This window comes from Zootoca vivipara, chromosome 17, assembly GCF_963506605.1.
Source record: "Zootoca vivipara chromosome 17, rZooViv1.1, whole genome shotgun sequence".
Taxonomy (NCBI): domain Eukaryota; kingdom Metazoa; phylum Chordata; class Lepidosauria; order Squamata; family Lacertidae; genus Zootoca; species Zootoca vivipara.
The window spans coordinates 11,455,505-11,599,683 of NC_083292.1; the positions used below are offsets into that span (position 1 = coordinate 11,455,505).

The following is a 144,179-nucleotide window of genomic DNA, read 5'->3' on the forward strand; positions in this document are numbered from 1 at the left end:
ATTGATTCCAATCACCACAAGTTCCCAGGGCAACTTAGACGGCAAAGAATAAAATATAGAATTAAAATTCAATGTAATAACAAAGAACCCAATAAATCAAAGCATGAAAACTGCTTTTTGTTGAGAGACAGAGTACTTTTATCATGTATCGGTATAACAAAACACAGGATAATGCTGAACCAGTTATATGATTTGGAACATGGTAAGAACATTGTGCATAAATGTGCTTTTCTTTAATTCTAATATTCTAAACCTAAATAGGTTTAATATTTTGTGTTTTTTATGGTGCAAATGTACCTTTAGATTGACAATGTTTGTATTTACACTAATAAACCATTTGTGGCAGGAACAAATATAACACAGTAAACCATAAAATGCACCCTTAACAACTAAAGCCCTTATTTCATTTGTTTAAAAATAAAAGGGCTGGATAAACCTTGAGAACCTTTACCTGGTATTGAAGACAATAAAGAATGTGTCTAGGAAAACTATTCCACAGCTGGGTGCCACCACCAAGAAGCCACCTCTTAGAGGCTTCTATAACTTTCGAGCAAATTCCTTCTGACCCCATACATTCCTCACTACTCAACTTTATAATGTGCCAAATCAGCACAGGTCCACAAAGGATCAGGTCCCCCTTAAGATCCACTGAATCTTGTTCTTTTAATGTCACATGAAGACAGTAATGCAACAGCACAGTATTGGTCAAACAAGTTTATTGATTGCATTTGGACACAGATGTAAGTGATAAAATATAAATCAATTTTTAAAAGAAAACAGAAATGATATATTTATATTATTATTATTATTTTAAAAATCACTCTACTTCAATGGACCAAACAACTTAATCACTTCAGCACACACACAGTTATGGCTTTTACAATATCATTCAAAGCCACACCAAACCGCAGCAAGCTTTATTCTTAAGTCTGCCTCTCTCTCTCTCTCTTTTAATACATTACAAAAATAAAGAAATTATTTTTCCTGCAAGTTTTGCCTTGTGACACATTTCTCATTTGCATTTTTTGGTGCACAGAAAGGAATAAAAATCTTGCATTGATCACACATCACTTTGCCTCCACTTACTAAGCCCAAGTTCTAACTAAACCAGGTACATCTGTACCTCCTGGTGGTGCAAACGTCAAAGTTTTAATTGTGCCTCCTGTGAAAAAACTATTTGCACACTCAAAACTAGGTTTCCAGGGAAATATGTCCTGTGTCTGGGCGTCACATTTTGAGGGCATTATTAGCAAACAAGAATACACCCAGAGGAAGGCAAGCTGGATGATGAGGTGGTCTGGAAACTAAGGTGATACGCATAAGTGTGTGATACTCATGTGACCCACAGAAATAAATGCTAATAGCTACAAGGTAAAGGTAAAGGGACCCCTGACCATTAGGTCCAGTCATGACCGACTCTGGGGTTGCGCGCTCATCTCGCATTATTGGCCGAGGGAGCCGGCGTACAGCTTCCAGGTCATGTGGCCAGCATGACAAAGCCGCTTCTGGCGAACCAGAGCAGCACATGGAAACGCCGTTTACCTTCCCGCTGTAGCGGTTCCTATTTATCTACTTGCATTTTGACGTGCTTTTGAACTGCTAGGTTGGCAGGAGCTGGGACCAAGCAACGGGAACTCACACCGTCACAGGGATCCGAACCGCCGACCTTCTGATCAGCAAGCCCTAGGCTCAGTGGTTTAACCACAGCGCCACCTGGGTCCCTAATAGCTAATAGCTACAAGGAATGGCCAAAAGAGCTGGGTATGTTCTGCCTGGTGAACCTTCACCAAGTTGAGGTGGGGGACACACAACAGCCGTCTTCAAATATCTGATGATTTGTCAAGAAGATGAAGCAGAGCTGAGTCCCGTCTGTGTCGTATCATACCACCTTAAACAGTCATGGGTCCCTCCCACAAATAATTGTGGGAACTATAGTTTGCCAATGGCACTGAGAATTGTTAGGACACCCTCCCATTCCCCTCACGGAGCTACCATTCCCAGTGCTTCCTGGGAAGTGGGTTAAACCACTTGAGACTGTAGCTCTGCTGGGGGGGGGGGAATAGAGGTCCCCTAACTCCCAGCGCCCTTAACAAACTACAGTTTCCAGGGTTCTTGATACAGGATTGCCTATACAGGATTGCCTCCAGACGGCTTGGGGGGCCGGATAATTCCATACCCTCCAACATCTCTCCAATGAAAATAGAGACGTCCCAAGGGAAAGCGGGACATTCCAGGATCATATCGGAAACCGCGATGGCTTCTCTAAATCAAGGACACCCCTGGAAAATAGGGACACTTGGAGGGTCTGTTACCGGATTATCCCAAATTACGAGGGGGGGGGGGGAATCCTAGCCACAGTCTCCAAAACATGCTTCTAAACCTCCATCATTAAGAACATGAGAAGAGCCTGCTGGATCAGGCCAGTGGTCCATCTAGCCCAGCATCCTGTTCTCACAGCGGCTGACCAGATGCCTGTGGGACCCACAAGCAAGACATAAGCACAGCAGCACCATCCCTGCTTGCCGTTTCCAGCAACTGGCATCCAGAAGCATTAATGCCCCCAATTGTGGAGACAGAGCACAGCTGTCAGGGTTAGAAACCATTGGCAGCCATATCCTCCACGCTTTGGTCTTGCCCCAGCCCAACGAAAAAGCCCCAAATTATTTAGTAAGGGACCCAGGTGGCGCTGTGGGTTAAACCACAGAGTCTAGGGCTTGCTGATCAGATGGTCGGCGGTTCGAATCCCTGCAACGGGGTGAGCTCCCGTTGCTCGGTCCCAGCTCCTGCCCACCTAGCAGTTCGAAAGCACATCAAAGTGCAAGTAGATAAATAGGGACCGCTCCGGTGGGAAGGTAAACGGCGTTTCCGTGCGCTGCTCTGATTCGCCAGAAGCAGGTTTGTCATGCTGGCCACATGACCCAGAAGCCGTCTGTGGACAAACGCCAGCTCCCTCGGCCTATAGAGCGAGATGAGCGCCGCAACCCCAGAGTGGGACACGACTGGACCTGATGGTCAAGGGCACCTTTACCTTTGCTAAATCTGTGTGTTCATCTGGAGTGCATTCAAGGCTCTATTCGTTCATAGTTTAAAAGCAGGTCACATCTCAAGTCTTGCACACCTTCTTTCTCTCAGTACTGTGTGTTATCAGTAGGCCTCCTACCAACAGTTAAAAAATAAAAAGAACCAGCAGTGTCAAGTGCCAATACACAATATTGTACCAATACACCGAGTGATGTTTAAGGCATGGCGAAATACGGAGGTACTAAAGTGGAAGCAACAGCAGTAACTGTGTCAGCATTTCCCATGCAACGCCAGGTGCATACTGGATTAAAATATTCCAAAGTACATTCAGAAAGATCGCACATGCCTCACACATGGTATGTGTGTCCTTAAAACACACACACTGCACAACCAACAAGACCCACAAATTCACAAATAAGCTTAATATGTACTTAGTTCTTGTCTTTTCCTGGGAAGAAAACGGGAATGGCCTCTTTGTGTCATAAAAAATCCAATCTGCATTTTGTCTCTTGACAAAAAGGAAATCGATCCGTTAAATGAGTCCTTACCAACCAATGATGAACCAGAGGAATCACTTGGTTACACAAGAACGTTTTGAGAACCTTTCCCAAAGGTCCCGTATTAATTGGGACATATTTGAAAAATAATTAATAATCAAATTGTATCTGTAACTAGCTGTTTTATTCTTATCATCATGTATTGTCCTGTTTGTAGTGTTTGCTAACTGAAGTATAAAATGTATAGCCATATATTTGTATAGCCATATATATGAAGAAGTGTGCATGCACACGAAAGCTCATACCTGTGACAAACTTAGTTGGTCTCTAAGGTGCTACTGGAAGCAATTTTGTGTATTTTTTGTTTAGCCATATATTTGTGGGTCTTCTTGTTTGGGCATGTTATATAGGGACTGTTACTGCACACAGCACTGCATTTTTTAAACAACAAAAACACCATCGAGGTGATCTCCATGTAGTGGAAAATGGGTACATTATCACATTGCAAATGTGGAACTTTTTATTTCGGCAGAAGTACCGTAATGGCTTCCGAATGCCAGGCGTTTGCCACCCACTCTTCACCTTGAGCCTGCATCCTGAAGCTGGAAAGTTAACACTTATTCCCTAAAGTTCGCCAAGACGCAACGTCTCCAGGATCTGAAACACACAAACTGTATGCACCTGAACTCTGTTCGGGGAGCACATTTGTGAGTCCACCTACACAAGATGGCCCAGTTACGGACATGGCTGAATATTCAGCTGAGCATAGCGCAATCAACCCTTTTGACGTTCCCCGATATTTAAGCAAAAGGGTTTGCTTTTATTTATTTATTTATTTCAGCTTGCTTTGTATGTACCAATACCCGCCAAGGAGGGAGATGCAACCCAAACCACATGCAAAGGGAACTGTAATGAAGGTGTAGATTTATCAGGGCAATGGGCCACAGCTCAGTGGTTCTGCTTTTTTGCATGCAGGCCACGGGTTCAACCCCTCATCTCCAGGCAGGGCTGGGAATTTCCTGCGTCTGAAACCCCTAAAGGGCCACTGCTAGTCAGCAGACATCGCTGAGCTACTTGGAACAACGGTCTGACTCGGTACTAAGGCAGCTTCCTATGTTCCGAACTCCCAGTCCATAAAGCTTGCTTGTAGGAGAGGCAGCTAGTTCAAGGATCTATGGCAGCTTCTTCTTCACTTCCCCTGAAGTGCCTTGTGGGATTTGTAGGCCATCCAAGGCCATCCGATGAGTGGATGTGTGCAGGCATCCCATGCTAGTACAGTGGTACCTCGGTTTACAAACACAACTGGTTCCGGAAGTCTGTACTTAACCTGAAGCGTACTTAACCTGAAGCGAACTTTCCCATTGAAAGTAATGGAAAGTGGATTAATCCGTTCCAGACGGGTCCGCGGAGTACTCAACCTGAAGCGTACTTAACCCGAGGTATGAGTGTAATTGGTTCCGGAAGTCCGTACTTAACCTGAAGTGAACTTAACCTGAAGCGAACTTTCCCATTGAAAGTAATGGAAAATGGATTAATCCGTTCCAGACAGGTCTGCGGAGTACTTAAACTGAAAGTACTCAAACCGAGGTGTACTTAAACTGAGGTATGACTGTATCTGAAGATGCTAGTGTGGTGGTGTTTAAGGATGTGCACACCCATGTGTGATATTTTCACATCGCCTGTGCATTGTGGGAAATGCTGGGGTAATATCAGTGTTCCCTGTGGCAAGCCTGATGCATGGACCGCCCCACCCCCACCCCCACCCCCAGACCACTCCATCTCTTTTACTCATTACCTTGCAACACAACCCATTCCCACACATACTTCAGTGAGGATTCAGCCTCTGTAGCTCAGTGGAAGAGGATTTGCTTCGTATGCATGCATGCAGAAAGCCCCAGGTTCAATCCCTAGCATCTCCAGGCAGGGCTGGGAATATTCCACATCTGAAACCCTGAACAGCCTCTGCTCGTCAGCAGGGACAGAACTGAGTCCAATGGACTGATGGGTTTGCCTTGGGGTAGAGTCGCTTCCTATGCTCCTATAACTGCTCCTGTCCCATTCTGGGAACAGCACCCTGCGATCCTGTCGCCATTCTCCTAACCGCACATTTCCCAACGCATTGCAGTTGTGCCTCGGGTTACAGATGCTTCAGGTTACAGACTCCGCTAACCCAGAAATAGTACCTCGGGTTAAGAACTTTGCTTCAGGATGAGAACAGAAATCGTGCTCCGGTGGCACGGCGGTGGTGGGAGGCCCCATTAGTTAAAGTGGGACCTCAGGTTAAGAACAGTTTCAGGTTAAGAACGGACCTCCAGAACGTATTAAGTTCTTAACCCGAGGTACCGCTGTACAGGCTATGCTGCAAGAAGCCTCACACCTGAAGTTGCTATCGAAGCCCTCGACACAGAGGCTAAGCGGCTGATGAAATCTGCAGGACGTGTAAGAAAAGCGAAAACTTCAGTCACTTATGCAACTTGCGGAATACTAATAGAGAAATAATATGTTGTACAAGAGACAGAAGGGAGAAGGGGGGCGGGGAATGAATAGCAATCCATTCTTACATATAATGCCTTGTCTGCTGATTTAAATGCAGAGGAAACTTAACTGCAGACTTAAGGTTCCTTCACTTAAGCGACTCCTCCAAACTCCTGCTGTCTAATTGAAAAGCAATTTGGCATTTGCTCTGGAGGAAGTACTACGGAGTTCAATGAGCCTCACTCCATAGAAAGCTCACTCAGGATTGCAGTTTGCAGGATTACTGTTGCCCACTGCCAATGGCAGGTGCAGCCAACTAATTCTGCTTTTGCCTCCATCATAATTCTGGTATCGTCTCCATCCTTTCCCCTGCCAAGGTCTGCAAGGGGCAACACTGAGACTAAGGGGAGGAAGCCAACAGGTGGCGAGTGGGCTGGTTGTCAGTAGGCAGGCAGGCAGGGGCTGGCTGAGCTTGGCGGGGCATTCCCCCATTCACCCAGCCTCCCACTGAATCCTGTATACACCGGTCCAGTAGTAATTACTCCCAGTTCACCTGATTGCACTGGAAAATATGCACAATTAACAGCACTTGAGCGTCTGCCTGGAGGAGACAAGGAGACGATGAAGTTGCAGGATTATGAATGGCAACCGAGAGTCTATTTTTAAGGCCCTCCCCAGGACCCCACAAAGCAGGCATTAGCAGTGCCGTGCATATGGCTCCATGGGGCTTGCTCCCAGCTAAATGGGTACACTAGAACTGCAGCCGACTTCCTGTGTTACATCACTCAGGTGTTAGATGCAAAGCAACATTCACATTAAAAATAAAACCCAGCCTTAGCTTTGTTCTCTTGGAGAGCGTAAGATCGAGAGAGCAGTTGCCATCTTGCCTATAATCGCACATATTGCAACACTGAAACATACATATATTCACACGTCAAAGGCTGCAAAATTATACATTCAGTTATGATGAGAAAAGGGGGTTCCAGCTCTCCTCACAACTCTTTTTTTTTTTAAATCTGCCTTAAAAAGCAGACAGGACACAACTTGATTTTTTTTATTTTTTACAAAGACACTCTTACCTTAGAAGTGCTTGGCAAAAGAGTTAAAATCAACATGTATTGATTTTAACCTTTCTAGGCTAATTCATTTTAGCAGTTGGGAGGGGGCAGGGGCCGGCTTACTGCAGAAGTTCCATCAGGATGTCAACATATAGGTAGGGTTTGTGTGGGAGCAGAGACTATCCCATTCACTTCAATGTTAAGGCCAACTCTGAATGCGCAAAAGCTGAGCTCTGCATGGGCAGGAGTACACTCCAGTGCCAGTGGACAGAAACTAGCAGGGCATCACCAATTCCGAATTGTGCCTCCCCCCCCTTTTTTACAGATTTGCATTTTAGTTTACCAACTCTCCCCCCCCTTGCATTTTATTTTACCAACTCTGCCTTCCCCTTTGACCGAGCAAACAGGAAATGCTGTCCATGATTATCCACAGTTCCTATTTATCCCCTTCCACACACATGATTCTCAAGTTAAATACTTGCGCCACGTAACTGTGTTACCTAACATCATCCCTTTCAAAAGTCAAACATGTACACTTGTGCAAAATGTGGCTTGCTTCTTAAATATAGCCCAGCTTTTCCCGTTCAGATTTTTCTGCTTTGGATTTTGTGAAAAAAGAAAAAGAAAAAGGGTTTTGGTGGTCACTAGGGTGTGGAACGCAGCATCGACAAGCCTTTGCTGTATGAAAGCTGCAGCCAAGGCCTTCCGCACCCCTACAGTTCAATAGATTGCACTTTGCCAACCTCCCCTTCTCCCCTTTTTGGTGTGACCCATTCACACGAAGAGCTGTCAGATCTGCAGTTTGAACTGGTAGGTGCTTGTTTTCCACTGGTCGACGTCCGCATTCAGCATGGTGCGCTCGGTGAAGGTGACGTGTCCTACCGCATCAATGAGAATAACTGTATTTGTCCTAAAGAGGAAGGAATAAGAAGATCCAGAATGCTTCTAAGTAACCAACTCCTGGGATTCTAATTCTTCGCTCTTAAAAATACATACAGTGGTACCTCGGTTTGCGACCGCAATACGTTCCGCGGAGCTGGTCGCTCCCCAAATCGGTCGTTCCCCGATGCACGCTTCTGCGCGTGCGCGAAGCACCGATAGAGTGCTTCTGCGCACGCTGCGTAGATCGCTTCTGCGCATCCGAGCGGCGCGGAACCCGGATATAAGCACTTCTGGGTCCGCGGTGGTCAGAAACTGAAGCGGTCGCAAACCGAGGTTTGACTGTATATAAATTCCCCACCTTGCACAGTGAACCAAGCAGCAAGTTGTTGGGATCAAAAAGGTAAAGGACCCCTGGATGGTTAAGTCCAGTCAAAGGCGACTATGGGGTTGTGGCACTCATCTCGCTTTCAGGCCGAGGGAGCCAGCGTTTCTCCACAGACAGCTTTCTGTGTGGCCAGCATGACTAAACTGCTTCTGGCACAATGGAACATCGTGACGGAAGCCAGAGTGCACGGAAACGCCATTTACTTTCCCGCCGCAGCAATACCTATTTATCTACTTGCACTGGCGTGCTTTCGAACTGCTAGGTTGGCAGGAGCTGGGACAGAGCAACGGGAGCTCACCCCATTGCAGGGATTCGAACCGCCGACCTTCTGATCAGCAAACCAAAGAGGCTCAGTGGTTTAGACCACAGCACCACCCATTCCCTGTAAAGCCTACCAATACAAGGTGATGGATAAGGAGTTTTTCATTGCGCGAGGCATTCGCCTTGCGAGGTACCACTGTACTTCTAGACAGCGGCGTAGCTAGCCGCCTGGCTGCCCGGGGTGGCAAACCGAAAGGCACCCCGCCAGGGGGCGAGGTGCCTGTCACGTGCATGCATTGCGCGTCCTGACGTGCGGTGTGTGCACGCACAGGAGGCATGCGACGCGGCACCACGGCAAAAACCCGCGAGCAAGCCGTGGAGTGAGGCAGTTTCGGTTGCATCGGGGTTTCTCCTCCATGGCGGCAGCGGCCGTCAGAGGTGGTCAGCCCTGTCCAGCCTGCTGTCCCCCGCCCAGCCTGCTGCCCGGTGTGGCGACCCCCGCCCCCCTATTACTACGCCACTGCTTCTAGAGGGAACCACTAAATCATTTAAACCAAATGTAATGGACGGCCACATTTTCTTGCGCAAGGGCTCTCCCTTACCTGGTTCCATAATTGGGACAGCGAACGCATACAGCTGCATACTTGTTCAAGATGGGGAGGACGTAGTCCTTTCCTTGATCCTCAATTGCGGGATCTGGCAGCTGACTGGAGACAGAAAGCAAACCAAATGGAGGTGGCACAACTTCCTGCACGTTTCCCACCATAGATATTGAAACCTCGAGAGCACACAGTAACGTGATAAGCTGTCAAAACACCAACAAGGACAGCTTTCCTGGGCTTGGTGCTCTCCAGATGTTGATGGACTGCAACGCCCATCAGCCACAAGCCATCATGGCCAATGGTCAGGGGGGGATGGGCACCAAGTAGACAAAGGCTGGTCAATGGCAAATTACAGAAGATGTCCACTGGGTTTTACTTGGGTGCTTTCTGACTTTATTGCTCGACTTCTGTTTCATTTTGATGGTTCTCCTATATAAGATTTGTTGGTTCTTAATATATGAGGTTAATGGCTACCTAAAAGGTAGTCTTACCCTCTTACATACCCTACCAATCACTTTGGGCATCCCGTCAGGAGGGCCAATTCTGCATGATGGACAGAATCAGGCCTTTAGTGTGGCAACAACACTGACCTTTTGAACTCCCTCCCATTACATATCAAAGAGGCACTTTTCTCATTTCCCCCCCTGCTCTTGCTAAAGACAATCCTCTTCCAACAAACCTTTATCCCAGCTGGTATGTATATTGAAGCTAAACTGATTTTATGCATGCGCTGCTGTTATTTTAAACTGTTTATCTCTCTCTCTCTATATATATAATGGTTTTATATATGCAATTGTTTCAACTGCTTTTATACATGTAATTGTTTTGTATATGATTTTGTTATACTATATATATATTGCTTTGGGATCCCTCATGGGAAGCAGATCATAAATGAAATAAATAAACGCATTTGACTGCAAACCTACTCTGGGAGTCTTTTCTGTAATGAAAAGCAGGCTGGAAATATTGCAAATAAATATTGCAAATAAATAAGTAAATATGCTTTTACACACACACACACACACACACACACACCACCCATCCCTGGTGTGGAAGATAATGAGCCAGATGCAACAATTGCCTGACACCATTATCAGGAAGCTTCCTATTTTTCTCTCCGCTAATGCAAGCAACCGTGTACATAAGAAGGAATTTAGTTCAATACACTTAAGACCAAAAGCATTAAAAAGCACAAGACGGAGAACCAATCATTTCCCCACAAACATTCTTATTTACAGGCAAAGCAAAGGCTTAGAGTTGCCGGTCCCTAGGTAATGACAAGCCAAGGCACAGACTTACGGGTCTTGGTTATTCATCACTTTAATGAGCTCTTGGACCAGATCTTCCTTCACAAGGTCCTGGCTGTGCCTGATGACATCTGTGAAAAGCTGCTTTCCATACTGAAGCTTTTTCCAAGGTGTATCCAGCAAAGAATTGCTCAGGCCATATACCCCTGCATGGAAGGAACGGTGATAAAAGCCTATGAAAGGTGACCTCTTATTTGCAGTCATAGCTCAGCAGTACAGCACCTGCTTTAATGGCAGGTGGTCTCAGGTTCCTGGCATCTCCTGGTAGGGCTGAGAATGTCCCTTCTCTGAAATCCTGAGGAGCTGCTGCCAGTCAGTGGGTTGATGAACCAACGGTCTGACTTGGTATGTTCCATTTGGCAATGAAATGAAGAGCCGACACTCTATAGCAAACCACCCCCAACTCTCATTCATAGTTATTATGTGAGCGGGCTGTTCAAAATTGCTGCTTTTGATGACATGCTCTACAAAAAAAAAAAAGACCCACCCTTGAGCAGTACAGTGGTACCTTAGTTCTCAAATGCCTTGGTTTCCAAACGCTAAAAACCCGGAAGTGTTCTGGTTTTTGAACGTTTTTCGGAAGCCGAACGTCCAATGCGGTCGTCCGCTATTGTTTCTGGGGCGCCTGCACCAATCAGAAGCTGCCCCTTGGTTTTCAAACATTTCGAAAGTCAAACGGACTTCCGGAACGGATTTAGTTCGGCGCTTATGTTTTTGCTATTTATTTTGCGTTTTTGTTTTTGAGGCTTTTTCAGTTAATTTGTTTTTGTGACTGTGTGGAACCTGGTTCAGCTACTGATTGATTGATTGTGTGACTGTGAAAATGGTTAAAGCCCCCCCATCCAAACAATGACTATCATCGGTGCAGGTAAGAAAAAATAAAAATAAATTTTTATTCCCATCTTCCCCGACCACTGCTCTTGTTAGCTAGGGATCATGGGAGTTGTAGGCCAAAACATCTGGAGGGCCACAGTTTGGGGATGCCTGAGTCTTTTTTGTGTGTGATTACCTAGATTTGTTTTCTTTCAGATTTGCCTTTCCCTCCCTTACAACCGTCGGCATTAAAGGGGAGGGGAAAAATTAACATATATATTAAATGTTTAATATATAAATATTAGCATATATTCCCACCTGATAGCTCTCAGGACTGGCTATATATATGGCATAGGGCAGGTGGTTTTGAAATAGATTTAAATCTGGAAAATCTCATGTTTATTTCATTTGGGCTTCCCTACCTCCAACCCAACAATGTAATTACTTATTTTATGTTAGTATTCGGAAGGGCTTCTCTTAAGACACTATGAGCCCACAAGGGAAAGGGGGAGATCCACCCTATCCCTCGACAGTAAAATAAATTGGGGCTGGGGGGCCGACGACTCGAGCGCATATTCTGGATACTTAGCACTGTATAATAAAAATTGTCATCATTTCTAAAAGCTCTGCATGTTTGAAACACTTGCGTCGAACAAGGTGTGCATCAATACACAGTGTACTTGCTAGACCGATAGACCTGCAGGCTTTTACCAGGGCACAAAATTCCTATTTTATGGGCACATTTGTAGCTGCCTTACTAGACACAGTATTCCTGAGCTGTGTTTTATTGGATGTTTTCATAAAGGCTGAGTGACCTGCCATGCCCTGAATCGATGGAAATACAGTGGGGTTCGAGAGCCACGTATTAAATAAAATGCAAACAAGAAAATGGACTTTGACCTGAAAGATGCAGGACCATCTCAGGCACTACCATAGATGTATTCTTTTACACTGCTAGGCAATGGTGAATGGTGCCCATTGGGTACTGGTTGGACAGAAGCCAGGGAGACATATGATATTTATTATTAAAAAATTCCTTCCAGGTATCTGAAAAATTCCTGAAGGTATCTGAAGAAGTGTGCATGCACACGAAAGCTCATACCAATGACAAACTTAGTTGGTCTCTAAGGTGCTACTGGAAGGAATTTTTTATTTTGTTTCAACTACGTCAGACCAACACGGCTACCTACCTGTAACTAGTTACAGGTGGGTAGTCGTGTTGGTCTGAGTCGAAGCAAAATAAAAAAATTCCTTCAGTAGCACCTTAAAGACCAACTAAGTTTTTATTTTGGTATGAGCTTTCGTGTGCATGCACACTTCTTCAGATAGTCAGTATCTGACGAAGTGTGCATGCACACAAAAGCTCATACCAAAATAAAAACTTAGTTGGTCTTTAAGGTGCTACTGAAGGAATTTTTTATTTTACCTGTAACTAGATTATTATTATTATTATTATTATTATTATTATTATTATTATTTAAATTTGCATACCGGCCTATACCCGTAGATCTAAGGCAGGCATCTCCAAACTGCGGCCCTCCAGATGTTTTGGCCTACAACTCCCATGATCCCTAGCTAAGAGGACCAGTGGTCAGGGATGATGGGAATTGTAGGCCAAAGCATCTGGAGGGCCGAAGTTTGCGGATGCCTGATCTAAGGGCAGTTCTCAACATAAAGTTACAATATAAAAAAACACAAAGTACTGGTACATAATAAAAACAAAGATAACCCGATAATTGCCCCGTCCACAACACATTTTAAAAGGGCATTAGATGTCATTCAGCCAAAGGCCTGGTTAAAGAAGAATGTTTTCTCTTGGTGCTTAAAGGTGTACAGCGGTTACAAACGCTTCAGGTTACAGACTCCGCTGTTAGGAGTCATTCTGCAAAGAAACAGAAAAGATGATTGTAACTTTAAAAAACTGTTTCTGTAAGTTCTGGGTGTGAGTTCTGAGCTGATTGGTTACAGCTGGTGATGAGTACAAAAGGAGGAGAAGTGGCAGTTTGAATTTGCCTGCAGAGAAAGAACACCCACACGCTTTATGTTCGTTGTTTTTGTATAGCTAAAATAAATCCTTTATTTGAGTGTTCTGTGCCAGTTTTGTTGTCTCGTGGTTCTGCCATCTGCCCTCAGAGAAAACCCGCCTCCAATATCCGCTAACCCAGAAATAGTACCCCGGGTTAAGAACTTTGCTTTAGGATGAGAACAGAAATCGTGCTCTGGCGGCGCGGCGGCAGCAGGAGGCCCCATTAGCTAAAGTGGTGCTTCAGGTTAAGAACAGTTTCAGGTTAAGAACGGACCTCCGGAACTAATTAAGTTCTTAACCAGAGGTACCACTGTATAATGAAGGCCCCAGCTGAACCTCCCTGGGGAGAGCATTCCACAAAAAGGGAGCCGCTGCAGAAGAGACAATGGCAGGCGGGGCCAACCCCAAGGACAGGTGGGACTCTAGCCAATGACAGGTGGGTCCAATTACCTCTGATTTTGTCCCCATCCTCTCCCCTGCTGACCTCTGCAAGGACTGAACCGAGAGGGAGGAGGAGGAAGCAGACAGGCAGGTGGCTGGCTGGGGCACTGCCCCATTTGCCTTAATGGATCAGCCTCCATTGCTGATATGGGTCTGTGTATTTCTAGATATTAACCATATCTGGGCAGTTGTTGGGGATGGGGAATTAATATCGCAACTACCTCTCCATTGGCAAAACAAAAGCCCATTACAACGGGGCCTTGCTGAAAGGGAGGGCAACAGGGTGACGAGGGTCACTCTGTAAATTAGTTAAACCATGCCTAAAGAACATTCTAATGAAACTTGCAAAACACCCGAATGATTAGTCTCAATAACTGACTCAATAACTCATCACAGATATTCTTTTCCTGCAGATTTCAACTGGATCAGTCCCTCCTGAGCCCTCTTCATTAATGAGTCCTCTTCAGTCATTATTAGCCCAAAGACTCATCCGCAGACCCTTATTACCACCATTCAATCAGTTGAAAGGTGATTTAAGCATCCTTTTATCTATGGGGAGATGTACATTAAACAGGGTTCAAATGTCTGTTGCTCTGTAAAGAAGAATAAGAGGAGGGGGAGAAAAAAGGCCTTTCATAAGCTTGTCCTGGATTGTTCCAATGAATGACACCACAACTCTTAATTCTTCTTAGATCAGGGTTTCCCAAGCATGTGTCTCCAGATGTTTTTGGACTACAGCTCCCACCATCCACAGCTAGCAGGACCAGTGGTCAGGGATGATGGGAATTGTAGTCCACAAACGACTGGAGACCCATGCATGGGAAACCCTGATATAGATGGTGTAACCAAGCCAATAGAACTATTGCTCCAGAACGTCCAATCATAGCTAGGAACCAGTTAATATACTGATAAAGAAGCAGCACATGTGAATTTTACCAAGAAACAGGAAATGTCCATGTGAGGTCTAGAGGGTGGGAACACAAGAACAGGCCTTTTCTGTGGTTGGCTGGCACCTTTGTTACATATCTTTAGGTGCCAGGTAAAAAGTTCCTCTTATGCCAGGCCTTTGGCTGATAAACACCCGATACACTTTATAATGTGTTGTGGGGGGGGGGAGTCATTGGGGTTTTTTTGTTTTTATTATGGTGTTTTTTGTACAGCGGTACCTCGACTTACGAAGGCGATCCGTTCCGCGGCGCTCTTCGGAAGTTGAATCCTTCGTAAGTCGAAGCGTCCATTTTGCGCATGCGCAGAACGCGCACGGGGCAAAAATACTTCCGGGTTTGCGGACTTCGCAAGTCGAAACCTTCGGAAGTTGAGGCACCACTGTATATTGCATTTTTATGTTGTGCAGTGCCCCGAGTTCTACGGATGACGGGTGACATGCAAATTTACCGACAGTTCCGCATTTCCTCAGGGGGTTACATTCTGAGGCACTGCACGCATACGTGAAATCATGTATATTTGAAACACCATTGAAAAAGCCCCAAAACACCCTGTCCTGCCCCCGGCCCTTTTTATGGCATTTTTGGGGCACTTCCAGGTTTGGACCGATGCGTGTATGCATGGTCACACAAATATTGAACACGCATAAATGGGGGGGGGTGTTTGCCTGTAATAATAATAACAATAATAATCATAAGCTCCACTGCAAGCTTGCCATCTTGCCAAGTGAGCAGATTTAAGCTAGACTCTCTCATTCTAAACTATCTCACAAGCCTGGCATGAAAAGTGGCTTGGGGGGTGGACAATCTATGTGCTTACATGGAAGAACACTATATAATCAGCACCATCGTAGTAATAATAAAGAGTATTATTTACAAGAAGAGTGAGGTTTATACATCTAGGGCACGGTAGTCAATGGGGTACCCTCCAGAGGTTGTTGGACTCCAACTCCTACCCATCCCAGGTAGCATGGGCATTAATAGTCAAGGATGATGGGAATTGTGGTTCTGGTGGGCACCACGTTGGCTACCCCTGGGTTTAGGGTAACATGAAGGCTGCAGAACGCGCAGGTTGGTTTTATGCCGCTGTAGTCATTCCCGTCAACATTTGTGGCGGTTTCTGCTTGTAACTTATAGAAAAAAGCTTGCATCCAAAGCCAGTCCTACTGAAAGTAGACCCACAGAATTGTAGAGTTGGGACCACGATAGTTGAACCCCCTGCAAAGCAGGAATCTTTTGCCCAACATGGGGCTTGAACCCACGGCACTGAGATTAAGAGTCTCATGCTCCACTGGAATTGATGGGACATGGTTAATTTAGGTTCATTAATTCCAATGGGCCTGCTTTGAGTATAACTTGGTAGGATACAACTCCAAAGTTCCCTAATGTTCTGGCTTCTCCCCATGGATAGGATGCAGGATACTGGGGAAAAGCTGCATCTCAGTGGTAGATTGTGGGTTGCAGAATGTCTCAGGTTCAATCATCAGCATTCTCAGGTAGGGCTTGGAAAGACTCCCTGTCTGAAACCGTGGAAAGCCCCTGCTACTCAGTGTAATACAGAACTAGCAGACCTGTTGGCGTGACTTGGTTTAAGGCAGCTTCCTCCATTCTTACACAACGGAGAGTCCGTTGTATAACTTGGGGAGAACAATGATGACAGCAGACTGGATCTCACTTTCTTCAGACGAAAGATTGCAAGGCATGGGCGTAAATGGCATAAATGGCTTAACGAAATGCACTTTATCCCCTTTTAAACTCGTAAGGCACATCTCTCAAATTGGGTCCTTAACGGTGCGCAGCACACTGGTTGACAGCAGAGATCTCTCTCTCTCTAGCACTGCCCTACATTTGCTGGCCATAATCCAGAAGAATAAGCACTAGCTGTGTAATATAATGATCTCTCCCGCAACCCTCCCACATCAGCTACTCTCCCCGCGGAGGCCACATTTAGCAGAGAATGAACTCTTCGTTGATGCAGAAAGATCAGGGGTGTCAGCGGCAGTACCTCTGGGTACCCAATTCTTGCATTACAGCTTTGTGGCACGGTGTGAATAAGTGATCCCTGATCTCTTAATGTGGCATTAAGGCCTGCAAAAACAAAGTCAGATGCGCTGAGAATTCTCAACACCCCCCCCTTTTAATTAAAGGGAAGAGCCAGGGCTTGAATCCCCTTGCTCTCCCTGGGTTTATTTTTAACTTGTGGACTTACGTAGCCGCCGTGTACTGAGACAGACCACGGCGCCTCCTTCTCACACTGCTAGGGACCCTTGTTGAGGTCTCAGGCTGATGCAGGGACTGAACCTGGGACCTTCCACGTGAAAAGCACGTGCTCTGCCACTGAGCTATGTGCAGCCTTTCAAGTCAACGACTAGGTTGCTTCCATTCTGAAAATTCATGCAACAGCCTGGCTAGGAGGGGGTAGGGTTGGAACCACTGTACAAGATTGGAAGAACAAAAGGACAACAGCTCCAAAAATTAAGGTGGCTCTTCCTCTACCAAGAAAGTCATACAGTGGCCATGAATGTAGTTCTAAGTCAAAATTACTACCTTAATAAGCCCGGATATGAGTGATGCCAGGTTCCTTTGTGATGCCAGGTATAGAGATGCCAGGTTCCTTTGCAGCCCCTTCCTTCCTTCCTTCCTTCCTTCCTTCCTTCCTTCCTTCCTTCCTTCCTTCCTTCCTTCCTTCCTTCCTTCCTTCCTTCCTTCCTTCCTGTGATTATTGTTTTATTCTCAAGTGGTGTATAAATGTAATGAAATAATAAATGTCAAGCTTCAAAAGAAACCAGGATACAAAGCTATGCTTTGAAGGTGGCTTCACACTCTGGCTTGTTCCGAAGCCATTAACCATAGTTTCTGGACTTGCACGCAGTTAACTATGGTTAACCGCTGAGCAAAGTGGCTGCAAATCAGCTGCGTGCCCCTGAATACAACTCATGCATATCCTGGCTTATTATGCCAGGATTGTTTTTGCCTTTGCACTGCATGCAGATGTAGGGTTGCCAGACTCAATAGAGGACAGTACTTCTGTGCCTTTAATTGCCCTGCTCTCTTCTGAGTCTGGAAACCTTAAACAGAAACCAGCAGACCCTTTGCTTGGAAATTAAACAAAGGGTCTGCTGGTTTCTCTTTAAGGTTTCCAGACTCAAAAGAGAGCAGGGCAATTAAAGGCACAGAAGTCCTGTCCTCTATTGAGTCTGGCAACCCTATGCAGATGAGGCCAGTGTCCCCATTTTATTTGCCTACAAACTTTCTAATGCTCTGCTTATACTTTTATATCCCTGCCTGATCACTGAGGTCTTGGGGAGAGTCTCTCGTAAGAGGTCCTTCATGGCACGGATGATCAGCTTGTATCTAGCAGGAGCTGTGCATTCAGTACTGTGAGCCCAAATTTGTAGAACTCTCCTCCTGTTGAGGTCTGCACCTACTAGAGGCCCCCCAATTCCAGCAGGCATTTAGTTAAGTAGCATATATATATTTTTAAAAAACAGCTTTGTGCAATGCAAGTGAGGGATGGTGGGATATGAACATGCGGAAAGAGCTTGTTGGTTTGTCGTTTAGAAGATGGAGCAGACTTGATCTCTGTTGCTCCAGAGGGCAGGTCTAGAACCAAGGGGTAGAAATGGCAAGGAAGCAGATTCTGGCTGGGCAGGAGGAGAAATTTCCTAATAGTGAGAGCTGCTTGACAGATGGTCTTAAACCAATGATGCCAAACTTGGCCCTCCAGCTGTTTTGGGACCACAAGTCACATCATCCCTAGCTAGCAGGACCAGTGGTCAGGGATGATGGGAATTGTAGTCCCAAAACAGCTGGGGGGCCAAGTTTGGCCATCACATTCTTAAACGGTGGTTGGTTCACTATTCTCTGGGGACCTTTAAACAAAGGCTGGGTGGCCATCTGTCAGAGATGCTGGACTCTGCATCTTGCACTGTAGATTCTGCATTGAATGGGGTGGGGTATGGATGAGATCAGGGGTGGGGAACCTTCTGGGCCAGATCTTTATCAGTTCCCACCCTGCAGGCCGGCCTTGACATGCTGACAAGAGTCAATCCCACCAGTCAACGTGACATAAAGCCCCAAGTCATGGATCATGGAATTGTAGAGTTGGAAGGGACAATGAGGATCCTTTATTCCAACCCCTGGCAATGCAGGAACATGCAGCTGTTCCATATGGGAATCGAACTTACGACCTTGGCATTATCAGCACTATGCTCCAACCGACTGAGCTATGAGAGGTCGATGCATGGCAGTGAGGTTCTGCTTCACCAGCATGTTCCCTGCAGGGAACGCACGGGCGAATCAGCACCCAGCAGGACTAAACTCTCCAGCTCATCAGCTGATGGGAGGAAGGTTCAATCCTGCTCCCTGCAGCTTTGCCAGTGCCAAACGCTGGTGTTGCTGACTGACAGGTGGGTGTGGGTTTTTGCAGGCCAAATAGGTCCCCCCCCTGGTCCTGAGCCAAGATTGGCCCATGGACTGGAGATTCCCCATCCCTTGACTAGATAGACGTCCAAGGTCCCTTCCAGCACTGAAAGTATCTAGTTCTAAATTTTGTTGAAATAAGATCTTCCAAAATGATATACATCAGCAGTATGCCTCAGCACTGCCTGACTCCTGAATTCCCCTGCAAGCTGCTGTAGGCAAAGTAATTATTAGAACAAGCCCTCAGGCTACAGCCTTCCATGTTTTAGTTAAGCGCCCTACTTATCTGTATTTTTAAAAAAACTATTTGAGATATTTATAAAGCCAGTTTACTCTACATGTAGTCAATGCACCTCCAATCAGAAATGCACTGTTGAATGAGACTCCTCTTACAAAGTTCCAGTAGCTCTCTTTCACGGGATTCAGCTTTTCAGGACAAAGACTGTGCAAGCACACACAACACACACAAACACACCCCACTGCTATAACATAAACCAACATTCCAACAGTTTTTGATATAACCCACCGGGATTCAAGAAGACAGGTTCTGGGCCGCCTTTGTTTCCGTAATACCAAATTACATCTCCTTTGGTGGTGCTAAAAGATAAAAATGGGGGGGGGAGAGTTCTCCTTGCAAAATGGCAACTCATACATTTGATTAAGTTTAAATTCCGTGCAACCCTCCCCACAGTGAGACATCGCCCCCCCCCCCACTCACCCTCAGTTCAGGGATCAGTCAATGACTTATTTAAACTAATAATAATCAAGTCACTATTTAAAAGACTGTTTAAAGGGGAAAATAAAAAGGAACATCCCCACCACACAAACTACGAAAAAGAAAAGAAAGGATTTTTTTTAACAAGGTTAATAGGAGCTACAAAAGGGAAAAGGAAAGAAAGATCTGTATCCAAAAGGAGTTTTCATGCTGCGCAACAGAGGAATGCAATGCAACAGTTGCACTAGCAGAAACCCATAGCACAACAGACTGTGCATTCTCTTGTCCAACGAAGTTACCAGCATGCTGCTTATGCATTCCCTTGCACAACAACAACCCACTGGTGCAAAACACTTCACCAGCAGAACAAGCAACCTAGTAAGTTGCTTTTACTTATCGCAACACTGGATACAACCCCTTGAGTTGTTCAAAACCAAACCAAAAGCTTGTTACCTAGGGACGATATTCAGAGAGCCACTGCTCATGTGTGGGGAGTGCGCCAATTTCTGCTGATTCTTTCCCCCAGAGGCAAAAGGGGCTGCAGAACCAAGGGTGCAAGGAAGTCCTGCTATGTGCCTGCAAACTCTACTTGTGCTTTTCTGGATCCAAGTCTCTGTGTGTGTGTGGTTTGAACAAAGGGAAATGCAACTGAGCTTTCCAGCACTTCCTCCCACATTTGATTCAATTCTGAACAATGCCACCCTGTCTTGGATGAGCACCTGGCGAGCTCAGATATGCATCCGAACCACAGCAGTCAGGACTTGTACTGACCCCACTCGTGTCTGCATTGATGAGTCAACAGCGATTTGAGATTGGGTTTTTCCCTCTCTTTTTTTACTTCTTCATACACATTTGTTTCAGTAACAAGCCACAGGACATTTCAAGAGTGAGTTCACATCTAGCCATCGCAAAACCGCTCTCCCCGCACCCCACTTCATCTTAGTTATTTTCCATCCACACCATTGCTGCTTTTAGTCTACAGGGAAAGTGGCAAATGTACACAAAGCCAATTACGTTTGTTTTTTAATAAAAAAATATCACAGATGCTGAAAATATGAATCAAAGCGTAGAATGTAATGAAGCCCCCAGGGTACAGCACAGTTCAGCACACACCTAAGTGTTGAAGGCAAAACTCAATCTTCATGGCAACAACACACCACCCAACACTACAATTTTGCATACCGGTATGTACAAGTTCGCAGCACAAAATACGCAACTTGTTGGTCCCCAATGAACAAAAGCTTACCTCAGTTTGGGTTTTGTCCAACTTAAGTTCTACTGTTGTGTTCTGGTCTGATGCAGAACCCGTGTGGAAAGGGGCAAGGTTGGAGGCATGGCTACTGGACCACTGATGGGTCCAAGTGAGCAACCTGCTCTGATGAAGACTGGGAGCAGACTGGGCCTCTTGCGTCTGGAGACAACCTCCTCTAGTCTCCACCCCCTTGAGTTCAAAGAACTTCAGAGCCTTAAAGAAGCAACCCTCTGGACAGAAAATGGACAAGTCTCCTTTGTTCCACAGCCTCCCCTCCTGGTGGACTTCTAGCACTGCTGGGCCGGTGATGTGCAGTGAGAGACACTTGGGAGAAACGTGCTAAGAGGAAGGCACGCTTGGCAAATCCACACCATGATCAACTCCCGCCTGGAAACCAATGTCCCCACTGTGGAAGGACGTGTGGATCCAGAATTGGCCTCCAGTCCACAGTCACTTATGGACTCATTGTTAAAACCGTGTTTATGGAAGACAATCTTACTCGGCTACGAGTGATCGCCAAAGAAGAAGAAGAATGAGGAAGGAAGGAAGGAAGGAAGGAAGGAAGGATTCAATATTCCTAACTTTCTCCCAAGTTTTATCCAAGACAATGGGACTGTGAAATTGACTAAACCAGATTACAAAGCAGCTGGCCTAAACAATTTTTCTCCCAAAAGTAGACTTGGCATAAGGGCACTAATGCCAAAAGGTGGATATGTGGATATACAGAAGGCATGAGTTAAGCAAGCAAGCAAGCCTACAAACCGTTGAGGGAATGGGGCCAACTGAACTTAAGGTTGGGAAAATGAGAAACAAAGTTGACTCTATCTCTACCTCAAGGTCTGGATGATTTGCTTCCTTCAGCTGTTACCAGAGATGTTGTGGGAGCAGCCACACCCTTGCTGCTAAGATATGAACTGGCTTCCAAGCAAGGTAGGCATTTATGGCATTTAGTTTCCTTTCTTGATACGGAGTTTTAGAAATAAGATAGCAGATGCTGCTAGTAGCACATCAAACTCGAGTGGACTGGGAAGGAAATTGGACAAGGCAACAGTTTTAAGGATGTCTCTATCTCTCTCCCCCCCACCTCCCCCTTTTTCTTTTATGAAGTCGCAAAGGAAGAATTGCAGAGCTGCCATTAGATGGCTCACTCTCTACATCCTTCAGCCCTTCCTGCCAGCACAGAAAGGCAATTCCTCAAACTGCTCTGGGATTATTAGGCTGGACGTCAGGATGAGATCATATCAGGCAGTATTTCACTCAAGCGATTCACTTATTATTTACAATGGTGGTGGAGGAGAAAAGCAGTTCTCCAGCGACAAATGAAGTACATCTGTAGTCAAGATTTTAATTCTATCCAAGCTTTCAGAATTGTCTTGTCCCTTTTATGCAGGATTCTCTTCCCCCTGCTCTTTCCCATTTAAGATAAAAAATAATATACACACACAATTCTGTAGCAAATCATATAGATAAGCACACACACATGCATGCACTCACGTACACATATATATAATCATAGTATGGAGTGTTTGCATCGCAGATGAGCAACCATTTCCCAGCATTTCATATTGTCCGAGAACAGGGGAGACACACCAATAGGCTGTTGCAAACGGAAAGCAGGCTGGGTACAACCTCATTAAAACTAAATGTAACGCGTTGGGAATTTAAGCTGCCGGTGTATAAATTGGCATCTGGCACACAAAGTCTAACAAGCAGAAATTGTTCTTTATTCAGCTATTTATAACCTGTCCTATACTTTGCAGCTATAACACAAACTGAGATGTGTTGCCCTCCATTTTCAAAGCAGCCAAAGTTCTTAAAACACACCCACCCAACACCTGATCAAAACAAGATAAAAAAGGAAAATGAAAGAAACAGAAGCACTGGATTTACTTGACCTCTTGTACTCTCCCTCTTTTCTACTTTCAAGGCATTCTTCAAAAGATGGCTTATGCTTTACTGCCTATTGCTATTATTTAACAAGCTGCCCCGGAAAAGCAATTGTTAGCTTAGCTAATAGTAAAATGGCTGCCTTGGCACAAGGGGCAGATCCGATTCAGTTCATGCAATTTGTGGTTTCCAAAAACAGTATGTGAACTGAAACAAAAAAAGCTGCCACTTTAAAATTTGCACTGCTCTGAATTGTACGGTGCAACTCTCCGGCCTCCCCTCAAAAATGTACAAAAATTGCTTGCGTTAAGGGGAACAGCAAAAAAATGAATGTGCTAGTGAAAGCAAATGAAAATGCAATATATTTGGAGGAATGGCCTTGCAAAAAAAATGTGTACATTAGGCAAAATTGCATGCAAAAATGTGTGCATTAGGAGATTATTTATTTATTTCCCACCTTTCCTCCAAGGAGCTCTAGGTATGTGGTTCTCTGTCATTTAATCCCCATAACAACCTTGTGAGGTAGGTTAGTGACCAGCCCAGTGAGCTTTGTAGCTGTGTGGGGATTTGAACCCTGCTCTCCAAGGTCCTAGTCCAACACTCTAACCACCACACTAACAAAATAATCATGAACTGATGTGGAAATATCCAAGGCGTTGTTTGGTTTGCCAATCGCATTCACTGTTGAGTATACAACTCTTTGCCGTCTCTCTTCCTTTGGCAATCACAGGAAAGCTCGGCCCACAGAGTGCGTCTTCCATCCCCCCAATGGAAGAAAATCCACATTGTAAAATATCTGTGCTCAGTTATTTACAGCGCCTGTATCGTGGGCCAGCAAACTTTGAGGCACGGCCCATTCTTCACATTAGTGTTCTAATTTTATTTTCATTCACTCTTAACCTTCATCACAGAGTAGACTGTAAATTCTAATCCACCTGAAAAAATGCAACGAAGATTAATGGAATTCTCCACATTTTCAACGTACGTGCCGGCTGCCTCGTTGTCATTTTACCAGCGTTTAATAATAGTTATACCACTACAGAGTTCAAGCCTCTGTGTTCCTAAGGTTCAGCACAATAATTACTCATGCTCTTGTCTTGGCTGATGTCTGTACTGCAAGAAAGCAAACATATTTCTTCTCTCTTTCTCTGGCTATAGCGACCTTCCTTACCTCCTCATTTTGTTCAGGAACAAACTAACATGACTCCCATCACAGGTTGAGCATGAACCAGCTAGGCAGCCCAGCTCCCTCGTCTCAGAGGACTTCGGTGCAACCTGTTGCCTGGCAACTGCCAGCAAAGGAAGCCTTGCCTCCATCATGGACCACTGTGAAATCCAGTTGCTCATCTTCACTCCCTTGCCTCAGGGGATTTTGGCAGGAGCATCTACCTGGGTAAGGCACACCAAGGAATCAAGGACGGGAGCATGAAACGCTGCCCTAATAAGCTTGATTCTACATGGGCACCATGTCATTTCTGTTCCTCTCCCAGATCAGGATCTGATCTTGGTTCGAGAACCTTTTGCACGACACTTTGAGAGTCTCCTGTTGCTATAAAGCAGGACATAAATACTCTAAAACAAATAACCTAAAGAAAACAAAGTAAATTGCAATTAAATGCAGGGTCACATTTACGTGTGTGTGTATGTTTCAAATAGCAGGCATGGGCTCCCCCAATCCAGACAGCAAGGGCTGGACTCGCCTGCCACAATCCTACTACAATACCCCCCCCCCCCCAGGGCAAATAGAAGCTTGAGTTGGATTTTCAACCAGGCCCTGCGGCACAGGGGAGAAAGGGCCTTACCCATTCTTTTCAATGGATCTACTCTGAGTAGGACTACTGTTGCATACAACCCTCTATACCAGGCAACCCCAAACTTCGGCCCTCCAGATGTTTTAGACTACAATTCCCATCTTCCCCATCCTGGTCCTGAGCTAGGGATCATGGGAGTTGTAGGCCAAAACATCTGGAGGGCTGCAGTTTGGGGATGCCTGCTCTATACTCTCTGCCACTTCCTCCTAAAATAAGATTAATGCTACTAGTAACACTTGAGCCCTTCGCTTGCCCATAAACTTTAAACACTTTTCCTGCTTTTAAAAGCTGCTTATTCCTCATATACACAGCCTTTTAAAAAGTCTTTTGAACAACAACAAAAAGAGGTTATCAGACAAGCGCAAGACTGGCAAACAATGGAAGATAGAGAATGGGACTATATATCATAACCCCATGGTTTTCAGTCTTCCTGCCTTTAGAGGGCCTCCCCCCCCCATTGCCTAGGATTTCAGAGCATGTACTAGAGTGCGCTCTCAGCTCAGAGGAGGCGACAGCCAACCCCCTTAGACGAAATAAATGTGCCCAAACAGGCCTTGCAGCTGTGCATCGCAGGAAAAGATTGTCAACAAGGGACACCATCTGAGAAGAGAAGCTTGCCTTACTGATCTTGCAGAGACATCTTATTTAACTGCGGAGGAGCTGCAGGATTCAGAAACCACTGCCTTAAGTCACCTTTCAACGGGCAGCACCTGGCAACTGTACCACTGCCCCCCTCCAAAAAACAAAACAAAACACCCTAGCTTCCTTCTGTGGAAACCTGTCTGGATGCTCGGATGATTCCTCCCACGGGATCCTGCCCCTGGTGGTTCCGAGCTCTCTCCACTGCCAGCTATTAGGTGGGCGCTACCTTCTGTCATCACATAAAGTGTTTCGAAGCATGGTTGTCAACTGAATCGAGTGCACAAGAATATATTCATCTGAATGTCATTCAAGTTTCAAAGGAACAGCTAGATGTGCAGTAAAGGACCATCAATTAAAAGACAACTCCAACATTTCCCTTTCAACAGAAGTTTGACCATCACAATCCCTATTAGTCGGAACACTGGGACAGGCCTTCCTTTCTCTCTCTCTTTATTAAACACAAATCAGTTTTACACAGCAAATTAAACATGAATTAAACAACCGCCAGGTTTGAACGCAACGTTAAGCCATGCTAATTTTTAACTTAATGCAAACAAGTGACGTATTGCTGTCCTTGCTTCACTCTTGACTTTGTGTTACAATAGACTAATATACTCCACCAGTATATTTTCCAACCTGGCGCCATCCAGATGGACTGGGATGCAACTCCATCAGCCCCCCGATAGTCAGGGATGATCGTCAGTATGACCAACAACCAAAGATGATGAGAGCTACAGTCCAATGCAGCTGTACTAAGCACTGTGGGTTGTAACCAAAGCAGAACCAGTGCAGTTTTACTTGCACAGCGTCACATTTGTTTCCTCCACTGCCTCTGTGCACCCCCTAAATCTTCTCCGGGGGGGGGGGTCTGTGAACTCTCTGGAGCTGATTTTGAGGGTGCACCAGGGTCTGCAGGGGAGAGGAGAGGTCACAAGCACAAGTCCCAGTGGCTCTAACAGGGATCAGCAAACTTTTTCAGCAGGGGGCCAGTTCACTGTCCCTCAGAGCTTGGGGGGGGGGGGCGCCGGACTATATTTTTTGGGGGGAAATGAAAAATGAATGATTTTCGCCCACCCGCAAAGAGACCTGAAGATGCTTTGCTTTACCTGTCCCAATTGTCGTCCCAATAGCAGCAGTTGGGCTTCTCCAGCCAGCCAGGCGTCATGGCGGGGCAGGAGGCTGCGTTGGCCGGCGAAGACAGAAGCAGCAGCCCCAGAGGAGGAGCCGCGGACGGAGGTAGGGGAACCGGGGCGTCGCCGGAGCTTTTACCCACCACCTGCTGCTGCTGCTGCTGCTTCCCGAGAGGCACCGCAGAGAAGAAGACAGAGCCTCCCACAAACCCGCAAGCGGCGGCCGCAGCCACCGCAACAACCCGCCTGAACGCCATGGAAGGAATGAAGGGGAGAGGGAGGCAGGCAGGTGGTGAAGAAAGTGCGTGAGGAAGCGGTGCAGAAAAGGGGCCCGGAGAAGGAAGGAAAGGCGGACTGAGGGAGCGGGAGGAGGAGCAGGAGGAAAATGCAGCCGGCAGCCGACAGCCGGCGTCACACATCTCCTTCACAGTGCCGCCCTACTGAGGCGGGCAGGCGGGCACCCAGCGTGGGACAAGATTGCTCCGTCCCTGAGGAGAAAAACGCCGCCGTGTGAGGGAGAGGGAGGGAGAGGGAAAGAACGCGCATGCTGGTAATTGCATGGAAAATATAAACCTCTGATTTATCACTTGATTTTCTATGGAGGGAGCACCTTTACACTTGAAATATCTCCCCCTCCTACAAAAGAACCCCAAGTGGATGATGCGTCGCCCATTAGTCATGTTGGTATGTTTCACCTTAGATCTTTATCCCCCACCCCTCTCAAAGACATACATTCCAGCAATTCCTTACAAAACCCAAGCTGGTCATGCATGGCTAAAAAGCCAGTGTTATTTTTTTAAAAAAGGAAAGAAAGCAAAATTCAGCAAAAAGAACGAACATATCAGGCTCGTTCCCAAGGCAAGTCAATCAGATGTTCTGCTCAATATAAATTCATCTCATGTACTATTCCACAACTCCTCCAGCATAGGAGTTTTGTAGTTTCCAGGCTTCTAGATTTTAACTATGTATTTTGCTGGGTTTTAAAAAAAAATAGAGAGAGAGGAGAGAGGAGAAATCCATTAATAAAGATCGTGTCAAGAACTGAACATATTTTCAAGCAACCAAGCAAGTTTCAAAGACTGCTATGGGCTTCCACAAATATTTCACACATTTGCAGTAGTGCACAACAGTTTAGTGGAATGTGTGCTAAAGCACCAATGGTCATGCGCTTTCCATTTCACCCCCGCCCCCAAAATTAGAAATAAAGCAAGAGTCGTGTATGTAACACCCCAGATACTCACCACTGTCTTAATTGCCCTTGTTATTACTCATTGCTGAAGACTCTGCTTTGCTTTCTGCATGCTATGTTAACTTAATCTGCAACTGCCTTCCTTCCAAGCTATTATGGTGTTTGCTTTTTTTTTCAGCTGAACACACTAGAAAACCACAACTACCTTAAAATAGGTTATCAACAATTCAAACTAAGCAGCAGGGTGTGAATGTGTAGGCTGTTGCCTGTGTAGGCAATCTGTCACTGTGTCCATTCAAATGTGTTGGCACTAAACACAATGCACCTACAACTTCAGGATTCTTCAACTCTGGTTCCCACATATTGCTGGACTACAACTCCCATCAGCCCAAACCAGCTTAACCAATGGTCAGGGATGATGGGAGTTGTAACCCCACAACATCTGGGGACCCAAAGCTGAAGAACACCAAACTACTATAGTTCCCGGTAATTCACTGATGTTAAAATGTTTTTCGAGAATCCCCCCCCCCCAACAATGCAAAAATAAAGACTGTACCTGATTAAGCTCAGGTACCTGAAAACAAAGACTATTCCTGGTCAAACAGGGATAGTTGCACGCTATACAAAATTCAGAATTTTTCTTAAGTGGAGATTTAGCTCCTTCTATTTTCAGGCTTCCCTAGATGGATGATACCATTGCAACAAGTGCACTGGATAGTTGGCTCCAGGACAGTGCTGACTCTGGTTCCAGTACAACATTCTAGCCACAAATCACACCTGCCTGGGAAGCCTCTATAGAAAATGTCCCAACTTGACCATGTAGACCAACTCCTTGAAAGGCTATAAACAGCTAAAGACATAAGCAGACAAGAAGAGCTAAATATGTGGAAAACATCAAGCCTAGTTTGCTATTTGCAGAGTCGGATGTAATATAAACCAGGTTGCCTAAATTCAAACCATCATTTTATAATCTGACTTCTGCCCCCTATCGCAAACCAGTGTTTGTCAATTTAGACTCATCAAACCAGTTAGGCTCTGTAAACCATGATCTGACTGATGTTTGTGCCAAGCCTTTAAGAAGTATATTAAAAAAGCTGTCTTTGAGTGAGTGAGGGGGCACCCCAGAAGCTAATCCAGAGCCAGCTCTTACATGTATCTATTAGCCAAGCTGCAAAAGACTATCTTGTGCTGATTTAAGTAGTCACCAGAGACTTCCTTTAGTGGCAGGCTTGAGTGTGAAAGCAACATTAATACTTGCCTTGAAGTTCTGGTTTGAGAATTTCAGCAGTTAACATTCCTTGGAGTTTAGGGGATTGGGGGCAGGACAATGGGAGATGCATCTGAAGCATAGCCTTGTTAATTCAGGACATCTGTAGCTTATTTCCCCAACATTCCACATTTCCCCAAACCGTATTCCACATACCTCAAACCGTAACAGATTTAAACAGCAAATAGTTTCAGCAGCTAGAAAACACACACACACACACACACACACACACACACACACACACACACACACACAAACACATGCTGGCACTCACACATTCCAGGAAGGGAATGTTATAACTAGCTCAGGAAAGAAGGGCCACATTCCGTCCTCTAAAACTGGGCTGGTAGGTCAGCTTTCCCCCAAAATACTGCCACCTGCTCTGATTTTTCATCGCTGTTGCCCATACTGTAGCAGCATGATATTCAAAAATAAGATGAAGTGCTGGACTCAGGCATGAGGAATAGGAGCTGCCACCCTTGGAGAGCATTCAAAGTTAGTTCCACTCAGAAAAGACCCATTGAAATCACTGGAGACTGATAATAATAAAAATAAAATAAAATAAAATAATAATAATTATTATTATTTATACCCTGCCCATCTGGCTGGGTTTCCCTAGGCACTCTGGGCGGCTCCCAACAGAATATTAAAAACACGATAAACTTGGCTCCATTGATTTCAGCTGGGTCTGCTCTGAGTAAAACAGTTGGACCCAGCCCTATATTCCTGCAGCAGCTATTATAAAATGTTTTTAGCTGCCTTAGATATCTTGCATGACAGAAAGGAAGGATATACGTGCTTTTATTCATTTTATTTTAAAAGCAGGAGCTAGCATGAAAGACAAGGTATTTTATTTATTTATTTAAGAGAGCTTTCCTTTCCTTTCTTTTCTTTTAATCCTGTCTTTTTAGAAGAATCTACTCTGCTTGGATCCAGAGATGCCCTTAGATGGAGAGGTTCTGGTGAGCAGCTACTGTTCCACTTTCTGCAAGGGGTAGTGTTGGCGGCAAGTTGTGTAATGCACAGGGGGTTCTGCGATGCCTTGCACAAACAGAATCCAACCTCTGGTTTCCCAGTCCTCTCTTTCTTGTGCAAGAATCTTGCGCTATGTCAGAAAAGGCCCTTCTGCCCACAGAAGAGGCCCTTCTGCTGCTCACGGGCACCTCTGGATCCAGCCCAATATTAACACGCAGAGAGCCTCTGAAAACAAGTGGTGTTAACTTCGCCGCAGACAAACAGCGACATGAGCCAGCCACGGAAATTTATAGCTTCAGAGTAAACTGTTTGGAATTACGTTTCAAGATCAATCCTATTACCAAAGGAAATTCTGAGTGCCTTGCGGGCAACGTAGCCACTAGTATCAAAGCCTAAGGGCGAAATATCCACAAGACACCACTGAAGGCTTTTGCAATTCAGAGATTATTGTATCCAATGTTGGCCACAATGAATATTTGGCATATAAGCCAACCACATTGCCTGGATTGTTTTACAGCCTTCATAACCCCCCCCCCCAAAAAAAAACAAGGGCAATGGCTGCTCATATATTTCAATCCTCTTTTGTCAAATGGTCACAAGCTAATGGGAACAGTCCCTTTATGTTGTGTTTATGCTGTCTTTCCCTCTTCACAGAGGAGAGAAACAGTGGGCATATAAGTCAAGCAAAGGAAAATCTGTGAGGACAGTGCCCATCTTGGGCTAGCCAAACCAAATTGGAGTTGGCACACTGCAGAATGGAAAAAGGTAAACTAAAGAAACCAGGAAAGCGAGATCTAACCATGTGCCTCCGTGTAATGAGAACTCTACTTATCACTTGCTACAGTGTGGGGGGAGAGAAAGTGCAGAATGGACTTCAAAACAGGAGCAAATTAAAAGCAAGAAAGAAAAGAACACAAGCATTTGAAAGTGGGCAGAAATTTCCTATTTATGGGAGAACACAGATGTGGCTCGGCAGGAGAGCACATGTTTTGAATGAAGACTTCCCCAGGGTTAATCCCCATCATCTTCCAGTTTGAAGGAAGATGTGCCAGGGTGGAAGAAAGGCTTCTGCTCAAGAGAACTGTTGCCAGTTAGAATAGACAGCATGGTGGGTAGATGGAGCAATGGTTTTGACTCCGCAAATGAAAGCTTCAGGTACTCACTGACGTCGGGAAAGGCAGGGCAGTGAAAGAGAATTTTTAGAAGCTGTACTGTATTTTTAGAGGCTCTTTAAAAAGGCTGTTCTGTTTTGCCATTCCTTTATAAGCCACCTCTAATATTCTTTAATTATATAAAGGCAAGCTGTTGTTTTTTAAAAAAATAATCCAAAGAAAAGAAAGAAAGAAAGAAGAAGAAAGAAAGAAAGAAAGAGGGACGAAGGAAGGAAGGAAGGAAGGAAGGAAGGAAGGAAGGAAGGAAGGAAGGAAGGAAGGAAGGAAGGAAGGAAGGAAGGAAGGAGAAACAAGACTATTTATTACCCAGCCTTGTCCAACAGATTGTGCACAGAGCAGGTATTTGTGGCTTTGTCATTGAGAAGGGACGAGCAGGGGCTAATCGTACCAAGACCACAAAGATCTGGTCAGGGCTGGCTCTGAATGATTGCAGCAGAGAGAGGTAAACCACCTGAACTTGTAGGGAGAGAAGGCTGCCCTCATTTCTGAACCATGTCTGCCCTCCCTGCATGTCCTCCCTAGCCCCTGGTTCCAGGAGAGCTTTCATCTTCATTACAAAGAGACCAAGGGCAAATTAGCAAATCACAAAGATGCCCTCCAGTAGTTATGATTCCACTGGGATTTGAAGATCATCGGTCTAAGCAGGAGACACTAGGAAATGTTTTAAATGAAAGCTTCTGCCTGACCTACCACGACTTGCGGCAGTCTGCAGCTGAATTCTAATGGTCCACTTTACTTGAAGTGGAGAGGAAGATTCTACTATGGATTGTTTTGACCTTCAAGCTACGACATTTATAAAAAGCATTCTCTCAAACCCATGCTCATGATTAGCATGGCTCCATCACAAGCCGCAGGTGTAGACAACAGAGTAGGGTTGCCATATGGAAGAGATTGACACTCCAGAACCAAGGGGGGGGGGGAGATGCAGTGCTAGTCAAACAAACAAAGCCAAGTGCCTTCTGAATATTGAGCTACTACTGGGAAGACGAGGGAGAAGAGACATTCCCCCCTCCGTCCAAAAGAATGGGTGACTGCTCTTTTCAAGTGGCAGAACCAGAGACCGTCCTTCTTCTAAAGAAAAGAAAACACACCTATCATAGAATCATAGAGTTGGAAGAGACCACAAGGGCCATCCAGTCCAACCCCCTGCCGAGCAGGAAACACCATCAAAGCATTCTTGACATATGCCTGTCAAGCCTCTGCTTAAAGACCTCCAAAGAAGGAGACTCCACCACACTCCTTGGTAGCAAATTCCACTGCTGAACAGCTCTTACTGTCAGGAAGTTCTTCCTAATGTTTAGGTGGAATCTTCTTTCTTGTAGTTTGAATCCATTGCTCCGTGTCCGCTTCTCTGGAGCAGCAGAAAACAATCTTTCTCCCTCCTCCATATGACATCCTTTCATATATTTGAACATGGCTATCATATCACCCCTTAACCTTCTCTTCTCCAGGCTAAACATACCCAGCTCCCTAAGCCGTTCCTCATAAGGCATCGTTTCCAGGCCTTTGACCATTTTGGTTGCCCTCCTCTGGACACGTTCCAGTTTGTCAGTATCCTTCTTGAACTGTGGTGCCCAGAACTGGACACAGTACTCCAGGTGAGGTCTGACCAGAGCAGAATACAGTGGTACTATTACTTCCCTTGATCTAGATGCTATACTCCTATTGATGCAGCCCAGAATTGCATTGGCTTTTTTAGCTGCTGCATCACACTGCTGACTCATGTCAAGTTTGTGGTCTACCAAGACTCCTAGATCCTTTTCACATGTACTGCTCTCAAGCCAGGTGTCACCCATCCTGTATTTGTGCCTTTCATTTTTTTCTGCCCAAGTGTAGTACCTTACATTTCTCCTGAATTACCTGAATTAAGCTACACTTCAAGCCAGGGTTAGCCAATGTGCTGCCATCTGAATGCTGCTGAACTACAGCTGCCACCAACTCCAGCCATCATGGCTAACAGCCAAGGATGATGGGAGTTGCAGTCCAAGAATGTCTGGTGCCATGTTGTTAACCCCTGCTCTAAGCCAAAGGTTCTCAAGCTGCAATGGTGCAAAAGCTCCATTATCTACAGTAAGGTTGTGGAGCAGTCAGAAATATCTGCACTTGGTCTTGCACTCAATTTATTTTTTTCCTGATGACAGAAATCAAAACCATTTTGAACAAGGGCCTGTGATTTTTCACACACTGGTGCAGCCTACTAATTTCCCATTAAATGTTTAAAAAGGAGCCCCTCTCAGCAGCCTGGCTGCCCATGATTTTCATAATACAGTGATGGTATTGATGTTGATGCTAAAAAAAAAGAATAAGATCATGGGTTTTTTTGCCTTCTTTCATTGCATTATAAGGCACCTCGACGGTTATTCAAATATGAGTTATGTATGTATTTTGATTTGTAGAATAAACAAACAAAAATGTTATTAAGTGGTCTGCCAAGACCCCCAACATTTTTAAGTTCTCCGTAGGAAAAAAAAAATTCTTCCATTTATAAGCCTGGTATTAACTGGTCAGCTATCCCACGGCAGGTCACAACTCAGTTTCGCAAGTAATCTTTGTATAGTCACAGCTCTACTACATACAGGTGATGCTCAAACACCAACCTATTGATTACTAATAGCTGCAGTGTGCATTTACAACACACTGGAACACAAATCATGTTTTATTCAAACATAGGCTCACCCAAGTGACTTGTGCATTGACTTGCTTGCACAAAACTTACACAGAGGTTAGACTATGCCTGGTCTTTACGGAATCTGTTCCAATTTGTTTGCAGGGAGGTTAAATGGTCGTGAGCTCAGATCTTGATTTCATCCTGATTTCCTTGTACCGTTCATCGTTCATTCATCCAACACTTTTCAGAGGATTCTCCTAACCGCAAAGCATGCATTTAAGAAACAAAAAAGTGGGTTTGCCGCACCAGGGTGACAGAGCCTTTTAATCCACTGAAATTGCACAAGCCTGAAGTTCTGGTATGCACCTGAAATCCTACTGCAAAAGACAGTCTGAAGGCTACCTATTTGAGGGGAAGAACTCTTATAACTACTTCTGAGAAACCAGAGGGCTATTTGGGGGAGGGAGAGCAGGAGGAGGACATGGTTTTTTTGGCATAACCCCCTCTTTGGCTAGCAGCCATCCATCTTTGATACACTCTATTGAGCTGTCAAGAAATGGATATAGAAAGTAATTACTGCCCAGGGGAAGCTTCCTCTTCTTGTCAAAATACATATAGTGTATTTGAAGTAGTCAGCTATGCACTGTACACACATAAGAACGAACTGGCAAATGCACAACAGGGGAGCAACTTTTGGGGATGGGGGAGCGTGCCAGTGGCGAGCAGGGCCAGAGTGAAAAGAAAGCAGAGCAACAAGCGGGACCTTTAACTTTGTACAGTCAAAGTTATACACCCATCACTCAGTCACCCATCCATGCAAGCAAGAGGCATGATCACAGTTCAAGAATGCACTCCTGCCATGCAAAAGCACTCAAGGAGGGTGAAAAGCAGGGGCCTGGGAAATGTCTTGAAGGTCCGACAGAAAGGCCTGGAGGGCTGCATTTGGGCCTTGGACTTGAGGTTCCTCATCCCAGATATACTGCAGACTCCTAACTATACCGTTAACAGATAATGCCTTGGTTCCTGAGGAGTTCAACATCTTTGGCATCTTGTTTAAGAAGCAATACAAAATACCGCAGAGGCCTACCTATCCTTCAATAAAGGTAAAGGTAAAGGGACCCCAGACCATTAGGTCCAGCCTTGACGGACTCTGGGGTTGTGGCGCTCATCTCGCGTTATTGGCCGAGGGAGCCGGCGTACAGCTTAAGGGTCATGTGGTCAGCATGACAAAGCCGCTTCTGGCGAACCAGAGCAGCGCATGGAAACGCTGGTTACCTTCCTATTTATCTACTTGCACTTTGATGTGCTTTCGAACTGCTAGGTTGGTCCTTCAATACAACTGGCATGAATGAATAAATAATAATAAATTTAATAAAGCCAGTTACTGCATTTGAAAGTAACGCAACTGCATTTGAAAGTAATGAAAGTAATTTGAAAGGCAACTCGGTTGGGCCGAAGACAGCCCCAGTAGGCAAAAGGAATGCTGAAAACAGAGCTGAACTAAGGGTGGCAGAGCCCCAGAAATAATTGGCAAAGGGCCAAAAGGATTGTCAAGCAGCACACACTTCAGCATCCACTCTTGTTTCTGTATTCCACCACAGGAAAACAAAATGATATGATTTATGTTGGCCTGCACTGTGGGGCAGGGTTGGCAAGCAAAATGAAAACATAATTCACATAAATTTGAAGTTTGCGGCAACGAAGTCTTAGCAACACCCTCCATTTGGTTCAGCGGCAGGTTAACCCAGTGAGCGGGGAATGACATTAATTATACCAATTCCTTCCAGTAGCACCTTAGAGACCAATTAACTAAATATTCCTTCCAGTAGCACCTTAGAGACCAACTAAGTTTGTCATTGGTGTGAGCTGTCGTGTGCATGCACGCTTCTTCAGATACCTCAGGTATCTGAAGAAGTGTGCATGCACACGAAAGCTCATACCAATGGCAAACTTAGTTGGTCTCTAAGGTGCTACTGGAAGGAATTTTTAAATTAATAATACAATTTAGAGTTAGAATGAATCTTAGGGGCCACCTAATGCAACCCCACCTGCACAGTGCATGGCGCCACCACAGCATCCAGCCTCTGCTGACCCAAGATTGTTGCGCTCTAGCGGGGGATTCTTACATCCCTTTCAGGGATACACAAACGCCTGGTGGATATCACAGTCCCATCACAAATCTGTGTGGTCAAGTGTGCCATAAAAGCGTGTAGAACAAGCAAGGTATATTGATAAGAGGCTTAAACATGTGCTTAGTTTGCTGGATCCAAATAGTTAAGCAGCTGCACTGTTCATAATATACAGTCATACCTCATGTTACGTTCCGCTCTTGTTACGGACTTTCAGCTTACGAACGCGGCAAACCCGGAAGTGTTTATTTCCGGGTTCGCCGCCCACGCATGCACAGAAGCAATCTGCGTGCTTCGCGCATGCGCAGAAGACGGGCTCTAGTTGCGGACTTTTCGGGGTGCGAGCGGCACCTCGAAATGGATTAAGTCCGCAACTAGAATTACCGCTGTACACCCAAAGAATTTCCCCTCATTGCTATGATTTCACTGATCCGGGGTGGGGGGTGGGGGTGCGCTTTATGCCTCCTTCTAGAAAGGCTACTTCAAATCCCAGGTTGAGGTCACCCTCTTGGGTTAATTAGAGCTCTGCCAGGGACTGCACAGTTCACTAGCACTCTGTCTCTGCTTTCTCCCAGGACCGCATCCCAGATTCATTATGTGACTAATTCAGAAAGCCCCGCGAAGATCTGCAGAATCATATGCAATGATACTTGAAGTGTGCTTGACTTCAGATCCACTCGGATTATTGACAGTTCCCACTTGACACCTGGGATGTGCCGTTTTACATTTCCAGGGAACGACATCCTTGACTTCATCATTATCACCACATCTGTTTCTGCCTCTCGCTCCTTCCCCATTCAAGTTCTCCCCAGATGCCTGACCAGGTGAACAAAGCGAGCAGATTGCAACCATTAGTTTGTAATAACTGTGAGATGGCACTGCGCTTCCTTCCTTATCCTTTTAGTTATGTATGCAGCTTGCCTGGCAATCCTGTCTCCCTTCTCCACAACCGCAGTGTAGCATGGGTAGGGAACCTCAAGCCAAATGTGGCCCTCCAGGCCTCCTGACATGGTCCCCAGGCCACACCTCCCACTGGCTCTGTTTCTAACCCCATAATGTTTTTGCCTGGCTGGACTATGTCCTGATAATGCCTCTGGCTTGCCTGGGTGAAGGACAGAATGGGGTTTGTGAGGGCGTGTAGAAACTAGCCTACTGAATAAAGGTAAAATGTACACTCATTGCCCAGAGTAAACCCATTGAAATTAAGATTGCCATGTCCACCAGTTTCAATGGGGCTGCTCTGAGTACAACTCAAGAATGCTACAACCCTAAATTCGTTCCTTAATAAAACAACAACACAATTTCTTCATTAAAAAAAAAGGGGGGGGGGAAACAGAATAGGCTTTGCTCCGACATATACCCACGGTATAAACATTTAGTGCTATCCATTATACGCACCCCATTGGCCCTTGTTTTTTCCTCCCCCTTTGCTGCCTTAGCTGGGAAGTTTTTATATACTTACTTCAAGTCTGCTGCTATTAAATTAAATCCATTGTAAAGGTGTCCTTCTAAGGCCACTTTCTTCAAGTAAGAGTAACTGTCCAGATCCGAAGTCAAAAAATTTGTCACGAGGGCACCTGCAAAGTGGGAGAAAAGTTTGGGGTGGTGGTGTTAGATCCTGGTAGAATGCTTTCCAATGAGGAAAACGGACATTTCCCCCTCACTGGGCTAGCTCAACCAAGTAGCAGAAAGGAATAAGCTTTCTGACTCACTGCAGTCAAGGACATAGCATGGAAACGGATTAACGTAAGTTTGATCAATTGTGTACCAGGCTCACCGTTAATAAGCGACCTTTATATAATCAAAATAAAAATAAAAATTTAAGGCCTTTAAAATGTCTCATGCCCCTCCTCTGAGACAAATATCACAAATAATACCAACCCCATCAAAGCATCCTGTTATTTTCCGCAAGTCAGTAATGCTACACAATTAAGATCGTTCCAAACCTGCTGTAGCAGACCCACCACTTAATACCACCAATTAATAATGTGGCGGATCCTCTCCTGCTAACTGCCCCCAATTAAATATAGTGCACCCACCTCACAGTACACCAATTATATGAATTTCTACAATTTACCACAGATTATCTGGTGGGGGACTTGTGTGAGGGAAAACTTAATGATTTAGAGTCTCAGGTGGGAGCTGATCAAATAAACAAGAAACGTTTCATTAAACAAAAAGAGGCTTATGAAACAAAGCAGGTCAGGAAATAATAATAATAATAATAATATTATTTATACCCCGCCCTTCCCAATCAGATCCTCAGGGCAGCTAACAACAAATAATATCAACACAAGTATAAAAGAAACAATTCAGTTAAAATGCAGATTAATATAATGTTAAAATTCAATTTTAAAATTAAAAACCTACAAATAAGATAAAACCATTATGAGATAAAACCTTAGGGGAGGGTAACCGTGGGGTCAGTCTGCGTCAGTCCAAAGGCCAAACGGAACAGCTCTGTCTTGCAGGCCCTACAAAAAGATGACAAATCCCGCAGGGCCCTAGTCTCCTGGGACAGAGCATTCTACCAGGTCGGGGCCAGTACTGAGAAGGCCCTGGTCCTGGTCGAGGCCAGCCTAACCACCTTGTGACTCGGGATCTCCAGTACCTGTATGTTATTATTTGTGGACCTTAATGTCCTCTGTGGGTCATACCGGGAGAGGCGGTCCCGTAGGTACGAGGGTCCTAAGCCGCATAATGCGTTCTTTCAGGCTGAAGCTAACTTATTTTCTTTAACCACGTCTCTGGCTTGAACACAATTCTATAGACACAACTCTTCTTCAGTTACTAAAAATCAGGTGTTACATTTCAGATGGTCATTGTTCAGGTTTCTAGAAGAGATGGTCAAATGCTCAACTCAGTTTCTGTCACTTATATATTACAGTTAAAAACTTTCAGCACCATACAGATTCCTTCACAGCTTAATCCTTTGGTTCATGAGGTCTTCTAAATGGTGTAACAGACCCAGGGGATCCTCTCACCCCTTGTTACTGGTTTGGGAGTCTTCAGTACCTAGAACAGGCATCCCCAAACTGCGGCCCTCCAGATGTTTTGGCCTACAACTCCCATGATCCCTAGCTAACAGGACCAGTGGTCAGGGATGATGGGAATTGTAGTCCAAAACATCTGGAGGGCCGAAGTTTGGGGATGCCTGACCTAGAAGAACTCTCCTTTCCTGGCTCTACTGAGACCCAAGTAGCCTGTATTCCCAAAGGATCTACCTCTCCCGACTCAGACTCAGCCCTCCCAGGGCTGTATACCTTCCCCAGACCCTCAACCCGGTCTCCCTACCCAAGCTGTGAGGCTCCATCCTCTCGCTATGGGTAGCCCTCCTCAGTGTGAATGCTTAACGTCCCTCAGAAGCAGTTCTCCTGAACTCATTCCCTAACTCCCAACTTCAACCAAACCCTATTTCTTAACCTGAACCTTTGCTCTTTTTCAAAACCAAACCAAACCTCTCTTCTTAAATCCAGCCTTGTCTACCCCTCTCCCTCAGAAACTGCTCCATTTCTATCCCCCCCAAGTGCTGTTCCTCCCCACTCTGTGGCTAGCTGACTCCACAGCCAAACAGAGAGAGGCTCCAGCCTACTCTAGAGGAGGGACTACATCACCAGATTGTGGTCTGGCTCTACTGTCCGTCAGACAGTATTTCAAGCAGTGCTGGGAACGCATACCGTAGCTAAACCCAGCTCCCCAGGATGTGTGCAGGCATAATATATGCAGAAACCCTGAGAAACGCAATTAAGATGTGCTCGATTCTCAGTACACATCACATTTGTAACGTGATCTTGCAAAAATTGCAACGGAGAACCGATGGCTAGAGAAAAGACTTTCTCCCTTTCTCCTGAGAGTGGAACGGGGGGGGGGGGGCGTCACACAGAGCTGGGTATTGGAAGGTTTAGGACAGCCAGGAGTAAGTACCCCTTCACACAGAGCATTGCTAAATGATGAAATTCTCTCCCACAGAATGTAGCGATGGCCAACTTGGTTGGCTTAAAAGATAGGCACATTCATGGAGGGCAAGCCTATCAGTTGCACTCATGTCCTGCTTTGCGGGCATCCATTGGAGGCTGGTCACTGTGAGAACAGGTTGATGGACGAGATGGGCCTTTGGCCTAATCCAGTAGCCACTTCTGATGTTAGAAGTTAGAAGCCTTGACATTCTCTTAGTCCTACTGCCATGGTTAAGTCTGGCAGGAAGCTGGCTAATACTGATCAGTCTATGTGCTGAATTCAACTACATAGTTGCACTAGAGGGAGCCAGTGCAACCAGACCCATTAATGCAATGGGGTTCCCTTCCCTCTTCCTCCTGAGCACCCCCCCCCACAAAAAATCAGAGTGTGTGTGTGTGTGTGTGTGTCAGAAGCACCCCCAGAACAGTGCTTGGAGAGAGGAGATTGTTCCATCCAGGAAGCAGAAAGCTTTGCCCTGATGGAACCATCACAATCATGGGACATTGAATTCCATCCTGTATTTCCAACTAAATCAGGGCGGCCCCAACTTTTCATACCAAGTGGGCCGCAACTTTGACACAGAATCTGTGGGCCATACACTGCCTTGTCGCGTGGGGGAGTGAGGCCAAAATTTGGTCCGGACCTTGTGCTGCCTTCCCAAAGCTGGCAAAGGGAGACAGCAGGCTTTGGGAAGGAAGCGAGAGGCTCTGGCCAGCTCCTGGAGCTTTGCCTCCACTTTCCCAAAGCTGGGAAACCAGTAACTAGGCTCGGGAAAGGAGACAGAATGACTCTAGGACCCTGTGAAAACCTCACACCTATTTCACAAAGCCCAGCACCTCGCTTACCCAAGCTTTGGGAAGAGCAAGGGCATGGGGGGTGTCAAATGTTGGCGAAGGCTGCAAAAGAAGGCCTTGAGGGTTGCATGCAGTGCTTGCGGCATGCGTTGGACCACCCTGATCCAAATCCTACTACAGTGTTCCCTATTTCTAACTGGCAGTGGTTCTCTAGGAGCTCAGGAAAATGCTTTCCCCATTACCTGGGTTTGTAACTGGAAATGCCAGATTCAGAACAGATTCAGTACAGTACCACTGAGTTATAGATCCTCCAGCAAAGAAGTGGTTTCTGCCTAGTTTCAAACCTTTCACACGTGAAACAAAAGGTGATACCCACTATGCTACCTAAACTGAAGCTTCAATCCTGCTTAAGCTTTAGGCATCCAAACATATGGTTAACCCAGCTTTCTGGAGGCCACTGAATTATTCCAAAACAATGGGTTCCCAAGATAGTTAAATGCTATTAATTGTTCTATCAAAATCCCGGCTGGCTGGAACACTACCATTATCATCAATAGAAGCAGCCTAGCAATTACAAGCCCATCACTTTAATATGTAACATATCTAAGCATTTTCTGGCAACAGTTGGAAGCACAGGCCTACGGAAATAAAATTATTTTCAAAGTAGAAACCAGGTTTTTAGAGCAAATTTTTTTAAAGCAGAGGTAGCACTAATTTCAGCACATTTAAGCTTCTGAGGTGGTTATGGCTTCTTCTTGTTGTTGTTGTTTGTTTGTTTGTTTCTTTGAAGAGGAACAGCACCACTAACTTTCAACTACGGTAACTTGATGTAACCCTAGGAGCTGATGCATGTCATTTCTAAACATGAAATATGTGTATCCTATTATTATTATTATTAGTAGTAATAGTAATAGTAGTAGTAGTATATTGCCTTTCATTGATAGATTTCAGTGCGGTTCACAACATAAAAATGCAAGCGGAAGTTGGAATGTGAACAAAGGAAGGAAAGAATTAACTCTCCCAGCAACACCAGGTCTGAGACAATAATGATTATGAAGGACTACACAAGTGAAATGGATTTTATATTTTTAAGAAATAACTGACGCACTGTTGGTAAGGAGGCAATGATGGCCGGCTGTAAGAATGGACAACAACAAGTGAAGGATGAAATGGATATTAATGAAGAGATGATGTGGCTACAGGAGGAAAAGATGGGCATATGTTTGCAACAGGAGCGGAGAACCTGATTTTTTTTTTAAAAAGAAATTGTATTAAATTAAAGTAATTCAGTTTGTAATATTTTTTTTAAAAAAAACTAATAAAAATAATTTCGTGGGAAAACAACCTTAAAAATGCAAGCTAAAAACACATAATAAAAACAACTTTTCACTGCAAGCTAGCCCATAATGCTTGTGGCAGCAATACTGCATGAGTGCATCCCTATAATCAGTGATGGCAATACCCCAAACACACTGGAAGATGGAGGGAAAGAGTGACTGAGTTTGAAGTGGGCATATGAACCAGTGGTACAGAGCACATGGTCTGCATGCATCAGCTCCCAGGTGCAATTTCTGTTGTCTCTAGTTAAGCCACCCCTGGCAAGGGAGACCTGGGAAAGATCTCCGCCCCAGACTCTGGAGAGTTCAATCAATCAATATACAGTGGTGCCTCGCTTAACAAACGCCCCGTAAGACAAAATTTTCGCTTAAAGAAAGGATTTTTCTAGTGGAGGTTGCCTCGCTAGACAAATTTGTTTTACGAAAAATTCGCCTAGCGAATCGCGGTTTCCCATAGGAATGCATTGAAATTCAATTAATGCGTTCCTATGGGCAATTTTTTTAAAAAAAAAATTCAATGCATTCCTATGGGATTCGCTAGACAAATTTTTCGTTATAAGAATAGACCCGTGGAACGAATTAAATTCGTCTAGTGAGGCACCACTGTACTTTATTCGACCGATAGTCAGAAACAAAAAAAAAAAAAAACATTTCTCAATACAAAGATAAACATATAAAACTGAAGGCATCAGAGGGATACATAAAAATATAAAAATATAAAACTGAAGGCATCAGAGGGATACATAAATGGGGTATGACCGCGCTACTAAACCTCCTACAGATAACCCACATCAAGACATTCGATTATACGTTTCCGACACTTGAGCGCCAGGAACAGGAATTTAGCCACTGAGGTTATTTTCCCAGTGGGCTTGTTGAGCAAATATGCTGCCTGCCGTTCTCTTGGTCGGGAACTAAACTGAGATAAATACGGGTCTATAAGATATTGCCTTAAATCATTATAAAAGGGACAACTCAGTAGAATGTGTTCTGTGGACTCTACCTCACCCAAGGCACAATGGAACATTCTCTGACCGTATGGGACTCCTCCAAATCTTCCCCTCAAAACCGCCGAATCAAGGACATTCAGTCTAGCCGCAGTAATTAGTCTGCGGTATTCCACATAGTGGATATCCGCCAGGTAACGGGCTGGTGCAGACCGATACACCTGCTCCCCTAAAAACATCCCAGATTTCACGCGGGCTATGTCCTCCTGTCTGGCGATATCCCCCAATCTCTGGAGAGTTGCTACTGACATTGACAATGAGTAGGGCCAGCTAGACCAACAATTTGTCTCCATACAAAGAGATCTCCTCATCTTCTTCTGGATCTATACTGGAGGGGCAGGGAGTTGAAAGAGAAGATTCTGATTTAGTAAGGAAGAAGGAACACAGGAAGCTGCCTTACACCAGAATCCATTCAGCTCAATAGTGTTGATTCTGACTGGCAGCATCTCTCCAGGATTTCATTGGGGGCTCTCTCCCAGTCCAATCGGGAGATGCTGGGGATTGAACTTGGGACCTTCTGTGTGCAAAGCAGGTGCTCTACCACTGAGCCATGGCTGTTCTAGGTTTGGGAACACTGCAACAGAAGGTATGACTGTAGTAAGGGCAGTGCTGCTGCAGTTTGTTTGATTCACTTTCGACTGCAGGATTTATAGCTGAAGAACCTGCATCTTAAGGGAACTTCCAGATATGTTCATGTAACCCAGTCCCCTCTCGTTTCCATATACATACCTCTTCCTTTTGCATTCTTGTCTGTCTTTGGCTGCATGTAGTTCGTCAGGGCTGCCAATTTACCTTTCTTGCTGATTCCAAGCCACGTCCCACCTTCTTTTCCTTCCTCCATATCCAAACCTGCTAAAAACATTTGTTTTGTTTAGACAAGCCTACCCAAATACTTAGAATGGTTAATGTGTATTTTAATCTGTTTTTAGTTTGCCACTGATTTTAATTTTTGAATGCTTCAACTGATCGTTTTTCATTGCTTTTATTGAACATTTTATCGTTTCATCTTTTTCGGAGACCATGTTGAGGTTTGCTTGTTTGTTTTACATTTAGGCAGTGTGCAAAATTTATGAAATTTCAAAAATACACAGTAACAACAGAAATAAAGTAAGTAGCATTAAATAAAAAATCGAAAAGGTGTCTGTGGTCTCTGTTCAAGAGCTTCGTACTTTCATATCCTCCAACATTTCAGATGTGAAAATATGAGGGACATGCCCAGTTCCAGGGTTGAGAGTGTTCTTTGGAAGAACACTGCCTGATTTGGCTCTCAGTGGGTTTTAAAGTGTCCCAGGAGGTAGGTTAGGGCTGAAAGGTAGTGACTGGCCCAAGGTTACCTAGTGAAGAGTAATGGATGATCAGAGATCTGAACCTGAGTTTTTCCCAGTCTTAGTCTGATACTCTAAGACAGGCATCCCCAAACTGCGGCCCTGCAGATGTTTTGGCCTACAACTCCCATGATCCCTAGCTAGCAGGACCAGCGGTCGGGGGAGATGGGAATTGTAGTCTAAAACATCTGGAGGGCCGAAGTTTGGGGATGCCTGCCTTTCTCAATCATGGATTCCCATATAGTGTTGAATTACACCTCCCTAGCTTCACTGCCCACTGGTTCTGCTAGCTACGGATGATGGGAGTCCAACAACATCTGGGGACCCAGGGTTGAGAAAGGCTGCTCTAACCCAAGGGTGAGGAACCCCAGGCTTCGGGGCCAAATGCAGCCTTCAAGGCCTCTCTGTCTGGCCTTTGGGACCCTTCTTAGGCCACACCTCCTCCTCCCCAGCCATACCCCTCATTGCCTCTGCTTTCAGCCCTCCTTGAGTTCTGCCTTTTCGCAAACATCTCCCATTATCCTGGACCATTGGTTATGCTGACTGAGGATGATGGGTGTTCATGGAATCAAATAACTGGGAAGGGACACCAACCCCCTGCAATGCAGGAATCTCAACTAAAGTGTCAATGATAGATGGCCACCCAGCCTCTGCTTAAAAACCTCCAATAAAAGAGAGTCCACCGCCTCCAGAGGGAGTTGGTTCCACTGTTGAACAGCTCTTACTGTCAGAAATTTCTTCCTGGTGTTTAGTTGGAATCTCCTTTCCTGTGATTTGAATCCACCGATTTGGGTCCTACCCTCTAGATCATGAGTAGGCAAACTAAGGCCCGGGGGCCGGATCCGGCCCAATCACCTTCTAAATCCGGCCCGCGGATGGTCCTGGAATCAGTGTGTTTTTACATGAGTAGAATGTGTCCTTTTATTTAAAATGAATCTCTGGGTTATTTGTGGGGCATAGGAATTTGTTCATCCCGCCCCCCCCCAAAAGCATAGTCTGCCCCCCCCAAGGTCTGAGAGACAGTGGATTGGCCCCCTGCTGAAAAGGTTTTGCTGACCCCTGCTCTAGATATTTGAGTATAACTATCCTGTCTCCTCTCAGTCTCTTCTTTCCAGGCTAAACATACCCCAGCTCCTTCAACCATTCCTCATATGGTTTCCAGGCCCTTGATCACCTTAGTTGCCATCCGCTGCACACATTCCAGATTGTCAATGTCCTTCTTAAATTGTGGCCCCCAGAAACAGCAACATCTGGACACCCAATGGTTTCCCATCCCAGTGGCAGAGGAAGGTCAGAATGATCTTCCTCTCTGCCCTCTGCCAACCTGCTGCATTTCCATGCTGGTTGTGGAGGAAAGCAAAGTGGGTTCCCCCATAGAATGATCCATTCTTCCTTCCTTCCTCTGCCAGCTCTGCTCATTCATCCACATGGAGTTCCCTGTTGCCTATGGGCTACCAGGCAAGTAAATACAAGGCTGTATCAAGGCTGTACCAGGCAAGTAAATACAAGGCTGTATCAAGCTGGACCATAAAGAAGGCTGATCGCCGAAGAATGGATGCTTTTGAATTATGGTGCTGGAGGAGACTCTTGAGAGTCCCATGGACTGCTAGAAGATCAAACCTATCCATTCTTAAGGAAATCAGCCCTGAGTGCTCCCTGGAAGGACAGATCGTGAAGCTGAGGCTCCAATACTTTGGCCACCTCATGAGAAGAGAAGAATCCTTGGAAAAGACCCTGATGTTGGGAAAGATTGAGGGCACTAGGAGAAGGGGACGACAGAGGACAAGATGGTTGGACAGTGTTCCCGAAGCTACGAACATGAGTTTGACCAAACTGCGGGAGGCAGTGCAAGACAGGAGTGCCTGGCGTGCTATGGTCCATGGGGTCATGAAGAGTCGGACACGACTAAACGACTAAACAACAATAATCAAGGCAAAAATGATGCAAAACCATTTTACTGCACTTACTTTCCACACCGCCCCCCCCCACCGGCCCAGTATGTCTGGTTTCATTTGAGACAAAAAGGCAGGTGTTATTAATTCAAAGGGTGTTATTCACACAATAAATGAAACCTAGACCACTAACACCCTTGAGAATATATCAAGGCACTATTGCCTCAAAAATAAAGAAAAAAAAGAAAAAGAAAAATAGGCAAGGAAAAGCTTAAACAGGGACAACAAAAAGACATCAAAAAGTGGGTTCAGCATCTCCCCACTTTGCTACAGCCTGGTGCCTGGTTAAAATTCAGATTTCAGGATCAAAGTGTAGCACTCCACCCCCACCCCCTTTGTATAAAAATGGGGTGGAGAAGTTTGCAGCATACCCTGCAAGAATTTGGAATGAGTGAGAGACTTTCAGAAAGGAAAAGGAACTGCAGTGCAGAGAGAGTGATTTATCCTTACAATTCTTCCTGCCAATGACAACAACATCAAGCATAAGAGAAAAATCTTTGCACCGTCAAAGGATTTTAAAGCTATGCTTTGCCTGCCTGTGTCTCATTTTTATTTATGTGCCTAGCGAGGCTTATGCTTCAGTTTGGCTAGGCAGAGAAAAGATGTTTTTGGTTTTCTTTGAAAGAGAAACAGAGCATTAAGTGGACAAAAAGGTTGGTTAACTTTTTAAAAGGTCACCAGGTAGAAGGTTAGTAGAGTCACTTTCAGTAAATTGCAAATTGATCAAAGGCAAACAACAACACACTTTCTCTTTAAACCAAACTTCTTAAACTATTTTTGAAGACACTTGTCTCCCGGCCAAAACTGTACGCTTGAAAAATGGGATATTGGACCACATTTATGGGAGAGCAAAATGCATTTCTGTTAGATTTAACTATGGCTCAAATCACTCGATTTCAGGTGTCAAATTAAAACACTCTTGTGAAAGTTGGAAAAACAAAGACAAACCACCACAACCACAACCACAAGCAATAAAAGCAACATTTAAGAAGACCTCGCCTGTAATAAGAATGCAGGGGTCTTGGAGGAGCATCTGAAATACCACAGCCCAACTTACAGATGATAGGTGACCATTCCAAAACCGACTTCACATAGATTTACAGTCAAAAGCAAAGAGAGAGAAAAATTAGCATCAGCATGATTAAAGTTCTGGACTAGAACCTGGGAGACCTGGGTTCAAATCCGCCAGCTCAGCCTTGAAATTCACTGAGTGATCTTGGGACAGTCACCATCTCTTAGTAGTGTTAGCAGCCTATCTCACAGGGTTGCTGTGAGGATGAAAAGGGGAGAGGGAGGACCATGTACACAAATGCAATTTATGAATAATTACTCAAGGAGAGTGTTACATACCGCTGAGGATCTCATTGCTGCCGTCCCAAAAGTCGGCCGATTTTGATGGTCTGTGATAAAATTCATCTCTGTTAGCTGCTAAGATAAGCCTGGAGGACAAGAACAGGAAAGCATGGTTGCCATGGATAATGTGAATAATGTTAGACATAGGAGCATTGTTGGCCCACCCTGAAGATCCTTCAACAATACAGTGGTACCTTGGTTCTCAAACACCTTGGTACTCAAACAACCTGGAACCCAAACACTGCAAACCCAGAAGCAAGTGTTCCAGTTTGCGAACTTTTTTGGGAAGCCGAATGTGGTCCGTTTTGAGTGTTATGCCTCCAATTCGAGTGCCACACTTCCATTTTGAGTGTTATGCTGAGGTCTGTCAGTTTTTGCTATTTATTTTGGGGTTTGGGTTTTGCAACTCTTTTTGTTTTTGTTTTTGCGACTGCGTAGAACCCAGTTCAGCTACTGATTGATTGTGTAACTGCAGTACATTGTTTATTGCTTTTGTTTTATGGATCAATGGTCTTGTTAGTAAAATTAGTAAAATTCATGTTAAATTGCTGTTTGAGAGGTTGTTTTTAAAAGCCTTGAACGGATTAAATCATTTTGCATTACTTTCTATGGGAAAATACACCTTGGTTTTGGAACGGGCTTCCGGAACGGATTAAGTTTGAGAACCAAGGTACCACTGTATACAAAATAAACAACAATAAAACCCCACTGAATTTCCATCTAAAGACATTGCACATGGCAATGGTCCAACAGCTTCTTATAAGAGGCAAACACTGCTGACCCATAAAGTCGGTCTATCGTGGAAGGAGGACAGGACAACATGGACTGCCTCACATGCAATGCTAAACCATGGCTTAGTGCAGACATCCCCAAACTGCGGCCCTCCAGATGTTTTGGCCTACAACTCCCATGATCCCTAGCTAACAGGACCAGTGGTTGGGGAAGATGGGAATTGTAGTCCAAAACATCTGGAGGGCCGCAGTTTGGGGATGCCTGGCTTAGTGTTATGCAGACAAGGCCTTAGTGAGACCCAGCAAAGCAAACCATAGTTTATGATGCTGGCTTGCTCAATCAAACATATTGTATGCTAGGATGTCTGGTTTGCACTAATGTTAAGCCCAGTTTCTTTGAAACGGCAAAGGTACTTGGTAGAAATTCTCCTCCTCCTGGAGAAGGGAGAGCAGGAACCTGGTGCTTGGCTTGGGCTCAGTAAGGCTCATCCATGATACATTCAACTATGGCCTAGTGCTACATGTGAACTAGTCCTGTCCTTCCTATTGGGCTCCTTAAGGGATGCTTGCACTGTTTGCTCCATTTACAACTGGCTGACCTGGATTGCAGGTAGACTTTGCAAACAAAGGCCAAGCTACACTTGAACCTACATCGTCTTGATGAAAGAAATCTTACTGCTGCACATCGACATTATCCAAAATCCTAAGAGTCATCAATCATGGACCACAAGTGTTTTGATGATGGAAACAGAGGCAACACTTGAGGAAGACGGGGTGGGGGGTGGGGAGAAGTTGCCCCTTGGCTTGTGTGTCAAGTCTCCAGGCGTAATACAAGTGGGTGGGTGCAGGGGGACGGAGCCAATTTTGCTTCGTGTTTTACTGGTTCTATTATCAGATTTTACCACTTTTGAATTTTACAGGAAGAGCAATACATAAATAGGTGATTATTCTTTAGGAGAACCTTTATCATCCTCTGGCTAGCTGATTGGTTCTACACAATGAATGATCATTCCTGTTAACAAACGAAATGGCCTGTGTTCAGTGCGTAAATACCAAAAGGCAGGTGCACACACATGCGCGCGCGCACACACACACACACAGAGAGAGGGAGAGAGACAGACAGAGACAGAGAGAGAAAAGATAGCATTTTTGGAAAGACAGGCATTCCAACTAGCTGCTTCAGGGGGGAAGCAGCAAAGCCCACGTCTTCTATTCAGCTGGGATCTGTTACTATTTGGCTCCTCTCCTCCCAGAACTGCCATCTCCCCATGCTATTCTAGTAGCTCATTATGGGCTTGTTCACACATTAACACGGAACACAGGTGCAAGCTCTCTCTACACAAGTGAAAGGTCGTGTGCACTGGTCGATTTGTACAAATGCTGAATGTTGCCAGTAAACAACCAAACGAGCGTGCAGCTCAACTACCCGCGTACACAGATTGTACGCTTGCTGAATGTACCCCATATGAGCACCCATTATGCAGTTTCGTTTCCCTACGGAACAAGAAATGAAGCAAGAGCGGTATCGACAAGGGCAGTCTTCTCCAACTTGGTGACCTCCAGATAATCTTGAACTCCATCAGTCCTAACCTGCATGACCACCCAGTGGTCCATGGATGATGGGAGCTTTGGCCCAACAGCATCTGGAGCACCATGGGTTCCCCATCTCTGCATTAGGGGGTTGGTGGATGTGACTTATAAGCAGGCACAACACCGCTTCTAAGCACTTGGTGAATAAAAGGAGGTCTTTTCATGGGCGTACCCAGTGAGGGGCGGGGGGCAGCTGACCCCCACAGGAGCAAAAAAAGTTAAATGGTTATAAAGTGATGAAACTAAACAAAATTAGGTAGGGCGATGGCAAATAATCAGTTGTTTACCACACTGAAATGGTGTAAAAACCGAGAAGTATCTAGAGCCACCTAGTGACTGGTAGAGGAATCTATGTCAGTGCTGGATAGGGAGTGAAAGAAGCGGGACAGAGTGAATGGTCGAGGCGGCATGCTCCTTCCCCGCCGTGCGAGACGCCTGCTTCACCTCTTTCCGGAGAGCCACCGTGGAGCAGATGCAGCCGACCACGTGAGCAACTTTTCATTCGCCTTTTCCGTGCTGAAATGTCACAACCTGGACGACCATGGCTCCCCCCCCCCCAAGTTTTGATCCTGGGTACGCCCCTGGGTCTTTTAATAGGAAGAGAGACTGGAAGAGGTCGTGTGGCAATTCAATATGCAGCTGAACCCATAAGACATCTAGAGTCAGGCAGAAGGGTCATTTCTCTTGAAGGCATTTTTTTGAATTCAGAAACCAAGGAAGAGGATAGCATAAGAGCAGTCGATATGGATAGAAAGCCTCCAAGGAGCACAGAATCCATATATTTCAGCTCTTTGAGCTCCAAGTTTCACTCAACTACTAAAGAAAAGGAGGGTGCTTTGGGTATTTGCTTTTGGAGTTCATTCTAATGCCCACTGGAAGAGCAGTCAGCTTCTCACCGTTATTGATGGAGCAGATCTAAAAAGTTCAGAAAGCCACAAGCCACTCCTTTAAATAAAGGCACGAAACATAATAAAATGGTCCCTATAATCTCCTTTAAAGAGTTTTCAGAAGTCTCTCTGTGTGTGTGTGTGTTTGTGTAGTCTACCACCAAAATCTCACAACCCATCCACAGTGAAGTTGCCTTGTATAAATATATACAGATAAGCCTCAAGCATAATGGAAATATGCATCATGTTGCTCAATATTAGCAGTTAATCAGAACCAACCATCAAGGTCTTCTAAATATATTATGCACAAACAGATACAGCTTTGGCTTGTAGTTAGGGAACCGTTCTTAGCTATCAACATAATTCAGTGTGCCAGGAACGACAGCAGCCTGATGACAGAAATAGTTTTCGGTAATGTGCCATGATGAGCATGTAGCTCAGGGATTTACTTCCTGTGTATCACCTTCCAATCTAGCCACAGCCATGTAAAGGCACCCATAGGAACATCTTAGGAACATCCATGACCATAACAAGCAAAACCACCTTCTGGTCTTCCCCAAATGGTCATCAGTCCTTGCTTTTATGATGTATGTGTTGGGTGGTGGTGGTGGCTGTACCAACAGCTCTCTCCCTCCTCCCCAAGGTCATTCTTTTTAGGTCTCTCCAACACAGACAGATCAGGCACCACAAGTATTTACTTACAGGTAAATGCAGCCAAAAAAGCAGGGAAGAGTGTGTAAACCCAGAGGATGCACTATACCTTATAGGAAATAGTTATCTCTGCCCCACCTCAGTTATTTGGGTTTGGGAAGTTTGTATCTAAAAGGTAAAAGGTACTTCCAGCGTGAAGGTAAACGGCGTTTCCATGCGCTGCTCTGGTTCGCCAGAAGCGGCTCAGTCATGCTGGCCACATGACCTGGAAGCTGTCTGTGGACAAATGCCGGCTCCCTCAGCCTATAGAGCAAGATGAGCATCGCAACCCCAGAGTCATCCGCAACTGGACCTAATGGGCAGGGGTCCCTTTACCTTTTAAAATGTAAAGGACCCCGGGGACATTGGAAATAAAGAGGAGGGTGGGAGGCTGGTGGAAGAATTAAAACAATGGAAGGGGAAGAAGGAGGAATGGGGTGGTTTAGAATGGCTAAGAGTGGGTGTGGGGTAAAGAAGGAATATAAAGTAGATGAATGGATGGATCAAAAGGTTTGAAATTGGACAGTATGAAGACGCTGGCCGGGGAAAAGGGGAAACTGCTACCTGGGGAGGGAGGGGGTGGGATTTGAGGTTTAGCTATAAGATTGGATAGAATCTGAATCAGGAAAAGGTATATCTTTTTAGGGGGAAAATATAGGCTAAAGGAAATTATTAGAAATAGTTAAAAGCAATGTACCGTGTTTCTCATATTTTAAGGCATCCCCAAAAAATAAGCCATGACAGGATTTCTAAGGGTTAGTGAAAAATAAGACATACCCCGAAAATAAGCCATGTCGTGTAGCCCCGACCGAGCGAGAGGCGAAGGCGCGGGACCCAGCAGGAGCTCCCTGCCTGCTTCCCCGAGCCGTCGCGCATCGGGGGACAGAGCCGAAGATCGGCGGGCGCTCCTTGCTGGGCTTGACAAGCCCGGGAAACAGCGCCCGCCGATCTTCGGACCTGTCCTGTGTGACAGGCGGGGGTGGGGGGGGAAGCGGAGATCATGCTCCGCTCTCCCCCCACCCCCGCCTGTCACCGAAGATCGGCGGGCGCTGTTTGCTGGGCTTGACAAGCCCGGCAAACAGCGCCCGCCGATCTTCGGACCTGTCCTGTGTGACAGGCGGGGGTGGGGGGAAGCGGAGATCGTTCTCCGCTCTACCCCCACCCCCGCCTGTCACCAAAGATCGGCGGGCGCTGTTTGCTGGGCTTGACAAGCCCGGCAAACAGCGCCCGCCGATCTTCGGACCTGTCCTGTGTGACAGGCGGGGGGGGAAGCGGAGATCGTTCTCCGCTCTCCCCCCACCCCCGCCTGTCACCAAAGATCGGCGGGCGCTCCTTGCTGGGCTTGACAAGCCCGGCAAACAGCGCCCGCCGATCTTCGGACCTGTCCTGTGTGACAGGCGGGGGTGGGTGGGGAAGCGGAGATCGTGCTCCGCTCTCCCCCCACCCCCGCCTGTCACCAAAGATCGGCGGGCGCTCCTTGCTGGGCTTGACAAGCCCGGCAAACAGCGCCCGCCGATCTTCGGCCCTGTGCTGTATGACGGGCGGGGGTGGGGGGAAGCGGAGATCGTGCTCCGCTCTCCCCCCACCCCCGCCTGTCACCAAAGATCGGCGGGCGCTCCTTGCTGGGCTTGACAAGCCCGGCAAACAGCGCCCGCCGATCTTCGGCCCTGTGCTGTATGACGGGCGGGGGTGGGGGGAAGCGGAGATCGTGCTCCGCTCTCCCCCCACCCCCGCCTGTCACCGAAGATCGGCGGGCGCTCCTTGCTGGGCTTGACAAGCCCGGCAAACAGCGCCCGCCGATCTTCGGACCTGTCCTGTGTGACAGGCGGGGGTGGGGGGGGAAGCGGAGATCGTGCTCCGCTCTCCCCCCACCCCCGCCTGTCACCAAAGATCGGCGGGCGCTCCTTGCTGGGCTTGACAAGCCCGGCAAACAGCGCCCGCCGATCTTCGGCCCTGTGCTGTATGACGGGCGGGGGTGGGGGGAAGCGGAGATCGTGCTCCGCTCTCCCCCCACCCCCGCCTGTCACCGAAGATCGGCGGGCGCTCCTTGCTGGGCTTGACAAGCCCGGCAAACAGCGCCCGCCGATCTTCGGACCTGTCCTGTGTGACAGGCGGGGGTGGGGGGGAAGCGGAGATCGTTCTCCGCTCTCCCCCCACCCCCGCCTGTCACCAAAGATCGGCGGGCGCTGTTTGCTGGGCTTGACAAGCCCGGCAAACAGCGCCCGCCGATCTTCGGCCCTGTGCTGTGTGACAGGCGGGGGTGGGGGAGAAGCGGAGATCGTGCTCCGCTCTCCCCCCACCCCCGCCTGTCACCGAAGATCGGCGGGCGCTCCTAGCTGGGCTTGACAAGCCCGGCAAACAGCGCCCGCCGACCTGTGCTGTGTGACAGGCGGGGGTGGGGGGGAAGCGGAGATCGTTCTCCGCTCTCCCCCCACCCCCGCCTGTCACCGAAGATCGGCGGGCGCTCCTTGCTGGGCTTGACAAGCCCGGCAAACAGCGCCCGCCGATCTTCCGACCTGTCCTGTGTGACAGGCGGGGGTGGGGGGGGGAAGCGGAGATCGTGCTCCGCTCTCCCCCCACCCCCGCCTGTCACCAAAGATCGGCGGGCGCTCCTTGCTGGGCTTGACAAGCCCGGCAAACAGCGCCCGCCGATCTTCGGCCCTGTGCTGTGTGACAGGCGGGGGTGGGGGAGAAGCGGAGATCGTTCTCCGCTCTCCCCCCATCCCCGCCTGTCACCGAAGATCGGCGGGCGCTCCTAGCTGGGCTTGACAAGCCCGGCAAACAGCGCCCGCCGACCTGTGCTGTGTGACAGGCGGGGGTGGGGGGGAAGCGGAGATCGTTCTCCGCTCTCCGCCCACCCCCGCCTGTCACCGAAGATCGGCGGGCGCTGTTTGCTGGGCTTGACAAGCCCGGCAAACAGCGCCCGCCGATCTTCGGCCCTGTGCTGTATGATGGGCGGGGTGGGGGGAAGTGGAGATCGTGCTCCGCTCTCCCCCCACCCCCGCCTGTCACCAAAGATCGGCGGGCGCTGTTTGCTGGGCTTGACAAGCCCGGCAAACAGCGCCCGCCGATCTTCGGCCCTGTGCTGTGTGACAGGCGGGGGTGGGGGAGAAGCGGAGATCGTTCTCCGCTCTCCCCCCACCCCCGCCTGTCACCAAAGATCGGCGGGCGCTCCTTGCTGGGCTTGACAAGCCCGGCAAACAGCGCCCGCCGATCTTCGGCCCTGTGCTGTGTGACAGGCGGGGGTGGGGGAGAAGCGGAGATCGTTCTCCGCTCTCCCCCCATCCCCGCCTGTCACCGAAGATCGGCGGGCGCTCCTAGCTGGGCTTGACAAGCCCGGCAAACAGCGCCCGCCGACCTTTGCTGTGTGACAGGCGGGGGTGGGGGGAAGCGGAGATCGTTCTCCGCTCTCCCCCCATCCCCGCCTGTCACCGAAGATCGGCGGGCGCTCCTAGCTGGGCTTGACAAGCCCGGCAAACAGCGCCCGCCGACCTGTGCTGTGTGACAGGCGGGGGTGGGGGGGAAGCGGAGATCGTTCTCCGCTCTCCGCCCACCCCCGCCTGTCACCGAAGATCGGCGGGCGCTGTTTGCTGGGCTTGACAAGCCCGGCAAACAGCGCCCGCGTGCACTTTATTAAAAAATAAGACATCCCTCAAAAATAAGCCATGTCGTGTTTTTTTGAAGAAAAAATTAATATAAGACATGACTTATAATATGAGAAACACGGTAGTTTAAAATTTAATAGAAATTGTTGTGTGGGGTAAAAAAAAAGAAGTTGTGAAATTTGATATGGAATAGACCCGGGAGGGGAGGGACGGGGAAGTCGGGGACAAGATATTGTTAGAGATATTATTTTTCTTCTTTCTCTTTTTTCCTTTTTGTGCCTTTTCTTTTGTTTTTCTTAATTTTTCTTTTCTACTTTTTAAGCTTTTGTATTTTTGTGTGGTATTTTTTTTTATTGTAAAAACTTCAATAAATATAATTATAAAAAAAAAAATGTAAAGGACCCCTGGACGGTTAAGTCCAGTCAAAGGCGACCATGGTGTGGTGGGCACTCATCTCGCTTTCAGGACGAGGGAGCCAGCGTTTGCCCACAGACAGCTTTCCGGGTCATGTGGCCAGCCAGACTAAACCGCTTCTGGCGCAACGGGACACCGTGATGGGAGCCAGAGCGCACAGAAACGCTGTTTACCTTCCCGCCGCAGCAGTACCTATTTATCTACTTGCACTGGCGTGCTTTCGAACTGCTAGGTTGGCAGGAGCTGGGACAGAGCAACGGGAGCCCACTCTGTTGCAGGGATTCGAACCGCCGACCTTCCAATCAGCAAGCCCAAGAGGCTCAGTGGTTTAGACCACAGTGAAACCCGCGTCCCAGTTTGTATCTAAGGTCCTTTGGGAAGAGAAGGCAGACTGCAAGGTAATGAGGATTCTGTTTGCTCCATCTACTGATATGAAATTAAAAGCAGGGATAGGGAGCCTGCAGCCTTCCTGTTGGATTAGTTTTCATCTTTCCCTCACTACTGACCATGCTGGCTGGGGCTGATGGAAGTTGGGAGTCCAACAGCCTCTGGTGGGTCTCAGGTTCCCCACCCCACCCCTTTTAAAGCCAATTCTGTGCATGTTCAGGAGGTACTATGCACCTTTTGCTGCTCTCTCCCTTAGGTAGCAAAGCGTCTCGAGTCAGCCCTGTAAAGGTGGGAGGACTGCTTGGCTGAAAACCAGAGCACCGTTCATGTAATTGCAGAAGTGGATAGCAGTTATTGCCCACTCCCAGTTTTACGACCAAGTGGTAACATTCATTTTTAATCAATATGCAATATTTTATCCTGTGTAGGAAGGTTTCAGGATTGCAATTTTTCTTAAAGACACAGTAGGTTGGATCCAGATCAAGTTATCTGAAATGAATGGGACAAGTTAGAAATGACCGGGGTTATATCTGTGCCATGCATTTAAAACTCTACCATGCCACTAAATTGTTGCTTCCCTCCAAGGGTCCTGGGAACTTGAGTTTGTTAAGGGTCCTGTGAGTTGCTGGGCGACCCCTATTCCCCTCACAGGGTGGTTCATCATTCAGACAATGCCCCTTCCCAGGGAACTATGGGAATTCTAGCTCCACAAGGAGAATAAGGGTGTCCTAACAACTCTCAGCATCTAAGGGGGATAAAATGGTATAGCAGTGCTTTAAATATATGGTGCAGATGTGGCCTAAGGGATATCAATGGGGGCTAACCTAAGTCTTTTTCCAACCCAATGTTCCAAAGGAACACATTGGCTGGGTGCTAAATGAGAGGAAAGAACCTTCTTTCATCCACTTGAGCAATGAAGCACACATTAAAAAGGTATTCAGATTTAATGCAAGAAGTTAGTCAAGAAACACCAACATTTAAGGGTGACCTCTGAAGCAGTCTGCTTTCTTAAGCCAATTAGTTATAATATATTTGGTCATTATGAAGTAATTTTGATGATCTAGAAGGGACTATAAAAGCTGACATTAATTCATAGGAAGAGAGGGCTTTGGCTACAATGGCTACACACTTCTAATCAATGATCTAAACTAGTTTTACATTCAGTGGAGTATCTTTAATCTCAATTACTGCTTGGTTTCACAATGCATACATCACAGACTCAAGGGCTAGTGCAGTTTCATATCCCCCAAGCATTACATCCAAAGGGAAATGTTTTTGGTTGATACGATTTTGTCTTTCACTATGGAGAAAGGGAGAAACCTGCCCACAGGCGCTGCTCACGAGTGGTCATTATAGAATTAGCAAGATTTGTCTACCTATGCTTTGGTGGAATGGAAAACTGGAGAAAACTGCTTATGCAAGTGAAGCAAAATGGAAACATGTACAGGAAACATGCACAAGATGTTTGCTGGTGCTTCAGACTGGCACTGATTTGCCAGGTTCATTAGAACAATTCAATATACAGTTGTACCTTGGAAGCTGAATGCCTTGCCAGTCGAACGTTTTGGCTCCCAAACACCGCAAACCTGGAAGTGAGTGTTCCGGTTTGCGAACATTCTTTGGAACCCGAATGTCCAACGTGACTTCTGCAGCTTCCGATTGGCTGCAGAACCTTCCTACAGCCAATTGGAAGCCGCGCCTTGGTTTCCAAATGTCTTGGTAGTCGAACGGACTTCCGGAATGGATTCCGTTCGACTTCTGAGATACTACTGTACAAGGCCACACCTGCCTTTGCATACTGGTGGGCGGGGACCCTGCACCTCTTTGGAATCACCTGAAATTCCACTTGTTTATTATATGTAATGGCACGGTTCATGCATCAGGGCCAATCCACGGTTTAGTTGTTATGAATAAGCTTTATGCTTGCATGTTCCTTCTCCTTCCTTCCCTCCTTTCATCCAGTTCACTCGCTCATTCCCTGGACTAAGCAAACCACAGTTTGTGGCAATGGCAAAATCAGACAAGCTTTGGCTTGGACAAACCTGAATTAGAACCCCATTTCAAACCATGGCTTCTAATACTAGTTCAAAAAGGAAGAGGACGTAGGTAAGTGAGCAAATTAAAGTAGGCAAGGGAAGGGAACCCATGAGCCTGAAGCTCAAAAACCACAATCAAAGCAGGGTCGTTATATCTGCACTGGGGCTGTGTTTAATTCCTGAATGTCTGCTAGCCACAATGCAACCTAGAAACTAAACTTCTTAAATTGGGTGTGTGAATGCAAGGTTCTAAATTCATACTTTATTACTTCTTTCTTTCAAAGTTTCCATATTGGAGAACAGCAGCAGAAGTGCTCTTCTCAAAATAAATTATACAGGCCCCTTAAAATAGCTACATAACCTCAACTGTGTTAAGATTTATGTAACTTCTTAATGTGGGGGCAGAGAGAGATGGAAGCATGAGAAATCATTCCATTGAAGCAATTTCCTGTGATATAATTCAGTTCCATAAAAGATTACGAGATTATGGCTCTGAAAGCTAAAACCTGTATTTACAAAAAGTAGCAATTTGTATCTCAAAAATGAGATTATTATTTGTCCAGTGGTACCTAGGTTTATGAACACAATTGGTTCCGGAAGTCTGTTCATAAACTGAAGCGTTCATAAACTGAAGCGAACTTTCCCATTGAAAGTAATGGAAAGTGGATTAATCCGTTCCAGACGGGTCCGCGGAGTACTCAACCTGAAGCGTACTTAACCCGAAGCATGGGTGTAATTGGTTCAGGAAGTCTGTTCATAAACTGAAGCATTCATAAACTGAAGCGAACTTTCCCATTGAAAGTAATGGAACGTGAATTAATCCGTTCCAGATGGGTCCATGGCGTTCGTAAACCGAAAATTCATAAACCGAGGTGTTCATAAACCGAGGTTCCACTGTATGTGTGTGAGAGAGGGGGGGGGAGAGGTGTGTGTTTAAATGGAAAACATTTATACACAATACGGAAGAAGTATATTGGAAAAACCTGGTTTTGGAGGAATCTCATGCCTAAACCCTAGCTACAAGACATAGCTAGCTGTCCACTATCACAAACTCCAGCTATCTGCATGGTCACTCACTGCCCTGATTTTTGCCTTTTGGGTGGGGACTTCCTAATATTGCATTAGTATGAGATGCTGGCATGGTCATCATAGAAACAAAGGAGGTTATCGTCAAAGAAACACAGGAAGTCAGACCATTGGTCTATGTAGCTCAGCCTCACCTAAAGTGACTGTCAGTTTCCAACAGAGGTCTTTTCCAGCCCTACCTGGTTTGCCAGGGACTGAACCAGAGACCTTTGGCACGCAAAGGTTATGTCCTACCACTGTGCCATATATATGGCCCTATGCCCAAATAAGATTCTGGCTCCAAAGAAAGGTTCACTCTCACAGCAGGTAAGTACTTGCATCTGATTTCTATCACACACATAAGGGTGTGTGGGCATGCATGAACATTCAAGGTGCCATGCAGTGGCCTCTAGAGATCATGACAGTAGTATATGGTCTTGCAAACCAGCGTGTTCTAAGATGATGTGCCAATACATTTTATCCCATAGGCTTGTTTTACAACTGAGCAGCAAGTGGAGGAAAAATGGTACTCTGTGCTCAGTGTCTAATTTTACAGGTGGTACGCACTTCTTTTATGCAAGTTTTAGATCTAGTGAATACGATGATAAACTCAGGTAGTATAAAAGAACAAAAAAATAAATAAACAAAGAGATGTTCGTGTTACGAGTTATTTTGCAAACTGTATTGTTCTGCCCCTTTGGTTTGTGATTTATCATGCTGATGTAGCCTTGACCAAGTTTCTTTCTATTCTGCAAATTCAGGATTTGCTTGTACATTTGTCATTTTTCTTGCTGTCTCTGTTATTTAGTATTTAGTATTTTTGCATGGTTCCCAAGGATTTTATCCTTCATTAATCTTACAAGTTTTGTTTACAATGCCAGTATCTTTTTTTCTTTCCTATGTGCATGACAAATTGATGAAGGATGCTGCTCAATACATTTATTTATTTATTTTGACAACAACAACAACAACAAATGCAGCTTAACATTAAAATACCAAGGCAGGGGGCGAAAAGGGGGTGGTGGAAATGTGGTTACTGCTGGGAGGTGGAGAGAATGGGGAGGAGACTGTGGCTCAATGTGGCAGGGCATCTAGCTCCTCCTCCTTTGTGGGGAAGGAAGCCAACACAGGCTAATTTAATTTCACATACAGTATATGCTCACAGGGTCTGAACTGGTGGTGACGGACTAGGAATGAGACCTTGGGTTTGTAGCAGACAGCTTGTTGAGGATGTCGACCCAGTGTGCTGCAGCAATGGGAAAAGGCAAAGTCCGTGCTAGGGAGGGTCATTAGGAAAGGAACCGGAAACGAAACTGCCAGTTATATGCTGTTATACAAATCTATGGTGCCAAAGCATCTAGGATACAGTTTACAGTCCTGTTCACCCTTACCTCGAAAAGAATACTGTAAAGTCAGGAAAGGGTTAAGAAAGGGGCAATGCTCAAGGGGATGGAGCAATTCCCCTATGAGGAAAGGCTGCAGTGTTTGGGACTTTTTCGTTTAGTGAAAAAAAATCAGGTAAGAGGGGATATGGAAATAGAGGGCTTTTAAAGGAGGTTAGACAAATTAATGGAAGGGAGGGATCTATCTATTAAAGGCTATTAGCCATGGGGGCTATGCTCTGCCTCCACCATTAGGGGCAACAATGCCTCTGAATACCAGTTGCTGAAAAAACACAGGAAGGGTTTCTTGGGTCCTGCTTGCGGGTTTCCCATAGGCATCTGTTTGGCCAGTGTGAGAACAGGATGCTCGACTAGATGAGCCATTGGCCCAAACCAGCAGCTTTCTTTATGCAGGGAGGCAGCAGGATTGTGCCCACCCCCTCTAGGCCAGCTCCCCCTCTTGCATAAGACTTACGGGGTACAGTACAACAGGCCTGGCGCTGCGGGGGGGGGGATGAGGATCGGATGGTGACAAACGATCCTATGAAAGGGGCCCTAAAAACATTGGACTTTGCAACCGCTACATGTGGCATTCGGCATGTGAAGGCTAATCAGCTCAGGAGCCATCAGGTGGGTGGGTGCAATCCTGCTGACCCACGAGGCACTGAGCATATGCACGATAAATTTGTGAAGAGGACTCTAGCTCTACCTCCTAACTAGGAAATATGAAAACGAGTGCAAACGACAATGCTCTGCCGATTCCATTCTACCTTTTCCCAGGCGGCAGGAAAAAAGGAAGAGGGAGAGGCGGATGGAGGGGGTGTTCTCGCTATGGCATTGGTTTTCCATTTAGGAGACAAATAGGAGGTTAGATCAAGGTCACAAACAGCACAGCAAAGCCAGCACAGCGAGCAATCCCATGAATAGTGTTACATATCCCAGCAGCTACGGCAGCAAAACATTTAGATAAAGAGACTAATATAACCAGAGTTGAAGATTACCTGTATGCATTTTTGGAAACAGGTCGCGGGTCAAACTTAAAGAACAGAATGCACATGAGTAACTGAGGGGGAGAAGTTGTGCTTCTTCCGGAGAGGGTCAGTGAAAGGTCATACTGCAGCAGCCTGCAAATGAAACATATGCAATGAAGGACCAATCCGACTTGGACATTTACAAAGAGACAGTCCTCGGTTCTCAGCTGGAGTTCAGAGTTCCCACTGTTCTCATTAGCAGTGCTCAATTCTGAAATTAAGAGGGCTGCAGAGGTGCATATTTTTTCTGTCTTAGTGATTCATTTATAAGCATGCCTCTGAAATGATGGGTCTTTTGACACTGCCTAGGTTTTAAATGGGAATTTAAAGTTCAGAGGAGGAAAGCTTTCAGACATTTACTATTTTGGGGTGGGATGCAATTGCATACAGGGCAAATTCCGGTCGCACAATTGTAGTTGATTGGGAGGTCTGGTGCAACAAACCTGCTTCCCCCAAAGATTGGGCTTTTTTTAAAACAAGGGAAAGCAGGGCAAAATGCACCTGGAGGTAAGGCTTGCTTTGGTGCAACACCATCTAACCTCCTCGAAAACCTATCAGAACAAATGCTCAATAGGAGTACTGATACACCTAAAAGCAACTAGACGCAAAGGCTTGGTTTAGACCAGATTTCTCTCACCTGGTGCCTTCTGGTTCTTTCAAAAAACAATCCCCATCATTCCTGGCCATTGGCCATGCTGGCTGAGGCTGATGGGAGTCACAAGCCCAAAGCACGGGGAAAGCACCAGAACTGGGGAAGGCTGGTTTAGTTAATCACCCAAGTCATATTTTGGAACTCTTTTCTCCACTGGCATGTTCCAAATCCCTCCCACTTTTCTAATTTTGTTCAAGCCATAGTTTACTTCCAAACCAAAACGGAAAACTCAGATCAAGCCACGGTTTCCAATTCTGCCCTAGAGAAAAAGGATAGCTTGCCCGATTCAAGCGTCTTGACAAACTGCATCTCTTGAAACTACGAAGAATGTGAGCCAATCACCTTGTGGAAAGAGGAATGGGATCCTGAGGTTTGTTCTGGCTCCTCCGAACCATGGAGGACCAGGCAGCTGTACAACTTGGGAATGATGGGAGTTGTAGTCTAAAACCCCAGAATGTGGAATGCTCTCCCCAGAGAGGCTTGCCTGGCACCATCACTACATGTTTTTAGACGCCAGGGTAAAACATTCCTCTTTACCCAGGCCTATGGCTATTAAATAATCTACGACCTGTGAAAGTGTGGGGGACTATTATTATTATGAATGTTTTACTATTCGGCTGTCTGCCATTATGTTTTTTTTTTAATGTTTCTTTCATTAATGTTCTGTAATGTGTTTTCTTAATGTTGTACAATGCCCGGGGATCTTCTGATAAAGAGTGGTATATAAATTGAATAAATAAAATAAATAAACAAAACAAAACATCTGGAGGACACCAGGTTGATGAACCATAGGTTATGTGAGAGCACAAGAGGAGGAGGCCATAGCTCAGTGGTAAGGGACGCACTTGGCATACAAACTATATAGGTTCAACACCTGGCGTTTTCATTTTAAGAGGATAAGATATAAGGTAGTGGTTGCCAATCTGCCATCTGGAGGCCCAGTGATGCCCTTGAGGTCTTCCCCACCCGCAAAGTTTTTGAGCCCCTCCCCCAACCTATTACCTTTCCCTCCCTTGAGAATCATACAGAATGGCCTGGGAAAAGAGATACTGTATAAGGACTGGAAAGGAACGTGGAAAATGATTGTTGTTAAAAAAATTGAAGATATGATATTGAGATGTACAGGTTTCGATGGACTAACTGAACGAAAGATATTGTTCCTGTAGCTACTCAAGACTCGGCACCAGGCCAAGACTCGCTAGTCGCTCCTCCAGAAGGAAGAAGCCTCCGCCAAAGAAGAAGAAGATCGGCAAAATAAACTTCTGAACTATGCAGGATACATTAGGTAACTTGAAACCCAAGAAAGAAAGGACTTCGAATTTTAAAAAAGGAGTAAATATTTAATGCATATCCTTTGAGCTTTGTGTACAGATTTTTACATTAGTATAACTTTTAAATGTCACTTGTATTAAGATGAAGAAGGTTTAAAATTGGATCACGAAGAATACGTATAAGGTTTTATGGACATGCATGAACAAGTATTAAACAATCAAACCAAGAGGGGGAGGGGAGGGAAGTCAAGCAAAATTTACTTATGATTTTTTCCCTGTTTTTTATTTTACTTCAATTTTTAAATTCTTTTTAAAAAATATTGCTGTTGCTATTTTTTATTCTTTTATGCTACTTTTGGAAAATTAATAAATTGTTATCAGAAAAAGAAAAAGGAAAGGAAAAAGAGAGAAGCACACGGAATCAAAGGAGGAAGTTACAGGAGTGACACTCTTTCTCACTTCCTCTTTCAGCTCTATGTGCTTGTCAAGGGCTCAGCTTCAAATTACCCAGATCCCTTCCTGCGGGGGGTATGTGTGCATGTGTGTTTCTGCACTCTTTCTCTCACTGTCTTGAGGGGAGGGGACAGTTTGATGAAGGGGAGGAGGCAAGTGAACTGGTGGTGTCTACAATGCTTGCTCAAAAATCCAGATGTGTCCATGGATATAAAAAGGTTGCCGACCAAGATCATCTCCCCGAGACCATGAAGAACCTCTGCTGCAAGGCAAAGCAGACAAAATATGGGGCTCAATGGACAAATCGTCTGACCTGGTTTAAGGCAGCTTGCTTTTTGCTCAGTGTACATTTCCTAACACAAAATCCCTACATTTGCAGCCTGCTTAAAGATTTCAGTCACATTCGGATGGCTTGAAAAATATTCTTTTTACCTTTTCAAATATTTTCTTGAAAGCCCCACTTTGGGGACCATGTCTGGTAATGAAACCACAATGTAGCCTTACTCCCCCCCCCCACTGAAAACGGTGATTAGAATGGCAGTAGCTGAACTCCCAAATGTTTCACTGCTGCAGACAGCCTGCATGTTTTAAGGGTTTTCCAGAATGTGGAGATGGCAGTACAGCAGAAAGGCAGATCAATACCTGAACTCTATAACGGCGCTGAATAATTAACTTAACCTTGCCCCAGTGAGTGATGACCAAGGGGTTTTTATTGAAAACAAATTAAATTATTTTTTATGAGCCCAGGAACATTGTTCAAGATAAAGTGATCTTTTCTCATTTCCACGCTACGCTCTGCTTCTAATTCAAGCCCTACATTTCACAGTACCTCGCCAAACCCTCCAACAATAATCCCACATTCTTAATTCCAACAGAAGGAAGCCATTTTCTGCAGCATTTCACGCTGGGTTTTTCCCCCCTTCCTTTTTTGCTCTTTACCACTAAAAAACAGAGTTTTCATGTGCAGTGTTCATATGAAATCTTAAAACTAATTCAAGTCTGCCAGCCAGCAGCTCGCTGCTGTCAAGCGAGCCACAAATCAGCTCAATACTGACAAAAGTATCAGCACCCACTGTCAAGGTTCCATAATGTTCAGTTGCCGAAATCCTTAGCTAAGGGCTAAGGATTTGATTTTGTTCAACAATATCTAGGTAAAGGTAAAGGGACCCCTGACCATTAGGTCCAGCTGCGGACGACTCTGGGGTTGCAGTGCTCATCTCGCTTTATTGGCCGAGGGAGCCGGCGTTCAGCTTCCGGGTCATGTGGCTAGCATGACTAGGCGGCTTCTGGCGAACCAGAGCAGTGCACGGAAATGCTGTTTACCTTCCCGCTGGAGTGGTACCTATTTATCTACAGTGGTACCTCGGTTTACAAACACAATTGGTTCCGGGAGTCTGTACTTAACCTGAAGCATACTTAACCTGAAGCGAACTTTCCCATTGAAAGTACTGGAAAGTGGATTAATCTGTTCCAGACGGGTCCGCGGAGTACTCAACCTGAAGCGTACTTAACCCGAGGTATGAGTGTAATTGGTTCCGGAAGTCCGTACTTAACCTGAAGCGTACTTAACCTGAAGCGAACTTTCCCATTGAAAGTAATGGAAAGTGGATTAATCCGTTACAGACGGGTCCGCGGAGTACTTAAACTGAAAATACTCAAACCGAGGCATACTTAAACCAAGGTATGACTGTACTTGTAGTTTGACGTGTTTTTGAACTGCTAGGTTGGCAGGAGCAGGGACCGAGCAACAGGAGCTCACCCCGTTGTGGTGATTCGAACTGCCGACCTTCTGATCGGCAAGCCCTAGGCTCTGTGGTTTAACCCACAGTGCCACCCGCATCCCCAACAATATTTACGTACCGCTTAATCTAGAAAAACATCTAAGGAGGTTTACATCAAACAAAACATTCGTTTGAAAAAAGACAATACAGTCATACCTTGGATCCCAAACGCCTTGCGAGTAGAACGTTTTGGCTCCCGAACGCTGCAAGCGCGGAAGTGAGTGTTCCGGTTTGAGAATGTTCTTTGGAACCTGAATGTCCAACGCAGCTTCTGATTGGCTGCAGGAGCTTCTGCAGCCAATTGGAAGCCACACCTTGGTTTCTGAACGTTTTGGAAGTCGAACGGATTTCCGGAATGGATTCCGTTTGACTTCCGAGGTACCACTGTAAAACCAAATACTGAAAACAAAACGCTGAAAATATATGAAGTCAGCTGCCCTCCGTCATATTTCTAATCTAGTCATTATTGGGCCACCCAAACGATGGAGCAGCTCCCCTATGAGGAAAGGCTGCAACATATGGGACTTTTAACTTTACAGAAAAGGTGAGCAAGAGGTGCTAATGATGGAAGTTCTAAAATTATGCACGGCATGGGGGAAGAGAAAATATTTCTCCCTGTCTCATGACGCTGCTACTCAAGAAAAACATCCAATGGGGCTGAATGTTGGAAGATTTAGGACAGATAAAAGAAAGCACTTCTTCACACAGCAGATACTTAAAGTATGAAACTCACGGACTGTGATGGCATCCAACTAGGATAGCTTTAGAGGAGGATTAGACAAATTCATGAAGGATAAGGCTATCAACGGCTACCAGCCATGATTACTATGCTCCGTCTCCACATTTTGAGGCAGTAATGAATACCAGTTGCTGGAAAAACCATAAGAAGGGAGGAAGCTCTTGTGTTTGGGGTCCGGCTTGCATGTTCCCCACAGGCATTGGGCTGGCCGCTGTGAGAACAGGATGCTGGGCTAGATGAGACTTTGGCCAGATTCAGCAAGCTCTTCTTGTGTTCTTAAGGGCCAGGCCCCCTTCCCACTGCTTGTCTACCAGCTCCATCTGGTACGCAGGCTGAGACCTTACCTACCCACAGACTGTCTCACCAGAGTGGTGCATGCTCTAGTTATCTCCCGCTTGGACTACTGCAATGGGCACTACGTGGGGCTACCTTTGAAGGTGACTCTGAAACTGCAACTAATCCAGAAGCGGCAGCTAGACGGGTGACTGGGAGTGGCCGCCCAGACCACATAACACCGGTCTTGAAAGATCTACATTGGCTCCCAGAACGTTTCCGGGCACAATTCAAAGTGTTGGTGCTGACCTTTAAAGCCCTAAACGGCCTCGGCCCAGTAGACCTGAAGGAGCATCTCCACCCCCATCATTCCGCCCAGACACTGAGGTCCAGCTCTGAGGGCCTTCGCAGTAGTGGCACCAGCCCTGTGGAACGCCCTCTCGTCAGATGTCAGGGAAATAAACAGCTATCTGACTTTTAGAAGACATCTGAAGGCCCTGTTTAAGGAAGTTTTTTAATGTTTGAAGTTTTATTCTGTTTTTAATGCTCTGTTCAAAGCCGCCCAGAGTGCCTGGGGAAACCCAGCCAGATGGGCGGGGTACTAATAATAATAATAATAATAATAATAATAATAATATATTATTATTATTATTATTATTCTCTGTTGTGAACATTCTCCGCAGCACAACCTACCCAGGACTCGTGGATGACAGTTCATGCATTTCTATTCTACTGTTTAATCATCCGGTATATTGCTTCGCTTCGAAGGCATTGCAACTTATAAACAGATAACAAAATATTTTCTGCCCTTAAAAATCATAACACCATGAAGTCATTTGCTACAAAGAGAGGATGTGAGAAATCATTTTTATTTTTTATTTTTTTAAAATACAGGCTGGAAGTCATGAGGCACTTTGCGAGGAAGTTCTTCTTTTTTGTCACTTTTAACAGCAAAAGGCACTTCTGGGCCTTGCTTCCGCCAAATGCCGCAGATAACAAGCATCTGCAAACTACTGCCCTCTACTGTCAAGTGCCACGATTTCCTTTAACAAACAGCCTTTGAGAACACACTGGGGAGCCATGAAGCAGAAATGCTCAACTGCTGGATACGGTGGTGTCAGTGTGAAAACTAAAGACGACTTTGTTCTCTTGCTAATTGACCTGTTCCAACAGAAAACAACAGTCAATGAAACAGCCTGTTCTTTCCTAGTGGAAACAAAAGAATCCTCATCAGAGGCGGATTTAGGGGAGAGCAACCAGTGCGGAGCCTCTGGGGTGCTGAAAATATGATTTACAACGCAGCGCGAGAGGCAGAGGGGCAGTGAATTTTGGAATCACACAGGGCGCGGATGAAATTTGAGGCCCCAATATCAGCCACTGTCCCCATTAATGCGGGAGACTTGCTGGTCTCAAGGCAGACACTGAGCCAAATCATAGGTCCATTTAGTTCAGTATTTCTACAGATTGGCAGCGGTCTTCTGGGATTTTGGATAGGGAGCCTTTTCCAGCCCTGGAAATACTGGGAATTTAACCCAGGGATTTCTGCATGAAAAGCAGGTGCTGTACCACTGAGCTATGGCCACATCAGACCCACATCTCAATGGTCGAAACCCTGGACCAGAAGCATGTACAAAAAAAAAAAAGCACTTACACTTGATCTTAGCCAATAGGTATTATTTCACCAAAAGTATCAGCTGACTCTTTAATACAGTGGAGACTTGTACTAAAGTTGAACAGAAGCTCCTCAGGCAGTTAATAAAATCAGCATAAATATCACATCATAGTAATTGGACATAGCAAATTTTAAAAAAACAGCTAAGGACAGACAGGTCAGGAACTGCTCAGCTACTGGTAAGTCTGAAATCTGAACATTAGCATTCTAATCGGCTGAAAGCCATCTTGGGGCAAGGGCGAAGGTATTTTTTTGCAAGTCTAAAAGCTGAGTTTCTTTGGGCAAGTGCCACCTGCGAGAAGGTCCTGGATCTCAGATTCACCTGCTGTGCCTTAAATGGAGCAAGTTTTCCTTGGAAGATCTTAAAGAAAAAAAGAGCAGAGGCATTTTTTAAAGTGAACACCAGAATCCTGAGGTTGTTTGTTAGCATTTTGCAAGTGGCAGAGACTGCGTACGCACGACCACCTAATCCGGCTTCATCATGCTCCCACCGCTGGTTTGAAGCTGAGGACACAATCCCTAGGAATCCTGTAGCTTCTTGAGAAATACTCCAGTCTGGTGCACTTTCCCTCAAGCCAGCTTCCATCTGATCTCAAAGAGCTGCAGTTAAGCTGAGGCGTGTACATTGGACAGCCTTTGGAGATGCTCAGATGACAGCTTCGGTGAATTGGAGTTCGGCATGTGGAAACAAATCAGGTGATGGGCATTGTGTGAAGACATCTCCCTGGTCCCTCCCTGGTCCGTGCAGTGATGGTAAGAGTACAACGTGCAACACAGCAGAGGGAAATTACCTCGCCATGTTTCAAGCCCCTAAAGTGTAAATACTACACAGACAATACACACAGCACAGCATTAAATATCTGATGACTTGCCATGCTGAAAATGTGTTCATTGCATACCCCCAGCTGATGAATGACACAAGGCATGAAGCATTAAGAAAATATATTAACAGAATGGCATTCTGCAGTGTGAATACACATGGCTCTTGTTTTAGTGTTCCAAAATTAAGAACCATGGTTTCATCACTCTTCCCTTGGAAGCCAGCCAAGGGCGCATCCATGACAAGTCATTCCCCTGCTTCTCTCCAAACTCCTATAAACATGCATCTCGAAAAGGCATCAAAATAAAATTTACAATTCCAAAGCAAGTTACAGCCCTCTCTGGTCGAAGCATGGCGTGCAGAGAGGTTAACATTTAACAGATTTCCGGAGAGATTAGCAATGTTGCAGCAAAAAACAGCCAAAGAGTCTTGTGGTACCTGAAAGACAAATTTACTGCGGCACAAGTTTTTGCAGACTCAATTCCACTTAAAGAGACAAAAGTTTATTAATCATTCTACATATGTTAATTAGTTTACCAATGCCAGGCTATCTGTGATATCTATGACTGTTTCTTCGAAATGCTTCCTTGCCCCACTATAAATACTAGTAATACTGTACAATCATCTCAGCAATTATCACCCATCTGCTACTGTAAAGGTAGCTATTTAACACACATTTAACTCTAATAATCACTGATTTCAGTATCTCCTGGCAATTCAACTCTCATCTTACAATTTTCTCCTGTATATACCTGCCAACTAAGATTTCACCACATGCTTCTGACAAAGGGGGCTCAAGTCCACAAAAACGTACGCCACAACAAATTTGTTAGCCTACTTCCGTAAGACATCTTGATTAAAATTAGCAGGAAATTCCTGAGGCCTGTATGGAACGCTCCCTCCCAACCCCCACCCCCACCCCAATCTCCCACCAAAGGAAGTGGATGTAACAAGTTTAAGGACAGATGTCAGATAAACTATAAGCAGCAACAGCATTTCGTTGGGAACCCTGCCAGGCAAATTAATTGGATTACTCAATCAAAAGAAACTGTTGACAGTTAATGGCTTGCAAAGACTCATGAGGGTTGCTTTACGGGAGATTTTCGTCTCCGTTTGCCGATTAAAATGCACTACTGAGTGGCGAAGTTTACTTCGGCAAGTAGAAGTTAATTTGGTTCCAGTATTAAAGCCAAAGCAGCTGTTATGATCAAGCTGGTGCCTGCCGCAAGGCTCGGAGGAAAGCTGCTTGGCACAAACCGACGATCTCAAGAGCTCAAAACAAGAGCGAGACTCTTACGCCCTACAAAGTTTGCACTGCTGGGATACCGGAGATTGCTTTTCAACTTTTTGGTGATGATGTTTTCATAACCACTGGTGGTGGACCATGCAAAAGATTCTCCTGGTGGGTGTTCTTAGACCTGGACAAACACCCTCCCCGCAACCAACTGCCCACTGGAGATCCTTTGGTGTTAGAGGTCCTAGATAATCGCTGGCCAGGGTAAAAGCCAACCCTGCTTCCATCCCTACAATCCCCCAACCTGACCTAGGGGGAAACTCAGATTGTTCTCTGGATGTCCTTGGGTTCCACAAAGACAAGAGCCAAATGGGCCACTCGCTGTCTTTTGAGCCCCAAGTCTACGCGTTCTTTGGCAGCACAGAACCAAGCAGCCAGGTATCAGATTCGGAGCCACGCTTACTTCAAGAAGCCACACCAGGATAAATGCAATGCTTTAAGGAGGTTATAAATACAAGCATTTGTAATAGAAGACGGTTAAGAAAAGACTTAAACAGCGTAGACATAGTGTTGGCAATTTGAGTACAAAATAGAAAATAAAGCACTAGAGTCATGGACCCAGGGGCAGAGGCATCCTCTTTCACCACTCAAGGCGAAATGGGAAGTGCCACTGCCATTGCTGCTGCTGCCACTGTGTGCCCTGCCACATCCACTGCTGGCAGAGAAGCTGTGCCACCCTTGGCACCGATTTCAGGGGTGCCGATTTGGGGTGAAACCTCTTGCACTCCACAAAATCTGGTGACAGCTTCTCTGTCAGAGGTGGCGGGGCATCTGCGGGTGTGCTGCCTGGGGCAGTGGCCTTGCCTTGCCTAATGGCTGGATCAGCTCTGTACGGACCCCACCAAATCGGCAAGCTGCATCCAGGCATACACAAGTGTTGCAATTCACAATCCTCATGCAACTGGGATCTGGCTGTGCTCACTACCTCCAAGCCTGATTGCCTGTTCAAACCCTCCTACAGTAGTCTGCATCCTCCTCACCAGTTTTTAAATAAAAAAATTCCTTCAGTAGCACCTTAAAGACCAACTAAATTTTTATTTTGGTATGAGCTTTCGTGTGCATGTCCAATCCCTGGCACCTGCAGTCAGAAGGGACATCTCATAGCAGCACTACAAAGCAAGTTGGTGTTGCTTGATGTAAGACAGCTTCATATTAGAGGTAGCTCAGTGCTAGAGCATCCACTTTATTCTCAGAGCACCTGGGTATGGCAGGAAATGTGTAGGGAATGCTAGATACAGGTAGGTAGCCATGTTGGCCTGCCGTAGTTGAAACAAAATATATAAAAAAATCCTTCCAGTAGCACCTTAGAGACACCAACTAAGTTTGTTATTGGTATGAGCTTTCGTGTGCATGCACACTTCTTCAGATACACCAAAACTGAAGTCACCAGACCCTTATATATAGTGAGAGGGTGGGGAGGGGTATTACTCAGAAGGGTGGTAGGAATGCACATGCACACGAAAGCTCATACCAAAATAAAAACTTAGTTGGTCTTTAAGGTGCTACTGAAGGATTTTTTTTATTTTGCTTCGACTCAGACCAACACGGCTACTTACCTGTAACTAGAACCAGTTTTTAAGTTTACCTTTTGCCTCCCAATCTTTCCCCCTTTCATTTAGTTAATGAACCCAGCCAGATGGACGGGGTATAAATAATAAATTGTTTTTATATCATTATTTGCACTGATTCAGTACTGTCCTGCCATAAACAGATGCATGCTGTTCGCACATGGACACTGACCCCCACCAGCACGAAGGCTGAACCTGTGCGGTCCCGTTCACACACTATTCCATATCCTGACTTTAAATATTCGAATAAGTCTGCAAAGCATCCAGCAGAAAATAGATCGCATGGTGTTTGGGCACTGGGGCATATAATGATGGTTTGGCACAGAGAATGATGAAAGAGGCACAATCAGCAAGCCAACCAGCATAGAAGAAAACAGAGGAAAGCAGAGGAAAGGGGATGAAGTGGAGAGGTGGGTGGGAAATTGCCCTACCCAAAGGTGTGATTTGTAACTTTATTTGTAACTTTATTAGGGTGATGCACTTGGGACAGATTCCAAGACTGGTGTTGCACAAAGTGGAGGAAGAACCCAGAAGGGAAGATCTGGTTGGGGCGGAGGAATAGAATATAGGAAGTTATCTTACACCGAGTCAGACCATTTGGTCCATCTAACTCAGCATTCCCTGAGTTACAAGACAGAGAAACCAGTAGGAGAACACTTCAATCTCCTAGGACATTCTATACAAGATCTCAAAGTAGCTGTCATACTACAAAAGAATTTCAGAAATAGACTGGAAAGAGAAGTTGCTGAATTACAACTTATTACCAAACTTAAAACCATGGCGAGACCTGGTCTGAATAAAGACATTGGATTCTTATCTCATTATACATGATAAAGCTATTTTTGGCCATCTCATCCCTTGCTTTTTCCTGTAAGACTAATTGCAGTCGTTAACAGTCATCAACTGGTTTACCACACCTATCAGCCAACCACCCATTCCTACCACCCTTCTGAGTAATACCCCTCCCCACCCTCTCACTATATATAAGGGTCTGGTGACTTCTGTTTCAGTGTATCTGAAGAAGTGTGCATGCACACGAAAGCTCATACCAATAACAAACTTAAAAAGGTAAAGGTAAAGGTACCCCTGACCATTAGGTCCAGTCGTGACCGACTCTGGGGTTGCGCGCTCATCTCGCATTATTGGCCGAGGGAGCCGGCGTATAGCTTCCAGGTCATGTGGCCAGCATGACAAAGCCACTTCTGGCAAACCAGAGCAGCACATGGAAACGCCGTTTACCTTCCCGCTGTAGCGGTTCCTATTTATCTACTTGCAATTTGATGTGCTTTCGAACTGCTAGGTTGGCAGGAGCTGGGACCAAGCAACGGGAGCTCACCCCGTCACAGGGATTCGAACCGCCAACCTTCTGATCAGCAAGCCCTAGGCTCAGTGGTTTAACCCACAGCACCACCTGGGTCCCTCAATAACAAACTTAGTTGGTCTCTAAGGTGCTACTGGAAGGATTTTTTTTAATATTTTGTTTCAACTACGGCAGGCCAACATGGCTACCTACCTGTATCTAGCATTCCCTACACATTTCCTGCCATACCCAGGTGCTCTGAGAATAAAGTGGATGCTCTAGCACTGAGCTACCTCTAATATGAAGCTGTCTTACATCAAGCAACACCAACTTGCTTTGTAGTGCTGCTATGAGACGACCCTTCTGACTGCATGTGCCAGGGATTGGACCTGAGGCCTTCTATGCACAAAACACCTGATCAACCACTCACGGAGCTAGAGCTATTCCGCCTCCACACAAGGCAACACAATGCAGCAGGATCACCATAGGCCGATTACAAGAGCAGATGGTGAAAGGGTCACTGTGAGCATACCCAAGCTCATTTGCACTCCCACTCTGTATCTTAATCTTAAATTTGTTCCATTCATGAAGGTGATAGCTATAGGAAATCAAATGCAAAAATGCCTTGGTGCCTGAATGAAAAGAACAACAACCCAAGTATATGGTGGATCTATAGGTAGAGGATGCAGCCCATAAATTTAGCTGCAGTTTTCAGGCAATCCACATCAAAAAGGGGGGGGGGGAACATATTTCTGTTGCCTTTCACTACAGGACTTTTGATCTGGCAGTACTCTAGCCGTTGAAAACTCTGCCCGAAGGAATAGATGGGTTTAAATATTTCGGATATCCAGATAGCAGTCCAACTGAGTTTTAATAGCTAGCGGGGACAGATTTCACCACTTTTATTTTTATGCACTGTATCCAAAATCATTCCAGCCACATCTCTCCTTTTTTCACTTACCAGTTGGGGATTCAGAAACCACAGGTCATTCGTACAGCCCTCAAGCAGTGACCCAGCCTGTTGGACTCCAAAGAGTGAAGAGAGACAGTTGCAGAGAGACAGTCAGACTCCTAGAAAGAGGAACCGGATGTCTTGTTCCCAAAGAAATCATAATTTTTGTTGACAAAAGAAAAAGCTGGCTCAAAGGGTGGGGAGAGAAAGGAAACTAGGTCAAAAGTACAAGCAGCCTTTTTACTTGTTTTGACGAATGCAGCTATTTCTTCGCTCTTTATCTAAAGCACTGGAAGAAAGCATCAAAATACCAGTCTCTCTCTCTGTCTCTGTCTCTCTCTCTGAAGGACCATGAAGACAATGGTAGTTCATATGCTTCTTTGTATGCGGAAGGATCCAACTTCAATCCCTGGTATTTTCAGGTAGGGCTAGGAGGGTACCTCTTCCTGAGGCCCTGGAATGCTGCTGCGATTCAGGACAGGCGATACCGGGCTTAGATAGACCAATTGTCTGGTTTGGTATAAGACAGCTTCCTCTGTTCCTCAGTCTAACATCAAGCAGATTGGTGCCTGAGCAAAGGAATTACTGGAGAATCTCGGGTCTATTGATAAACTGCACCACTCAACATAAGGAGGCCCTCTGCCTGGTTCCCTGTAGCTTCACTTCTCGCAGAGAGAGAACTGCCAGAAGGCCCTCGGTGCTGGATGTGTGTCCGGGCTGAACGATGGGGGTGGAGACACTCCTTCAGGTATACAGGGCCGAGGCCGTTTAGGGCTTCAAAGGCTGGCACCAACACTTTGAATTGTGCTCAGAAACGTACTGGGAGCCAATGTAGGTCTTTCAGGTCCGGTGTGATAATGGTCTCTGCAGCTGCTCCCAGTCACCAGTCTAGCTGCCGCATTCTGGATTAGTTGTAGTTTCCGAGCCAACTTCATATAGGATGATGGGAGTCATAGCTCAAGATCACCTGGAGATCACCACGTTGATTACCCCTGCTCTAGTCTAGAGCATTGCATGAGAAAATGTGAAATTCCAGAGGCAGTGTTCTGCTTGCAAGAGGGTGAGCATCCGGATGGCACTACACAAACTGCCATGTTGTTGTTGAAGATTCACTCCCTGTGTCTGCAGTCATGGGATTGTTGTCTATTACATGACGGTGTATGTTTTGACTCCACAGAGTGGGAAGTGACGAAGACAGGATGTTTGTGTTACTGTGTTCCCTGAAGTACGGCTATTGTCCTTTGTTCATTCTCTTTGCTACCTGATGCTAGAGAGAGAGGGAGCCATGTTGCAGTGCTCCATGTGTGTTTATATGTAAATAAAAGTAGATTAGCCAAAATGCTGAGTTGCTGAGTTCTGTCACGCAACTGCGCAAACTCTGCGAATCCATAAGTGTGCTGATGTTTATTGGCATCAGTCGCTGTGATGTTCGGGCTGAAGAAAGCTTTTGAAGCTCCCGAACGATCGACCAGGAGGGAGGGAACATGCCTGTTGAGCATGTGTCTCTGCCAGGGTCCTACTCTTGAGTAGGAGATCCTAACAGTTACTGCAAACAGCCCTTGCAGCTGTGTTCCTTCTGCTCATGGTCCCTTGGACCAAACCCATGATTGCAGTTATAAACTTGCAGCTTTCAAATTCCGGGGCTGTGGAGATGTCAATGGTGTACACAGTAACCGTAGTGCTTTCCAATAGGTTATCTCCCCAAGGAGCAAACACGTTCTCCAGGGCGCAGTATTTTATGAAGGGCAAAGGCCAGGCCAGAAGCTTCACAATGGCTGGCACTGCAGTGTGCAAGGGTACCAGGCGGAATGATCCTAATAGGAAGCACTTGCCTTACAGCACTAAAATAATGGATTGAATTCTTCACAGGACAAATTGCAACTTATCAAGCCCAAGTCATTACACATTCCACCGCTTGTCTTCTTTAAGAATTCATGCTGCTTTATGCAAACATACATTTTTCATAAAGCCACCATCACAACTCGCAGAAAGGAAGAAAACTGTGGTCTTTTCTCAAAACCAAAAATCTGTGGTGTGTATCTTTTGTTAGTTAATAGTCTCAGCACAGGTCTTTAATGTGCTTTGAACAGAGAGAGCACCAGCAGCCAAAGACTTAATGTTTAACCAATTAGGTTATTTGAAGGCTTCGTCATCATTGCAGGCAGGTAAAAAACGCACACCAAGAAATATAGCAGCATTCTGAGTAAAAACAGGCAGGCAAGAGTACCTTGGAAGTTGAACCGAATCCATTCTGGAAGTCCGTTCGACTTACAAAACCAAAGTGCGGCTTCCAATTGGCTGCAGGAAGCTCGTGCAGCCAATTGGGAGCCGTGGAACCTGCATCAGACGTTCCGGATCCAAAGAACATTCGCAAACCGGAACACTCACTTCTGGGTTTGTGGTGTCTGGGAGCCAAAACGTTTGACTCACAAGGTGTTCAACTTCCGAGGCACAACTGTATATTTAAAGGCAAATTTTAATTTTTTAATTTTTTTACAGTTTACATGTGCCATGTATAGGGATGGGCTATCTGTCAAATCTGGGTTCTCAGTTTCTAGTTGTTCCTCTCTTAAATTCAGTTTCCACATTAGCTTGTGAACTGCTCCCCCCACCCCACAAAAATTCATCAGCATTTTAATCCAAATTTACCTTAATATACACAAGTTTATATGCAGTTTTGCCTAATATACATTTTCTTCACAGCAATTTCCCCGAATGCAATGCATTTCTGTATGTGACTTTCACTAATACATGCCTCTCCGTGTATACTTTACCTCAACATATGCATTTTTACACACATTACTTGGCTGGATGACTTCATTGCAAAGTTGGGAGAAGTGCAAATTTCTAAAGATGCCTATGCGTATTGCTTTGGAAAGTGTGAATTAGGTATTTTCACCCCTGAATGTGAGCTGAATAGAATTTCTCTCCCCTCCCTAGTTATGTGTGTGCCATGTTCAGCACACAGCAGCACATGCACACAAGTGAGAAGGATGCAAACACATGGTCCTACTGTCGCAGCATATGTCCAAAATGCACAGGCCTTTACAGGCCATCAACAAACTAGCCTTCAAGCAATTAGCTAAAGCAGGCAACCCCACACTTCAGCCCTCCAGATGTTTTGGACTACAATTCCCATCATCCCTGACCACTGGTCCTGTTAGCTAGGGATCATGGGAGTTGTAGGCCAAAACATCTGGAGGGCCGCAGTTTGAGGATGCCTGAGCTAAAGCCTTTTGTGCATCTTGAACTGCAGCAGAGAAACAAGCAATATTGACGTAGACTGTTACCAGGGTCGGAAGCCTGCAGTCCCGCAGGTGTCACTGGACTCCCATCGTGTCAGGTAAGCATAGCCAACGGTCAGGGATGATTGGAGATGTAGTTCAACACACCTGGAGGGCTCTGGGTTCCCCACCACTGCTCTATTAGTTTACCGGAGTGCTTAGATCCTGATCATTACTGCCTTTTACCCCCTTATAATTTGATATGGAATGGCATCATTTCACTCGCCTCTGCAAGTCGCTGCAATTTGCTGAATATTACTACAAACCTCTAAAGTCATTATTAATGAAGCTCCCTCTACAGCAGTAGCTACAGAGAGACCAGAGTAGAATGAGATATAAATCATAAAGTGATGGGCACATTAAAGCTGACATTTCCAATATTTTGCCTGTCTCACATCGCTGCTTCTCGTTATCACCCTTTGTTCCATATTTTATTTATTCTATGTGATTAACTTTATATGGATCTGTTAAAAACATGACAGCTTAACATTGTTATAATAATTGAAATCTATTTCAGAGCCTTGATTTGCCAGTTTGTTGTTCAACAACAACAAATACTCACTTAGCGGCCTTTGAATAAAGAAGTGTATTGGTAAGCTTATGTAAAAGCAAAGAACAAGTTTGCATTTGATTTTTAAGACACAACGAGAAAACAAAAGGGATGGGGGGGATGCACACAACTGCGTTTTTACTAAAACAATCAAAGGAAGGCAATGAAATATTTTTTAAATATTTTGCTCCCCATACTTACTAAACTGAATACTTGAAACAAAACTACTTCAACTCTTTTGAGTATACCAGAGGGACATGGACCAAGGAGGGTTCATGTGATTAAAAGAACCATCCCAGATAGCTCAGTTGTGCAAAATCAATATTGAAGAATCATGTATTGTTTTATGATGAATATGGTCAATTGAATGAGTTCCTACTTTAACAAGCACAGCTTGGATTTCCAGGTACCTTTTGGCTTTTACCTGAAATCTCTTTTCCCCATTCCTGGTAGTTTCTACTGCACAATTACAAAGATCAAATTTGTGTACTGTATACCTTTCCATGAACTGGTTTGTTGCAGTTCCTTATGTACAGCCCAATAGAGAAATATGCTTTCTCCTTGAAAAAAAAATATTTTCAATCATATTGAGGGCTGCAAAATTTGTTCTGGAAAGTAAGGAATTCTGATCCCAGCATTTAAAAGACACTGAGATGTTTTGATTTTGATAACTCACTTGATATGAAAAATACAAGGCTCCAGTCCTAACCCCCACTTACCTGGGAGTAAGCTCTACTGAATGCAGTAGGACTTATTTCTTAGTTGGCTTGCTCTGTCAGCAGTACACCTCAGTATGTCTATTATTTGTGATCCCACCTTTTGTTTTTAGCCTGTAGGGTGGGTACTGTTGTGAATTGTTAAAACATGTTTGTAGGGTTGATTTAGAAACATGGCGTGGCACACCTGCCGGTCCTTTAGGATTAGGAAGTGTAATACTGGCAAGCCAGTACAATGACAGGTCAGGAGGTGAAGGCATAGGTCAGTTGTACTGGGTGAGGCTTGGTGGATCTGGAAAGATTGGGATAGATCTGGCTGAAGCAGGCTTGACAGGAGAAGACCAGGATGGGTCACACTTGGGTTAAGGAGAAAACAATGCAAGCAGGTAAAAGCATGGAAAAGTACTGAAAGTCACAAGATTGAGAGGAGGGGGATGTTTAAAGAGCAAGGCATGTGACAGGTACATGATGTGTGGGATGTGCACTTCCTTCATGGCGGAGTTTGGGGTGTTGGCAGGAAGTGACATGTACCTGTACATTACTATGCATGAGGTTATACTCTGTAATTGGTTGGAAGCTGCATTTCAAGTTAATCATTAGCTGTCAAAGTTGCTGTCAATAAATACAGGCTCCCGAGCTCCGCCCGGGGTTGTCCTTTGGGAACTCAGCCTTGTCTCCATCTCGTTATTGGATTATCATTGCTACACATGTTCCTATTTAAACAGTGCCATACTTATAGATTGTGGTGGCTTTTTTTATTATGCAATAAAGTACATACCGGTATGTATGCATTCTTGCATATAGTTCTGTAGTTTTACACCATGGATGGGAAATGTGTGGCCCTTCAGATGCTGCTGCACTACAACACCCATCACCCCTGACCATGCTATCTGGGGTTGTTGAAAGTTGATAATCCAACAACTTATGTAGGGCCAAATATGCAATGCAAGACCATGTTTTTGATCAATTTCCAGCATGCTATGGGAGAAACTACCCCCAGTACATTACTACTGCTTCTAGAAATATCGTGCCTTGGTCCTCATCATTTCTAAAGTTATTTTTATTCAATGCATTTGCCTTGTATTTTATTGTTTTTCTAATTTTAATCATCTATTTCGTGCTTGTTATTAACTTCTTGAGTGTACTTCCCTTGTCAATGCAGAACGTCTGTATTCTTTGAGCACTTTTTCTTTTTACATTTTGCTTCCTAGTAATGGTAAAGGGACCCCTGACCATTAGGTCCAGTCGTGACCGACTCTGGGGTTGCGCGCTCATCTCGCATTATTGGCCGAGGGAGCCGGCGTATAGCTTCCAGGTCATGTGGCCAGCATGACAAAGCCACTTCTGGCGAACCAGAGCAGCACAAGGAAACGCCATTTACCTTACTGCTGTTTATCTACTTGCCCTATTTATCTACTTGCATTTTGACGTGCTTTCGAACTGCTAGGTTGGCAGGAGCTGGGACCGAGCAACGGGAGCTCACACCGTCACAGGGATTCGAACCGCCGACCTTCTGATCAGCAAGCCCTAGGCTCAGTGGTTTAACCCACAGCGCCACCTGGGTCCCTAGTAATGGTAACTAATGACTAGCAAAGCAAAGCAAAGATGTTTATTCGGCTGTACGCCCATCATAAAACACAACACAACAAAACAAATCAAATAAAAACCGCGGACTCGTAACTAATGACTAATAAATGACTATATATTGATATTTCTTGACTTTATCTGATTTACATTCCTAAGAATTTGGGTTGGGATCCAGGACAACTTTGTAAGCACATCAAGGGGTCAATGAACTTAGAGGTTTGGGAAACTCTGCTTTAAATAGTTATTTCTGAACCTAATGTACACAACTATGGCATGGAGCTCACACACCAAGCACCCAGGAATGCCTTTCACAAGCTATGATAAAGGGAGCCTGGGAAGAGAAGGCTATGGCAACAGTGAAATCTGTGGGATTGAGGGATCAAGAGCCAAGACTGGGCCGTATCCAGTCTGCAGAGGTGGGTGGGTTGGGAGAGAAAGCGATGAATATATGGGCATGAAAAAAAGAAAGTGTGCCAAAGACTGCAGAGAGACATACATTGAGGGAGATGTAATAGGGACAGGGACTGAGGGTCTTGGCAACACTTTTCATCCCCTTTGCCAGTCCCAGCTTCTAGTGTCATTCACAGCAATTAAAATGAAATACAAGGAACAATATAAAACACTGCTGGGGGGGGGGGGTTTCTTGGCTATGTCCACACATGATGGAAGGGTGCCTGGACAAAGCCTCTGCTCCCATGACAGCATTAGCGTCCGTGACAAATGCTGCAGATGATCCAAAGAATACCACAAATTCTCACCATACCAATTGGTTCTGTGCAAACATTATAGGCAAGAAATTAGGATACAGCAAATCCACCGCTGGGGAATCTAAGGGGTCTCCAGCTGTTGCTGAACTACAAACTCCCATCATCCATGACAACCGGCCACGCTGGTTAGGGCCGATGGGAGCTGGGAGCCTAACAATCTATGGAGGTGGGATACAAGCTCATCCTTGCATTAAGCAAAGCAATATCTAACTGCAAAACACAGTATGTATACAGCTATTAGGCGTGGTCAGGATACGGCAGCAGCCCACCTAGTGCACCGTGACCGAGGTATGGACCTTCATAACATTGGTGTTCAACCCTCAACCAAATTGTACAATACCCTATTGGTTAATTATTATTTTTTTAGAAGAGAAGGTGAAAAGGGGGGAGCCCACAGCTTATTGGTAGAAGACATGCTTCGCATGCAGAAATCACAGGTTCATTTGGCATGTCCAGCTAAAAGCAGGGTTTCCTCAAACTTGGGACTCCAGCTGCTTTTGGACTACAGCTCCCATCATCCCTAGCTAGCAGGACCAGTGGTCAGGGACGATGGGGACTGTAGTCTAAAAACAGCTGGAGACACAGGTTTGGGAAACCCTGAGCTAAAAGGATAACATATGATGGAAACGACCTCTGCTCTGGAGAGCTACTGCCAGTCAGAGCAGACAATACTGAGCTTAGGTCCACCTTCCCAGCCTGATATCTTCCGGATGTGTAGGTCTACTGCTCCCATCAACCCTGGTCAGCATGACCAATAGTCGGGGATGATAGGATGGGTAGTCCAAAACATCAGGAGGGCACCAGGTTGGGGAAGACCGTGCTTGAAGCAGAATTGGTCTAGCTTGGTATAAGGCAGCTTCCTGAGCTCTTATGCTTTTTCTTATGCTGCAGGAATGAGTCTTTGATCTATTCCAGCATATTCTCAAGACAGCAGTCCTCAAACTTGCAATAAGATAGAAGTATTTGTAGAAGGGATCGCAACTCAGCAGTGAGCACATGCTTCCCATACATTCGATGCCAGGATCAATCCCCGGTATTTCCAGTTGCAAGGACCCAAAGCAAGGACTCTACCGCTGAGCTGTGGTCCTTTCTTGGAAACAGGGGTCAAGTAGTTGCTGATAGGAAAGACCCCTATCTGAGACCCTGGTGAGCTAGTCAGTAGAAAATACAGAGGCAGAAGGGCAAATAGTCTGGTATAAGGGAGCTTCCTGTACTGTATTGCTAACGAGACTGTAAGAATAAAGACATTTTGTCTTTGAAAATAGTGGATCTCAGTGTAACATGCTAGAATTGAAGACGGGCCCTATGTTTAACCAGGTTGAAGTCTACAGGTTTAAAGTATTCTAATGCTACTCCAGGATTCAACTACAAATAAATTACAGTGGTACCTCGGGTTACGAACTTAAGGTCTGTTCTTAACCCAAAACCGTCCTTAACCTGAGACACGCTTTCACAAATCTGGCCTCCCACTGCCGCCATGCCACCGGTGCGTGATTTCTGTTCTCATCCTGGGGCAAAGTTCTTAACCCGAGGTACTACTTCCGGATTAGCGGAGTTTGTAACCCAAAGTGTTTGTAACCCAAGGTGTTTGCAACCCGAGGTACCACTGTACTATTGACAACTAGTCCTGCTTACATTTTAGTATATGGCATAACATTTCAATTCTCACTGATTCATTAAAATGGTCAGCTTTTAAAGTGATTCTGAAAACACAAAAATGGATATTTCAACAACAAAACTCAGTTTTTATGCACAATACTCCTGGCTGAGGATTGACCAAATATGCTTTCTGTGTGGTATAAATATTGCACAAAGGTGGTGGTGGTGGGGATGCTTAAGAGCAGCGTTATTATGCAATGCCAGAAACAGATGGCCAGAAGAAGAGTTATGCTTGAGAATTGTGGAGGGGGTGGGCAATCATAGCAGCAGTCATGAGTATTTATCGCTTTTCACAGTTACCATGTAAAACACTGATCAATTCTCTCAGCTGTTACCAAACAGCATTAATTTCTTGTTTCCCCCTCTTGCTTTTGTACTAAATAAGAAAGCCATTTATTAAGCCCTAAAGATGTGTAGCAATTCATTTACAACTCCAGATCCAGTCACACCTGTAAAGTACTGCTGCTTGTATAGTTGTACAGCTTGGGAAACAAATTAAACTTTGGCACATACTTAAATTTTAACGTGCATTTGATTCACAACACTTGCTTGTTTTTATCAGCACACAACACGTGCCTTTCCACTTTGGCTTAAACTTACCGCAAAATTCCTATCTTCTAAGTATACAAAACATGGATTGAATTAATATGGGAGCCAGAGGAACTGAAATAATCTAATTTTGAATACTATCTGAGAAACACCTTGTCACAGTTCCAAGTCCAGTTCACTGAAATAAACAGGGATTATGCCTTAGCCTCGTGCTGTTCTTTGACAACACCCCTATATTTCAACTGAGCTTAAAGATACTTCTGATGAGTTTTGCTATTTATGAAGGGTGGCGTGGTAAAATGCATTACATTGGGATCTACTATATTTAAACTATGTCAACAAAATTAGTAGTATAACATCTACAACAATGTAAGAGGATTAACTTATTTTTACTAGAATCCTAATACCATATAAAGCATATACATTCACTTTTAAAGTGTTTTTCAATATCCACCCCCTGTTTAACTCAATGCCCAGGTGAGTTTACTTATAACAGATGTATCATGTAGTTTAAAGTGCCATTTTCTTAATGTAGTAATTTGAAAATTCCTCAGGTATTGTTAAATCTTGGTGTTGCAATGATGTAAAACAGAATCCATTCTTGTACTTCAGGTACAGTCCATTTTAATATTTAAAATATTGAATACTTTTTAAAGATAGAAACTTAACTTTCCAAAAGCACATACAGTATTTGCCTTCAGAATCCTCTAGCACTGCCATAAGATCACAACCAATGAACAAACTCCCTTCCCTCTTGTCTACATTTCAGAAGTTTCCAATCATTTTTATAGTATAATTAGCTCTTGATGCCACTGCAATATCATTTTTAAAAATTATGTTCCTTTAATCATATTTGCTATTGATATCATTTTAAAACTATTTTCATGTAATACAGAAGCTACTTTATTCATTTACTTATTAATTACTATGACATGTGCCATTACTACCAATTTTATTTATTACATTTATACCTCACCTCTTTCTCCACAACAACCCTGTGTGGAGTTGCTTTAAGGTGATTGTGATGGCACATGAAGTCCAATACAGCTTGGTACTCGGATACTTAAAGGATCATCTGTCCCTTTATCAGCTTACCTGTCTGAAAACCATCAGTGGATACCCTTCTTTGCATAGCTGCCAAGTTATCCCTTTTTTAAAGGGATTTTCCCTTATGCTGAATAGGCTTCCTCACAAGAAAAGGGAAAACTTGGCAGCTATGCTTCTTTGTACAACATGGCCTGTTGAGATTTCTTATGCTGAGACATGGGAGAGTGCTCTCTCTGAGCTGACACCCAATTTATGGAATGCCTTCCTCTCTATGATATACCTGGAGCTGAATTTTTGCTCTTCAGTGCCAGCTAAAACCATGGTTGTTCACTCAGGTGTTGACAATGTGTTACCCTGTTTCTCATATTTTAAGGCATCCCCATAAAATAAGCCATAGCAGGATTTTTAAGCATTCAAGGAATATAAGCCATACCCCGAAAATAAGACATAGTGATAGGAGCAGCAGCAATGCCGGCCGCGGCAGGAGGAGGAGGAAAAAAATAAGACATCCCTTGAAAATAAGCCATAGTGTGTTTTTTTGAGGAAAAAATAAATATAAGACGTGTCTTATAATATGAGAAACACGGTAGAAGGGGAATCAGATGAATTTTACAGAGGTACCAGCTTAATTGATACAACAGCCAGTTGGCATCCTTGAGCAGGATGCCCCTATCAATGGTTAGACTAATCCTACCTCAATTGGATTTGTAATATGCTCTGTTATGGGTGCAGCCTCTGAGAAGTCTCTGGAAACTGTAGTTGGTCCAGAATGTGGCAGCTAGGTTCATGGTGGAAGCATACTTGCAGCCATGGGAGTCCACGGTGGGGGCAAGCCCTCCTCCAACCATAATTCCCAGCTTTCATTAAAAGAACATTGCATTTCTACCTTTTGTAAAACCTGAGATATGAGACCAAATGTACAGACACTACTCCTTTTTTGTAAGAAATTGACCTGTTACCTCCTCTCAGCGCCTCCCCCAAAACTTTCCTGTGGGTTCCCATGCTTGCAGAAGTGTTCGTTACCATTTAGTTTCCAGGCACAATTCAAGATGCTTTGTGGTCACGTTTAAAGCCCTAAATTGCCTAAGTCCAGGCTATCTAAAGGACCACTAGCTCTTGTATCATAGTGCCAGTCCCCTAAGATCTTATGAAGATGCTCTTCTAACAGTTATTCAGGCAAAAGTGGGTTGGGATATGTGAGAGAGTCTTCATTAAAAAAAACCTTCCAGCTTCTTCCTTTGCATATCTGCCTGGACCCCCTCCTCCCTTTTCACTGATAAGTTAAGAAATTTCTCTGCAAAACCTGGTTAGGGTTTTAACGGCAGACCCCACTGTTTTACAGGGCAATCATAGCATCATAGAATTGTAGAGTTGGTCGGGACCCAACGCCCTGCAATGCAGGAATACCCAGCTGTCCCGTATGGGGATTGAACCTGCAACCTTGGCATTATCAGCACTATGCTCTAATCCGCTGAGTTATCCAGTTCTTCCTGTGCATGTCTAATTCCTATGCATGTCTACTCAGAATATGTTAAATCTCATTTACCCCATGGTTGCTTGCTTCCACATAAGTAGTGCATACAATGGTATCTCGGTTTACGAACTTAATCTGTTCCAGAAGTCCGTTCTTAAACTGAAACCGTTCTTAAACCGAGGCATGCTTTCCTCCCGCTGCCGGTGCCCTTCCACCATTTGGATTCCATTCTTAGACCGAGGGAAAGTTTGCAAACCAGGACACTACTTCCGGTTTTGCAGAGTTCGTAAACCGAATTGTTCATAAACAGGGCTGTTTTTAAACCGAGGTACCACTGTATAGGGTTACAGTCTTAGTTTGCAATATTGGTTTTAGTTCCTCTCTTACTGTTTTTCAAATAAAATATTGTCAATGGGTAGTCTGTGCTTGTCCTACTCAGAATAGACCCATTGAAGCTAATAGATTTCCTTATGAGTAGGACTTAGCTGAGTACAACCCATTGTACGCACAGTTTTTAAACACTGGAAGGCAGTATTCTACACTATCTCAAACAACCCTCTCCAAAAATAATAATGGACAGTATGAAACTAAACAGTTCCACCAGCACGACCAGTCCTAGCTGGCTGCACAACCGAACTTCCCCTCACTCTCCTCTCCCAGAGTTCCCTTAGTATAGAACATGTTTATGTGAGAGACCACCTTCTCCCTTACTGTTCCTGGTCATGATGGTCATTCAGAGAGGCTCTCCTGGTACGGTTGCACGTTCATGAGCTCCACCTGGCAGTTACTCAGAAGAGAGCATTTTCCATAATGGTGCCTACACTCTGGAACACACTCCCTGTGGACATTCAACATGAGTCTATCTGTGGTTTCTGACGCATGTTGAAAACATTTCTTTTTACATAAGCCTTTGGGAAATAGCAATATGGCTTGGTACCGGTATCTCATTTTTGCTGGTCAGCACAGATTTGATTATTACCTGTTTTGCTCTGTTGATTGTAGCTTGACCTTCATTTTTTGTTAAGCGTGTCGTATACCACTTTTTGTTAGCCATTTATAAATAAGTATCTCTATATTTTTTTATATACAGTATTAGGCTACGTGAACATGGGTGCCGTAGCTAATAGCCACCATCCAATATGTATAATTAGTTGTATGTGCCAATGCCTTTTCGTGACTGCTATAAATCTTCAGGGCATTAGCTTTCTCTGACCTTGATTCTTCAAAGCTCTTTTGAAGTCAATTTCCACCTGCCGGTTGTAGGTAACCTTTGACTAGAGTGAGAGTTAAAGAATAAATGTCTTCAGTCAGCCTTGGGTGCTGCGTGCGACAGCTTTAGAGGTAGCGGTTTTCTGCTGGTGTACTTGTGATGATCATTGTCTGACAATACAACTGTAGCCTACATGCTGTCAGAGCTAGCCTTAAGAGATGTTTTGCTTCTGAAGCAAAATAATGACCCATCGAGCCTTTTTGTGACATACGGAAATGGAGACCGGAGGCATGGAAATCTTGGAATCTATCATCTAACTATTTTCACACTGCTTTATGGTGAGGTCTGCCCCGGATGCTGGCTGGTTGTGAGAACTGACTAGATATTCCAACAGCATCCAGCCTTCAGGTATTCTTGGTAAAGTGTATTCAAATAGCTGCTGGTGTCATCCAGTGGAAAGTCTTTTCTTTGAGGCTAGTGGTTAACTCTGGCTGCAGCCTCTTTGTATATTCTTGGCTAAGTGGAGTTTGTGACCCTTAAATGACAATAATATTTTAATTTATTTAAAGTATGTGTGACTCATTGCAAGCCACCCCAGGGTGGGATGCAATCGGCAATTAAAAAAAAAACCCACAACCAACAATAATACATAGAATTATACAATAAAATGAGGACAGATAAAGCAAATAAACCTGTTAACAGTCTGCAGCCGTGGTTCCCAATTAACTTAAGTACTGCAGACCCCCTGTTTTTCAAAAGCCAAGCAATGGACCCCCCTAATTTGAAACTTTTGATACCTCTATGGTAGTTTTTTGTTAAATGAATGGTGCAATCGACCTCCAGGGGTCCACAGAGCACCAGTTGGGAACCACTGGTCTACGGAACGACAGCCAACTACATTTTAGCACCCAGTCCAGGGAGTACCGTGTTTCTCATATTATAAGACATGTCTTATATTTATTTTTTCCTCAAAAAAACACACTATGGCTTATTTTCAGGGGGTGTCTTATTTTTTTTCTTCCTCCTCCTGCCGCGGCCGGCATTGCTGCTGCACCTATCACTATGTCTTATTTTCAGGGTATGGCTTATATTCCTTGAATACTTAAAAATCCTGCTATGGCTTATTTTATGGGTATGTCTTAAAATATGAGAAACAGGGTACCACTCACAAAACCAGATTACTCCATTACCAGAAATGAGAATTGTTCAAGGATTTTTGATTACCACCATTTGCTTACAATGAAATAAAGCCATTTTGCATATAGTAAATTAATGTTTAAAAGCTTATTTCAGTCAACAGCGACCATTTTGCATTCACTGTAATGCTTTCCTCGGGAGTACTGTTGAGTATTGTATTTAGCAGCTTTCAATTGCCTTCTGCAGGGTGAAATGGCCAGGTGCTAACAACATTATACATAGTTCTACACAGACTTAGCAAAAAGAAAACATTTTAGAATACCTGAACAGAAGTCACCATGGAAAAACACAAGTCTGTTCTTAAGAGTGCAGAATCTCCACTGGCGTGGTTTGCTGTACAAAAACAGAAGTACCTTACCTTCAATTATTTCCTAAAGGGCTGCTGGTTTTGGCAAGAGCAGCAGGAAAGACAGCCCTCTATCAATCACTGGTTTTGGAACGGACATGGTATCATAACCTATTCCACTACAATATTCTGAAATAGGGGGGAATGCAGGCAGCACAGATTTGCTCAAGGAAGATGTATGGAACCTGTGGCCCTTCAGTTGTTGGATTACAGTTCCTATCATCCCTGACCATTGGCCATGCTGGCTGGGGCTGATGGGAGTTGGAATCTAGCAACATATGGAGGGCTACAGTTCTCCATCTCTGGCCTAAGGCATTTAAAAAAATATGTGACAGTGTGTCAGAGCAATAAACTGAGCACTGTTTCACTGCACAGCCTTTTGGGGGAGATGCTAGGCTAGAAACCTGGGTTCTAATACACTTGAATACTAACTCTCATATGTACTTTTCAAAACCAAGATACTTTAGCGTGTTACTGTAATGACTGTAATATTATAATAAGTTTATGACAAAATTAATGTTTTAATATGGATACTTTGGAGCCACAGATTTTTTTTTCTACAAGTAAACCTGATACTCTGGCCTTCTGAAAGAAGGGCAAACATTTAATAGGGACCAAAGCTGCACAGTGGTAGAGCACATACCTCACAGGTAGAATGCCACAGATTCATTTCCTGAAATCTACAATTAAAAGGATCAGACCTAAAGTGACTGGAAAGACTCCTCTATCGGAGATCCTGGAAAGCCACTGCCAATTGGAGGCGGTACAGAACTAGATGGCTCAATGGCCTGATCAGGTACAAGGCGCAATTTCCTATGTTCCTATCCCATTTTCTAAAGCAATGATACTCTGCAATATGAAAGCCCTCTGTCATATAGGACAGTGACAACAGTATCAATGGACTTTAGTATACCTGTATTTTACACAAAATACAGGACCCAGGTGGCGCTATGGTTAAACCACTGAGCCTAGGGCTTGCTGATCAGAAGGTCGGCGGTTCGAATCCCTGTGACGGGGTGAGCTCCCGTTGCTTGGTCCCAGCTCCTGCCAACCTAGCAGTTCGAAAGCACGTCAAAATGCAAGTAGATAAATAGGAACCGCTACAGCGGGAAGGTAAATGGCGTTTCCATGTGCTGCTCTGGTTTGCCAGAAGCGGCTTTGTCATGCTGGCCACATGACCTGGAAGCTATACGCCGGCTCCCTCGGCCAATAATGCGAGATGAGCGTGCAACCCCAGAGTCGGTCACAACTGGACCTAATGGTCAGGGGTCCCTTTACCTATTTTACACAAACCAATGAAAAGTATGCTGAGTGATCCTGTAATAGTTTATTTTCTATATGTGTTTGCACATACAGGAGCATGCACATTCACAAATGAACAGAGTGGAGTTTGATGCCTCATTTAACATAAAAACATGAATGGTACGCTTTGACCTTGAAACTACGAAACTAGAGCTGATGAAGAATAAACCGAAACAGGGCCTTGTCCTGGATTTCTAAAAACTGGATTGCGACTGGAATTTGTCTTATTATTCTCAACTTAAAACTTTCTAAAAATTAATCTACTACCTGGCCAGAGCTCTTGGAATCTTTTCATTTCATTTAACATCTTGGCAAATACCAAAATAAAGTAAGAGAAGGCTCAGCTGGTTTTGCAGCAGCCAGAGATACCAGTCCTTGGAGAAGGTGTTATCACAGGGTCCCCAAACTACGGCCCCCGGGCCGGATGCGGCCCAATCGGCCTCCCAATCCGGCCCGCGACGACCCCCGCCGCCCGCTCTTACGGCACACCGACAATCTTAAAAATCGGCAAAAAATCGCCGAAAATCCTTTGTGCGCATGCGTATGGGCCTCTCCCGACCCAGAAGAGGTAATTTCCGATGCACTTCCGGGTCGGGGGAGGCCCATACGCATGCGCACAAGCGATTTTCGGCGATTTCCCCCCGACCGTGTGCGTGTGCGCATGCGCACGCACTCCCCCCCCTCCGGCCCGCTGCACGCGCACTCCCCTGCCCTCCAGCCCGCTGCGCGGTCGGCGCGGCGGGCACCGGCCCGCTGCGCGGTAAGTCTGGGGACCCCTGTGTTATCAGCTGATTAGGCACTCCCAATTAAGGAGATCATGTCTGTAAGAGCAGCATTTCAGTGTCACTGCTGCAAAGCGCTCTAAGTGTAAGAAAAAAATTATTTTGGACCACAGAAGTGCAGAAATATTTTGAGGGGTGTGTGCCAGCAACACAATGGGGAACTAAAGGGCATTCATCTATCCCACCCTATGTTTGGTGGAAAGGCAAGGGCAAATCATAATATAGAGTTTTCTCCTTTTAAAAAAAATTGCCCTGGGGAAAATGATTTTTTAAAAAGATAAAAAGGTATAACATACAAATAAATCAGTCCTTTGCTGACAGGTAGTCCTGGGTAAAGTAGGTAAACGTAAAGGACAGGGTTGTGGCGACTATGGGGTTGTGGTGCTCATCTCGCTTTCAGGCCAAGGGAGCCGGTGTTTGTCCACAGACAGCTTTCCTGGCCATGTGGCCAGCATGACTAAACCACTTCTGGTGCAACGGAACAATGTGACAGAAACCAGAGCACATGGAAATGCTGTTTACTTTCCTGCTGCAGCAGTACCTATTTATCTACTTGCACTGTCATGCTTTCAAACTGCTAGCTTGGCAGGAGCTGGGACAGAGCAATGGAGCTCACCGCATTGCGGGGATTCAAACTGCCAACCTTTTGATTGGCAAGGCCAAGAGGCTCAGTGGTTTAGACCACAACACCACCCGGGTCCCTGGTAGTCCTGAGTACAGCGCTTCCATTCACAGTTACCACACATACCATGAGAAGATTTCTCATTACAAAACTGTAAAGTGCTGAGGATAGTCTGGGGTTTTGGTGTGTAACACAACTTCATTTTCAGAAGTTTCTGAACCTCACTGTTGCAGAAAAATAAACACAAAAACACACAATGCTACTACGCACCCTGAAAAGTCATCTCCCCAAATGTAAAACAGTAAAAAGGATCACCATTTTTTTTCTTGCTTGCTTTTTACGCCAACCCTCCGCCTGTGCATTTAATGTGGAGCTCAACATGGAAATAGTAGGTGTTAATCTTACGCCAAGTTTCCTGGAGGTAAGCCCTATTGAATTCAAAGGTGAGTAGACAGGATTGTCTGGGAGAGTACAGTGGTACCTCTGCTTACAAGAACCTCTGGTTACGTATCCTTCGGGATACGCACGCGACAAACCCGGAAGTATTTTTATGGGTTTTGCCATGCGCACATGCACAGAAGCACTTTACCATGACGCGCACATACGCAGAACAGGCACCTCCAGTTGCGAAAACCTTGGGATCCAACCGGAGCTCCGGAATGGATCCCGTCCACAACCGGAGGTACCACTGTATAAGGATTGTGCTATTGAACTTTCCCCATTACTTTACCTCAACGTAAGGAACAGCTTCTTTGCCAACTTAATTTCCTCATGCCAGGCTTCTGCTTAAAGATGCAGGCCCAGTAAAGAATTAAAGAAAGGTTAGCAGCTGCGGTTGTGGTGGGGGTCCCAATCTCCTCTTCTGCTCTTATTTGGTATGCAGAATCAGCAGGTGGACAGTTTCAAGGGCTTGAAGATAAACACTATTACCTGATTGCTACTGACCAAATAGCTGCTAAAGGTGCTGCTAATTTCAAAAGTTGATTACACTCCTGACAGACTTAAAAGAAAATGTGTGGAGCTATCATTGTTCAAAGGCACTTGCCTGATCTCCTGCACAAGCCCATGTTGCAATCCACTCAGTTGTGCAAATTTAAACATAGACTTTCCTTAGGGCCATGTTATGATGGAGATCCATGGCTACATTTTGTAAAGAATAAATTGAAAGGAACCATAGAGGGGTCTCAATTTATCCACAATGGCAGCACTATTGTGGTGCTATTTCGCTAATCAAAATTACTCCCCCAGCTGCTATTTGCCCTTCGAGGGTCTTGATCTGAAATAAAGTGACAACTCCCTCCCTCTTGCATTTTCCATTTTTAAAATAAATAAATAAACCACAAAATACAAGGACAGTTCTTCTACATCAGGCATCCCAAACTCGGCCGTCCTGTTGTTCGACTACAATTCCCATCATCCCTGACCACTGGTCCTGTTAGCTAAAGATGATGGGAATTGTAGTCCCAAAACAGCTGGATGGCCAAATTTGTTGTTGTTTAGTCGTTTAGTCGTGTCCGACTCTTCGTGACCCCATGGACCATAGCACGCCAGGCACTCCTGTCTTCCACTGCCTCCCGCAGTTTGGTCAAACTCATGTTCGTAGCTTCGAGAACACTGTCCAACCATCTTGTCCTCTGTCGTCCCCTTCTCCTAGTGCCCTCAATCTTTCCCAACATCAGGGTCTTTTCCAAGGATTCTTCTCTTCTCATGAGGTGGCCAAAGTATTGGAGCCTCAGCTTCACGATCTGTCCTTCCAGGGAGCACTCAGGGCTGATTTCCTTAAGAATGGATAGGTTTGATCTTCTAGCAGTCCATGGGACTCTCAAGAGTCTCCTCCAGCACCATAATTCAAAAGCATCAATTCTTCGGCGATCAGCCTTCTTTATGGTCCAGCTCTCACTTCCATACATCACTACTGGGAAAACCATAGCTTTAACTATACGGACCTTTGTCGGCAAGGTGATGTCTCTGCTTTTTAAGATGCTGTCTAGGTTTGTCATTGCTTTTCTCCCAAGAAGCAGGCGTCTTTTAATTTCGTGACTGCTGTCACCATCTGCAGTGATCAAGGAGCCCAAGAAAGTAAAATCTCTCACTGCCTCCATTTCTTCCCCTTCTATTTGCCAGGAGGTGATGGGACCGGTGGCCATGATCTTGGTTTTTTTGATGTTGAGCTTCAGACCATATTTTGCGCTCTCCTCTTTCACCCTCATTAAAAGGTTCTTTAATTCCTCCTCGCTTTCTGCCATCAAGGTTGTGTCATCTGCATATCTGAGGTTGTTGATATTTCTTCCGGCAATCTTAATTCCGGCTTGGGATTCATCTAGTCCAGCCTTTCGCATGATGAATTCTGCATATAAGTTAAATAAGCAGGGAGACAATATACAACCTTGTCGTACTCCTTTCCCAATTTTGAACCAATCAGTTGTTCCATATCCAGTTCTAACTGTAGCTTCTTGTCCCACATAGAGATTTCTCAGGAGACAGATGAGGTGATCAGGCACTCCCATTTCTTTAAGAACTTGCCATAGTTTGCTGTGGTCGACACAGTCAAAGGCTTTTGCATAGTCAATGAAGCCGAAGTAGACGTTTTTCTGGAACTCTCTAGCTTTCTCCATAATCCAGCGCATGTTTGCTATTTGGTCTCTGGTTCCTCTGCCCTTTCGAAATCCAGCTTGCACTTCTGGGAGTTCTCGGTCCACATACTGCCTAAGCCTGCCTTGTAGAATTTTGAGCATAACCTTGCTAGCGTGTGAAATGAGCGCAATTGTGCGGTAGTTGGAGCATTCTTTGGCACTGCCCTTCTTTGGAATTGGGATGTAGACTGATCTTCTCCAATCCTCTGGCCATTGCTGAGTTTTCCAAACTTGCTGGCATATTGGGTGTAGCACCTTAACAGCATCATCTTTTAAAATTTTAAATAGTTCAGCTGGAATATCATCACTTCCACTGGCCTTGTTATTAGCAGTGCTTTCTAAGGCCCATTTGACTTCACTCTCCAAGATGTCTGGCTCAAGGTCAGCAACCACACTACCTGGGGTGTACGAGACCTCCATATCTTTCTGGTATAATTCCTCTGTGTATTCTTGCCACCTCTTCTTGATGTCTTCTGCTTCTGTTAGGTCCTTACCACTTTTGTCCTTGATTATGGTAATCTTTGTACGAAATGTTCCTTTCATAGCTCCAATTTTCTTGAACAGATCTCTGGTTTTCCCCATTCTATTGTTTTCCTCTATTTCTTTGCATTGCTCATTTAAGAAGACCCTCTTGTCTCTCCTTGCTGCTTTTTGGAAATCTGCATTCAGTTTCCTGTATCTTTCCCTATCTCCCTTGCATTTTGCTTGCCTCCTCTCCTCCGCTATTTGTAAGGCCTCGTTGGACAGCCATTTTGCTTTCTTGCATTTCCTTTTCCTTGGGATGGTTTTCGTTGCTGCCTCCTGTATAATGTTACGAGCCTCCATTCATAGTTCTTCAGGCACTCTGTCCACCAAATCTAAATCCTTAAACCTGTTCCTCACTTCCACTGTGTATTCATAAGGGATTTGATTCAGATTGTATCTTACTGGCCCAGTGGTTTTTCCTACTTTCTTCAGTTTAAGCTGGAATTTTGCTATAAGAAGCTGATGATCTGAGTTACAGTCAGCTCCAGGTCTTGTTTTTGCTGACTGTATAGAGCTTCTCCATCTTTGGCTGCAGAGAATATAATCAATCTGATTTCGATGCTGCCCATTTGGTGATATCCATGTGTAGAGTCGTCTCTTGTGTTGTTTGAAAAGAGTGTTTGTGATGACCAGCTTGTTCTCTTGACAGAACTCTATTAGCCTTTGCCCTGCTTCATTTTGAACTCCAAGGCCAAACTTGCCAGTTATTCCTTTTATCTCTTGATTCCCTACTTTAGCATTCCAATCCCCTGTAATGAGAAGAACATCCTTCTTTGGTGTCATTTCTAGAAGGTGTTGTAGGTCTTCATAGAATTGGTCAATTTCACTTTCTTCAGCACCGGTAGTTGGTGCATAAACTTGGATTACTGTGATGTTAAAAGGTCTGCCTTGGATTCGTATCGAGATCATTCTGTCATTTTTGAGATTGCATCCCATTACAGCTTTTGCCACTCTTTTGTTGACAATGAGGGCCACTCCATTTCTTCTACAGGATTCTTGCCCACAGTAGTAGATATGATAGTCACCCGAACTGAATTCGCCCATTCCCTTCCATTTTAGTTCACTGATGCCCAGGATGTCGATATTTATTCTTGTCATCTCATTTTTGACCACATCCAGCTTACCTCCATCCATGGTTCTTACATTCCAGGTTCCTATGCAATATTTTTCTTTACAGCATCGGACTTTCCTTTCGCTTCGCTTCCAGGCATATCCGCAACTGAGCGTCCTTTCGGCTTTGGCCCAGCCGCTTCATCAGCTCTGAATCTACTTGTACTTGTCCTCCGCTCTTCCTCAGTAGCATGTTGGACGCCTTCCGACCTGAGGGGCTCATCTTCCAGCGTCATAACTTTTATATGCCTGTTGTCTTTGTCCATGGAGTTTTCTTGGCAGGGATACTGGAGTGGCTTGCCAGTTCCTTCTCCAGGTGGATCACGTTTAGTCAAAACTCTCCACTATGACCTGTCCATCTTGGGTGGCCCTGCATGGCATAGCTCATAGCTTCTCCGAGTTATTCAAGCCCCTTCGCCACGACAAGGCATTGATCCATGAAGGGGATGGCCAAATTTAGGGATGCCCTTTTCCCCAATGGCCCACACTAATAGAAAGCCTAAGGTGTACTGCTTCAAGCTGAAGTCAAGAACTAAAATGTAATGTCACTATCACATCTTTCCCTACGGAATTCAAGGCAGTACACATGAAACTCCCAGCAGACGTCAAAAGGGTTATCATTAGCAAGGATTGCTAAACTTGTATCATTTTGTTACAACTAATGTTTCCCCTTTTCTCTCAGGAAATCAAAGTTACATATGTGGTGTGTGGCCCTTCAGTTTTACCCTCACTACAACCTTGAGAGGTGGTTTGGGCTAAAAGACGGTGATTGGACCAAAATTAGAGTAAACTTCAACGACTGACCCTGGATCTTCCAAGTCATGTGACTTTCTATCCGCAAAGTAGAAAAACACCATGACATTTTTCCATACCTCAAACAGTACTCCTGGGAATAAACACCTGTGTTTCCAACAGTTGTTTTCAAAACTGTAGTTTGTATTTTTTCTTATTCCTTCCCTAAACCATATTTGTTTGCCATGTCTTTTCAATTGTAAAGGTAAGAAATATCTTACTACAGGTTTTCATAAGCTGCTCTGAGCACCTTTTTGGCAGGGACAAATCAATAAAACAGTTTACAACTCTTTTTTCAGTAGAGAGAAGATACAAATTGAAGCAAGTCAATACACACAAGGGTGTGGGGAGAAGAACGCATGAGAGAGAGAGAGAGAAAGTCCACAACTCTTTCCCTAAAAAGGTTACTTTTCAACAGGCAGGAGGATCTGTTACATTTGTTTGATGCTGAACAAGACTTCCTCAGATGAGCCTCCATCTGCAATCTGTGAAGTCCAACACCGCACTGAGAACTAAGGATTGTTGTATTCAGCAAAGTTTGCACTTGAATTCAAAAGCGAAACTAAAAGAATAATACTCAGAAAGGTGGTCTCATTGGCGTAAACAGACCTAACAACCGGATAAGCTCAGTTGGTACCGTAGAGCATGAAATACTTAACCTCAGGGTTGTGGGTATGAGCCCCACATTGGGCTAAAGTTTCATGCATTGCAGGAAGTTGGACTAGATCAGGGGCCCAAAACTAAGGCCCGGGGGCCGGATGCGGCCCAATCGCCTTCTAAATCCGGCCCGCGAACAGTCCGGGAATGAGCATGTTTTTACATGAGTAGAATGTCTCCTTTTATTTAAAATGCATCTCTGGGTTATTTGTGAGGCATAGGAATTCGTTCATATTTTTTTCAAAATATACCGGTAGTCCGGCCCCCCACAAGGTCTGAGGGACAGTGGACCGGCCCCCTGCTGAAAAAGTTTGCTGACCCCTGGACTAGATGACCCCAGCGGTCCCTTCCAACTCTACAATTCTACGATTCCAATTTAGCTGTGACCATTCATTTCATTTTGCTCCATAAGTCACTTTGAGGCACTTGAGTGCAAGAGAGCAACTAATAAATAATGATGATCTTCAAGAGTTGCTCCCATTGGAATGGAGCAAGCTTGTTTCCTCCTGCTCTGGAGGGCAGGACTCGAACCAAGTTACAAGAATGGAGATTCAGACTAAACATAAGGAAAAACTTTCTGATGTTCTGTTCGACAGTGGAACAGACTCCATCAGGAGGTGGTGGGCTCTCCTTCCTTGGAGGTTTTAAAGCAGAGGCTGGATGGCCATCTGTCATTGGATGCTTTAGCCCCGTGGTTCCCAATGTGGGGCACACGCCCCACAGTGCATGCAATTTGATTTTTAAGTAGGGCAATTGAGAATGTCATTAGCAATTAATGGCCTTTTAGGCTTCCTCCACGTGAATAGGAGTTCACTTTTTGAATAATAAGAATTATATATCACAGGATTTTAGGTTGACAGGATTTTAGAGATGTTTAGGTGGGGTGGGGCAAAAAAAGGTTGGGAACTACTGTTCTAGAGCAAAAGGAAAGAGCCTCACAGCTTAGAGTGGGAGACTGGGCTGAGGGTCTGGAGGAGTTAACTGGCTTAGCCAAGGTGGGGAGGCAGTCGCTCCCCACCCCACCCCCAGCCAAGGTTGGGAACCACTGCTTTAGTCGAATATATCCTGCATTCAGGGGGTTGGACTAGATGACCCTTGGCGCCCCTTCCAACCCTATGATTCTAATGAATGAATGGACCCAAGTTTGTCACGCGCATTCATTCCAACGGATCTGCTCCGAGTGCGGCCAATACTCCAATGCAACCCTAAGTCAAGAGCCCTCCATCCCTCCGCGGGGAGAGCGGGGAAGGCAAGCCGCGCCCCACCCACCCAAAGGTCAACAACCGCTTCCCAGCATTGGAAGCGGGAACTGAACGGAGGGAAGAGCCACGGAGGAGCGCGCTTCTTTCCTCGCCCACAGCCAGCTCCTTGTGCCAGGGCGCCGCCGGGCCCCGCCCTCCCTCAGCCGTCCGGTTCCCCTCCCGGCGGCAAACCGCCGCCGCCTCTCCTCTCCCACTTACCCGCTCAGAAGGCTAAGCGCGTAAGGACCACCGAGCTCCCTTCGACCCTCTTCCGGGAACACAGCCCACCTCGCAACAACGGCCGCGTTCATTCGCCCCTCGGGTCTGACCACGCCCGCCGCCCGCTCATTGGCCAGGTTTGAACGCATCTCGCGCCGGCCCCTGCCTCGCCTCCGCCGCCTCCTTCATTTTTGCTCCTCGCTGATTGGCTGGCTTCGCCAAGAGCTGTTGAAAGCCTCTCAAGCTTCTAAAAGAGGCGTGGCTTTTTCCTTTGGGTAACCTGCTTTAGGTGGGGAATGTTTTCCCTGGCTGTTCCCTCCTACTGCTCTCCCCTCTCTCCCTTTCAAATAAATTGTATTTATTTATTTATGCTTCTTTCTGTGAATTGGGGGTGGGGTGGAATATAGACTGTATATATAACGTTTTTGATTTTTTATGCACAGAAAATAGCGTTTTTGAAAAAATATGCAGATATAAGAGGGAAATAAGTCATAAGTTTAATAGAAATAGATAAAAGCAGTGGGTTTTTTTCTGGGAGGACTCAGGGGTATGCCTACCCCTAAACATTTTGTGAATCTTTGTATTTTTGTCCATTTACTGTATTTATTTTTCCCAATTTGAACTATAAAATTTTATTGAGTCAAAATGAGAGTATCCCTAAACATTTTTTATAGAAAAAATGCACTGGAATACAAGCAACAAATTCCGATGTACAATAGGATAGGTAGAATGTTATACAGTGGGTTGAAGACAATGGAATACATAAGAGAATAAGAGGGAGAAGACACACAACATCATTAGGTGTGTATGATTGAATGCACCAAATTCTTTTACATGCTGGATGCAGACTTAAGTTGTGTGCATATTTTGTTTTCCATTTTATATTGTACCTTTCCTCCCAAGGCTCAGGGTAGTGCACAAAGCTCTTCCCCTCTCCATATTATTCGTGTAACAACCTTGTGAAGTAGGTTAGGGCTGAGAGATGGTGACTTACCCAGTGAGCTTCATGGTTTGCACTTTAGCATAGTGGACAGTTTAGGTCCCCCCCCCAGCTCTCTTTTAAACTCAATACATTATAGTTTGAGAGGGTGGGTGGGGAAGGTGCTATTGTGACTCACTTATGTGAAATTGCATTTCCTATTACCATTCTCCAGTTGTGGATGCTGAGACAATGAAAATTAAGGCCCATAAACAATTTTCTGGGGGGTAAGCCCCACTGAATACAGTGGGACTCACCTTCTGGGTATCACACACATATTTTTTAAGACTCACAAAGTGCCCTCCAAAACAAAAAAAATCTAAGTGCTGCACAGATATGAGGCTAGGATTGCCATATTTCAAAAAGTAAAAACCAGGACCCCCTGAAAGTTGTTGAGCTCCCCCCCCCGACTTGCTTAAAATCCAGGACACAGCTCTGCCTTTTGGAAATTCCCCCCTAGACATCAATTCCACCTTTTAAATCCCGATAATGTCTGGGGGAATCCAGATGTATGGCAATCCTATTGAGGCCAGATCTCACAAAGAAAGCAGTGAGGCAAAGCTGGTCAAAGGTTGCAGACCATGGATAGCTCCAAGTGAACAACTTGTTCAAATAAAGTTTGGGAGCATACTGAGGCCTTTTTTGGCCATATTCTCACCATACTCTTAAAGCACCACTTTAAATGCTCATGGCTTCCTCCAATGAATTCTGGGAGCTGTAGTTTGTTAAATGTGCGGAGAGTCCTTAGGAGACCCTATTCCTCTCACAGAACTGACTGTTAAACCACTCTGAGAATTGTAACTCTCTGAGGGTAATGGGGTGGGGTGTCTCCCTCAGCACCCTTGACAAACCACAGCTTACAAAATTATTTGGGGGAAGCCATGACTGTTTAAAGTGGTATCATAGTGCTTTAAATGGTTCGTGCAAATGTGGTCTAACCCTTCATCTCCAGACTACCTCCTCAGGCTCCACCCACTTGTAAAGGTAAAGGGATCCCTGACCATTAGGTCCAGTCGCAGACAACTCTGGGGTTGCGGCGCTCATCTCCCTTTACTGGCTGAGGGAACCGGTGTACAGCTTCCAGGTCATGTGGTTAGCATGACTAAGCCGCTTCTGGTGAAACCAAAACAGCGCACAGAAACGCCGTTTACCTTCCTGCCGGAGCGGTACTTTAACTGCTAGGTGGGCAGGAGCTGGGACCAAACAACAGGAGCTCACCCTGTCGCGGGGATTCGAACTGCCGACCTTCCGATAAGCAAGCCGTAGACTCAGTGGTTTAGACCACAGCGCCACCCGTGTCCCCCACCCACTTGTAGAGACCATCAAAATTTTAAAGGACCACTTCACTAACTTAAATACAGGACTGGTGAATGCAGTGGTTCCTCAAGTTCAGTATAAGGCACCCATGAGGGTCCAGGCTCTGGTCCTGACAGACTGAGAGGCTCTTGCCTGACAGCTTCAGTCACAGTCAGTTCAAAGCCTTGAACTTGATCAGCCTCTTTAGCTGCTGCCTCAGATTCTGTGTCTGGTTTGCTTCTGCATTCAGGGGTCATGCCACAACCTGTGGTTCTCCAGATGTTGTGGAACTTTAGCTCCCATTAAATAACATCATCAAGTCTTCGAAGCTCTCCCAAAGGCATTGAATAGAGTCTTTCGTCATATTCCACAGAGAAAGAGGCTGAGCTCATCAGGAAATGCAGGACCACGGAGAGCTCCAAGTGAGTCTTCACAAGCTCTTCAGGCTTCACTCCTTCCTGAAGAACATCAGAGTTTTAACAGGCCAATATTTTGCCATGAAGACCATCACTCCTCCTCTGTTTCATAACCTCTCTTTTGGTGTGCTTCCTGCCCACTGGATGCCTTCCATTGCATAGCATCCCTCCTGGAGTGTTCCCTGTGCCACAGGACTGGTGATTTGTGGTGGGAAGTACCTTGTTCCCCAGAGGAAGGCGCTTAAGAGGATCTGGGCTCTGGCTCTACAGGCCCTTGTGGTCCAAGGGTTTCCTCTGGGAGCTTCTGTCCACCAGTCTTTGTTGCAAGGACCTCCCTATCGTGGATTTTTTAAATAAAGGGTTTTTTTGTACTTTTGCAAATATTTCCTCCAATTCTGTAGATACCTCCCTCTTGTTCAGGTCAGTGCCATTTTGGGAACAAAACTCTTGACACACAGTGGGAATAGAAGGAATTGTGTTCAAATTGTGCAAGAAAGGGAGGAAACAGGCAGTAGCTTAGAAAGGAAAGGCGCACATAATTTGAGACTGTCCCTGGGAAATGTTATAGTACATCTAAAGTCAGTATTATTATTATTTTAAAGAAAATAAACTATTCGCCAGCTATGGGTTCCCCCTCCTCAGCTGGGTGACAGATTTGGCTAGCAAGATTAAATTAGTCTATTAAGCTCATGCAAATATTATGCAGATTGAGTGGGAAAATCCAAACCTGCTGGAGTTCTCCTTTGCATAATAGATTCTAATTGTGACTGCAGAACAATTTACCTGCTCTGGATTTTAAGACTGTTTTGTTACTGTGGTTGGAAGAATTATATTGTTATGATGGCCTCTGTTGTACACATCGCACACCAACTGCAAAACAGTAGCCGGAATAAACACACAGGCAGCATTTCAGTGTGAAATTGGTTTCCGAGGTGCAACAGCTCTGATCAAGTCAAGCTGCAGTATCTATTAGTGCACACGGAGCTACAATTGATTATTTAATGTATGTGCAGTACTTTGAGGCAGAGAACACTCATCGTTTCTCGGGAATGACTCTGTACCTTACTATATTGAGACCAGCAGATAATTTTGATGTTAAGCAGAAGAGATTACATTGGGAAGACGTGCCTCAGAAAATGCTTTTGAATGGTTGATTAGAGTATAGCGAAACATGTCATAAGCCATCACTCAAGAGCCCAGCAAAATGAGGTTGTTTACTGCAGGTGGATTTGGATTAAAGGTGGTGTAGAATTGTTCTGAGATGGCTTAAGGTAGTCCCTTGGAATATTCAGATTTGCATTTCTGGGGCAGCCTTGGTGATAAATGCCATTGAATGGCAGGAGCAATTTACAGTACTTTAAAAAACTTAACGTTTTGCACCTGTCATCATAATTTTTGTTATGGGGAGGCAACTGTTCCTTTAATCAGAAAAAAATCTGATGCATGTTTTTCTCGGAAAGTAAGCCTACAGTGGTACCTCGGTTTAAGTACGGTACACAATTGCTTCCGGAAGTCTGTACTTAACCTGAAGCGTACTTAACCTGAAGTGAACTTTCCCATTGAAAGTAATGGAAAGTGGATTAATCCGTTCCAGACGGTCCGCGGAGTACTTAAACTGAAGCGTACTTAACCTGAAGCGAACTTTCCCATTGAAAGTAATGGAAAGTGGGTTAATCCGTTCCAGACGGGTCCGCGGAGTACTTAAACTGAGGTATGACTGTACTTGTATTCAAGGGAATCACTCCCAGGTAAGAGAGTACATAGGAGTGCAACCATGATTCTAACCTGTGCACGTTTACTTGGGACCCTGAAATTTGCAATGTTTACGGAGAATGTTTATGGTGGGAATCATATGTAGAGAATGGAATCTTTCCAAAAAACAGCCCAATGAGGACTGAGGATGCTTAGCAGCCACAAGATACTGAGAGACTGGACAGGAGTATCCTGGAGAAGGCACACCTGGGTGGAACGATGGACTCTGCACTGCAACTTTTTGTTGCATGTCCTACTTGTAAGGACTGGATTATTGTGCTCCTGGCAGGAATTTAAAATAATATACTGTTTGTAGGATCTGAAGCTCAACATAAAAAAACCCAAGATCCTGGCCACTGGTTCCATCACCTCCCGGCAAATAGAAGGGGAAGAAATGGAGGCAGTGAGAGATTTTACTTTCTTGGGTTCCATTATCGCTGCAGATGGTGACAGCAGTCACAAAATTAAAAGACACCTGCTTCTTTGGAGAAAAGCAATGACAAACCTAGACAGCATCTTAAAAAGTAGAGACATCACCTTGCCGACAAAGGTCTGTATAGTTAAAGCTATGGTTTCCCCAGTAGTGATGTATGGAAGTGAGAGCTGGACCATAAAGAAGGCTGATCGCCGAAGAATTGATGCTTTTGAATTATGGTGCTGGAGGAGACACTTGAGAGTCCCATGGACTGCAAGAAGATCAAACCGATCCATTCTGAAGGAAACCAGCGCTGAGTGCTCACTAGAAGGACAGATCCTGAAGCTCAAGCTCCAATACTTTGGCCACCTCATGAGAAGAGAAGACTCCCTGGAAAAGACCCTGATGTTGGGAAAGATGGAGGGCACAAGGAGAAGGGGACGACAGAGGATGAGATGGTTGAACAGTGTTCTCGAAGCCACCAACATGAGTCTGAACAAGCTGCGGGAGGCAGTGGAAGACAGGAGTGTCTGGCATGCTCTGGTCCATGGGGTCACGAAGAGTCGGACATGACTAAACGACTAAACAACAACAACAACAACAACAATAGGATGTGCACAACACATACACACACAATTGTTATGTTGTGTTGTTGTTATTTGAATTTGTTGGTAGTTTTATCTTGGCCAGGGCAACCCAAAGTGATTTACAAACAACCAAATAAACAGACAACCCCCCCCCCCCACGTAGATACATTAAAATGAAGAGGAAAAAGAAATACATTAAAAACATCCCACTAATAGGCCACTAATAGTTACAACATCAAAGGCCTGGTTATAGAGGAATGTTTTTGCCTGGCACATTATGTATACAAGGCCTTCTTTCTAGTGATGTCGGGAGAAAATTTAAGCACTTGCCAAAATTATAATAACACAGGTATCTTCTTAGCATCAATTTGTCTAACTGACACACAATGAACAAAATGAACATCATGGGAGCTTTTATTACCAAGGTTGAGGGCAAGTGAATGTATTTTTATTGATAACCGAGGGCGTGGGGTGTGTTTATCTCCATGAGTGTGTGCTAATGTATGTGCATTTAGCTACTGAAAATGTATTGGCCAGAAAACACAGTTCACAACAGATCCATCAAAGTTTTGATCTGGTTCTTCACAAACTTTTAAGGCATTGGAGTTTAGTGCAGGAAAAAGAGAGGTGAGTTTACAAACCATCTCAGCCATCAATGTCTTATTTTATCTACATGACTATATGGACTCCATTACTCAATGATGATGATGATGATGATAAGATTATTATTATTATTAATAATAATAATAATTACTTGATTTTAAACATGGTCCACTGGGAAAAAGGAGGGGTATGAATGAATGGAATCTTTATTGCTAAAAGCTATAAGCTGTCACAATTGGGAAAGGAGGAGTACATTGGTATATAGGTGATAACTCTGCTGGAATGGGATCATGTCAGCTTTTGTTTTGCTGTTGAAAAAAATGTGCTGGGTGTTTCACTGCAGGAGGTAGGAAGTCCACAGCTCACAAAGAACACACACGGGTTCCTGAAGCAGTGTTGTTAGCAGAGGCAAAAGCCTTGCTGGCATTTGCAACTTTAGAAAAACAACTCAGTTTCCTGTTGCTGCATGATTTGTGTTAACAGCAAGAATGCAACCATGACCTATAGATGAAAGCTGTGGGGTTTTTTTTTAACGTTACCTTAGCTATAATAATCAATCAGTCCCGGATTTATGTATAAGCTAAAGCTTAGGGCCCCACTCTCTTAGCTCCCCCCCATAAAATTTAAAGGAAAAAAACCCCTGGATGTACATTTCCAAAATATAAGATAAAAAGCAAATAAAATAAAACCTACATACAGCAACAGTGTTTTGTGTTATGTAGGCTCCTATGATGTAAGTAATGGGCCCTGCCTGCTAGCCTGCTCCCTAAAATATCACTGGTTTGCTCATTAATAGTATTTCAGTTCAACAATTACTTTGATAAAATGCATATTTTGTTATGTGCAAATGGCTTTAGATACCTATGAGGTCCATCAATTACAATATAGCATATATTCCACACAAAAAACAGTGACAAATTGTTGTTGACAAAGGACAGCTGGACCTATAAAGGGCCCCATTACTTTCAGTAGCTTAGGGCCTCATCAAACCTAAATCCTGCCCTGATCATCATCAACAACTACATCACAACCATGGAATAGGAAGGGGTTAAATGGGCACATGCCGCCTTGAACCAACGATGCCACAGATACTGATAAGCATCAATGGTACCCAGGCCACCAAATTTCACACTGTACTCACTAGTGCAGGCATGGAAATCCCTGTAAGCTTCCTGATGGTGCTAGACTACAACTGTCATCCTCTCTGGCCATTGGCCATGCTTGGCATGGGTGATGGGAATTGGAGTTCAACCACAAAACAGACGTGACCAGCTGATAATTGTCTCAAAATTGCATAATTATTATATACAAACTAAACCAAAACTAAGACATCAATATTTCCAAATTCAAATAAAGTCCCTTGCTCCCAAAGAATACTGTAGGAAGTTCAAAGGTATGCAAGAGTTCATTCCAACGATAATGCTTGTAGTATTGCTAGTCAATGAAGTAAGAAAGTAATTATCAAAGGCGTACTAGTAATTATCAAAGGCGTACTACAAGCATTATTGTTGGAATGAACTCTTGCATACCTTTAAACTTCCTACAGTATTCTTTGGGAGCAATATTTGGAAATATTGATGTCTTAGTTTTGGTTTAGTTTATATATACTGTAATAATTATGCAATTTTGAGACAATTATCAGCTGGTCACATCTGTTTTGTGGTTGAGTACATTTATACGTGAGCTTAGTTTCTTTTGTGTGTGACACTGGAATTGGATACAGGTAGGTAGCCGTGTTGGTCTGGGTTGAAGTAAAATAAAAAAATTCCTTCAGTAGCACCTTAAAGACCAACTAAGTTTTTATTTTGGTATAAGCTTTCGTGTGCATGCACACTTGTATCTGAAGAAGTGTGCATGCACACGAAAGCTTATACCAAAATAAAAACTTAGTTGGTCTTTAAGGTGCTACTGAAGGAATTTTTTATTTTACTGGAATTGGAGTTCAACAGCATTGGGAGGGTCATAGATTTCCCAGGGTTGCACTATCGCAATGGAAACACACACGTGTGTGATATTCAATAGTGTATTTTGCACAGTTGGGGGGGGGCAGGGAGGTGATTTTGCGGCTCCCTAAGCATTTATGTGAGGACTGTTTGTGCCGTGACAATTGCAATCATCCTGACACATTTGTTGCCAGGATTGACAACAACTTCTGGAAAGGGCTACGTACATCGGGTGGCCAGGCAGTCTTGAACAAATTGCACCATCAGCCTCGGTTGCTGAGCTGTACAATAGGAATAACAGTGCCCTCTCTCACAGAGTTTTGTTTTCATGGCTGCCCCTTTTGAAAGCAGAGGGAGGGTGACGCAGCCCACATTACAAAGCTGTTTGCACCCACATCCTAGCTGAGCTTCTGATGCCATTCAGGACATCACATGCTTACTCTGGATTTTTCCCTGGGAAGCCTGCAAATGTCAACAAATGGGCTCTAGTACCTGCAAGGGTGAGAAGATTCATTGTTGTCTATTGAAATCAAATGACCCTTTATTGGGTTATTAGCTGTTCTTCCCATTTCCCAGAATGGCGAGCTGTTCCAGTGGAGCTTCTGTAGCTTCTGGAGAGGGAGAGAGAGAATGAGCCACAGACTGACTGAAACTGTTTTGACAGACGATCGCTGCCGTAAGGGCGTCCGGCACGACAGATCCCACCAATCGGGTGGTGGTCGCTGGATATAAGAGACCAATCCATGAACACAGCTGTAAGAAAAACGGGATGGTGAGTGGGGAGTTTGTCTGCTGCTCCCTCTGCTTGAAGCCACAAATGCAAGTGATAATACTTAAAGAAGGAGCCCCACCGTGTTCAGTGGAGTGGAGGCTGTGAGCCTAAATTTACTTACACGGGAGTAAACCCCCATGGAATTCCATAGGACCAGGGCAGGATTTAGGTTTGATGAGGCCCTAAACTACTGAGGGTAATGAGGCCCTTTATATGTCCAGCTGTCCTTTGTCAACAACAAATTGTCCCTGTTTTTTGTGCTGAATATATGCTCTATGGTAATAGGTGCCACTCAAATATCTACCTAATAGGTATTTAAAGCCATTTGCACATGCAGAATGTAGGCACCCTGTATATAGAAATGAGCAAACCAGTGATATTTTAGGGAGCAGGCTAGCAGGCGGGGCCCATTTCTTACATCATAGGAGCCTACACAACACAAAACGCTGTTGCTGTATGTAGGTTTTATTGTATTCCTATTCAGAGACCAGAGGGGAAGTGTTGTGTAGTGGTTAGAGTGCTGGACTAGGGACCTGGGTAGACAACCGCCCAGAATGGCTGGGGCAACCCAATCAGATGGTAATAAATAATTATCATAATTTTGAGACCAGGGTTCAAATCCCCACTCAGCCATGAAGCTGGCTCACTCACTGGATTAGTTTTGGACCAGTCACCATCTCTCCGCCCATAGGAACAAACTGCCAGGGGCTGAGCTCCTTCGCCCCCCATAAAATATTTGAGGCGGCTGCCCCCCTAAGGTGATGGGCATTGCCACTCAAATACTGTATGTTCTGCATCATGTGATTGGTTATGCAGTGTGGGGTTTAACTGCCCCCCCATATTTTATTTGTTAGCTCCCCTGCGCCTAACCCACCTCACAGAGTTGTTGTGGTGTTTAAATAAGTTGCAGGGTGGGGGAGGGAGAATCATGTTGAGCTTGAAGGGGAGGCGGGCTATACATGCTTTTTTAGCGCCACGAAGAGACGACTGTATCTGGGTTTGTTAAATGTGCTGAGAGTCTTTAGGGAAAGCCTGTTTTTGCAAAACCTTCTATGCAGGGTTACCTGGGGAGTACAGTAATCCCTACTTGATCGTGAGGGGTCGCGCGCCCTGGGGTCAGTTTCCAAGCGAGGCTGCAATCCCGGAGTGCGCATTTACTTGGGAGAATCCTTAAGTCCCTTGGAACAAATAGGAACTTGCTGGGTTCAGGCCGGCCAGGGAACGAGGGAAGAAGAAGGAAATGAAATTTGAAAAGTATTGCTTGGCTGAATATTTTCTAGCTATAGCAAGCACGTTGCCTCGTGCTCATTGGGGCTTGCTCCCAGGTAAGCGTTCAGGGGATTGCAACTGGTTTAAAGCCAAACTGGTTTCCAATTGTACCCGGTTTGAAAAGGAAGCATTTTCAGTGTGGTGTTGCAGTCGTGGAGAGCGTCGCACCAGGGTTCAAATCGCCCCCTCCCAGCCACGAAACTCACTGGGTGACCTAGGGCCAAGCAATTTCTGAGCCTAACCTCCCTCACAAGATTGTTGTGTGAGGGTAAAACGAACGGGCGGGCGGGCGGGAGAACCATGGACACCACCTCGAGCTCCTTCCTTGGAGGAAAGCCGGAATATCAACGAAATAATAATAATAATAATAATAATAATAATAATAATAATAATAATAATAACAACAACAACAACAACAACAACCTTTTTATTGTTGGGAAGGGATCTTTTGTGTTTGTTTGTGGCGAGTGGGGGATGGGGGAGAAAAAAGTCGGGAGGACGAAAAGTAGGATCTGGTGCATCCCTGATCCTAAGCACGTGGCCTCCTTGCAAGTAAGCCCCCCACCCCGGCCAGCTTCGCCTTAAAATGTGCAAGGAATGGCAGCTCTTACGGTTTTGAAAATACCGGTACTGTAATAATAATTCAAACCTCCCCCCCCCCCTTAATATAATGGAGATCTGTGCATGCTGGCCTATTAAAATTATATTTGGAAGAGCGAAGGAGGGCTAGAGAAGAGATCCAGACTTTCCCTCCCCCTCCGCGCTGCTTGTGGGGTCGTCGGCGCGTTCCCATTTCGCTCCTTCTGCGGGCACGGAGCCAACTGAGTGTGACTGTCTCTCCGATGCGCCCAGGCTGCTGGCGAGACGAGGAAAGCTTTGCAGGGCCGGGAGAGGGCAGCTGGGAAAGGGAGGCAATTCGGCTCGTCCCTGATGCACCTCCTGTGTGTGTTGTGTGTCTGTCTGTCTTCCTCCTCCTCCTCCTCTCGAGCCAGGCGAGAGAAATCTGCAAGGGGAGGAGGAATCTTTGCGGGTGCGCTTGGCAGCTTCGGCAAGAGCGAGAGCGAAAAGCAGGAGAGCGAGATACAGGGTGCGCGCGCGAAGCTTTGACCTTCTTGCTCTGCTGATCAATTGCTGAGTATTTGATTTGAAGGCGGCTCCTCCCCCTTCCTTCCTTCCAGCCAGCCCGCCTCCTCTGCGATCGTGTGAAGCGAGGAGGAATCTCTCCCCATGACTAGGATCATCCTCAAGCTGAAGGCGGAGACGCAGCAGAAGGCGAGGAGATGGTGAGCTGATCTGGGTCATTGGGGGTGCTGATGGAGAGAGACAACGAGCATGGATCTTTTTTGGGTGGAGGGGGGTTGTATCTGATGTCGTGCAAAGAGAGCGCACCTTACCTCCCCCCCCCCTCTTTCCACGCTAACCTTTGTTTTGCCTACAAAGGTTGCGGCTTCGTAGGCGCATTTCCCCTCCCCCATGTGAAAGGGTGGTGGGTTGTTTTTTTTTTTTTTGGAGAAGCTTAATCATATTAGGGATAATCGCCCACGTTCCGTGTGCTCGCTCATTGTTTCGGAGCGGTGGAGGAGCAAGCGCGTGTTCCGGATTGCTATGGGAATGGGTTAAAAGGAAGAAAAGAGAGAGAGAGAAAAACCGTATATGCAAAAAAGGCGAAACAACCAGGCATTGTGCCGTGTGGGAACGCTGCATTGCAAAAGGAAGCCTTTGCTCTTGTCAGGGTACTAGGAAATCGGCGCCTCCCCCTCCCCCCCTTCTGCGTGGTTTGCATTGTGAACAATCCAGATCCAGGCTTAAACCACGCTGCACTTTCCCTCTTCAATAGGTAGATGATTGTGCACCCTGCCCCCTCCTAAAAAAAACTAACTTTCCCCTTAAACTTTCCTCTGTTGCCTGAAGAATTCTTCCCTGGGCTGCAAAGAACTTGAGAGAACTCCTGTTTCCTGCTCCTTCCTTTTCAGAATCAGTGCCACCATGGTGATGAAATTGGATAAATAGACTTGGCTGTATGCAATGTGCTAATTCTCTGGGGAGAAAACTGCAGCCCTGGGCAGGCTTCCCTTGGAGGGAGCCCCACTGAGCACAGTGGGGTTTACTTCTGAGTAAGCATGCCTACAGGAGTGCACAGTTTCACATTCCTTTTAGCTGCTTTGGATAGTATCGCAGTGGGTGCCACCCCCCCTTTCCTCTTCACACTGCAGAGCCTCTCATAGTCCCCCCCCCCGTTGCCCCTCCTCCTGCTTTTGAGATGTTTCCAGGCGCCACTTATATATGTCAAAGCAGCGACTTGCTTGCAGATAAATATGTATTTCCTTCCAGGGAGCGAGGATAAGGTTTATTTCTGTGCCGTTTTAAAGAGAGAGAGTTCTAGTCCCAAGTGACAGAATATTGACACCGGCTGATTGTATCTTAGCCAAGATGACATGCTGCAGTCTCTGCTTTAAGCGGCTTGCCAAGTTTCAGTTTCCAGAGAGATTGGAATGGATACTCCTAAACTTACAAAATTGTAGGAACGGCGAAGCCGAGGGTTTGCTTTCCCACACAACCCTCAAGGGCACACAAACCAGGGGGGAAGCAGTGTTGCTGTTCTGAGCTTTGTGTGTGTATAAAAAGTATATCTAAAATAGCATATGGCAGGGTAGCAGGTACTTGCAAAACAGGAATGTTGGTTCCTTCCTACAAGAAAGCAGATCTGTGTTGTGAGCCAGGACATTGAAAGGATGGCTGTTTGTCCTCCACTCACTGTTTCCATAATGTATGAAATGTTTATATGATGTACTTCATTAGGCAAATTGTTTGTTTGTTTTTTCCTTGAACAAACCGGCTAAGTAAGGCTTAAGAACGCAGGAGAGTTCATGTTCTTTCAAGCATCGTGGCTTGGAAGATATTGGTGATCCCCCCCCTTTGTTCTTTTCTTTCATTAAATGATTTCTTCATATGAAAAAACACACACAGAGAGACACATAATCAACAGCATGAAAACCAAACCAACATAAATATACCAGCTGCTGCTTTTCTTAAAAAAAGTGTTTCCTATGTAATATATTTGGTTGGACAATTACTTGAGGCTAGTTACTAGGGATGGGTGAATCTGTCAGTTTCAGTTTCTCAGTTTTTGCCTCTTCAATTCAGCTCTCCATATTTCCATATAAGTTTGTGATTTCTTTTCTTTCTTTTTTTAAAGGGAAAGTCCTCATGAAAATTCATCCGCAGTTTGGTGCAAATTTCTCCTAATGCACACTTTTTTTTGCAAAGCAATTTCCTCATATGTGATGCATCTGTGCATGTTACACAAAAGCATGCAATTTTATGCACACTAATGGACATTTTTGTGCCCATCACTTGGCTCTGGAGAGCTGCCTTGAGAAACTAGCAGAGGTGTGGGTTTTGAAGGACTGCTTTGTTTCTGTTTACTAATTGTTTGGGCAAGTGCGAATTAGGTGGGTTTGCCTTTAAATGCAAATTTAATCCTATTTCTCCCGCCTCCCTAATCTGAGTTCAAGGAAACATTCCAGCCAGGCAAAAGCAATCAAGAGTAATGGAGCAGAGTTTGGGAGAGGAGATGTGGCCTGGGAAAACTCCCAAGGGCTACAAAGAGAGGCCTGGAGTACTGCATTTGGCCCACAAGGAGGTGTGATTTCCCAGCATGCCTCACTACTCTAACCAGCGCCCCTGTTCAGTGTCTTGAACTTAAGAATGGGCAGCCATATTGTACAGTCAGTCCCCAAGCCAGAGGTTCCTTGCCACTTGATTCATGGAATCGGTTAAGACTGTTGGAGGTTACCTTGATAATGCAGGGGTTCCAAAATGGTGGTGGTCACTGGCATGCCCGTATTAAATATTCATATTGGTTTTTAAATTGCATGTGTATGGTTTCTTCTGTTTCTGATGCATTGCAATCTGAAATCTATGGAGTCGGAATTTGCGATATACAATAAAATATAAGAAATAAAAACCATGCAGCACAGTGCATTACAACTGCTACAACAGGCAGTAAAAAATTTAAGTGGTTCTCCCAAAACCATCAGCAATTTTCAAGTGGTCCATAGTGAGGGAAAGCTTAGGCTTTGTTTGCTTCCTGTTTGCTTCCACGTTTTGGAAGGTGTCAGTTAACTTAAGTCGATGTAATGTGAACTGAATCACTGAAAAGTGATCTGAGTCAGATTCCTTCCCCCAAACCCTACTTGTTAACACCAATTCAAGACCCACCTGTTCCATGTTTTCAATAAATGGATTGTCCAGTTGCCTGCTTTCCCTCACCTGTGCATTCTTAGTTAGCTTTACTATATGGGCTACCTCCCAGTCTGTTATTAGTCTATTAAAAATACATATAACAAGTTGCTACATAGGCAGTTGCCAGCAAGCATATTACCAGTTTCATATCTACTGGTAAGGCGGACATATCCATGCAAACAGTGGAACCAATGGATCTATCAGCAAATCATATCCTGTTGTTAGTTTTAACTCATTTTCCAAAATATTTTTTATCTTGGGCCAGCAGCAGAAAACAGGAAGCACAGCCGCATTTACTGGATACTGGTGAATTTCTCAGTGCGTTCTTTTATCAAACGAAAAATTGGGTTTCTCTCCCAATAGTTGTTGGCAATATCAACAACTAGTTCAGTTATTGGGCTGAAAGTAGTGGCTGTTGTTGGTCATTTGGGATTTTCCTGCAAAGGGTTCTAAAAATGCATTTGGCTCTGTTGAAAGGACCGGCACAAAGTTAGCAAAAGGCGGTGTTGCTGTCTCTGCGCGCACACACAGGATAGCTTTGTATTAGCACCAGGTTCTTTCCTTTTGCATATTGGTGAGCGCTACATATTCTGTCATAACTCTGCTTAAAAAACCAACAATACACCTCTTGACATTTATCTAGGGGCCATCATGTGTATGCAGACATATCACAGTTATGGGAATCTGAGCTGGTACATCTTATTTTTTCCAGTGCAATTTGCAAGAGCATTGCAAATGCCTCTGGAGGGTATATATAACTTCGGAAATGAGGGGGGGGGGAAATCTATCAGGAAACTCGTTAGAGCTGTTGTAACATCGGATCTATAATATGCTGCTCTTAATATTTTATTGTGTGGGTATAAATCATTGACATGGATGCTGTAAAGAAATCCCTTTTATAGCTATGGAGGAAAAAAAAAGACTGGGGTTTGTTTCTCCCTTTTGAACTGAAGTGTAGTGTGATAACACTTAGGCCATTGTTATCTCTTACTGCCCCTCCTCTCTGTCTAGTTTTCTATTTACTTGAGTCCCCCAGATTGTTCCCTTCTGAGGCCCCTCCTACCAGCCATTTCTTTCTGTTGCCTCTTAGCCTTTACTGAGCTCCCTAAGGTGGCTTGCTGCCATGGGTGTCATGCAGGATGCTATTCCATCCCCTAGTGTTGAAGCAGGATCCAGCTTCTACACATGGAATGAGGAGGGGCGCCATCTTGGTTCTTTGCCTTAGGCATCAACATGTCTTGGGATAGCCCTGCATGAGCCTCAAATCCAGCAGCTGCTGATGTTCATTGGGACAGTTGGGGCAGAAGGCAGGGAGCCCAAAGAGCAGGTGGTGTTACACAGCCAGGCAGAGTCACTTAATTCTGACTTTGTCCCCATCTTCCTCTCTTCCGAGTCCTACAAGGGCAACAGTAGGGCTAAGGGGAGGAAACGGATAGCCAGGACCAACTCCCTGGGATGGTTGTAAGTAAGAAGTCAGGCAAGAGGGGGCTTCTTGAGGACAGACTGAGGCTGGTAGGGCAGTGTCCGATTTGACTTAATGGACAAGCTTCCACTACTCAGATGTCTGGGTTGTGTCTGGTTTGTGTATTGTTTCAGAAAGTGTCAATGGCTTAAGTTGACTGAATGTGAACCGAATCACTGAAAAGCTATTCAAATCAGATTTCTTCCCTGACCCCACTTAGCACAAATACGTGACTCACCTGCTGCAGGTTTTCAATAAATGCATTCTCAAGTTGCCTGCTCTCCCTAACCTGTGCATTATTAGTTAGCTTTACTATATGGGCCGTCTTCCAGGCTATCATTATCTGGTGTCCTGATGTGGAAGTGACCATTCCCACCCCCCCAAATTGCATATAATATGTCACATGGAGTGTAGGGTTTTATAAGAACACAATAAGGGCTCTGCTGGATCATCATCATCATCCATCATCATCATCGGTTTATTTGTATATGGTTGTACCTTGGTTTTCAAACAGCTTAGTTCTCAAACGTTTTGGCTCCCGAACGCCACAAACCCGGAAGTGAGTGTTCCGGTTTGCGAACTATTTTTGGAAGCTGAATGCAGGAGCTCCCTGCAGCCAATCGGAAGCCACGCTTTTGTTTCCGAACGTTTCGGAAGTCGAACGGACTTCCGGAATGGATTCCGTTCAACACCCGAGGTACCACTGTGCTATCTTTCTAACAAAAAGAATCCCGCTCAATGCAGTTTCCAACAACAAAGAAAAAAAGGGAGAATATCTCAAAACCTGCAGTTGCAAGGGCAATTTTGTAGCGATGTAATGAACCACCAACATAATATCAAATACGGTACAGCAATGAAAGAAAAAACAATATTTCAGTGCTATAAATATAACAAGGCTACATTAATGGCACCACACCTTCTGGCAGCAAGAGAAATAGCAAGGGAGCTGCAAAGTTTCACCTTGGCCCCAGGAACACCTGTCACATAATGTTTTCTGACTGTTCTTCTCCTGCAGCAACTTGCAAGGCTTCCAAAGGCCGTGGGTGGGATCAGCCCCACATCCCTTCTAGTCCAGCATCCTGTTTTCACAGTGGCCCACTGGAAGCGTATGGGAATCCTGCAAGCAGGACCCAAACACAACATCACTCTCCCCATTTGCAACTGGTATTTAGAGACCTCTTTGCCTCTATCTTTTGCCTAATTTCTCTCTCACCTTCACCGTCAATTCTATTTCACCTATGCTTGACACTAACTGCTCAGAGTTATCAGTACCTTAAAAAAATATAAATTTGCAAATTTGCATTATTTATATTGCACCCTGCTTTTCTTTCAAAACAGGAATTCAAAGGGGACCTAAGGATGGATAGATTAGTATCCATAGCAATTTCACAGACGCAGATGTCTGTTGAGCCTCATTACCACATTAATCTGTGGCTTTAAAAGCCAGCATGAAAAATTGTTAGAATACGTATTTAAATATCTCTCTGTACATATTTCTAAAACATTTTTTCCTAAAATAATGTTCGCCGACGCATTGGGCTTCTACTGCTTCTTTCTTTCCATGAGCCAAGGGCTGTGTCATGCAGAATCGGAAAGATAATTACATTCCAATTGTGAACTGGTCCAGGAGATGCGAATTAGATTAAAAAGTCTGCTTAAAAATGCAGACTTAACAAAAATCTTCTATCCTGAAGTGGAGGACTAATTTATATTCTTCTTTGCAAATTTAACCCTAGAGAGAAGGAAGCGATGCAAGGCCTGAACTTCGAGTAAAAATCGAAAGCCTCCGTTAGCTATGATTTTCAGTGAGCGTGGAGGTTTGTGGTTCTAGGCCTTTCATTTCTCTGATGAAAACTCTCTATACCAGGCATCCCCAAACTTCGGCCCTCCAGATGTTTTGAACTACAATTCCCATCTTCCCCGACCACTGGTCCTGTTAGCTAGTGATCATGGGAGTTGTAGACCAAAACACCTGGAGGGCCGCAGTTTGGGGATGCCTGCTCTATACCTTGAATAGAAGTTAGAATGGGAGAACCAGTTCAGTTTTAGGCTGGAAGTGCCAGTAAAGTCTCCAGCGGTGGATCTAGACTTTTTCTTTCTATGAAGACGATGCCTTGTTCAAGTCTGCCTTCTACAAGGTGTGACCAGAAAGTTCGGTGAATAGTTGCAGAAATCGGACAGCGAGAAATAGTCGAACATACATACCTTACAGGCCTTCAAAGTAGGCCCTCTGATACAATGCACCATTGACAACGTTCGTAGAACAGTTGGAAGCTTCTGGAGAAGTCCTCTTTTTGTATTGCTTTCAGTTCCCTCGTCACAGCAGCTTGGACGTGTGAAATGTTGGAAAATCTCTGCCCTTTCAGTGCAGATTTCAGTTTTGGAAAAAGAAAGAAATCTGGTGGGGCCAGATCGGGAGAATATGGAGGGTGGGACAACTCAGTAACGATTTCACGTGGAATATGCAGTTCTTCCGCCATCATTCAGACGGACAAATGCTGATCCCACGAACTCTGCCGACATTTGCCACCGTTCTGCTCATCTCCGTACACAATTGTGAACATTTTGTGGGTTTCTGATGCCGATTGTATGTTTGAATATTTCTTGCTGTCCAAATTCTGTGACCATTCACCGAACTTTCTGACCACACCTTCTATTTTTACCCTCTTTTTAATCTTACTTTCCTGGTCACTTCCTATCTTTCTCTGTAGCATTTTCAAATGTTCATTTCCTTCCTCATAAACACTCTTTCTCTCTCTCTCTCTCTCTCTCTCTCTCTCTCTCTCTCTGTAAACATTTTGTTTTTGCTATTGGCAACTGTGGCTGATGTGGGAGTGTGGGCCTGCTGTAATAGGAGATAAATAAGAAATAGAAATTATACCCACCATGTTATTGACTTAAGTACTTATTCACCTCCAGGATTGAGCATGAGGAGAAATGGTTCTGCAGGTGATTGGCTGTAATCCTCCCTTCTATGAGGGGACGCAGGTGGCGCTGTGGGTTAAACCACAGAGTCTAGAGCTTGCCGATCAGAAGGTCGGCGGTTTGAATCCCTGCAACGGGGTGGGCTCCCGTTGCTCGGTCCCAGCTCCTGCCAACCTAGCAGTTTGAAAGCACCTCAAAGTGCAAGTAGATAAATAGGTACCGCTACAGCGGAAAGGTAAACTGCGTTTCCGTGTGCTTCTCTTGTTTGCCAGAAGCAGCTTTGTCATGCTGGCCACATGACCTGGAAGCTGTACGCCGGCTCCCTCGGCCAATAATGCGAGATGACCAGAGTCGGTCACGACTGGTCCCTTTACCTTTACCTCCCTTCTATGACATGCTACAAAATGGGTTATGCTTTTTAATATGTGATAAAATGTAATATAAAAATAAGATGCCAAATGAGCAGATAAAACTCATGAACATTCATGTTGCAACTTTTCTTAAAAGCATAATCTTGTTGCTGTAATCCGCTCTTGGGATGAGGGAGGGCGGTCTGCAACTGTTGGCCAATCAGTGCTGTGTACAGGCAAAGCTGTAGCAAAACTTGTCAGAGGATGCTCATTTCACCACACAAGTGGGGGGGGGCGAGAGATGATGTCTTCTAATATTTACTGGAGGGACGTGGGTGGCGCTGTGGTCTAAACCACAGAGCCTAGGGCTTGCCAGTCAGAAGGTTGGCAGTTCGAATCCCCGCGACGGGGTGAGCTACCGTTGTTCGGCCACTGCTCCTGCCAACCTAGCAGTTCGAAAGCATGTCAAAGTGCAAGTAGATAAATAGGTACTGCTCCGGCGGGAAGGTAAATGGTGTTTCCGTGTGCTGCTCTGGTTTGCCAGAAGTGGCTTCGCCATGCTGGCCACATGACCCGGAAAAACTGTCTGTGGACAAACACTGGCTCCCTCAGCCAGTAAAGCAAGATGAGCGCCGCAACCCCAGAGTGTCCGCGACTGGACTTAACGGTCAGGGGTCCCTTTACCTTTACCTTTAATATTTACTGGTGCATAATGCAAGCATATTTGTACCAAGTTGATAATTAATTAATTTGTACCAACTTGATAATTAAGGGGGAAACTGTTGTGTGCACATCCTTGGATATCGCAGCTCAGATATAGAATCCTGGATTGCAAAACTTAAAGAAGAGGCTTGGTTCAGTTGCAACAACCCTGGTTTATTAGTGCTGTGAACATGGCAGCCTCCCTTCCCTTTAAGACTTCAGGGTTTTTGCTAAACCTTAGTTAAATTAATAAACTGTGATTTGCTTTCCTTACTAACGAAGATGTCGAACTAAGATCTGGCGGCGGTGTCATACCAGGCTTCTAGTGCTTTAAAAAACCTGGAAATAATTGAATTCCCACACAAAGAAGAGAGCAGAAATTGGAACAAGTGGGCACAACTCTTGGTTTATTTGGCTGACTGTTGTGTTTGAACTGAGCCAGAGAATAATCAGAAATAGTGACAATTAATATTATGGTATGCCAGGCAGTTATGGTGATGACTGAGTCTGGATGGGCAAGCTCCCAGCTCATCAAAAAAGGAAACAATGGCAGGAAATACAATTTGGTATGTTCCATGCCTCTGAGAATAAATTAGATTCCAACTCAGACCATGTTCATCCTTGGAAAGCTTGCCACAAGCATTCTCTGTTGCTGTCATGGGTAGAGGAGAACACCACAATTTTTAGAAAATAAAAATACTTTTAGTGGGGGATTAAGGAAGTGATCTTGGAATGCTGGCCAACTGTTGAGAGGAAAGCCCTCCCCCTGGAAAAAACAACAAAAACTGGAGTGGAGGTGGGATGAAATAGAATGGAGGCCATGGCTGGCTTTGAAACAGCAGCACTCTATGCTGCAACATTTTGTTGCAGGCTCCACTAGAATGAGTTACAATTTCAAAACAAGAAGGCATCCTTGAGCCCTCTTAGTAATTAAGTTATAATTATCTTGGGTTATAATGATTTTGGCAGTGGGGAAGTTGGTTTGGAGAAAATGTAGTAATATAATCATACTGCTGTCATGGGGTGGGTACAAAACACCCCATATCTGGTGAGGGGAGGAATTGTTGCTTAGTGACAGAGGCCATTTTTGCATGGAGAAATTCAATCTCAGTACTGAGGACCAGCTGGGTTGCAGGAGGCTAGATGGGTCAAACAGTCCGACCCAATATAAAACAGCTTTGTTTGCTGTTTTGAATGTTATTACTGTATTCTCAACCAGTGGTTGTTGCCCTCACATGTGTGAGAGAAAACCAGTGGCTTTACGATGCTGTATGAGTATGTGTATGTATGGACTGCAAGAAGATCAAACCTATCCATTCTGAAGGAAATCAGCCCTGAGTGCTCCCTGGAAGGACAGATCGTGAAGCTGAGGCTCCAATACTTTGGTCACCTCATGAGAAGAGAAGACTCCCTGGAAAAGACCCTGATGTTGGGAAAGATTGAGGGCACTAGGAGAAGGGGACGACAGAGGACGAGATGGTTGGACAGTGTTCTTGAAACCATGAACATGAGTCTGACCAAACTGCAGGAGGCAGTGCAAGACAGGAGTGCCTGGCGTGCTCTGGTCCATGGGGTCACGAAGAGTCGGACACGACTAAACGACTAAACAACAACAACAATGAGTATGTGTGGGGGATCTCTTAAATTAGGCATGGGGAACCTGTGGCCTCCCAGATCTTGCTGAATTGTGATTCCCATCATCTCTAACTCTTGGCCATTCTTGCCTGGGCTGATGGCAGCTGCCATTCAGCAAGGTCTGAAGGGCCTAAGGTTCCCCACACCTGCCTTAACTGAACCAAACATACTAGTGCAGGCACCCCCAAACTTCGGCCCTCCAGATGTTTTGGACTACAATTCCCATGATCCCTGACCACTGGTCCTGTTAGCTAGGGATTATGGGAGTTATAGGCCAAATCATCTGGAGGGCCGCAGTTTGGGGATGCCTGTACTACGGTAGTACATATGCAGCTAGTATCCCCTACTTCTGTAAAGGTCAGGACCTCAATACCGTAAGGACCGCCTCCCATCATACGAACGGCCCCAGACCCTGAGTTTGTCATCGGAGGCCCTTCTCTATGTCCCCTACCCCTGAGAGGTTTGTAGGGTCTCAACAGGAGACCGGGCCTTTTCTGTGGTGGCTCCCTGTCTGTGGAATGCTCTCTCCAGAGAGACTCGCCTCGTGCTTTCATTCCGTATCTTTAGGCACCAGGCAAAAACAGTCCTCTGTACCCAGGACTTTGGCCATTAAATAATATATGGCCTGTTAAAGCTGTGGGGGGAGGGTGGTGGTATAATTATTATTATTATTATTATTAATATATAAAGTTCAAGACAATAATAGAATCATCAAATTGTAGAGTTGGAAGTGACCACAAGGGTCATCTAGTCCAACTTCCTACAATGCAGAAATGTTTTACCCAGCATGGGGCTCGAACCTACAACCTTGAGATTAAGAGTCTCTTGCTTTACTGACTGAGCTATCTTTTCTTAGCATATTTCTGAACAGTGGGGGACATAACCAGCCCTCCTCTATTGTGCCTGGAGGCAAAGCCATTGATTTATGACACACCAGGGAACCTGTTGCTCCCCAGATGTTGCTGAGCGCCAACACCCATCATTTCTTGCCAGTATGGCCCAAGTGATGGGATGGGCCATGTAAGGAGAGGCCACAGATTCCCTATCCTTGCACCCATCAAGCTCACACAAGCAGGTTTAGAAGATGATACAGTATTTGGCTACCCTGCCTCCGAACGGTCAGAGTTCCATTTGTAACTGTTCCAGCTTATGGCTTGTCAATGGACTTATCTCCATGACTTTCCCCCCCTAATCCTTTTAAATAGAAAAAGCTGTGTAAATGAAATCTGGCTTTCTCAGTACTCCAGCAAAAACTGTTTGTGTGCGGGGTGATTAGGGAGGCAGATGTTGTCCACATTTTAGCCTCTGAGCATTGCCCCCCAAAAAAGTTTTGTTTAAAAGAAGTGAGCATCTGTTAAGCTATTTTAAGCATGAGGTTAATAGGGGGAAAAACTGATGCGGAAGAGTTGAGATCGAGCTTGTAGTTCAGAGCGCACGCACACTTCTGATCAAATCCATTGTGAGTCTCCTAATTGGAAGGAGGCTCAGCTAGCCTTTTGGTTGCGGAAAGATCTCCCATGTTATATTCAGTTTTTCCACAGCAGCGAATTAGGAGAGACTGAATGCCTTTTTTGAGAAAGGGGGAGAGGGAAAAAAAAAAGACCAGTATGAAGGATAATCCTTTGCCAAAAAGCAGCCTCGGGTTTAGTTTGGCAAAAGGGTACTAAGGTCCTGGTGATTAGTTTTGAAACCTTTTGATGAGGTTTACAAGGGAGTACAAAAGCACGTTCCTTCTCTTTCTCTGCTCTCTTCGCTATAAGGACACAATGAAAGCAATTCTTTGTATGGCAAAGGGATGTGTGTAAAAATGAAATATACATTCTCTTATCGCTGCAATAATGCTGCTGCTATGTAATTTCATTTGTTTCGCTGTTGAACAAGTGAGCCAGACCAAGAGCCCCTCCCGAAAATCGCTGATTTATTTGTTTTAACACTTTGCTCATCAGCTGTTACGGCAGTATAATTTTGGTCACATACCATTGTCATGCCTCCATTGCATTTTACTCATAGTTAAGCAAAACCTGTTTTAATCCAGGTTATGCAGTGATAAAGTGCCTGGCTCCCCCCCGGCCACTGCCAATTTCTCTCCCCAGCTTTCCCATTTTATTTTGCTGTTTAGATCGCTGAGGTTGGGTCCACTGAATTAATCTCATCCTAGACGGCACTAAAACAGCTCGTCTAGATTATAATTAGATTATCATTATGGCGGGTGGACTTAAAACGCAGCGTGATTAAACAGCGGTGTCTGCTGCTGTCGGATAAATGGTGACTTGTCACGCAGGTGAGCGTGTTCAGTTAGGGGTGTTTTGAAAAGGCTCTTTGAGCATTCAGACTGATGGAATACTGGGTTGAAAGGGAGTGTCGAGGAGGGGATTCTGTTTATCCTAGGCCAGTGGTGGCTAAACTTGGCCCTCCAGATGTTTTGGGACCACAGTTCCCATCATCCCTGACCACTGGTCCTGTTAGCTAAGGATGATGGGAGTTGTAGTCCAAAAACAGCTGGAGGGCCAAGTTTGGCCACCACTGCCCTAGGCTGTTTGGAGTCTACTAAGTGGACCTAGGGGTGGTTAGTTCTGCCAATTTCAGTTTCTCTCTTTTTCTGGCCTTATGTTCAGTTCAGTCTTGAACAATGTCCACCTATATCAGTGATGGCAAACCTATGACACGCGTGTCAGATGTGACACGCAGAGCCCTCACTGCTGGGTGCCCCATCGGCCCATTCGTGCTGTTGTTGTCACGCTACAGCTTGTCTCCACTGTTAAAACCCGGATCCTTAACCAGAGATTGGTTTTTTAACCCTTTCTATGCTGTTTTTTCTGGCGCTTTGGCAGACTATGATTGGGTGTAACAGCGTTCATTTTTTAACCCGTTCTGTGCTGTTTTTTTGGGCGCTTTGGCAGACTATGTCGGAGCTGCGTGTTAGTTCCAGCGAAGGTATTATTTGTCATTTATTTCTGTTCTCCCCCCCAAAAGCAAAGCAACGTTTGCACCCCCCCCAAAAACCTCCAAAACTTTGGTCAGCAGCTCCCCCCAAAAAGCTCAACAACTCTGGGCACTTTGTGATAAATAAGGTTTTTTTGGTTTGGTTAGGTTAAATAATTAGTTTTTTGTTTATTAAATACAGTTATATATTACAATTATACATTTTTGTTATTTAAACTATAAATATCACGAAAATATGGTTTTTTCTCTCGAAGTGACACACCACCCAAGTTATGCTCGGTTTTTTGGCGAAATTTGACACACCAAGCTTAAAAGGTTGCCCATCACTGACTTATATCCTAATAAGATCTGAAAATAAAGATGCAAAAATTTAACATCATCATTAACAAAACCCCTTGAGCAATTCCAGCATCCTAAGCACACTAGAAGCATTGCAGGTGAACCAAGCCGCTATATCAAGCAATGCTATCAAGTTCCATGAAATCATCAAGGCCATACTGATGAATCTTGAATTTGCTTGCTTTTCCACACAGGGGAGCATGTTACTTTATGAAAGGTTGGGGGAATCTGCAGCCCTCCAGATGCACTGGACTACACTTCCCACCATCTCATACCTGCCAAGTGTCCCGGGAAAAATGGAACATCCCATTTTTCCATGCACAATCATGGCGGCTATCTGGGGTGCCATGTGACACTTCAACCCAGGTCACATGACTCGTCTGGGAGCATGTCCTGGTTTTTGAAATGAAAAGGTTGGATGGTATGCATACCCACCAATTCTTGGATTGAAAAATCTGGGATCAGCAGCGGCGCGGCACCGGAAGTCGCTTCTACGCATGTCCAGAGATGCATAGAAGCAACTTCCGATGCCGGCGCTGCCCGATTTCCGGTGCCCAGACATGGGCAGAGCGGCACCCAAAATTGGTTCTGCACATGTCCAGACTTGCGCAGAAGGAGCCTCACTGGCAGGCAGGAGCTGCTTTGAAAATCCGGGGGAATTACGGGATATTTCGCCATTCGGGATAACAGCGGGAAATGGCTTTAAAAACGGGGGTTTCCTGCGAAAAATGGGAGACTTGGCAGCTATGCCGTATGCCATCCCTTTCCGCCGGCTGTGCTATCTGGGCTCGGAGTCCAGTTGTTGGCCACACTCACTGTACTTGGAGTCCAACAACATCTGGAGAGCCGTAGGTTCCCCATCCCTGCATTACAGCTGTGCTATCCCATCAGTTGAGGACCAGAGGTCCGGATTGGCACTCTCAGCAGCTAGTTGCCCATTCTACCGCTATGTAACGAGCCCAAATATTTTGAGGCCCTGAAGGCGAAAGTGGGCTGACTCTACCCATCCTTGATATATTGTCATTGAATAGATTTGTTCTGTGCCACATTCTGCCGGCATGTCAGTAATATGCACACGGAGAGGTGTTAAAATAATTTTACTGTAGATAAGGGTCATAAATTTAAGAGCTTTCCGCTGTGTTTCAACTGTAAGTCTTTCCCTCTGGCTGGATGAGTACAATATCTGACTTTATTTTCTCAGTGTAATGTCAAGTGGAGTATTGAAGATGAATCTTGCCTGAAACTGGCAGCATTCTGCTTCCTGTCCTGTCATCGTGACATAACTTCATTTTTTAGGGAAAAAAAACCTCCTTCTACTTTAATACAGTGCGACAACACAAGAAGTGAGTTATTGACAGCGGCTGAGGTTGAGACTATTATAACCATAATCAATAACATGCCTGCCGGAATAATAACCACTACCAGGAATGCATTTTTTTGGGTGGTATTGATCTCAAAATTATGTCTCCTCTTCTCTCTCCCCCTCCAAAAAAAGATTGCTTTGTTACTTTTGATTTATACGATGAAATGTTTTACTTTGGACAGATAGCAGCATCTCTTAAATATTAAGGAAGGATGATGGCATCTCAAGGTGTAGCAGAGCCGCACTGAAAGCTGCGTTATAGAGAGTCAAATTATTGGTCCACCTAGCATTGTCTACACTGACTGGCAGCAGCTCTCCAGGATTTCAGACAGGGGTATCTCCCAGCCCTGCCTGGAGCTGCTGGGGGTAGAACATGGGTAGGCAAACTAAGGCCCGGGGCCAGATCTGGCCCAATCGCCTTCTAAATCCGGCCCCCAGGTGGTAATAATAATAATAATAATAATAATAATAATAATAATAATAATTTATTATTTATACCCCGCCCATCTGGCCGGGTCTCCCCAGCCACTCTGGGGAGGTTCAGGAATCAGCGTATTTTTACATGAGTAGAATGTGTTAGGGTTAAAAGCAAAATCAGCAGAAACTGGTTGAGGAACTTACACATAGAGACCAAGGCTTAAACAAATGCTTGGTTTAATGGAGAAAGGAAAAATTACAAAAAAATAAATTAGGCTTACACAAAATACCCACACAACCAAACCACCCACCAAGAGCACACTGGGAAAACGCCCAGCACAGAGGCAACACACAACACCCCTGATATACCCTGCATCATCAGCTTCACAGCAACACCTGTAGAGCTGCTCCTCAGCTGCAGAGCCCCAGTCATTAAATCTTTCCTGACTCTTAAAGGTACAGTGAAACAATAATGACACTTTTACACAATCATTCAACAGAATGTGCCCTTTTGTTTAAAATGCATCTCTGGGTTATTTGTGGGGCATAGCAATTCATTAATTTCCCCTTCCAAATATAGTCCGGCCCCCCACAAGGTCTGAGGGACAGTGGAACGGCCCCCTGCTTACTGTCCCCTGGGATAGAACTTGGGACCTGAAGCAGGGAGTGTTGATGCCTTTTGTAAATCTAAATAAATTGAACACCCAGATCAAGAGAGGCATGGCGGCAGGAAGAGTCAGGGTGTTAAAATGAAATCTGAGCCCCAAATTCTACTGTGCATAGCCAGTGTATAATTTTAAGATTTTGTGCGCTGTGTACAGTTTTGGCCACCTCAGCTTGAAAAGGATATTGCAGAGTTGGAAAAGGTTTAAAAAAGGTCAACCAAAATTATCAAGGGAATGGAACTGCCCTATGAAGAAAGATTGCAGTATTTTGGACTTAGAAAAGCAATGAGTAAGAAGACGACTTAAATCAAGTCTGACTGACTAGTGATTTAAATTAATTTGATTTAAATCAAACCCACCCTGCAGCTGTAGGAATAGGGTAGGTTCCGAAACACACACATTTCAGGTGTCAAAGGCCAGGGCAAACAGGTCCATTTTCAGCAGTACCTGAAAGCTGTACAGGGAAGGTGCCAGGCACATCGCTATGGGGAGGGAATTGCACAGTTTAGGGGCTGACACAGAGAGTGCCCACTCCTGGTCCAGCACCACTTGAATTTCTGGTGGCAGCAGACCTGTCAAGGGGGCTCCCTCTGCTGATCTCAACACCCAAGAGGGTTTGCAGGGAAGAAGGTGGTCTCTTCAATATTCGGGGCTAAGTCATCCGCATGTCTTGCCAAATAAAAAAATTCCTTCAGTAGCACCTTAAAGACCAAGTTTTTATTTTGGTATGAGCTTTCGTGTGCATGCACACTTCTTCAGATACACTTGAAACAGAAGTAACCAGACCCTTATGTATATACAGAGGGTGGTGGGGGTGGGTGGAAATGGGTGATGGGTGATGGGCTGATAGGAGTGGTAAACCTGTTGATGGCTGTTAACGACTGCTGATGACTGCAATTGGTCCTGCGGGGGGGGGGAGCAAGGGCTGAGGCGCTAAAGAAAGCTTGATCATGCATAATGAGATAAGAATCCTATGTCTTTGTTCATCCCAGGTGGCTCCATGGTTTTAAGCTTGGTAATGAGTTCCAATTCAGCAACTTCCCTTTCCAGTCTGTTTCTGAAAATTTTCTGTAATAAAACAGCTGCTTTGAGATCTTGTATAGAATGTCCTGGGAGATTGAAGTGTTCTCCTACTGGTTTCTCTGTCTTGTGGTTCCTGATGTCAGATTTATGTCCATTTATCCTTTGGCGTAGGGTTTGGCCTGTTTGTCCAATATAGAGAGCTGAAGGGCACTGTTGGCATTTGATGGCATACACAATGTTAGAAGATGAGCAATTAAATAGTCCTGAGATGGTATGTTGGATGTTGTTGGGGCCAGTAATGGTGTTGTCTGGGTGTATGTGGCAGCAAAGTTGGCATCTGGGTTTATTGCAGGCTCTGTTACCAGTGTCCATGTTAAGTCTGGTGGTTGTATTATTGTGGGTGAGGAGTTGTTTAAGATTGGGTGGCTGTCTGTAGGCAATGAAAGGCCTTCCTCCCAGAGCTTGAGAAAGGGAGCTGTCATTGTCCAGGAGATGTCTTGCTGTTAGTCATTTGTCCATCCCACACATTTCAATGCATTTCGCCGTCACTTTCCCCAAACCACCTTCATAGTGTGTTTGTGCATTTTAAAAGCGTTGGTTTGTTGTGCCCGGGCGACAGAGCCCTTTAATCCACTTTAAATGTGCAAACATGCAGTTACGGCATGTGATTGAAGGCAGACTGTTTGCAGGCGCCTGCAGCTTTTGGGAACTCTGAAAAGGTGGTCCGTGGATGTTTCAACTGCCGCTTAGTTGAAAGTTGTTTTCAGTTTAATAGATTTAACAATGCCGATGTCCCAGATAAAATGCTGTGCAAAGCTTTCTTCTTTTTTTTAAACACTATTTAATCCCTCCCTTTTGTCCTCGAAAGGCCTCTGCTTTTGTCAATGTCAAATTAGTTTTTGTGGCCTCAATATGGATAGGAAGTGGACTTGATGCTAAATGGGACAGGAATCCTGACAAAATATTTTTCGTTTCTCTGGACTCTTTATGTCTGTTTCTTTCTCTCTCTGTGGCTGGTTTCTCAAAATGCTTCCGGGGGGGGGGGGGCGTTATGGGAAGCATTCAACCAGAAACTGCAAATGATCACACAGTGAAGAAGATTAGAAACACTTTCTTCTTCTTCTTCTTCTTCTTCTTCTTCTTCTTCTTCTTCTTCTTCTTCTTCTTCTTCTTCTTCTTCTTCTTCTTCTTCTTCTTCTTCTTCTTCTTCTTCTTCTCCTCCTCCTCCTCCTCCTCCTCCTCCTCCTCCTCCTCCTCCTCCTCCTCCCCCCTCTCTCTCTCTCTCTCTCTCTCTCTCTCTCTCTCTCTCTCTCTCTCTCTCCCCTCCTCCTCCATTGCTTATTATCAAGGTTTCCAAGATACATACCTTTCAAAACATGAACATATTGCACCATTTAAAAACCTTGTGAAGCATTAATTTTCTCATACAAACAAACTGGGATAGCTCAGTCAGTAGAGCAGGAGACTCTTAATATCAGGGTCATGGGTTCGAGAGCCCCACATTGGGCAAAAGATTCCTACATTGCAGGGGGCTGGACTAGATGACCCCAGTGGTGGTCCCTTCCAACTCTACAGTTTTATGAAACACCTACACCTACAAATACCCCCCCCCCACATACCCCAGATTGGTTCAGCAGCCATTCCTCTCCACAGGGGACTCTGGAATTGCAGCTCTGTGAGGAAAATAGGGGTTTCCTAACAACCCTCGACACCTTTAACTACAACTCCCAGAGTTCTTTGAGGGGAAGCTATTGCCGTTTAAAGTGGTATCATAGTGCTTTAAATGTATGGCTCGGATGTGGCCCATGTAGTTCATTATGCTCCACACTGGCTGGCAGTGGGTCTCCAGGGTTTTTATACAGCCCCCAGCCCTACCTGGAGGCGCCAGTGATTGAACCTGGGACTTTGTGCATGCAAATGAATCTCCCACTTCACCCCCTCCCAGGGCAAGACTTAGGTATGAGCTAAGTACCTAAGCTACTGAAGGTAGTGGGGCCCTTTATATGTTCAGCTGTCCTTTGTCATCAACAAATTGCCGCTGTTTTTTGTGTTGAATATATGCTATGTGGTAATTTATGAACCTAATAGGTATCTAAACCTGGGACCCAGGTGGCGCTGTGGGTTAAACCACTGAGCCTAGGGCTTGCTGATCAGAAGGTCGGTGGTTCGAATCCCTGTGACGGGGTGAGCTCCTGTTGCTCGGTCCCAGTTCCTGCCAACCTAGCAGTTCGAAAGCACATCAAAATGCAAGTAGATAAATAGGAACCGCTACAGCGGGAAGGTAAACGGTGTTTCCGTGTGCTGCTCTGGTTCGCCAGAAGCAACTTTGTCATGCTGGCCACATGACCTGGAAGCTGTACGCCGGCTCCCTCGGCCAATAACGAGAGACGAGCGCCGCAACCCCAGAGTCGGTCACGACTGGACCTAATGGTCAGGGGTCCCTTTACCTTTACCTAGGTATCTAAAGCCATTTGCACATAACAAAATACAGTGGTACCTCGACTTATGAATGACTCGACGTACGAATGTTTCGAGTTACGAAGAGAGTTCTGTCCGCCATTTTGGATGCGGTGATTTCAGAACCACTGGCAATAATCTTTGAAAATTCCTGGAGAACAGGCGAAGTTCCAGCAGACTGGAGGAGGGCAAATGTTGTCCCTATTTTCAAAAAGGGGAAAAGAGAGGACCCAAACAATTACCACCCAGTCAGCCTGACATCAATACCAGGAAAGATTCTAGAGCAGATCATTAAGCAAACAGTCTGTGAGCACCTAGAAAGAAACTCTGTGATCACTAAAAGTCAGCATGGGTTCCTGAAAAATAAGTCATGTCAGACTAATCTGATCTCATTTTTTGACAGAATTACAAGCCTGGTAGATGAAGGGAACGCTGTGGATGTAGCCTATCTTGATTTCAGCAAGGCCTTTGACAAGGTGCCCCATGATATTCTTGTAAAGAAGCTGGTAAAATGTGGGCTAGACAATGCTACCATTCAGTGGATTTGTAGCTGGCTTACTGACCGAACCCAAAGGGTGCTCATCAATGGCTCCTCCTCATCCTGGAGAGTAGTGACTAGTGGGGTGCCACAGGGTTCTGTCTTGGGCCCAGTCTTGTTCAACATCTTTATCAATGACTTGGATGATGGGCTTGAGGGAATCCTGAGCAAGTTTGCAGATGACACCAAATTGGGAGGGGTGGCTAACACCCCAGAGGACAGGATCACACTTCAGAATGACCTTAACAGATTAGACAACTGGGCCAAAGCAAACAAGATGAATTTTAACAAGGAGAAATGTAAAGTACTACACTTGGGCAAAAAAAAAATGAAAGGCACAAATACAGGATGGGAGACACCTGGCTTGAGAGCAGTACATGTGAAAAGGATCTAGGAGTTTTGGTTGACCACAAACTTGACATGAGTCAGCAGTGTGATGCAGCAGCTAAAAAAGCCAATGCAATTCTGGGCTGCATCAATAGGAGTATAGCATCTAGATCAAGGGAAGTAATAGTACCACTGTATTCTGCTCTGATCAGACCTCACCTGGAGTATTGTGTCCAGTTCTGGGCACCACAGTTCAAGAAGGATACTGATAAGCTGGAACGTGTCCAGAAGAGGGCAACCAAAATGGTCAAAGGCCTGGAAACGATGCCTTATGAGGAACGGCTTAGGGAGCTGGGTATGTTTAGCCTGGAGAAGAGAAGGTTAAGGGGTGATATGATAACCATGTTCAAATATATAAAAGGATGTCATATAAAGGAGGGAGAAAGGTTGTTTTCTGCTGCTCCAGAGAAGCGGACACGGAGCAACGGATTCAAACTACAAGAAAGAAAATTCCACCTAAACATTAGGAAGAACTTCCTGACAGTAAGAGCTGTTCAGCAGTGGAATTTGCTGCCAAGGAGTGTGGTGGAGTCTCCTTCTTTGGAGGTCTTTAAGCAGAGGCTTGACAGCCATCTGTCAGGAATGCTTTGATGGTGTTTCCTGCTTGGCAGGGGGTTGGACTGGATGGCCCTTGTGGTCTCTTCCAACTCTATGATTCTATATAGGATTTTTTCGACTTACGATTTTTTTTATTCCCCCCCCCCATTGGCTTCGACTTGCGATTTTTTCGACTTACGAAGGACTGTTCGGAACGGATTAAATTCCTAAGTCAAGGGACCACTGTATGCATTTTATCAAAGTAATCAATATAGAAATGAGCAAACCAGTGATATTTTAGGGAGCAGGCTAGCAGGCAGGGCCCATTACTTACATCATAGGATCCTACACACCACAAAACACTGTTGCTGTATGTAGGTTTTATTGAATTTGTTTTTTATCTTATATTTTGGAAATGGACATCCAGGTTTTTTTCCTTTAATTTATTTTGGGGGGCCCCCAAGAGAGTGGAGCCCTAAGCTATAGCTTGTTTAGCTTATACGTAAATCCGTCACTGCCCCCTCCTATAATGCTTCTCTGCAGCCCTCTGATTAATATGTCTCCACAGTGGTCCTTGAATCTGAATCATACGATTACTCAAAAACATGGTGAATTTCATAGATGCAGTTCCCTCCAATTTCCCTAAGCCTACATTATATTCCCCCCCCTTTAATTAGAAATCATCCTCCCCCTTTTAAGACCAGGTGCATTCTCTTTTATCCTCTTAGCTCAGATTAGGGGGGGGGGAAGAACCTGCTCTTTGTTCTCTGGATTCCAAGAGGGCAATGCAGCTGTTTGAACGGAGGTCGAAATATTCCACATCTTCTTGAATGGCAACGGTGAGCGATGGAAGCGATCAAACCTTCTGGGGTCAAGTTCAATTGATGTCGCACCTTCTGGGGCCAAGTGCAATTGATGTCACATGCTTCCTGTCATTCATATATACCAAGCACGTCCAACTTCCAAGAGACTGCGATCTGCTCCCAGTATAAAAAAAACTGGCAGTGATCTACCCATTGTCATTGCCCAGAGTTGTTGAACTTTTTGGGGGGAGCATTGCCAAGAGGAGTTGAGCTTTTTTTAGGGGGGGGGGAGTGCCAAGTGTTCTTTTTTGGGGGGGGATTGCAAAAGATCGCTCACCCAACCGCCCTCTGCTCCCAGCGGTGATGGGACTTAGCGCCAGGGGTGGGGGGCAGCAACATTCCTTGCCCAATTTATTTAATCCTGTGATCGATCAGGGTCACCCCGGCGATCTACCTGTCGATCGCAGTTGAACATGTCTGATATATACCTGGTGGACTCCTGCAAATAAAACAGTTCTTAGAAGTCTGTGGAAAAGGTTTCTGAAAGGGCAGCCAAGATGTTCAAGGGGCCAGAGCGATTCCCCAGTGTTGCAAACTTACAACATTGGGGGGCCTTTTAAAGCAAGGGCTAGGGGTGGGGTGGGATTTGATAGAGGTGTGTAAGATAATGCATGGGGTGGAGCAAGTGAATAGAGATAAGTTTTTCGTCTTCTCCCATAACAGAACTTGGGGACATTCAGCGAAGATGGATGTTGGCAGGTTCAGGACAAACAAACCACACTGCTGTGGGTGAAATCCAGCATGACATGTCAGCAGGTCGATACAGCTGCAGTCCCATAACATAGCAGTGTGGAAGGAACATTAAAAACCAGGGCAGAAGCCTAACCAGGAAAGTTGGCATGAGAATTGTAGGAACTGGACGGGACCCCGTGGGGTCATCTAGCCCAACCCCCCTGCAATCCAGGAATCTCAACTAAAGCATCCATGGCAGACGGCCATTCGGGCTCTGCTTAAAAACCTCCGAGGAAGGAGAGTCCACCACCTTCCAAGGTAGCTCGTTCTACTGTTGAACAGCTCTTACCATCACAAAGGTCTTCCTGATGTTTAGTCGGAATCTGCTTTCCTGTAACTTGAAGCCACGTCAGAATTTATTGCAGAATTCCAAATAGTGGAAATGCTGCGAACACTGCAGGAGGAGACCATGCCAGACCTTTACCCTTTTCCTGCCAGTTCCCAAGTTTGAATACTGCATTCAGTTCTGCCCCCTAAATTTTTTTAAAGTGGCTTCCTCAGGGGCTCAAAACGGCAATGATTTCCCACCTCTAAATACAATAATTGGCCAATTCCTTCCTTCCAATGAAATAATTCATTTCATGTCCATAAGAGAAGAAAGACCATGTAATGTATGTATGTTCTTCTCCTCAGGAGGTTTTTGACATTTCCTTGCTTGTTACTTTTGCCCTTCTTGGAGCAAATGTCACTTGAGACCCTTTAACAACAGCAAAGAGAGAGAGAAATATTGTATTTATTTTGGATCACTCGTGTCATTTCAGATGACTTCAAGAGGCTGACTTACGGGAAGTCAAAATGTCATGTTCGTGGAGGCTCGCTTCTTCCCTTGTTATTATAACTTCCACATTGTTCGTGCAAGGCCCCTCGGAGCCCAAAATCATATTTGGGGTTGCTTAAAAATGGTTGCATTAAAAAGAAAACAGAGAGAAAAGGTCATGTCCTATGAATGTCATGCCATAACCTGGTGGGGTCTGGAAGGTCCCAGCAGGAGTTCCACCACAGGGAATTCTACAGGGACGGAACGAGGGATAATTGTGTTGGTTTTCCTCATTATAATCCTAGCTCCTCGACCCTGGTTTCTAACATTCCCTTTGCCCCTTGCGTTATGGAATTGTGGCTTTTTGATTGACATGCCGCCACGTCGCACTGAATTTCATTTGGACCAGTGTTTCTGGCTAGCTGGAACGTGTCCTTCAACTCTGACAATGCCTCTTCCTTTTCTGGAAAAGGGGTCAAGAGGGACGTGTGTAGAGAAAGTAGCCTTCTGTGGAAGGATAAAATCCACATACCGTATTTTTCCGTGTATAAGACTGTTTTTGGGGACTCACTCAAATTTAAGAAAATGGGAGGGAGATGGCCCAGAGTTGTTAAGCTTTTAGGGGGGAGGATTACCCAGAGTTTTTGTTCTTTTTGGGGGGGGGGATTGCCCAGGGTTGTTGAGCCTTTTTCAGGAGAGAATGCAGAAAATCTAACAACAACAACAACAACAACAACAACAACAACAACAACAACAATTTATTATTCATACCCCGCCCATCTGGGCGGCTTCCAATAGAAATATTAGAATACACTAATTTCTTAAAGATTAAAAGCTTCCCTAAACAGGGCTGTCTTCAGATGTCCTCTAAAAGTCTGGTAGTTATTTTTCTTTTATTCATCTGGTGGGAGGGCGTTCCACAGGGTGGGTGCCACTACCCAGAAGGCCCTCTGCCTGGTTCCCTGTAACTTGGCTTCTCGCAGCGAGGGAACCGCCAGAAGGCCCTCGGCACTGGACCTCAGGGCAGAGCGATGGAGGTGGAGACGCTCGTTCAGGTATACTGAACATAGGCCATTTAGGACTTTAAAGGTCAGCACCAACACTTTGAATTATGCTCGGAAACGTACTGGGAGCCAATGCAGGTCTTTCAAGACCGGTGTTATGTGGTCTCGGTGACTGCTCCCAGTCACCAGTCTAGCTGCCCCTCGCCTCTCCGCCTCCGCCTGAGTAGGAAGAAGACAAAGCGCGCTATGGATCGGCTTGCTGCGCGCTTTGTCTTCTTCCTACTCAGGCGGAGGCGGAGCAGTGAGGGCGTCAGAGGCCGCCGCTGACACTGCTCTCTGGCCCGCCCCTTGCCTCTGCCCCACCAGGAAGAAGCGAGGGTTGAGGCCAGAAACATTGGGACCTCCACGATGGCGGTCGCGCCGGCGCCATAGTAGTGAGGGGGTGCCTTGCTGCCCCCTGCAGAGCGGAGCCCGGGGCGCCCCCGCCCCCTATTGCGACGCCCCTGTCTCCGAACATCACTAACATTACATTTTGCTAATGAAGCAATCTAGGTAAGCAATGTGCACCCTCATTTGCCTAATGCACGAGTTCCGATTAGATCTGTAGCCCCTGCACCAAACAGCTGCTTCCAGTCATGTCACTAGGTCCAGTTCTAATGGGAATCACAGAATCCTAGAATTCTAGAGTTGGAAGGGACCATAGGGGTCATCTAGTCCAACCCCCTGCAATGCAGGAATCTTTTGCCCAACGCGGGGCTTGAACCCACGATTCTGAGATTAGGACTCTCATGCTACCGACTGAGCTACCTCAGATGCAAGTTGTGCCCTTGTCATCCTACAGGGCTGCAGGGTGGTGGAAGGAAAATTCCTTGCACCACGCTGTTTCTTTTGAGCTCTTAAAACAGAAAGAAAGGGAGGGCTTTTACTCTGGGGTGTGGCTGGAGGGGAGGGAGAAAGGTGTCACGGGGAAACCCTTTTGCATATTTTAGAACCCATTAAGCAAATTCTCTCTGCAGCTCAAAGAATGTAACTCATTAGTCTGTGCTATAAATGCTGCGCTAGACATTTGTTAGAGGTTGTGATAGTCGATTAGATTAAGTGCTCTCCCCCCCCCTCATTAATGATGTTAAAGTATATTAGTTGTATATATGGCGAGTTAAAATTGCATTTCCCTTTTATGTTGCCGCTTGTAGTTTCTTGGGCATTGTGCTTTGCTGGCCCTTTGGGAGCTAATGTTTGGCAGATGAAGCACTCGGAGATAAAAATATGAAATGCTGTGGCTCCCCACCCCCCTTCAGCTGTGAGCATTATATATTTCAATAAGAACAAATTATGATGCATGTGTTGGTTTCTATTTATGACATTTCTATCTCTTTGTTCCTCCGAAGAGCCCAAGGGGGAAAACCTGGTTCTCCTCCTCCCTGTTTATATCTTCACAACAACCCTGTGAGGCAGTTTCAGGGCACTATAAAGCCTTATGCAGCTCAGAATCTCAAGGACCACCTCTGCCCATCTGAATCGACCCAGATCCTGTGATTGTCATCTAAGACTCTTTTTTGTGTGCCCTCTCCAAAGGGTGGCAACACAAGAACAGGCCTTATCAGTGGTGGCTCCCTGCTTGTGGAATGCCCTGCCCTGGGAGGCTCACCTGACACCATCATTGCATAGCCTGATGTACCAGGCAATGACTTTTCTTCTTCTTTTGGCTGGACCTTAAGCTCTTAATTATCTGTGGCCTTGAGTGTGTGGAATGTTTCAATCCTGCCTTTTAAAAATATGGATGAGTTTTAGAATTTTCTTTTGTTTTCTAGGCTGGTTTCAATGTATGTGTTTATATACTGTTAAGTGCATGGATAGCTCAGTTGGTTAGAGCGTGGTGCTGATAATGCCAAGGTTGCAGGTTCGATCCCTGTTTGGGACAGCTGTATATTCTCCATTGGACTGGATAATCCTCAGGGCCCTTTCTAACTCTGCAATTCTATGGTACTATGAAGTTACCTTGGTTAAAAAGAGAGAGACCAATAGGTTTATTTTTATTATTAGGCTGATAAACTGTGACTGGCCCAGGGTCACTTAGTGCAGCGTTTCTCAACCGCTGTTCCGCGGCACACTAGTGTGCCGCGAGACGCTGGCTGGTGTGCCGCGACGTGCGCCGACGAGAAGGGCGATTTGCATTGTCACGTGCCTGGCGCGGCCGCCAATAGGCAGCACTGACCCGCCGGAAAGCAATATTTCTCCTCCTCTTTCCCAAAGCTCAGTGCAAACGACTGGAGGGTGGTTTTAGAGTCTAGGGAGGCCCCCTAGGGAGGCGTGCTCCAGATCCGCCGCCGGCCCCCCTTAAGCCGCATCGAGGTTGCTCCGCCTCCCCTGCCTCCTTCGCCCATCCTTCGCCATGGCTGCGCGGCGGACGCCGGGCTTCGCGGTCCGGAATGACTCGCAAGCAGCAGCCAAGGTAACCATTCGCCTTTGAGCCGCCCCGCAGCTCGCCTGGAAGTGCGCGCGCCCTTGTAATCCGGGGGCAGGCAGAGCCTTGCCTGGACTGTACCACTTCGGGCCGCGGTAGAGGAGAATTGGGGGTCTGAAGGCTTCTCCCCTCCCATGGGGCGGCGGGAGGGAGATTAATTTCCTCCTTCCTACTTAATAGGGGGCCTATACGTATTCAAATAAAAAAAAAATGCCTAGGGGGGAAATAGCAAGACAGGGAGATAGCTGGCTGAACTATGGTAATATTTTTTTTGGGGGGGGAGGTAAAGCTTAAAAAAAAATTCATAATGTATATAAAACAGAACAGTTATGACAGCTGATGGAAATTAAACGATGAAAAACAAAACTATAAAATAGGCACGAAGTACAGTTGCACATGGGTTAAATTACAGTCATAATTATATAGTCAATATAGGGCGGCACAGAGTTAATTTTTTAAACTTTTTTAATGGTGGTGTGCCTCGTGATTTTTTTCATGGAACAAGTGTGCCGTGGCCCAAAAAAGGTTGAGAAACACTCACTTAGTGAGCTTAATGACTGAATGAGGATTTGAACCCTGGTCTCTCAGGCCCTAGTCCAACACTCTAACCGCTACATTGCACTGTAATTTTTTTTGCAGTGTTTGGAATTACTTGCACAAGGACTTAACACATAGAAGCAGCTTTTGTCATTATCCACAGATGTTCTAGAGTACATGCTTTGCAGGTATGATCTGCGGCATCTCTGTGTGGAGCTGGGAAAGATCCTTTGCCTTGAAACCCTAATGAGTCCCTGCCAATATTTGGTGCCCTCTAGGTGGTTTAATGTGATGTATGGAAGCGAGAGCTGGACCATAAAGAAGGCTGATCGCTGAAGAATTGATGCTTTTGAATTATGGTGCTGGAGGAGACACTTGAGAGTCCCATGGACTGCAAGAAGATCAAACCTATCCATTCTGAAGGAGATCAGCCCTGTGTGCTCACTGGAAGGACAGATTGTAAAGCTGAGGCTCCAATACTTTGGCCACCTCATGAGAAGAGAAGACTCCCTGGAAAAGACCCTGATGTTGGGAAAGATGGAGGGCACAAGGAGAAGGGGACGACAGAGGACGAGATGGTTGGACAGTGTTCTTGAAGCTACGAACATGAGTTTGACCAAACTGCGGGAGGCAGTGCAAGACAGGAGTGTCTGGTGTGCTATGGTCCATGGGGTCACGAAGAGTCGGACACAACTAAGCAACAACAACAAGGTTATCCTTGCACAATAAATAAATAATAAAATAAAATAAAAGATCATATGCACCCACATTCATTCAAGAGAGCGACTGAAACTGTAAGCACAACATATTCTTCCGATACATCGGGGGCCACATGCCAGTGGTGTATGGGGCCAGAGGCAAAAGCTGGCAGAGCAACAAATGCAAATTCTGACGTGTAAACTCTCAAGAAGCAAACGAATCAGGGCTGGTGAGGGGTGGGTGTGGGGGAAACTCAAGGGCCAGGCATAGAGGCCTGGAGGGGCCACATTTGCTCCCAGAGTGAGGTTCCTCACCCCTTGACTACAACTTAAGATTACTGCCATGCATTATACGTAGGACTGCCTTTGAAGACCGTTCACTGCCCAGGTTGCTCACTGGAGCAAGATGTTTTGAGCATGTTACACCAATTCTGGTCCAACTGCATTGGCTACCAGCTAGTTTCTGGGCCCAATTCAAAGTGCTGGTTTTGACCTATAAAGCCTTAAACGGCTCAGGACCGCAATACCTCAAGGACCGCCTCTTTCCATATGAAACTACCCGGACCCTGAGATCATCTTCTGAGGCCCTCCTTCATGTGCCTCCTCTTCAAGAGGTCCGGAGGGTGTCTGAAATAAGGATGGAGTCATGTAGAGGCATTGGCTGTTTGGCTTCACAGTTTTTCCCCACATTGTGATTTTTCCATAGCACACAAACATACTGATTCACAACACATTGCCAGCCTGTTTAGGGAGGCTTTTAATGTTTAATCGATTATTTTATTTTATTTTTCTGTTGGAAGCCGCCCAGAGTGACTGGAGAAACCCAGCCAGCTGGGCGGGGTATAAATAATAAATCATTATTACTATTATTATCAAAAGCTATGAAACTGGTTTTGGACGATATATCTTCCAGCCCTGGTCACCCCTGAAGGTACACTCCATTGTCTCTCTAGACACATGGATATGAACTTCCAACTATACTTGGAGGACCATGGGTTTGCCCTGCCTGCCTTAAGGCAAGTAAATTGCACGGGTGCCATGTTCCAACTGCCAACTTTTCACTTGGCAATTGCATAGCTGCCAAGTCTCCCGTATTCCCTGGGAAATCCCCGTTTTTCCAGCTGTTCCTAGCTGAAAAAACGGATTTTTTTTGTTTCCCCCCCGGTTTATTCTGGCGCGCCGGCCATTTCGGAACTGGGCGGAGCATGCTCAGAAGCGACTTTTGATGCTGCTCTGCCCAGTTCCCAAATGGCTGTAGTGCGACTTCTGGCACGGCGGCCATTTTGGAACTGGGCAAAGCAGCATCAAAAGTCACTTCTGAGCATGCTCCGCCCAGTTCCAAAATGGCGGCAGCGCTACTTCCGGTCTGCTACTTCCGGCCCGGCCCCTTATTTCTCCGACAGCAACTTGGCAGGTATGCAATTGATGGGCAGCCCAGCTGTTCACTCTGCAAATTGGTTAAAACAAGTGTGGCATCAGAGGGCTTATTGTGATGAGAACATAATCATGCTTCTATAGTTGTGTTTTGGTTTTTCTGCTATTAAAACGCAATGAAGGAGGAGTATGCGGTGGAGGAAGATTGATGCCTAATTATTGTAATAGCCCCTTTGTTATGTTACATGGCTGCTCCATTCTCCAGAGTGGAACAACGCTAACATGAATGATCTTTTCTGCGAAACAACTCACTCCCTTATTCATTTTAAAGCATGCTTGCTGCTGGGTGGGGTTTTTTTTTTTTGCCAGTTTCAAAATTCCTGTCCCACTCTCGAATGCATATTTCTTGCAGTGGAAGGCAAGAAACACCGAGAAAACTCTGTCCTTAGGTGTGGGCAGAGCTCTTGAAATAGGAATGGTCCATAAAATACTGTGGATTGGAAGGAACCCTCATTGCAGGGTAATTCCTTCTCTGTACGCACCCACAGATTCTGTTCCAGGAGTCATCTCTTGTACGCAGAATGTTGCATAGAAGCTGACCTTTTGCGTTGAGCAGCTGGCATTAACGAGTGTGATAATTAAACATTGCTACTGGCTTTATTATCTCTTGGCAACCTCAATACTGGACTGGGGGTGGGGGGTTTGATTCTGATGTAACCTACTTTCATCCATGGAATGCTTGCTCTCTCTCTTTTTTTAAAGTTATGCTGAAACAGATAAGAGTCGATTGGATTTTGCTTGAAGAATGAGTGGGTGCAGATCTGGCCTCTGGCTTGTGAGTCTTTTTGGGAAAAGTGAACAAGACTTTGTAGACCAAATCTAAGGGTGCGCCCCAAAGTAGTGGAGGAGGAGGGCAGGCCGAGGAATTTTGTGAGGACAGGTCTGGGAGGTTTTAGGATTCCCTACCCTTCTCAATGGGATGCGGGTGGTGCTGTGGTCTAAACCACTGAGCCGCTTGGGCTTGCCAATCAGGAGGTCGGCGGTTCAAATCCCCGTGATGGGGTGAGCTCCCGTTGCTCGGCCCCAGCTCCTGCCAACCTAGCAGTTCGAAAGCACGCCAAAAAGTGCAGGTAGATAAATAGGTATCGCTCTGGTGGGAAGGTAAACGGTATTTCTGTGTGCTGCTCTGGTTTCATTCCATTGCACCAGAAGTGGCTTAGTCGTGCTGGCCACATGACCCAGAAAAACTGTCTGCAGACAAACGGCGGCTCCCTCAGCCTGTAAAGCGAGATGAGCGCCGCAACCCCAGAGTCGTCTGCAACTGGACTTAACTGTCAGGGGTCCTTTACCTTTACCCTTCTCAATGACCCAGAGCTCTAAAACTAAGTGTCACACTTGTTCCAGGGATGCTTAATTTGTATTAGACCATGGGTACAGAGCCCCAGACCTGGAGGACAAATGAAACAGCTCAGTTGGTAGAGCGCGAGACTTTTTATCTCAGGGTCATGAGTTCGAGACCTGTGTTGGGCAAAAAGATTCCTGCATTGCAGGGGGTTGGCCTAGATGACCCTCAGGGTCCCTTCCCACGCTACAATTCTATCATTTTATGTTGTTCTCCAGGCCTTATTATTATTACCATTATCATCCACATCATGGATTCAGTACCGTAATCTCCTTCTAATCTCAAAGTGATTTACACCTAAGATAAATAAAAAACACACCAGATTCCTGGGTAAAGGGATTGAATTTTAAACCACTATGGAAATTGTAGCTCTACAAGGGGAATAGGGGTCTCTTTAACAACTCTCAGCACCCTTAAGAAATTACACTGCCCTGGATTCTTTGGAGGGGGGGGGAGTGGTTGTTTAAAGTGGCACGATACTGCTTTAAATGTACAGTTGTACCTTTGTTCTCGAACAGAATCTGTTCCAGAAGTCTGTTTGACTTCCGAAAATGTTTGAAAACCAAGGCGCAGCTTCTGATTGGCTGCAGGAGCTTCCATTCAGCTTCCAAAAAAAGTTCGCAAACCAGAACACTTACGTCCAGGTTTGCGGCGTTTGGGAGCCAAAACGCTTAAGTCACAAGGCGTTCGAGAACCGAGGTACGTCTGTGCAGTGTAAATGGAGCCTTAGAAAAGTGAGTTTTCTGGAAAATTTTGAACTGGAATATTTTTTCCTGCAAATTAGGTTAATTATGATTTCCCCCCTGATGAACAGAGGTGGGGAGCCCCTGTCTGGCAGACCGAATTAGGCCAATCAGCTCTCTGCAATTATTCCACCCACCTGCGCTATACTGGATGCCAGGTAAGGGCAGTTAGCGTGGAGCCTGGCCAAAAGGGGATGATTGACAATGTCTGCAAAGACCCTTGTGCAGCCCTTCCCATGGCCTGATAATCGATTGTTTGTTAGGCACTTTGGAAGCACTTTGCAAGTCCTTGGTACTCCCTCCGCCCAGTTCCAGGGCTAGCTTTGACGGCGTATTTATAACATCAGATGATTGACAGATATCACCTGTCAAGGTTGTCCAACAAGGGGGAGGGATAAGAATCTGGCCCACACGCCCCAAAAGATTCCTTTTGCCTCTCCTAGTAATTTTTTTCAGCAGGGGGCCAGTCCACTGTACCTCAGACCTTGTAGTGGACCGGACTACCTGTATATTTTGGTGGGGAAATGAACAAATTCCTATGCCCCACAAATAACCCAGAGATGCATTTTAAATAAAAGCACACATTCTACTCATGTAAAAACACCAGGCAGGCCCCACAAATAACCCAGAGATGCATTTTAAATCAAAGGACACATTCTACTCATGTAAAAACACTCTGATTCCTAGACCGTCCATGGGCCGGATTTAGAAGGTGATTGGGCCGGCTCCAGCTCCCAGGCCTAAGTTTGCCTACTCATATTTTACTGGCATTAGGAAACAGACCTAAAAAAGAAAAGAAGAAGTATTTAGCCTGGAATATTTTAGAAGGGGAAATGAAACTGCACTTAATGCACTTTTAAACATCATATTATTTAGGTATGTTTATTATGAACCTTGTAAACGTTTATAGTTGTGTACTTCCTGTACATTGTTTATTTTTTAAAAGCAGAGATGCTGGAAACTGTTGACACGCTAATAGGTTTTAGCAGCCCAGTGAACTGTGCATGATGTGCTGACTCACAGACTTCCTAGTGATAATCACCTGAAAGACATTAATTACAAATGCTAAAACTGCCATGCTTGCCTATTACTGTATCCTTGCTACTAATGAACTTACGAATTGCAACTTTGCAATGGAAAATTAAAGCAGCAGAATTTTTTTCATCCCACTTTCTGTTCACTCTGATTTTTAAGCTTTTAAAAAAATAATTATTAAATCAGTTGCTCCTGTTCTTGTTGTTTTTCTTCTCATTTTGATTGGTACTGTAAGACCAGTTTCTTGGCTGTATTCTCATTGAATCCTTTTTCCTGTTTTTAGTGGTCTCAGTGGACTAGGACTAGTTTAGAAACATGGCTTGTAAATTTATGTAATACTGTAAATAATATTTACAATGACCTTGTGAGGGAGGCTCAGTGAGGCATTACTGACTTGCCAGTGTGGTGTAGTGGTTAGAGTGGTAGGCCAGGTTGTGGGAGGCCGAGTTCAAATCCCCACTCAGCCATGAAGACTCGCTGGGTGGTTTGGGGTACATTGCCTCTCTCAGCTTAGCCTACCTCACAGGGTTGTTATGAGGACAATACGGAGCAGGGAAGAATGATGTACACCACATCATTCTTTGAAAAAGACGCCTTTTTAGACACCACGAAGATAAAAAATTCTGGTTTTCCTACTGGTTTCCCCGAGTAAAAGCAGTCAAAATCTGTGCCAACTACCTGGTGGATATCACTGGTCCCACCCTTCAGAGAGCTTTCACCATGGCCCGGTTTCAAACATTGCCAACTGCATACCTGACCGGTAGATTTACAAAAATCCCAGCAGAACACCGTTTATGCCCTTGCTTCATGAAAATTAAAGAGGATCTTATACATTACCTCCTCTATTGCCCCATTTCCTCGGGCTTTAGAGACGCGATGCTGCAAATTATACCCAACTCTATAATCAATCCTGAAGATAGAGTAAATTTTTTGTTAGTTGATGCTAACCCACGAATTACCCATGTGGTAGCGGTCTTTGTGATGAAGGCCATGAAAGCCAGGGAAAGATTTATGGATGATAAAGTAAAGACCCCTTCTTCATCGTCTGTTTGACTTGTTGCTTGTTTTCTTTCTCTTTCTGTTTTGTGGGATGAAGGTTTTGTTGGGATAGTATGCAATGAATTTTAACATTTTTAATTATTGTTGTGTTGATATTTGTGTACAGGCATGGTCCTCACAATAAACGCTTTTGTTGTTGATGTACACCACCTTAAGCTTTTTGGAGGAAAGGTGGGATATAAAATCATAGAATTGTAGAGTTGGAAGAGACCACAAGGGTTGTTACGTATTCAGTGGTCTGTGCTTGCCTGAGCTTGAGTCTGGACTAAGGATTCTGAGCCCCTGTGTTCTGATTCAATACACGAGAACATTCAGGATTTGGGCCACTGCCATTGGTCCTTAAACACTTGAGCTATGATTCGCAGCTTGGGAGTTTAGACAGCCAATCATGTTGGGAGTGGGAGTGGCCCAGGCCTTCAGAAATGTATATAAGCAGTTGCTTTCCCCCTATTGTCCAGTTCTGTTAGTTCAGGCTTCTTCGGCCCTCCAGATGTTTTGAGACTACAATTCCCATCATCCCTGACCACTGGTCCTGCTAGCTAGGGATCATGGGAGTTGTAGGCCAAAAAACATACGGAGGGCCAAGGTTGAGGAAGCCTGTGTTACTTCAATAAAGGTTCTTGCTGTTATCACTGGGAACTCACTTACACTTCAAGAGTCACCTAGTCCAACCCCCTGCAATTTGGGAATCCTTTTTGCCCAGCGTGGGCAAAATCATTCAATAAAAGGGAGCTTTGTGGCTGATCAGGAAATTGAGCCCCAGTCCAATCCTATGCGTGCTGTACTGCAGTCTCCAGATGAACAGTAGAATTTCTATGTTGCTATTCCTGATTTGGCTTCCCATGAGCTCGAGATACTATTTGCTCCTCTGTTAGACAGATTATGTGAGACATGATAGTTTGCCTTAGTCCTATAAACTATGGGCTTTCCTAGGGTCTTTTCCAACTCTTCAATTATATGATTCTAAGAATATCTGTCTTTATGATGCGGTTC

At 45.2% G+C, this 144,179-nt stretch overlaps 1 protein-coding gene and 1 non-coding gene across 6 annotated transcripts; one reads left to right on the forward strand and one right to left on the reverse strand.

The window, feature by feature from the left end:
* Positions 1–2,879: 2,879 nt before the first annotated feature.
* Positions 2,880–98,595, reverse strand: TANGO2 (transport and golgi organization 2 homolog). 5 transcript variants are annotated; one of them, XM_035097847.2, is made up of 9 exons: positions 98,499–98,586; positions 61,425–61,547; positions 47,634–47,722; positions 43,736–43,858; positions 37,374–37,488; positions 19,661–19,731; positions 10,481–10,634; positions 9,182–9,286; positions 2,881–7,961 (listed from the first exon to the last, which is right to left on the reverse strand). In XM_035097847.2, the coding sequence occupies exons 2-9, from the start codon at positions 61,478–61,480 to the stop codon at positions 7,841–7,843; spliced, it is 834 nt and encodes a 277-aa protein (XP_034953738.1). In that variant the 5' UTR covers positions 61,481–61,547; positions 98,499–98,586; the 3' UTR covers positions 2,881–7,840. The 5 variants fall into 5 exon arrangements, with proteins under 5 accessions (XP_034953736.2, XP_034953738.1, XP_034953739.1 ...); XM_035097848.2 differs by lacking the exon at positions 98,499–98,586 and adding an exon at positions 74,239–80,317; XM_060269741.1 differs by lacking the exon at positions 98,499–98,586 and adding an exon at positions 74,239–80,128 and having other exon boundaries at positions 43,736–43,855.
* Positions 98,596–135,725: 37,130 nt separating this feature from the next.
* On the forward strand, positions 135,726–135,795 carry TRNAI-GAU (transfer RNA isoleucine (anticodon GAU)). Its single transcript has one exon. It is a non-coding gene; the product is annotated as a tRNA-Ile (tRNA).
* Positions 135,796–144,179: the final 8,384 nt, after the last annotated feature.

Coding starts and splice junctions, on each gene's coding strand:
- TANGO2 (XM_035097845.2), bottom strand. CDS start 98,590: ATGAACGCGGCCGTTGTTGCGAGGTGGGCTGTGTTCCCGGAAGAGGGT. Junction 43,859..47,633: donor CAGCAATGAGATCCTCAGCG/GTATGTAACACT, acceptor AAATGTTTTTAG/CAGGTTTGGATATGGAGGAA. Junction 9,287..10,480: donor GTGATGAATAACCAAGACCC/GTAAGTCTGTGC, acceptor TTCTGTCTCCAG/TCAGCTGCCAGATCCCGCAA.